General features: G+C 41.3%; 2 protein-coding genes across 2 annotated transcripts in view; one reads left to right on the plus strand and one right to left on the minus strand.

The window, feature by feature from the left end:
* Positions 1-3,837, minus strand: part of grap2b (GRB2 related adaptor protein 2b) — a 9,609-nt gene extending 5,772 nt beyond the window's left edge. Inside the window, exon 1 of the mRNA XM_080881123.1 lies at positions 3,612-3,837. Within this exon, the coding sequence (XP_080737249.1) occupies positions 3,612-3,689 (78 nt within the window). The 5' untranslated portion in view covers positions 3,690-3,837. The remainder of the gene's footprint in view (positions 1-3,611) is intronic.
* Positions 3,838-46,621: 42,784 nt separating this feature from the next.
* Positions 46,622-121,419, plus strand: LOC308395035 (uncharacterized protein; the record flags this gene model as incomplete). Its single annotated transcript, XM_080879688.1, has 2 exons — positions 46,622-47,193; positions 120,950-121,419. Exon 2 carries the CDS (start codon positions 120,964-120,966, stop codon positions 121,417-121,419), a length of 456 nt encoding a protein of 151 aa, XP_080735814.1. The 5' UTR covers positions 46,622-47,193; positions 120,950-120,963.
* Between the last annotated feature and the right edge of the window lie 477 nt (positions 121,420-121,896).

Below are 121,896 nucleotides of genomic sequence, written 5' to 3' on the forward strand. Positions count from 1 at the left end.
GGCAGTGTTCCTCCTGCAGTGGCGGTATATATATATATGAAGAGAGAGAGAGAGTATGCATAGTATGCAAACAGCTAACAAACAGGCATTATAATTCATTATACAATGAGAATAGGACAAATCAACAATTCCCACCCCCTCCATGACGTACTGACTACTCACAGGAGCACGTTCAGTGAGAGACTGAGATTACCGAAAAGCACCACTGAATGACACAGGAAGTCATTTCTGCCCGTGGCCATCTCCCTGTACAACACCTCCATCTAACACACTGTAAACACTGCAGTAGTTACAACCTTTTCACACATGCGCTTTTCTACTCCGTAATATTCTTGTCAATTTTCTTCATATTTATTTATAATCACCTCTGTTAATCCTTGATATTTATAATTGAGTGATCTGATATATTAGTGCTAATTTCTTAAATGTGTAAAATCTGTAACATAATGTGTTGTTTGGAGTTTAGTCTGTTACTGTTACTATTTTTACCATTTCTTCTTGGAGCAACTGTAACCCACATAATTTCCTTAGGGATTAATAAAATATTCTTAATATGATTCTGATTGTTTCAGGATGACCTGCCATTATCCAGTGACACATCTGCTTACCTGTATCTTTTGCTAATTTCTCCTCCTCTTCTTTTCTCTTTTTTCTAAACTGAAAACCTGATGGCTTTGAACTTTTCTTTTCCGTCTTCCATTGGTTTTAATTTTGCAATCCAGTATGAACACCCTTCCCCCAACCCGAGGATCACCACAACATAACCTAATGGACCTACACCTTAGTTCCCAGATTCACTTTGTCTAGGGTTTATTTTTGGGATTTCGCACAACCCAGGATTCAAATCATGAATACATAATGGGCTTGGATTTACAACATTATGAATGAAATGTGCTCTATTTGGAAGCAGCCGGGCCCCCTCCCCTATCGACAGGTTGTGTGTGAGACTTTAAATCATCAAACTGTAAATTATAAACTTTAAATTCTTATTGATCCCTTTACCCCTGGTCCTAAAGTGTATATTTATTTTCTTAGTCTTCTTATATTTATTGTTTCTTTACTTGCACTGCTGTAACTGAAGCCTCGTCATCTCGTCTCTCTATATACTTACTGTATATAGCGGAGATGACAATAAAGTTTACTTTGACTTCAGCAGCACCTCGCAAACAGAGGGCGTCCTTACTCCGCGCAAATGGCAGTGAGAACACCGATCGGTGCCGCCCATGATGCCGCACCCACCACGATGCCACCCCGGGCAACCGCCCATGTTGCCCGTATCAAAAAAACACTACTGTCCTCCTGTTGCGCCTCACAGAAAGGAGCACATAAGGGTCGTGCTGCTGGGCTGATGCCCTTCTGTGACCCTATTCAGATCTTCCTGTGCAGAGATGGGCAGTAACTGTAATCCTATTAACGAGTAAAGTAAGGGATTACTATTGCATGCATTACTTAATCATGATTTTGTTTGTGAGAGTGTCTCATGAAAATGACATACGAGCATGTGACGTCTGTGGCAGCAACAGATCAACAATGGATTATATGGAGTGTGTGAGAGAGAACGACCATGCAGCGTTTAAAGCTTGGAAGTACTGACATTACTTTGAGTTTGATTCTGTAAAAAGTGACAAAAACATTAACATTAGCTGTACACTCTGTGTGGGAAAAAACTTTTCTACAGCAAAAAATTTAACTTCAAATCAGAGCAAGTACCTAGCAAGCCGCCATGGGAATGTGAAATTCCCAGAGAAACCCCCAGATCCCCCCACTGACATGATCGCTGCAGCCTCCACCCGCCCCACTGCTGCTAAACAGGTGAAAATAGATTTAAGAGCAACAGGACTCAGTGCGGCTGAATCTTCGATTTTGTTTATTTTTTGTTGTGTTTTAATTGAGTCTGTTGGAAAAAGTGAGTGTAAACACAAAACATTGTTTTATCTTATATGCTGGAATATTTATATGCATATTTTTATGCACATTGCTTGATGCAATGTGCATAAAATTTAAAGATTAAACTAATAAAAAAGTTTTAAAAGGAGACATTTATTTGATTCAATTTTATATCATGGACTATATAGAAAAAATAGAATTGGTCTGAAAGGTCTATTGCTTTATAAAATGTTCAGGTTGTGTATCATGTTTTTTTAAAGTAACTAAGTAATAACGTAACTAATTACTTTGGAAAATAAATAATCAGTAAAGTAACAGGATTACCCTCTTGGATAAGTAATCAGTAATTAGTAACTAATTACTTTTTTCAAGTAACTTGTCCAACACTGTCCTCGTGTAACAGCCTGTCTCCTTGTATCTCCTTCTACACTCCTGAGACTGTGCTGGAAGACACAGCAACACTTCCCTCCTGTAAGAGTCAGACTACATGTACAACCTGAATGTGCTGCAGGTGTTGTCTGGTGCTATCAGCAGTGACAAGGAAACGAATAAAAAGGCAAAACTCTAGGAAAATTCAGGGGAGCTACGGAGAAATCGCCTGCAAAACCATTTTATTTGGGGGTTGTCTTGTTACTTCTTCAAGTGTATTGGTTGTCACTGTCACGTGCACTAACCGTGCTTTAAGTTTCCCTGAAGATGCATGGTTATGTAGAGACTTTGTGTTTTACTGTGATGTTCAAGTGTTCCAGTAAAGCTTTATAGTAGTGTTTATAGATATAGATATAGATGGGTCCTTTTAAGCCATTTTCTAGGCCAAAGTACCAGATGGCCTACACTGTAGAAACTGAGAATATTTTTTCTCTCAGTTATGATTAGTTCTGTGTGTGTGTGTGTTGTGGTTTGCCTGTGTGAGATAGCTGTGGGTGTTTGTGAGAGTTATTTAGAGGCTGAGTTTTTGCTGATCCATTTCCTTGTATACCTTTTGTGTATATCCACCTGCTATACACCAATACACCGATGGAAGTGTTTTAATGCCGGGTGCAGTGGATTTACATGAGCTAAATGCTGCAGTGCACAAATAAAATTGGCTCGCCCTGCAGCGGGTTACAAAACCCAACACCTTTTTACAGGAGACCTCACTTTTAACAGCTTTTCTGAGAGGTTTACACCAGAACAACATCGAAATGTTTTTCCATTGTTCACATAGTTTGAAACGTATTATAACAATAAAGCACCCAAATTAAGTTTGCAGGTGTATATACATGAACTAATGCTTCAGCAAGGTGCTGAGTTAACAAAAGCGATGTGTGAAAGCTGCGTTGAGTCATTGTAGCTGTTTGTCTGCTAGTTTGATGTTATCTGTGCGTTCACCTCTGCTATATGATTTTACTTTGTGATTCTGTCAAGAAGATATAAAGATTTTGTTGCAATGGCAATGTAAACAGGAAGGAAACTCGGACTTAAGCAGCAGGATGCAGTCGTGGTTGGCTGCACAGAGAACTGAAGAGCGCTTCAGTGAATAGTACAGTGCACCATTGTTACACAAGAGTGATAAAACACTAATCTACATGGAAATACTCTGCTTTATACTCAACATATATATAAAATCGGTCATTTGAATGTTTTTGTATGCTGACAACTTTTTATGACTTTTGTGAAGAGCGATGTTGCTAAAAACAAACCAAGGAAGTGTTTGCATGTCTGTGTGTGTGTGTGATCCTTACTTTCAAGCAGTCTCCTCTTTTGAAGCTCAGGTCATCCTCCGCTTTAGCTTCAAAGTCAAACTTGGCCGTAGCCTCCATCGTAGACAAACCTAAGAAGAGATGAAGAAACAAAAGGTTAGAAGTACTCCAGTGTGTTCAGATGAAATGATTAACGAGCTGGGAAAACAGACGTGTGTAAGTCAAAATCAAAAGAAACATTGCACTGACATCAGTTGGTGCTCTTCTAGTATCTTAATGGACGGAATAATTCCCCACTCAATCAAGGACAGTCGCTATGTCTTTTCCCTTGCGTCCTTCCAGACCACAACCTGTGTTAGCACCTCTACAACAAAATCCTTTAAGTGCCCGTAAAGCATAAGTTCTCACCTTGAATTTTGTCCACACACACACACACACACACACACACACACACACACACACACACACACACACACACACACACACACACACACACACACACACACACACAAACAGTGTTATTTGAAGGGCTGTGCAATGTGTCTTCAGAGAATCAGGAGCAATGCGGCTGCTTGGAAAACAGAAGGGCAGCTGGCCATAACTCAAAATGACGACCTGTCAAGTACCTCATCAAAGAGCCAAAAATGTTGGGTTTACTCACCCGCCTTTGTACTGTTCTCCAGACAGAGCTGAGTTCATGCGGCTTACGAAGAGAAGTGACAAATTTACAAAGAGAGATGACGAACTCCCTGTCAGTTCACAGGAAACACACTGTCACCTCTGGCCAGCATACACTCACACGCACTGAAATACACACAGTGCAGAGATGCAAACAAACAGATAGGAGCTCAGGCTCGGCGTCAATTAACAATATAAAGTGGAAGACATGTCAGTGTATGACAGCTGAATTTTAATGCTCCTTTATTAATGCTCATCTGTGCTGCAGCTGAGTATTAATAGCTCTCTTCAACCTTTACCCACACCATGTGACTTTAGTGGTAATAAAGATGGTCACCAAAAACAAATCTATCAAATCTATAGTTACTGGATGTTTGAAAGACTTCTTTAGTTTTCTTTTTAGTTTTTTTTTTTTTTTAACTTACCATAGTTGATCAGGTCACATGTCCATTTTGTTCAACTCACTGTTTGCTGGAGCTTGCTCACCTGTGAGTTACTGAGAAGCATTTCTCTGGGCTATAATCAGGTAGGTTTCCCCCTCCCTCACTCATTCGCCTAATTTGCTTGTCCCAGAGCTGGTGTGCTCCCTGTGATCAGCCAGAAAAAATATTCCCATCACAAAGTAAATACTGCAATCACTTTTTGGCAAGTGACTTTTATATATCTTTATTTTTCTAGGCTAAATGTCTCATTGACATTTAAAATGTCTGGGGTTTTTGGAGAGGTCGGGCAAAAAAAACGCAGCAAAGAAAATATTATAATTCTATAAAGTTACTGCAAACAGTCAAAATCAACTGGATTTATTATAATATAGATAAAATATGTAGGTCATTATTTTATATGTAACTATAAATCATGTTGCCTAAAGTCTGTTTACCTATATAAACAAAGACTAAAAATAAGGTTAAAAAAGCACAACACTGGCCTTTTCCCAGCTGAAGCAGACAGGCAGCCCTTCAGCTGTGATAAAGTTATTTGTTTATTTATTTAAGTCTCTGTCTGTCACAAGTGCCTGAGGTGTTGTAACAAGTGCGTTCACCGACATACTATGGCTGGCTTGTGGTTGCACCCATGACATTTTAAGCACAGTAGTGTAGAAGTAGAAGAAGAAGTAGAAGTATTTCATTTTTATTTTGTCTTTCTTTGGCTGGTGTTGCTTTGTTACTCTTTCCTCACTCTGGTTTCACAGGTTGCTTCATTACGCAGAGTTAGTTTTGTCTGGTTCTACTTGAAATTTGCACAATAACAGCTTTGTTTTTTTTAATGTGGCCATTGCTGCTTCTCCTTGGATCTACACAGCTTGTCATTGTATGCCAAGTTTATTTTGTGGATTCTCTGTGTTTCTCATGTCAGAGGTTTTCCACCAGACAAGGCAGGCAAGCAAGCAATGGACCTGAGGACTGCCAGGTAAGAGAGGATGGGTTAGTGGCACTTGGTGTCAGATATGGCCTCTGAGACAAGGGAATGAACTTAAGAAGCCAGCTTTATTGCTCAACTTGGAAACTCAAACTAAATAAAAATAAAATAAAATAAAAACTCTAACAAGGAAGAAACTGGGTACTGGAAACTAGATAACATGGAAACTACAGAGTCCAGGGAAAGAGACTGAGGACTAAAATACACACAGGATAACGAGAGGATGGGCAATAGGTGGGAACACAGCTGGAACTAAGACAGACTAACAACACTTTTAATATATTTGTATATGTGTGTTTTATACATGGTCTGTTTATTACCTTATGTGTGTCGCTAAGTTTTGCTTTTTGTGTTTGTAAAGGTTGTATTTAAGGATTTAATTAGGGTGATTTAATTAGATTTAATTCGATTTAATTAGGGTGTAATTATACTCACTTTTCACCCATGACTGTTCACCAATCCACACCAGTAACACCATTATAAAATTTGCTGATGACACCACCATCATAGGACTGATCGACAACAACGATGATTCAGCCTACAGAGAGCAGGTTCAGCATCTGAAGCAATGGTGTGATGACAACAACCTGCATCTGAACACAGCCAAGACCAAGGAGATGTAATCGACTGCAGAAGAACAAAGCGATCTGAGCACTCTACCCTCTACATTGATGGGGAGGAGGTAGAAAGGGTAGAAAGCTTTAAGTTCCTCGGAGTCCACATCTCGGCCGACCTTACCTGGTCCACAAACATCTCCCACCAGGTAGGGAAAGCACAACAAAGGCTGTACTTCCTCAGGAAACTACGTCAGGCCCAATTACCCCAAAGACTGCTAGTAAACTTCTACCGCTCCACCATCGAGAGCCTTCTGACATTACTGCTGCATACTCTGGTTCAACTGCTGCACCGTGGAGGACAAGAGGAAACTGCAGCGGGTGATGAGGGCAGCAGAGCGGGCAATCGGCACCTCACTAACCCCCCTCAGAGACATCTATACTGGCAGACTTCAGCAGAAAGCCAGCATCATCATCAAAGACCTCTCGCACCCTGGACACTCACTGATCACACTGCACCTCTCAATGCACCTGCTACTTAGATGGCATGTATGTGTATGTATATAGATGTAAGCGTGTATGTGGAAATATGTGTGTGTGTAGGCATGTACGGATGCATATATGTATATATACACACATATATATATATTTGTGTATGTGCGTGTATGTTTGCAGGTGTATGTATAACTTGTACATATCTTCTTGTGTAAATGTAAATTTGTCTGTTATTGTGTAAATACTTACGCTATTGTGTACTTCACACACGTGGAGAAATGCCAAACTGCCTTTCATTGTTCTTGTAACAGTGACAATAAAAAGCTATTCTATTCTATTCTATTGTTGTTTGGAGGGACCAAACAGTTTGTGACCGCTGTGCTGTTGTGATTTATGTTGGATAATGTTGGATATTAAGGTGAACTGTGGAACAGCAAATGCAATCAATGGTGAGCAATGCATGCTTAAGCTGACAGGATAAGCAACACTGGAGTTATTGGGTTTTCATTCATAACAGTGGCATCGCGTCAAACTGGCCACTAAACACTTCAGTGGCTACAAGCATAGGCTTAGCCTCTACATTAAACAATGGTTGGACCAACCAATGCTGGAGGCCCCCTGCAGATGTTTTGTTAGGGCCCCAACAAGCTTGTATATTGGTTGAAGTCCAAGTGTTTTTGTTGCTTTCATCATAATAGTTGAGTATCATGAATATTAAGCCAAGCTGACATTAACTAAATCCAGCTGACGGTAATTTTACACATTTTCATTTTTCCTCTTCGCTGAACAGGACTGCCTGCTGTTGACCAGTAATAGCTTGACCTTTATTATGCAGTACTTTGGTGCTCGGTTTTAGTGTGTGTTGTGCGCATGTGCCAAATCCCTCTTCTATGGTCCCTGTTGCCCTGGTAAGCCTCATTCAAGGTCTTTACTCACCCCAGAGGAAGTGCTTTAGTTTGTGGTATTTGTATGACATTTCTGATAAAGCGTATTTTGGCATTAACTTGAAACTATGTATTTTTCCCCTTTTTTCCTCAGCCTGTAAAATCCCTAATGGTCAGACTGTCTAAGTGGTAAATTCCCCGTCACATTAAAATGGATTTTCTGTCACATTAATTGTCACATTTTTTTCACCTAGCATGCAGAATAGTTTGCTTTAAAAATGCTTTTTCACAGACAGAGCTCTTTAATGCGTTTTTGAATTGTATTTGATTGAGAAGAAACTCTGGCACTCAGCTGACTCAGTCTTCCAGCACATGTAACCCAAATAACAAAACCTGACCTAAACACACTGACCATGGGAACACAAGACTTTCAAAATATAACAGGAAACATAATAGAACGTAGACATGACACACAAGCTTGACAACATGGACACACACACACGAAACACATGACAGACTGGACAGGAAACATGACAAATAAACCAGGGAGCATGGATGGTAACACTGACTAAACTAAAACTCAACTAGTCCCTAACTAATAATAACACCAGAACTTCAAATTCTTTCTATATAACATAAGAAATCAAAAATACAACCTAACTGTAAATGCTGAGTCACGGACCCAGCTCCCTGACAGTATGATCTAAAAGTTGGTAACATGTCCTAAAATGCACATTAGAAGATATACAGAGTATATAGTGGTTAGGCTGGATAGATGAGATGACATCCTTGGATTTTAGCCTTTGTTTTCCTGGTAGGGTGCACTCTCCTGTGACTGGGGAATGCCCCATAAAGGTGTGCTGTTTGGCTGCATTGCTGAGGTAGGCAGTGCCTGTTAAACTACCATCCACATGAATGTTAGGGGTTCCCCCGCAGAACTATGTCCTTCAAAAGATGATCAGAAGTATTCACTTCATCTGCCGGTGCTTTTATTATTGTGGTTGATTGTTGGCTAAGAGCTATTCGCTAAATACACAGTGTTCACAGAGAAACATGACAAAGAGATGAAAGCATTGACTTCAATCTGACAAAGGTGCAAATAGAAAGGACGGGGATTTGCAGAAGAAAATCAAATGCTTAACCCATCAGAGAATAAAAACATCACTAGTCGCAGACTTTGCCGTAGCAGATCGAACCATATCAACAATATTAGTATATCAAAGAAAGCCACAGAGGCACTGACATTTTATCAGTCTACCTCAGCTGCAAACTCAACAGGGGAAGTTTAGCTTCTGTCAAGTTTTCCACTGATGCATCTATTAAACATTTCTCCAGCAGGTGAACTGTGGTTTGAACTTTTCCCCACAGCTGGAGCGTCTGCTGTGGTGCAGCCGATGCTCTCACAAACACCATGCATGTGTTTCACTGTATTTACATGTGAAATTATTTTGTTTCCCAGCTGACAATGCTATAACAATGAACTTGGCAGGAGACGTGAGCTCTGAGAAATAACTGAGTGACAAGTGCAATAATTAAAGAGCCTTTGTTAATCTTTAATGTTCATTGTTTATTCTTGTTTGGCATGTTTGTATAGTCTGTTGTTGTTTGTCCTAGTTTCCCTCTGTGCCCCGCTGTGTCAGGTTTGTATGTTTTAATTTGTCATCTCCATTTAGATACTTCCTGTTTTACATTGGTAGTTTTTTCTCACCTGTGCCTTATATTCCTTTGTCTTGTTATACCTGATCTGTTTCCCCTAGCCTTATTATCATTTATATTTACTGCCTTCATGCCCCCTTGTCCTTTGAGTCATCGTTTTGCTGTGTGTTCCGACTGTGTCTACTCCTGGTGGAATTATTCCTTGTGGCTCCACTCTTGACCACTCTTTACATAGCTGACAGAAGGCTTTATTTTTTCTACCTTATTAGGGACATCATGATCATTTGTTGCCTTAATGGACTACATAATCTTGAAGAATGATTTGGGTATAACTGGGATATCTTGGTTATCTGAGTCATGGTGTGAACATATATGCTCCAGAATGTTTTCAGTTTTAATGCTGCCTTCAGAGATGAGCAGTATGCTCTGGTTTGTGTGCTCTGACATTTCTTTTCTTATGCAAAACTTCAGAGGCCTAAATTACATTGTTTTTCCTATTTTTCTATCCATACTGGAATCAGATGGCAGGTGCCATCACATTGTCCATGGCTTCTCAGAAGCTGGTATGTCTTCCTCTGAGCTTCCACCACCTTCCTCCACATCATCTGCTGACAGCTCTGTCTGCCTCCACTTCCACAATTTTCAATTTTGGGAAAATCCTTTCTGCCTCACCCTTCCCTCTGCTTCCTGAAGTGTGGACATATGTTGAAAATGTGAAGCTGTAAGTCCTGCTGTCGAAAAAACCAGTCAGTCACAGGCACCAACTCTAGAAGCTTTGCATGATTCATAGTTCCAAATAACTCTTTTACCTTAGGGTGGGCTTTGGTAAAGTCAATTAGTTTATCCTCTCCTTTTCTTTAAAACCATCCTTCCTTTAAGCCAGAACTGTGTGCCTGAGATGACCATACTGTGGCATAATAGAAATCTTTTCTTGGTCCTCTTCGACATCTGTAGTGGATGTGTTTTCAAAATGTAAAGACTGAGTGTTGCTCTGTGTTTGCCACATGGTGGCAGCAGACTTCAGGAAAAAAACGCATGGAGGTCGAGATGTTTTTCAAATCAGTAAAGACCATTATAGACACAAACTCAGAGAAACAAAAAGTGACACTGCAGATCATGAACCAGATCATTTTTATTGTGCTTATTTGCATTTAATATGATTTTAGGTAATAAGAATATGAGAAAATAGTCAATTTACTGGCAAGAGAGGCCTCCCAATTTACCAATTTTCACTTCAAGCCAAATAATTTATCTAAAATATATTGTGTTATTTCACTGCATATATGGAAGAATGAGAGGAGAGTAGGATTAGGTAGGAGGAGAAAATTTGTCAATGACAATTGACATGTCAGTATCTTTCTTAGATGCAGATTAAGTTAAATTCTGAATAGTTTTCAGGTGTATGATGTCACAGATATGCATACAATTCAGCCTGATTGAGCTTTTTCATTTCCATCCTTGAAGCACAAAATCTGTGCCTTAGCACTGGGGCACTCACTGTTCTGCTGCTATTATATCTCTTGTGATGCTATCTGGCCACCTTTTTATTCGCTTGGATTGGCTGGTGAGAGCAAAGATGCCAAGCTCAAGTGGCATGAAATCGCTGCACTGATGGATGCAGTGATTTGTCTCTGTCCTTTTAAAGGGCACCACCGTGGTGTCTGATAGAAATGACAATAAAATGTCAAATAACTACAAGACGGAGCCAAAGAGTCAGAGAATAAAGAGGACTGATGCTACCAAATCAGCTCATGCTGCTGCTAGGAGCTCTGAAATGCACTCATTGGAAAAGCTGGGGAGAAGAAAAGAACTTTGCAATAAAAGTCATCAGAATACTTCAAATGGTAACCACATATGTACTGTTTTTTGTGCTGGTTGTCCCAGGTATATCTGAGCTGTTTTAGGGTGAGAGGCAGGGTACACCCTGGACAGTTCGCCAGTCTGTCACAGGGCTAACGCATAGACAAAGACAACCATTCACACCCACGGGCAATTTAGAGTTTCCAACCAACCTTTTCCTTCTAACTCCATGTCTTTCTAACGCTGGAGGAAGCCAGAGAGAACATGCAAACTCTACACAGAAAGGCCTCGGCCTGGCGGTGGAAGTGATCTCAGGACCTTCTTGCTGTGAGGCAACAGTGCTAACGACTGTGCTGCCAATTTTAATGATTTTTTAAAGCAGTAAAAAAATAACAAAATAAAAATCCTTGAATAGCTTTTTTAAAATAGCTTTTTTTTCTTCTTCTTCTTCTTCTTTTTTTTTTTTTTAGCTTGAAGTGACTAAAAAAACACCAAAATGGATACATTTAAAAATGTATAATCTTGTACAGGTGATTTCTACTTTTACAACCTCAGGCTTTTTTATTTTACATTAACCTGGATAGATGGCTTAGTTATCCATTCAGGTGATTTTTGAGCCACTAGTGTGGGTCAAATCAATAGAAACTATGGATTTAATAAGAATCTGAAACTAAAACTGTTCAATCCAAAAGTGGTGACAGAGTTCAAGGGAATTTTTAATTTTGTGATCTCAACACATTTGCCCAGGCTCCTGCAGAGACAGGGGTCTTCTGCTCTTAGAAGGGTCAAATCTCCAAACACTGGAAGAGTGAAACAAAGAGATCTTATATGGTGCGCATACAGAGGTCATACAGAAGTCCCAGGGTGCCTGAGAGATGGTAACTTGATGCAAAAATGAGCGCACAGTAATGCATGGTTATTACAATTGTCTCACAGTAAGAAGACTCCTGGTTCAAATCCCAGCTGAGGCCTTTCTGTTTGGATTTTGCACGTTCTCCTCGGCCTACGTTTGTTTCCTCTGTCTAGAGATGTCCATTTTAGGTTAATTGGTGATTGTAAATAGGCCATGGATGTGAGGTAGATAAAGCGGTTGCAGCACTGTGTGAATGTATAGTTAAAGTGTGTGATTTGCAACTAAAAGCACTTGGTATGCTACAAAGAGAAGGGCAGACAGTACAGATAGCCTAACAGAAAGAAAGTGCTAAAGTAGAGTAGATATGGAAATGCAGCTAGGGCCAAAGCAAGCAGATTCTGCCGCCACCAACACACTGTTGGTTTTCCTGTCTCTGTCTCTCACTCTGATATTCACAGTCGGTCTCAGTGGTTGGCCTGCCATGGATGCTCAGATCCCCATGTGGTGTTAGCCGGGGATTTCATCCTGCGTCTAGAATGAAAAGAAAATGTGGTTTTAAAAAACTGAAAAAAGAATCGGCATTCCTACCATGAGGGGGCTGATAAATGGACTCCAAGCAACCTTGCAGATGCTTATGTGCATGATTTTTTAATTTATTTATTTTTATAATGCCGAAAGAATCATTTGGTAGCTGTTTCCAAGGTGACCTGCAGCTGTACATGGATCTGTTGTTTTGCAGCTTATTATGCAGGATCAAGAAAAACAAAGGGGGTACAGGTGTAATAAGGCATTGTGTTTGCGTGGGTGGAGTGTGTGTCCCTGCATGTGTATGTATTTGTTTGTGTGTGCGACACACTGTTGACTGCATTTAATGGCCTGGGCCCTGAAATATCCCATCTAGTTTCATGACAGAGCTCATAAAGCTCTGTTTTCAAAGATGGAAAGGACTTGTACATGGCTCAATGTGGAGCTGCCATTCAGCATTAATGGGCCTGTTAACTCTGCATGATGCCCATGACTGTGTGTGTGTGTCTGTGTGCATTCGTGCTTGGTGACTGTCGCATCTTTTAGGTGTTGAGGTACTTCAGAATCTGGAGGGTGACTGAGTGAGCGCACCTAGAAGAGGAAGAGATAAATGTATTTGACAGAGAGACGGAGATGCATGATAAATATTCTGTGAGCACACATCACATTTCATTCAGTTTACCTCGCTTAAATCTCCTCGGCTTCTGTGAGGAGGAGGGGAGAGAGTGAGGAGAAAGGGAAGATTTTGAGTGCTTTGATGAGCAGTTTTCTTGGAAATCTAAAAAAAAAACCTGAAAACAAAAAGAGTCCCAGCAGGATTTAAAAACAGCACGGCCATCAGTTAGTCTCAGCACAACAAAATTCCTTCTTACATTCAGATTGTTGACAGTTCCTGTTCCCTTAAGTGAAACTTGTACACAACAGAAATAATCGTGGTAGTATCTCTAATGCATGCTTAAAATCAAAAAATGGCACATCGGAGCCTGTTGTTACAATTTAAACGTCATAAATCTTCATGAAAGAATTGACTCCTCTGAAATGATTAAAGTTTAATGTGATGAATGATGATTTGGATGATGAGTGGGCTCTTATAAAAAGAGGCTGATAAAATATTGGACCCTTTATTTGCCTCATGGTGGTAAATCACTTAACTTTGCAGTCCATTGCTCTGTTTTAGTATGTGATGGTTATCTTTTGTCAAGCTTTATATCAGCAAGAAGTTATGGATCAGAAATAAAAAACTAATCCCAACTAAGGCCTGGAAGTTTCTGGAATCTGTCTATGAGGATGGCGTAATAGTGACGTGTATTTTTTAATGCGTCTTCCTTCACACCCATATGGACTTGAGTAACATCCCATTCTTAATCAATAGGGTTTAATATGATGTTGGCCCCGCCTTTGCAGCTTTAACAGCTTCAACTCTTCTGCAAAGGCTTTCCTCAAGGTTTAGGAGTGTTTATGGGAATTTTTGACAATTCTTCCAGAAGCGCATTCATGAGGTCAGGCAATGATGCTGGACGAGAAGCCCTGGCTCGCTTCTGCTCTAATTCATCCCAAATGTGCTCTATCGGGTTAAGGTCAGGACTCTGCAGGCCAGTCAAGTTCTTCCACACCAAATCCATCCACCCATCCGTCTTTATGGATCTTACTTGTACACTGCTGTGTAGTCATACTAGAACAGGAAGGGGCCATCTCCAAACTGGTCCCACAAAGTTGGGAACATGAAACTTTTCCAAAATGTCCTGTTCCTTGAACTGAAACTAAGGAATCAACCACAGCTCCCCCACAACCCCACACCATAATCCCCCCAACACCAAACATTACACTTGGCAGAGTGCAGTCAGACAAGTATTGTTCTAGCAACCACCAAAACCAGAGTTGTAAGATGGAGAAGTGGACTTTTATTTAAAAGAACACATGTTCACTGCTCTGGAGTATAGGGCAGCACGCTTTACACCACTGCATCCAGCCCTTTTCATTGAACTTTGATATAGTGATGTAGAGCTTGAATGCACCTGCTCAGCCATGGAAACCAATACCATTCACCTCTCTACACACTGTTCTTTAGCTAATCTAAAGGCAACATGAAGTTTGGAGGTCTGCAGCGATTGACTCTGCAGAAAGCTGGTGATCTCTGCCCACTATGTGCCTCAGCATTCACTAACTCCCCTCGGTAATTTTATGTCATCTACCACTTTGTGGATGCGTTGCTGTTGTCGTTGCTGTTGTTCCCAATCACTTCCAGTTTGTTGCAATACCACTAACAGCTGACTGTGGAATATCTATTTCAGGACTGGACTTTCTGCACAGGTGGCATCCTATCACGGTACCACGCTTGATTTTATACACCTGTGGCCGTGGAAGACATTTGAACACCTGAGTTCAATGATTTGGATCATTGACTGCACAGTCTTGGCAATATAGTCTCTCTATATTTGATTTGCCCTATACCAGAATTACTTGCACCATCTCCCAGACATTAAATGGACAGTTGCTGCCATCAGCTAGTTAAACATCAAGGGACATCAAACATAATCTGCTAGGAAAAGAAACGCCAGTATACGTTATTCTGTTGAAAAATGCAACTTTTATCATCAAATCAAAAGTACTCAGTGTCAACCGAGCTTGGGTCTTATAAACAAATTTTCTGTGTATAAAAGGTCACAGTTGCACCTGGTCTGTGGACTCTGTTGTTCTCCAGCACTGGGAGTCTCCAAATGTGCGCCTGTTTGACACACTTGATGCTCTGTTGCTGTTCAGTAAACTAGAAGATCATCCACTGATTGGCTAAATAAACATAAAGGGAGAGTAGAAGCTCTGCTAAACATCATCAACAACACATTACACTGTCTGAGAAGTATAACATCCAGATACACCTAAATCCCCCCCTTAGTGTTATTCTCCATATCAGTTTTTTTTACATCACCATGTTGCCTAGCAGTGGGCAAAAAATTGCCATTTTTAGCAGATAAACATATTTTATTTTACTTTTCTCAATATGATTGAGGACAACATACCAAAAGCATGGACAGATCAAGCAGCACCGTAGCATGTACACATATTAGTTGTTTCTATTCCTCTAACCTATTATGAGAGAGGAAAACACTAATTATTCGTTATTAATTCTGAACTGTGTATAATCTTTACTATGCTAATCTTGTTTATGAGAAAGACTATATTGAAACTCAAATGATGTAAGTAAATGATTTTCCATTTCATTGCTGCCCTGTAGGTTAATAGGTGTCACTGTTGTGGCTGCACAGCACACTATTTAAAAGTTTTCTCAAACTGCGTGAAGTGATAAGGGATGGGGAGAGGCTGAATGGTTTTATTTTGCACTGAGAATGAATGAGGAGAGGAAATGTGCCTCAAGGCAGGTGAGTAAACAGAAAGTCCCTGATGGATAAACTCATCAGCAACACTGTGTTGCCTAGCAAAGTGTCATTGTATATAAGAAACTGCAGGCTGTCTTTGGTTGCATGTCTCGATGATGCTTTCCTTTGATATTTTTTGCTGTAAGCATGACAGTGGTGGCATTGCTTATTGAAATCATTGCTGCTTCACTTTTTATTTGTTTATTAGTGTTGCTCAAATGACTGAAATGCCTGCAGTGCAGGTTCTCCAAAAGGACAAGAAACAGGAGGGGCTTGAAGAAATGAAGCTTATCGCCCAGACATTTTTTTAGAAGCCATCTCCACTCAGTTTAATTTTGAACAGGGATCTCTATTGCAGGATCTTCTAAACCATCACAAGTAAAAACTTATGAGGCTGACCATCATTATTACAATGATGCGAGAACAGCACCACCGCGATATCAGATCGGGCTCATCTTGGGGGGTAGACATTGTACCACAGCTATGTATGTGTTAAGGCTCTCTTTTTCTTCCATCAATGTTTCTTGGTGTTTCTGTTACATTTTGCGGGCGACCGTGGCTCTGGGGGTTGGGAACCGCATCTGTAACCGGAAGGTCGCTGGTTCGATTCCCGGGTCGATGCTCTCTGTCCTGGTCGTTGTGTCCTTGGGCAAGACGCTTTACCCCACTCTGGTGTTGGCCAGAGGTGCCGATGGCGCGATATGGCAGCCTCGCTTCTGTCAGTCTTCCCCAGGGCAGCTGTGGCTGCAACTGTAGCTTGCCTCCACCAGTGTGTGAATGTGAGAGTGAATGAATAGTGGCATTGTAAAGCGCTTTGGGTGCCTTAAAAAGCGCTATATAAACTCAATCCATTATTGTTACTTAGAAACTATTTCAAATCTTTTGTCTTGACTCCCTCTTTGACACTTACCTTGAACCCCTACCCTCCAACATTGTCAGCCAACATTGTCCTTCAGATTTAGGACCTCCTCCAAGACAGTGGGAGGCACTCAGTGTTTGCTGACCCTGACCTTCCTGCAAAATATCCCTATATTTTTGCCTCATAAAGAGTCCATCCGCTGCTCTTCAGTGTTCTGGTATTATTCTGGACATAATGATGGATGAGAACCTGTCTGTCTCTGTCAGCATCACCTTCCCCCACATACATCAAAAACTCAAAAACTTTAACACTTTGGGTTTAAACAGCTTTGAAATATATGGTTGCTGTGGGGCAAGACCACCAACAGTCCATGAGACAGATGTGCAGAAACTTGAAGAGCGTCTTTAGTACTTTTTAACAGTAATGCTACCTGACTTCTCCTGAACCAAAGTCAAATATACTCTTTTCTTAATAAGTCAAATCTTGAGTGATTTTGTTCTAAAGTTCAAATCCTTAATATAGGTTTTATTAATGTTTGCAGGTTTTTATTTTTGTTATTTTTAATATGCTTGTCACCATGGCAACAGTTTCCAGTTTCCACATTAGGGCCATTTCCGCAACCAGTGCGGAAATGGCCCTAATTTTAATATGATGCATATTCATCTCATCTCTGTGACACGCAGACAGAGGCTGATTCAGAGTGAGTGGAGGGGGATGATGGAGTGCCGGGGAGCGCAGCAGACACAGACGTAGGCTTGTATAAGTAAAGCACCTAAGCGCACACACCAGGGGAAATAGAGGTGCTACTGACAGCTGTGATTTGTAGAATGAGGACTGTCAGTGCCATACTGAAATACTAAACTGCTCAGCATGTCATATACCATCTGAGGGGATTGGGTTCATCGCCGTGATTTGAGACCAGATGTGATCCCAAAAGTCACAGGAAAGAAAGACAATCAGAATTGGCTTAAGGCTTGATGGTTAATCAGTATTATTTATATTTAGAAATCTGAAGGTTTTCATATTAAAAATGAAATAACTCATATTAATAATTCATATTAATAACGAAATACATTTTGAGAAACGTGAGTGTTCCTGTGGTCTTTCTCACAATCAGTTTTCTCTGTTAAAAATAAACCTGTGTTTAATTTCACCTATTATTATTATAATCAGTATTATTTATATTTAGAAATTTGAAGGTTTTCATATTAAAAATGAAATCAAAATGATCAAAATAGAACTGATGTTACTGATCTCGCTGTGCCTGTGTGGCCTTTTTCCAATGCCAAAAACATATGTGATAAAGCTTTTGGTTGTAGATGCTTACTGCGTCTCCGTGTTGGTCCTATATGTGTGATCCACTCACCTTGGTGACAGCTGGAGCTTGAGCCCCACCACATCCTGGCTGGATAAGCTAATTGATTGATGGGTCATTTAGAAATACTCCACTCCACTACACGAGTCAGATATTACATGCATTCAATTAAAATGAAGTGCAGTGCCCGTGCTGATGTAAATTAAGTAAAACAATGTGGGCTATGTGTTTTTAACAGGGCTAGTTGAGACTTCAACAGAGGAATAAGTGGGTTTAAGGACACAGGCAGTGCATGTATGGTCAGGGAGGTGGCTTGCTCTGGAGATCTTCTAAAATGTCTTTTCTTATCGTGCCAGCTCATGTGTAGAGTAAGAATGAGCCCACGTAACAGCCATGGACATCAGCAGATCCAACTTCTGCCACCTTTTAGGCACTGGAACAAATCTGTTTTTCAATGGAAAGGCAATAAACGCTGCTCTTGATCAGGCAGAGGAGCAACATTGATGAAAAAAAAAGTTATAGCTCTAAACAATAAGAACAATATCTAATTAGGTCTTAAGTTTTCCACTTTGCATCAGTACAGAACAGCAGCCCCACACAAGCACGTCTGACTCAATGTGATGTGTTTGGGTGATTTGAATACTTGTTAGAGCAGCTGATGGTTTGTACAGATGCAGATAAGGAGTGGGAATAACAAGGAGCTGAAAGAGATCAAGAGCAGAGAAAGCGAGAAAATGGAGACAGAAAATTGAAGTGACAAGAAGAAGATGAAGTAAAAAGATGAAGTGAGGGAGGCTAATGAGTTTCTTGCTCTTAGCAGAGAAACACAATTATGTAATCTCATTTTATTTTATTTTTTTCAGAAGTGGGTGTAAACATCACTGTGCCATCTACTAACCGAGCAGTCCATTAATAACCTATCAGGCATTTATTAAGGGTCAGTTTGCACAATCACTCAAAATTGACTCTTAAAGCAAAAACGATGAAGCAGAAACAAAAACTGGTCTTTTGCTGTCAAACACAGTTAAGCACGTATTTCTGTAGGGGCAGGGATGAGGAAATTGGTTTTGAGAGTGCAATCAAAGAGAGCATGAAACAAACAGAAAACAAAATGAGAACAAAACACTGGTGCAGAGCGACTACGGGACCAACGGAGCAGCTTGAGGTTGACGCAGATCAGAACAGATACAACTGTGCAGAAAAAAGCCTTAAAGGCAAGAAGCCAGTGATAAAGGTTCCTAAAACAGTGTTCACAAATCAAATTACTGTGCAGACCAAGCAGCGACAGATAATGAAGCAGCAGAAAGACACAATACACAAAAAACGCAGTGGAGTTTAAAAACAATGCATTCAAATACAGTTGTGAATCAGGTTTCATAAAGCATTAAACACTTTTAAGACCCATTTTTGAAACTGTGTGCCAGTGTAGAGCGAGGCAGAGTTTTTTAGAAGTTCGATAAAAAGTGCATTAAAATAATTCATTTAATTAGAGATGAAAATGGGAATGACATTTCAGCATCTCATAAACCTTTTTAAGGAAGACAAAAAGGGTTATTGGATAACTTATGCATATGTACCACTGTCTGCTTGTATAATCTAGTAAATTAAAGTCATTCAGATATACCCACACAGTGACAGAGAGAACATTTTCTCCTCTTTCCCTCCCATTAAAGTCTCTTTAGACGCTGGCCAAAAGCCTGCACATCTTCAGACCTTTGTTTATAGACATTGAACTCAGCTGAGGGGGGGGGGTTGCCAGGCTTTGTAGCATCATTGGATACTTATCTACCACCAAGAAGTGCAGCTTAATGATGAGCTGTGTTGTCATACATGTTTAATGTCACTCAGGCCAATCTAAGATAATCTTTTACACTTTTATAGAAGTAAATGACCTGGGACGTGTTTGGCCCTAAAGCTTCAGTGCCACCTGATTAATGTATGAAATGGGCTTTTGTGTTAAGAATGACCATGGCTCTTGCCATTCCTGATGTAAATTTCAAAGGAATAAAGAGTCAGGTACAGCTAAATCAAATTGGTTTATTTAACAGTGAAAAAAAACCCAATGTGTACATAGATGTGCAAAAGTAAATTAAGCCTGATTGACTCTCCAACAAGTGAATAAGTGTCTTCTTTCAGTACAATTTAATGCTCATTACAATGGAACTGTAAAAAATAATGAAGCGGTACATTAGCAAAATGTAATGGAAGCTGGCCTATAGGTGATGTCTGTGCTGCACATCAAAGTTGGCCAGCAGCATTGACAAAAGTCGAGCACAACCTGGCATTATTATTTTTTTCAGTGCAATTACAGCTTTGCTTTGCTCAGCTGTAATTGTTTTCACTTACCAGTGTGCTGACATAAGGGTGGAGGTTTATTAATGTGAACCGACCGTCTCTGAAAGATCAGTGGAACTGAACTTCCTGTCATCAGTATTTTTATACTGTTTCACGTCATATAGAAACCAGTGATTATAGTCTGGTGACAAGTTGGGTTTTTGCTCATCTTATTTCTCGGTTTGTTTGTTTATTTGACTGGCAAATGGAAAAGAAGGCACAGATCAGGCTATCATCCCTGCAGGATGTGATCAGGTGACATCTAATAGCTCCCCTGACATGGTTATTACAGCCTGACAGGTGCTGTTACATGTTAACACATAATATTGGTCGGCCACTTATTCAATTCAGTCACAAATCACAACAACAGCTGTCTTGAGGCATCTTATATTGTAAGGAGAAAACCTGAGCAATCAAACAACTTCCTGCAAGCAAGCAGCTGGTGACAGTGGGAAGGAAAAACTCCTTTCTAACAAAACAAAAAAAACGTCTGTCAGAAACAGGCTCAGGGAGGGGAGGAAGACAGGACAACAGACACTGTGGAAAAGAGCCATAGAAATATAATAAATAATAATTAAATGCATAGTGGTGTATAAACACATAGTGAGAGAGAAGAGAATAGTGAAGAAGAAATACTCAGTGCATTATGGGAAACCCCCCAACAGCCTACTTCTGTGCTCTGTGTAAAAGACTGTGGTGAGATTTTGCAGAACTAAATACTATAGACACTTTATTGGATCATTATCATTATTATTATTAGCAGTACTGGTAGCAGTAGTGGTTGTAAGTTTCCTGCAGACTGTACTATACGTGGCTTCCTTTTGAGGAGGAAGAGGTTTTTGAACACCTGTTGGAAGAAATATTGAAAAATGAGCCCCTTTTTTAGACAGCCTCACAGTCACTAAACGTGTGAGTAGGTTTAGCCCGTGGCTTAATTTGCAGCATGCAAGTGTTGCATGTAAACAACTTTTTCTCATCTAACAATAACAATTGCTGCTACTATACAAATAAAGACTACAATCAGAGGATTAAAACTGAGAATAAATTATCAATTATCCACTTTAACTGTAGAAGTCTCTATGCTAATTTTAGTCATATCAAAGAATATCTTAACCAGTTTTCACATCCATTTAGTGTCATTGCCTTATCAGAAACTTGGATCAATATGGAAAAAGGAACAGACTTTGAACTGGAGGGTTATGAATTCACATTTATAACTAGGCGAAACAAAGGAGGAGGAGGAGTGGCCTTGTATGTGGACAAATCCTTGAAATTTAATGTGGTGGAAAAGATGACGATGGTGATTGATAATGTACTAGAATGTATTACAGTTGAAATTTGTAAAGAAAAAAGTAAAAATGTAATCATTAGCTGTATATACAGAGCTCCAGGTAGTAGTATTGAGACATTTAAAGACTGGATAGAAGAAACATTTATTGAAATAGCTCGCAAAAAAGTTTTCATTTGTGGAGACTTCAATATTGATTTGCTAAACCCAAATAAACATAAAACCACTGAGGAATTTATAAACACAATGCACTGTATGAATCTATTCCCTAAAATTACTAGACCTACCAGGATTACATCACATTGTGCAACTCTCATAGACAACATTTTTGCAAATGACATTGAAAATAAGACTGTAAGTGGACTCCTGATTAACGACATAAGTGACCATCTTCCAATTTTTACAATCTATGATAGGAATTACAAGATCAATAAAATGGACAGTAAAAAAGAGTACAGACGAGTAAGAACAGAAGAAAGAATGAATGCATTTAAAAAAGATTTATTGAAGGAAAACTGGGGTGAAGTATATCAGGAACAGGACGTTAATAGTGCTTATAATAAATTCCTTAGAATATTTACATTACTGTACAATACCAACTGTCCAATAAAGCAATATAGTAGTGTTAAGGTTCAAAATATTGGGGATGGAGACAAGAGAAAAACCACAATAACAACACTGGTCCGGTCGGGTTGAGTCAAACGATGATTTAATGATCACACACGTGGGAGATGGACACTGATGCAGACAGCCTCAAATCTCAAAGTGGTGGAGCATTGCTCAAACTCTTATAGCCTCTGGTTCTCCCATCTTATCATAAAAGCCTAAACATTCACATTCTTTCTCTCACACGGCGCCTAAGCTACGACCTTGGCTCCCTGTTTATCTGCTCGTGCTGAGATGGGGCAGAAAACTCCAGCATGTTCTATTCTCTTCTAATCAGACAAATAAGGCGATGACTTTCTGCGAACAGTATTCCTTATAACTCAACAGTATAATGCATCATAAACAATATCATTCATTCACAATAAATCAGCAGTCTAATGCAATGCAAATCAGTTTAAATACTGCAATAATTATCACCTTCTTCTAATTCAGGAGAATAATGCCAACTTAAACTACATAATAATTCACAATCTTTATTTCGGGGTCTAACATGGCATAAAATAATATCATAATTTTACAGTAGGAAACAGAAATATATGGACTGTCCATGGATAACAAAAGGTCTGCAAAATGCATGTATAAAGAAAAATGCTCTATACAGAGAGTTCTTAAGAACGAGAACTAAAGATGCTGAAATCAGATACAAAAGATATAAAAATAGGTTAACTAATATACTTAGATTTAGTAAAAAGGAATACTATAAGAAGCAATTAGATATAAATAGAAATAATAATAAAAGATTATGGGACTGGACAAAAGAACTATCCCAAGTATTTCATTTGTAATGACCATGAAGAATACAATATGGATGTTGTGGCAAATAGTCTCAATGAATTCTTTGTAACTGCTGGACCAAATTTAGCAAGAACAATCACTCATCCTGGGAAAGCACAGGAAAAACCCGATACACTGATTGACAGAAATCCATATTCTATGTTTCTCACAGCCGTTGATGAAAATGAAGTTCTTGAAATTGTCAAAAAATGTAAAAATCACAAATCTTTGGATTGTAATGATATTGATATGATAGTGGTTAAAAGAGTCATTGAGGCTATTATAAAACCATTTACATACATCTGTAATTTATCATTTCAAACTGGTCGATTTCCAGACAGAATGAAAATAGCAAAAGTTATACCTCTATACAAATCTGGAAACAAACACCATTTCACAAACTACAGGCCTGTCTCTTTACTACCTCAATTCTCAAAAGTTCTTGAAAAACTGTTTAAAAACAGACTGGAAAAATTTATAGATAAACATAAACTACTCACTGAGAGTCAGTACGGATTCCGATCAAGCAGATCAACATCATCGGCACTATTAGATTCAATAGAATACATCACAAATTCCATAGACAAAAAGCAATATGTGGCTGGGTTATTCATAGACTTTACAAAGGCATTTGACACTATAGATCATGATATATTAATAAGAAAACTGGAACGTTATGGTGTCAGAGGGGTAGTTTTAGATTGGGTCCGGAGTTATTTAAGTGACAGAAAGCAGTTTGTGAAAATAAATGGTGGTTGCTCCTTATGTATGGACATTGCTTGTGGTGTACCCCAAGGGTCAGTTTTGGGTCCAAAATTCTTCAACTTGTACATTAACGACATCTGTAAAGTGTCCAAAGTATTAAAAATGGTTCTCTTTGCTGACGATACAAACATTTTTTGCTCTGGTGATGATCTGCAGAATTTATTGGAGGATATGACTAATGAAATAAGTAAAGTGAAGTTCTGGCTTGATAAAAACAAATTATCATTAAATTTGAATAAATCTAAACTTATGTTATTTGGAAATAGTAGTTTAAATACTAATGCAAAGATTCAAATAAATGGTGTTGATATTGAAAGAGTCAGTGAAAATAAATTTCTGGGGGTAATAATAGATGAAAAACTTAACTGGAGAGCTCACGTAAGATATATTCATTCCAAAGTATCACGAAGCATTGCAGTACTAAACAAGGCAAAACAGGTATTCGACAGAACATCACTTCATATTCTCTACTGTTCACTGGTTTCACCATACTTAAGCTATTGTGCAGAGGTCTGGGGCAACAACTATAAAACCACATTACATTCACTTTTTACTCTTCAAAAGAAAGCAATTCGAATCATCCACAATGCAGGTTATAGGGAACATACAAACTCACTATTTTTGCAGTCTGAAATATTGAAAATTGACGATATAGTGAAATTCCAAACAGCACAAATTCTATTCAAAGCAAAAAATAAAGAACTGCCAGGTAATATTCAGAGTATGTTTTTTTTTGAAAGAAGGAAGTTATAATTTAAGGGGTTTTTGTAACTTCAAAACAATGAAGGTACGTACTACAAGAAAAGGCTTTTGTGTTTCTGTTCAAGGAGTGAAACTATGGAACAAACTGAATATGGAATTAAAGCAATGTCCAAACATAAAACTGTTCAAAAAGAGTTATAAAAATATGATCTTCTCGATCTATAAAGAAAAGGAAAATATTTAAATTAAGTGAATGTCTCTATTTAAAAACAAACAAACAAAAAATTCATGATGTGATATTATAGTATATAGTATATCAGAAATCTGTTCACTATTTTTATTACAAATTATATCAGTAAGGAAGCTGACTAAATATTCACTGATAATTTATGGGACAGGGGTGGGATTAAATAAGTGTATACTTCTTCCCACTCCCTTTCAACATGTAAATTAATCAGAATGTTTTTTTGTATGTAATTTGTATAGTATATTTTTTTTTCTCTCATTTCTTTTCTAAATGTACTTGTATATTGTTCACATGTTGAAATAAATTACCAATCAATCAATAAAGCACATTTTTAGCCAAAATTGTTTTTAACAATGGGGCTGCAGAGGAAAAGAGCTCCAATTTTCTACAATTTGTGACACACTTTTCCCTCTTTGCCCAAATGAAAGACTTCTGTAAATAGCAGCAAGAGAGCACATCATGCAGGGGGAAAAGTTCTCTGATGATAGTTGAAACCATTTCCCTCCTTTCCACCCACATCACACTGAGAGAACAAATGAATGTCAAAGAGGTGCCCACAGACTTCCCTACTGGCATAATATTATCCAATTTTGAGGGAATGAAATCCTTCAAATTGTCAAAACTTCTTTTGTCTCCGAGTTGCACACTTGAATGGCACAAGTTCAGCTGATCCCTGTAGCTTTGGATGTCTTTGGATGTAGAAGTGATGGCAGGAGATATATAAATTTAAGCAAACTAACTTAAAACTATTATTTAAATATATAAAATAACATTTTATTTATTTAATATAGGCAGTGGTGAAGATAATATCGGGGAATACTATCAGACATTGTGTATAAGTGATGAATTCTGAGGGGGCGGCACAGCTTTGCGACGTTACTGGCACTGATCAGCAGGGGTCAGTGGAGCGCTGGAGCTCAAAAGTCAGAGATGTGTGAAACAGGCTTTCAATCAGCACTCTGGTAGAGGGGAAAACACAAACACAGAGGCCAGCCTGTCCATCATGCTCGACAGGGTAATGATGTCACACCGCTGGGCACGCTGCTGCGCACCTAACAGCCACCAGCCTTGAAGGAGTGCCCCTGATTCAAACACACACACGTACACATCGAGGTCCTTGATCAATTCACACTCTATTGCTCTTCTTTCTGACTCTCAGACAAACACACATATACACACACTTTTCACTATCACAGTTTGGTCACTTGAGAGGCAGCTACTAATGGATGCTTTGAGTGAACCACCACTGAAGAAGTCAAGAGGTGTTGCTGTGCTAAACTACCCAGTCCATTCGAGACTCTTTGGTTGTCAGTGGTGAAGTTTGGTGAAATATTTTTTACAAATCTGTTTGTTAGAAAGAATTGTAGAACGACACACATGATGAAAATCAAAACTAAGTCATTGTTAATATGATTTTTACCACTCTAAAAACCGCTGATCACTGTGTTTGTTCTGTGTGTTGAGCTTTCCATGCTTAATATGTCCGTCTGTACAGTCCAGGTTATGCTGTTGCCCTTGTTTGCCAGGGGCACCAGATGGCACGTCCACATGAGTTGGCCTGCCTAGAGGGCCTCCATCCCCCCATCGCACAGCACCGATGCCCACCCCAAGAAGCACCCTGCTCCACAATGCCACCGCACTTAAAACTCGCTGTAAAAGCACATTGCTGAATGTAAACATAGTCACATGGGTGTTTTAGACCAAGTCCTGTAAATGCACAATGTAATGTTTGGAATACGTTGTGTTAAAAAAAAGAAGAAATGTGAAAAGTCACAGACAAAAATGCCTCCACAATATGCTTCACTTCAAAATGTGCATTTATTATCATCACTACATATATTTCAGCCAAGTGAGATCAACTATTGATTTTTTAAGTCGTTGTATTTTTAAGAGAGGAGCAGAACATTTAAATGGTCTTAGATTTTTAGACTTATGTGTAGATCTGGCCCACTTATTTTATTGAATACACAAAACACATTAGTATTCTAGAAGTTCTGTATTTAAACCCTGGAAATGTTCGCCCCTCCTCATGACTGAGATGAAGCTGACCTATTAAACAGTGATTTAAACAAACTTGTCTGTGAAGACTGGTTGGCGACTGCCTGGCTGTCACCAGTTGCTATGGAAAAATTAGGATTCCCGAACCAGTTGGAGGTTCAGAATGCTGATGGAAGGTTTGCAGTGCTGAGGTAAAACCCAACTTTTAATTGCTTTGGTTGCTAGCTTATTGCAGCAGTTTGTATGGAAGATGCTGACTTGTCTGCAAACACTCAGCAGGTACTCAGTAAGCAGTAAGAGCTAAAGCTGCCTTTTGCAACATGTTGGTTTCAGCAGTAAGGCTTCATTTTTAAATCAACTCAATTCAGGTTTATTTATAGAGCGCCAAATCACTAAACAGTCACCTTAAGGTGATTTACACTGTGAGGGAAACCATACCGTATTTGGAAGAAAACCCCAACAAGAAGGACTTTGTGATCGTGGAAAGGAAAAAACTCCCTTTTAACAGGAAGTGAAAACATTTTCATCTGGTTATTTTTCTTTGATGAAGGTATCAGTACATTTCATCATAGTTCTTGTCCTCATGCATTAGTTTTTTTTAGTTATCATCATAGTTTTCACAAAAACAATTAGTCAACAACATTAGCATTACACAGGAGAGAGGCCTGACAGCTGAAGCGTCTGCCTCCATTTTTGCTGAGCGTGCCTGAGTGTGATGTTCTGTATTAGAATAATATGGTGGTATGACATCTTGAAGATATGATAGAGCCTGATTATTTAAGACTTTACTTCGAAAGTTTCACTACCACTCGGTGGTTAATTAGCAAATGTTTTCAGACAAGTCTTTCATGCAAACTACAAAAAGGTTTTTAGTGCAGTGACCATTTTCACCTAGAGATATCAGGCAACTTCCTGCAACCACTTACCAACTGGTTGGGGAACACACATTTAGTGACCAGATGTTGCTAGGAGGATGCTGATTGATCTTTAGGCCTTTAGGCCTTAACAATCTTAACAGCTCCAGAGTAAGGCAAAATGATTTATGCTGACTGTGAGTATCTGAGTTGCTGAAACAGAGTGGAGGTTTCTGATGGCTTTAACCTTTTTGGACTTTCTTTGTCAGCCTCACACAGACTTGACATGCCCATTAATATTTTGCATGTCTTTCAGACATGAACTACACAACATTTTGGGAGAATCAAACTGGGATATTGTACAACACAGAAGTGTTCTACTGGGAATACTTTTGGCGATACAGGTGCCTGGTTAGAGTGTGAAGAGAAACTTAACTGCCCCGTTCTCACAGGGGTCCACTAGGACAACACTATGGGGAGCAGGCAGCTCCATTAAGGACCATTTAATGTCCAGTGCTCCAGGGATCTAGATATCTGGAAGAATTCAGAGCTCCAATCTGTGTTTATAAAAGCCTTTGTCATCAAAGTTTAACCCCATGGAACTGTCCTCCTTTGCATAGTGGTAACCTCCAAAATGGAGCTTTCTAACATGTGTTTAGCGTTGGTTATTTGTGTAATCACCATACCTACACTTTCTCACTCCTAAAAAGTGGAATCACGTTAATATCTCCCTATGCCATCATTCAGCTGGAAGACTTGTTGGTCCCATAATGATCGCTCAGCTGCGTCAAATCATCAGCTCCATTTACACCCGCCGAAGCAGCTCTGAACACGCCAGCAAATGTCAGCATCACTTGTCTCGACCCCGTCCTGTCTATTTTAACGCTCATCCTTAACCTCCCTTTAGATAGCTAGATTGCAGGAGATGACAAGAAATTAGAGAGCAGATGAGTGCAGACTGTTAAATGTCAAGAGAGACAGAATAGCAGGGGTGGGAGAGGGAGAGCTTAAAAAAGAGGAGGAGTGTGGGGAGGGGAGAGAATATGAAAAAAGAATAGACAGGCAGGACGGAGGTAGAAGAGGGTGGGAGGAAAAGTTTCTGTTTGTGTGTGTGTGCATGTGTGTCTTAGACTGGTTGACATTTGAGCTGAGACCAGATTGGCGCTTGGAGCTTAGTCCCTCTCCTTCGAGCTCTCTCTGTCAGCTCATTTACAGCACTGTGAGTCCAGGGAAGGAGAAGGCAAAGAACGAAGAGAGTAAAAGGTTAGAGTAGATAAATAGAGTTAATTTCTGTGGATAGGGGAAAGCAGACAGTTATTTAAAAAACAACAACAAAAACAACAACAACCACTGGAGAGAAGCTGCAGAAAGAAAAGAAAAAGAAGAAAGAATAAAAAGAAAAAGGGTCAATGAAAAAGGGGGAGTGGGAATTACACAGTATTTTACACTCAAGGGAAAAAAATGCTGGCTTTGGGTATGTAAACAGCGAACAAAGCCACATGGACAAAACCAATATATTTGGTCCAAAATGGCAATAAGAAGTAAATGCCCAACCAGAATCCTCTAATGTGCAATCAAGAAAGTGCCTGCAGCATGCACATGCTTAGTCCAGCTGTTTGCTGCTCATTTGTGCTAAAAATGAACTGAAGGGCTGGAGAGAGCGTTTACTCAGTGCCGTCTGAATTCTGAGAGCAGCAAAACTATCTGAAGACAAACTAGTTTATCTATATAGAACAATTTTTTTCTGTCTTAAAAACAGTTATAGACATTGTTAATATTTTTTTAAGTACAGAAGTTGCTGTCTGACCCGTAATGACTTTATAAATTGTTAAACCCTGACGATATCGTACTCTACTTTATAAATTCATATGATTTGCTACAAAAGTAAAGCTGCTGCCACGATCTTGGTGTGTACTGAATGCTGGCAGAGCTTCGGCATATAGGCCGTCAGTTCAAGTTCAGGATTTACAGCAGAGCAGAAAGACAGGACGATAGATATGCACAGTGAACATGGAGTTGTGTGCCCGCCAAGATGTCTCAGCAAATCAGGCCAAAACCCTGCGCACTTGTTATAATTGGCCATTAAAGTATCATCACAAGCACAAAAGAGCATCAGTCTCCTCACTTGCCAGTGGAAAGACAGACACTCTCCTATACAGGATGAGTTTTTTTAGGGAAGCTCAGAGGCCTGCAGCTCCCCTGGAGCTCCTGGGTGATGAGGCAGCTCTCTCTGCCATTGCAGCCCAGTCAGAGGCCACTAATCTGGGCTACACAGCCGAGTAGCAGACCTTGGAACACGTTCATTTCCTCCAAATTGGACAAAGAAGCATTGTGCATACTAATGTAGCTATTAACATATGTGTGTTTTCCCTTTATGATACCCTGTATATGTGACATGATGAATAAAATATGTGTCAGCATGCAGATGTTTACTGTAAAGTGTGTGTTGCCAGATGTTCAGAGACAAAGGCAAGAGTTATCTGTATCCCTCTCTCTCACACACACACACACACACACACACACACACACACACACACACACACACACACACACACACACACACACACACACACACACACACCTAAGGACAGAAGTGTCGAGCTTTGGCTGGCAGTGGGGAAAAAAATGCAGTACTGCTGAGTACAGAGCAACCTCAACACTTGGCCTGCCAGCATTACTGCAAAGCACCATTTAACCGTGTGTGTGTGTGTGTGTGTGTGTGTGTGTGTGTGTGTGTGTGTGTGTGTGTGTGTGTGTGTGTGTGTGTGTGTGTGTGTGTGTGTGTGTGTTGATGCACACATTCCGTGTGCACTGCTTCAGGTAGGCCAAGTCTGTAGGTGTCGATGAGTCTGCAGTTGGCTGGGCTTTAAGCTTCTGTACACGTGGTGTATGTGTGTGGGCAAAATTTAAAACAAGTGTCCATTCAAACATCATAGTGTTCTGAGGGTGTCTTGTTGATCTATCTGTGTGAACATAGAAGCTGATAACAAGAATTATAAGATGTCACAAGGACAGCAGCATGCTAATCCATCTCACTCATATAAAACAACAACAACAACAAAAACAATGTATGATTTAAGTAACTGTGTTCTTGATGTTGGAGAAATGATTATCTGCCATAAAATATTATCAGAGCAGCAAACAACAATAGCTGTGCTTCATGTTAGCAAATCATTCTCTTATCCAAGCTCCTGCCCACTGTGAATGGGACTGCAGTTTCCCCATCTCGCACAAATCACTGACACAGACCTTTGGGAACACATATTCAAATGCAAATATCTTGTATCTGAAGGCTAAAAACTCATAGAGCTGATTTTAAACATCAATTTTCCAACCACAAAGCAACCGGACAGCACTGCAAAAATCTGTCGAGGTCGAACATGATGGAAGAGTTGTGATCAAACCTGTGGCTTAATTCAAGGGAGGGGGAACAAACTTTTTAAGGTCAAGTATAGAGGAATACAGCTAGAGGTAACATTTATAATGCTAATGACATATTCATGTAACTTTCATTTTGCTGATGTTCTCAGTTTTTGTCCAAATTTGAACAGAAACGTGTCTTCTAGGTGTTTTAAGCCAGAGGAACAACAACCTACCACATCTACGTTGTAGATTTAAATTTGGAAAATCAGCATTTTCCATGAAGCCTTGACATCAATTAAAATCACAATGATTACATTGATTATGTAAGAGACCTTTACAGTAAAGGTCAAAGGTTGGTTAAAGGTAAATCAGAGCTGCAGTCATTCTAATTATTAATCATTATAAATTCTCTGTCTGTCAGTCTCATGCTGTATTTTACGCTGTGTATTTCTTGTAGTTTTGTATTCATAGTTTATGATGGTTTTATGTGATTGAAAGTTGTAAATGTTATTTTTGCATTGTGACTGTAAAAGCACAACAAAGGACAAGGTTCAGGAATTAACAATAGCTATAAGCTTGCTGTGCAGCACACTAGTTAAAAGCTCAATAATGAAACTTCTGAACTGTACTGAAATGCAACCCTTCTTTCTTCGTGTGGAGATCGGCTTTTGAGGCAAAAACTGTACATATACCTCTCACAATCATTAAACTGCACAGAAAAACTAAGTGTCTAGTCATTTTGTGTTGTCTCTTTCACTCTCATGAGAAGCTGTTTTAAGCCATAGGTGTGTTGGGGCTTGTACAGCTAGGAGTCATCCCCTCCCCTGCTGCAAGAAAGAACAACCAGACTGGGAAGGAACTACAGAGAGACAGATGGACAAAGACCAGACGCAGACACAAATGTACCATCAGGGCCTGGAGAGCACCAAGGGGATGAATGAGGCTCACATTTAATTATCTACCCAATGATCTCAGTGTAGTGTCATTAGAACAGAAGGGACAGAGCAGCAGAAACTGACAGTCTTGAGAAGAGGAACGAGTTTCAGGTTTTTGCCTCTTTATGGTGGAGATGTAATGAATTCAGCTGAACAAAGGTGCGCTAAACCCAAAGTTTAATCTATTTTATTAGCTGGAGCCGATGCTTGTGTTTGGATGAATTTGTCCCCATGGAAGGAATATATTAATGTTGATTTTAATAGTAGGGATTGCACATACAGTTCTTTAAAGTTGAATGTTAAGTTAATTACTTTGTTGAATTACTGTCGCCTTCCTATCAGCTCAAAGCAGTCCAGCCATTCTCCTCTGACCTGTGGCATCAACAAGGCATTTTCACTAGAGAACTGCTGCTTACCTGATATTTTCGCTTTTTCAGACCCTTCTCTGTAAACTCTTGAGATGGTTGAAGGAAAACAGTTCCTGAATTACTCAGACCAGTCCGCCTGGTATCTTTTTCCTCCCATTGATCACTTTGAACTTCAGCAGGTTGTCTTGACCAGGTTTGCAATGAGTTGTGGTCAGGTGTTTGGCTGATTAGACATATATGTTTGCAAGCACTTAAAAACGTTAATAGTAGAAAGTGCTGATGAATGTTTGATACTGTTTTAGTTTTATCGACCACTTAAAGCACAAGTGAAAACAGTGTTTTCAAAAGTTTGCAATAAGCACTGCATCCATTGCCACAACAACGCACCTCCAACACACCAGGTAATTCAGACTGCTGTAGAACTCAGTGTTGGCAGTATCAACCGGGGCAAGAAATTCAAGGTGAAAAAGCATATACAGGGAGTGCAGAATTATTAAGCAAGTTGTATTTTTGAGGAATAATTTTATTATTGAACAACAACCATGTTCTCAATGAACCCAAAAAACTCATTAATATCAAAGCTGAATGTTTTTGGAAGTAGTTTTTAGTTTGTTTTTAGTTTTAGCTATTTTAGGGGGATATCTGTGTGTGCAGGTGACTATTACTGTGCATAATTATTAGGCAACTTAACAAAAAACAAATATATACCCATTTCAATTATTTATTTTTACCAGTGAAACCAATATAACATCTCCACATTCACAAATATACATTTCTGACATTCAAAAACAAATCAGCGACCAATATAGCCACCTTTCTTTGCAAGGACACTCAAAAGCCTGCCATCCATGGATTCTGTCAGTGTTTTGATCTGTTCACCATCAACATTGCGTGCAGCAGCAACCACAGCCTCCCAGACACTGTTCAGAGAGGTGCACTGTTTTCCCTCCTTGTAAATCTCACATTTGATGATGGACCACAGGTTCTCAATGGGGTTCAGATCAGGTGAACAAGGAGGCCATGCCATTAGTTTTTCTTCTTTTATACCCTTTCTTGCCAGCCACACTGTGGAGTACTTGGACGTGTGTGATGGAGCATTGTCCTGCATGGAAATCATGTTTTTCTTGAAGGATGCAGACTTCTTCCTGTACCACTGCTTGAAGAAGGTGTCTTCCAGAAACTGGCAGTAGGACTGGGAGTTGAGCTTGACTCCATCCTCAACCCGAAAAGGCCCCACAAGCTCATCTTTGATGATACCAGCCCAAACCAGTACTCCACCTCCACCTTGCTGGCGTCTGAGTCGGACTGGAGCTCTCTGCCCTTTACCAATCCAGCCACGGGCCCATCCATCTGGCCCATCAAGACTCACTCTCATTTCATCAGTCCATAAAACCTTAGAAAAACCAGTCTTGAGATATTTCTTGGCCCAGTCTTGACGTTTCAGCTTGTGTGTCTTGTTCAGTGGTGGTCGTCTTTCAGCCTTTCTTACCTTGGCCATGTCTCTGAGTATTGCACACCTTGTGCTTTTGGGCACTCCAGTGATGTTGCAGCTCTGAAATATGGCCAAACTGGTGGCAAGTGGCATCTTGGCAGCTGCACGCTTGACTTTTCTCAGTTCATGGGCAGTTAATTTGCGCCTTGGTTTTTACACACGCTTCTTGCAACCCTGTTGACTATTTTGAATAAAACGCTTGATTGTTCGATGATCACGCTTCAGAAGCTTTGCAATTTTGAGACTGCTGCATCCCTCTGCAAGATATCTCACTATTTTTGACTTTTCTGAGCCTGTCAAGTCCTTCTTTTGACCCATTTTGCCAAAGGAAAGGAAGTTGCCTAATAATTATGCACTCCCTGTATTTTAAAAAAAAAATTAAAATTACTAGAAACATCTACTACAGATTTCTAGGCAGGAATCTGTAGTAGATACAAAAAAACTGCTACTGTGTTATCAGGAGACCCAACTATTCTTCATTCTTCACAGAAAAAAGTTATGTCAGCTTGTTCCCACTGACCTTTGAGCTCAAATCACAGAGCACACAGTACAAGTGGACACAACCAAGAGCAAGCAACAAAAACAAAAAGAAGCTGCACTCGAACCCATCTGAAGATGTGTTACAACATAATCTCGTGTTTCTGGAATAGTGCATAGCTACGCTGTGTTTTGAGGGAAGATTTTGAGTGACAACTGACCTTAAAAACAAGTAATGTTTTTAACTGTCCTTGTGACTGTCATTGATTTTTCAGTCAGAATTGCATTGATGAAAGTCTATTTTTTGACTGATCTTCATTTGTACTGTGTCTAAAAAATCATTCTCTGTGGTCTTGAATGCAAAAGTAGCTCTGGAACAATATGTTCATTTTACAAAGGTCAAAGTACAAGCAAGTAACTTTTTGATACAGGATTTGACGGCATACACGAGCCCACCTGAATAGATGTCCTAAATCCCCCTTATGTGCAGTCTTTGAACCGTGACTGTATGCCACCTTTTTCTTTCTTTTTCTTTCTTTTTTGCTTTCTTTCTTCTGTTGCTGTATGAATAGATCTCGTTCTTGAGGATACATGAGCAGCAAGGTCACTGCAACTGAGGCGGAACCACGAGTGGGTTGGGACAGGAACAGGCTCATTCAATTCAAAAAGATCCTCCTGCTGAGGCTGCTCAATGGTCCATCAGGCTGTCTACATCCTGCATCTGTCAACATAGTTTCTCACCCTTCAAGAGCCCCAACCTCACATTTATATATAAATATATATGTACAATTAACTGTCTTTTTCACGCATATTAGTACATTATTTCTTTATTTGACATTATTAAGCACAAATTCATGTCTTATTCAAAATGACCATATTCTGTAGTTATAGTAGCAGCAGTAGTCATACATGTTTCATTCTTTCACATGTTGGTTTTATAACTCACTTGTTTATTTACAAATCTGCTTCCTCCAAGGTTGCAGAGAACTTTTCAGATTTTAACTTGATACGAATTTTCTCCCATCTTCCACCATGATGTCAGAAACATTTACTGTGGGTGTTATTGCTCTCGCTGAACATCTCTGGAGTAGATCTTCTCTCGCTGGCCTTGGGCACTGGTAACAGCTATGCGATTTGTTACATAGGAACAGACTTGACAATGTCTTACTAATGGTGGTCCTGCTAACTTGTAAGGCCACACTGACCACAGTGTAATAAGACCAAAGTTAATGTACAACAGCTTCCTTGATGAAAATCCTTTAGTTAATGGCTTAAATGTGGTAGAAGACAGTCATGTAGAAAAGAGCGTTAAAAAGAGACAGAAACTAAATAGACAGATAGACTCTGTAACCACTGAGCTTTAGTAGCTACAGTAGTGACTAGAAGAACTATTGAACAGATACTTTGCCTCAATATACGTGAGTCAAGCTGATGCAGTCTTAAAACACTCGTCTGTTTGAGATTTCACGATGAAAGGGTGTGGTCACTGGGTGAACGGGTGACCCAATAGACAGCAAAGACACAGCTAGTCTCCGATAAGGACATGTCCTTTTGTCAGCTGGTGATCAGCTGATCACGGGGCCGGGTTTAAAAGAGACGCCACCCACCTGTTCGCTGCTCAGACATCGTTCTCTTCGTGTTAGGAGCTCCGAAACTTTGCCGACGTCAGTCTCCGCCTGATTCAGCAACTGTGAGTGTTTTTCCCTTCAATCCTTTTTCTCATCCCGGCTCCACTCGCTCTCCGTCTGTAACGCCAGTTCCGAAGCCACGCTTCGTGCACTGATCGTTACTGGAATAACTGCGTGTCTGTTCCAACCCACCGCTAGCCTTCGCCGCGTTTGGGCCACACGGACACGCCAAATTACTGTGTGTAATTCACCCGATCGTGACAGGATGTCTGAGCCTCATATAGACCCAGCGGAATTCGAACAGCTGAAAGCCGAAGTACTATATCTTCGCGGTGTGGTGGATCGGATGAGCACAAAAATGGAGTCTCTCACCGTAACTGTCCTCCAACTTTCCACTTCCGTCACCTCGCTGCAACGTCAGCCAGCGCCAGTGAGCGCGGAGCCCCAGAGCGGACTACCAGATAAGTGGAACGGAGTTGATGGCCGGCCTGATGGTTTGCTCGCCACTTTAGACATGCTGTTTGAATGTCAGCCCACTAAATACGCCACCGCCCATGCAAAAGTTGCAATGTTAACCTCTCTCTTGTCTGGCCAGGCTCAGGAATGGGCCGCGGCTCTCTACAACAATAAATCTGCAGCTTGCAATGACTATGCCCTGTTTGTGGAGGAATTAAAAAAGACGTTTGTTCCCCCGAGCAGTGAAGTGGAAGTGGAGTCACAGCTGCTTCATTTACACCAGGGTAGTCGACCCGTCTGTCACTTTGCCTCCCAATTCCGTACCCTGGCCGCTAAGCTAAAGTGGGGAGACGCTTCTCTACGCTCCATTTTTCTGGAGGGACTGGCTGATTACATCTGAGATGAGATGACCGGCCGTGAGGCCCCAAAAACTCTGGATGAGGCCGTGGACCTCGCCCTGAAGATCGACCAACGAGGGATGTCGCGGCCTCGCCACACCCCTCGGGCCTTCAAACCCTTCCAGTCTCAGAGGGCCACATCTTCGCAGCCTCCTCCCCCCTCTGAAGGAGCCGCTGCTAGCCCAAGCAGTACATCCAGCGAGGAGCCCATGCAGCTGGGTAGACTCTCCAAAGAGGAGAGAGAGACGCTGGCGTGAGGGTCTCTGCGCTTACTGTGGATCAGCTCGACACCGTCGTCCCCAGTGGCCGCTACGTCCGGGAAACGACGACGCCAGGTAGACTGCGGGTGAGTCCCACCTGGCCCTTCCCACTCCTCTGACCCCTCTCGTTTTCTGTTACCAGTAATATTTCACCTGAAACACCAACAGTTCTCATCTGAAGCCCTCCTGGACACCGGAGCCGCTGAGAACTTCATCGACCAAAAGCTAGCCTCTCGACTTCGCATTCCGTTAACTTCCGTTGATCGATTTCTCCCGGTGACCTCAATAGACGGGCGACCCCTCCAACCCTACCCGATCCAGTTCCAGACCCAGCCGGTTCGCATGTCTATTGGAGATCATCAGGAGGAGGTCCGGTTTCTAGTAGTCTCGGCCACGTCCTCTCCTCTCATCCTTGGATACCCCTGGTTCCGTCAACATGACCCCCACATCTCCTGGTCTTCCTGCCAGATCCTGGATTGGGGTCCCCAGTGTCCACGCCTTTGTCTTCTCTCTCGGACCCAAAAGAACTCAAAGTCAGGAGAGGCCTCACCCCCGGAGCCCATTGATCTGGATAAGATCCCTCCAGCTTACCACGACCTATCTGAGGTCTTCAGTAAGAGGCGAGCCTCTACTCTACCTCCTCCTCGCTCCTACGACATGGCCATCGAGCTCCTCCCGGGAGCGGTCCCTCCTCGTGGTCGCCTGTTCTCTCTGTCACCCGCAGAGAATAAGGCCACGGAGGAGTACGTTGCTAAGGCTCTCCAACAGGGCTTTATTCACCCTTCTACCTCTCCTGCTGCTGCTGGATTCTTCTTTGTCAAGAAGAAAGATGGCGGGATGCATAGATTATCGGGGCTTGAATAAAGTCACTGTCAAGAACCGCCATCCTCTTCCTCTGCTATCCACCACACTCGATTCCCTCTCCCAGGCCTGCATCTTCACCAAACTAGATCTACGCAGCGCCTACAATTTGGTGCGCATTAGGGAAGGGGATGAATGGAAGACGGCCTTCATCACCCCTAACGGGCACTGGGAGTACCTGGTGATGCCCTTCGGCCTCTGTAACAGCCCTGCTGTCTTCCAACATCTGATCAACGATGTCTTGCGGGATATGCTAGGCCGATGGGTGTTTGCTTATCTAGACGACATCTTGATCTACTCCCGCACTGAAGTGGACCATATTCGCCATGTGAGGGCCGTGCTGAGCAGGCTGCTTGAGTACCAGCTGTTCTGCAAACTGGAGAAGTGTGCTTTCCATCAGCGGTCCACCACCTTCCTAGGCTTCACCATCTCCTCCGATGGCCTGACCATGGACCCGCAAAAGGTCCAAGCTGTGACCCAGTGGCCTCAGCCCTCCAGCCTTAAGCAGCTACAGAGCTTCCTGGCCTTTGCCAATTTCTATCTGCGCTTTATCCGTAACTTCAGCACCGTTGTCGCCCCACTGACATCCCTCACTAAACCAGCTAACCTGCCTAAGCACTTCTGCCTCTCCCCAGGTGCAAAACAGGTATTCCAAGACCTTATCCACCGATTCACTACGGCCCCCGTCCTGCTCCACCCTGATCCTGCCAGAGATTTTGTGGTGGAGGTGGATGCCTCCGATGTTGGCGCTGGCGCCGTGCTTTCTCAACACGGCCCGGATGGAAAACTTCACCCATGCTGCTATTTCTCAAGTAAATTTTCTCCCACGCAGCAACGGCACGGTGTCGGAGACCGAGAACTCCTGGCCATCAAGTGGGCCTTAGAAGAGTGGCGGCATTGGCTCCTGGGAGCGAAAGAACCTTTTCTGATCTGGACTGATCATCAGAACCTGATCCATATTCGTTCTGCCAAGCAGCTCAACCCAAGGCAGGCCCGTTGGGCCTTATTCTTTGAGCCTTACAATTTCCACCTCGCCTACCGCCCTGGTTCCAAGAACGCTAAGGCGGACGCTCTCTCCAGACAGTTCGCCCAGGATGGCCTCACGTCAGACCCTGGACCTATCCTACCTTCTCATTGCTTCGCTGCCCCCCTTCGGTGGCCCTTGGAGGACTCTATCCGGGATGCCCTGACCGCCGAACCACCTCCGCCTGACACCCCTGCTGGGAGGCTCTATGTACCATCCCGGTGCCGTCGGGAGGCCTTGCTCTGGGCTCACTCATCCCCGCTCTCTGGTCACCCGGGGCCTGACAGGACCCTCCAACTCCTCTGTCGTGCCTTCTGGTGGCCCTCCATGACTCGGGACGTCCGTGAATTCGTTTCTGCCTGTGACACCTGTGCTCGGGCCAAGTCCTCCACTCAGCCTCCCGCTGGCGACCTTCGCCCTCTCCCTGTGCCAGGACGTCCCTGGTCCCATGTCGGCTTTGACTTTGTTACCGGCCTCCCATCCGTGGACAGTCTTGACACCATCCTCTCCCGGTCTCCCTTCCGCCAAACGGACAGCCGAGCTCCTCTTGGACCATGTCGTCCGGCTTCACGGGTTCCCCAAGGACATAGTCTCCGACAGGGGGCCCCAGTTCACCGCCAGGTTCTTTAAAGCCTTTTGCCACCTGATTGGAGCATCTCCCAGCCTCTCGTCCGGCTATCACCCTCAGACCAATGGGCAGGTTGAACGGACCAATCAACAGTTGGGGCGCTTCTTGAGGTGCTTCATCTCCGCCCAACCGTCGCCTTGGCCTCGTTACCTGTTGTGGGCTGAGCTGTCTCATAACCTTCACGTCTCTTCTGCCACCGGTCTCTCGCCCTTTGAAGGGCCCGTGATCAGCTGATCACAGGGCCGGGTTTAAAAGAGATGCCACCCACCTGTTCGCCGCTCAGACATCGTTCTCTTCGTGTCAGGAGCTCCGAAACTTTGCCGATGTCAGTCTCCGCCTGATTCAGCAACTGTGAGTGTTTTTCCCTTCGATCCTTTTTCTCATCCCGGCTCCACTCGCTCTCCGTCTGTAACGCCAGTTCCGAAGCCACGCTTCGTGCACTGATCATTACTGGAATAACTGCGTGTCTGTTCCAACCCACCGCTAGCCTTCACCGCGTTTGGGTCTAACCAGCACGCCACACGGGCACGCCGAATTACTGTGTGTAATTCGCCCGATTGTGACACCTTTTATGGATTTTCATTATGTGAGAAAAGCACTTATCATACAGGAACTGTATATGTGTGCAAAACAAAGTGGAGTTAGACCATGAACTCAGTTGATAGTGTTATTCTAGAATATGTATTGTCATAGGGTCTTTACCTCACAATATAAAGCATTGTGATTTGTTGCAATCTAAATAAAATTGAATTGAACTGAATATTTATTATGATGCCATTTTCTGCTTTGATGAAACAGGAGGGTTCACATCAAGCTCGCTCTGACAGCTGCTGTTGATGTTGGAGCTGTCGATGCAAACTGGTGAAATGTTATTTCATTTTTAACTAAATTCAGCGCCCGATGGCTACTTTGACACTGTGTCAATAAGTCCAACACTGAATCAAAATTTACATTTCCACACTCCCATTTCAGTTCAAATCATTTTTTCATTTTATATGGCACCAGTTCAGAACAACAGTTCAGTCCTTTATATTGTGAGATAGGGCCTAAAATATTCAGTGTAGAACTCCAACGATCAGACGATTTAACAGGAAGACCTCCGGCAGAACCGAGCTTAGGGAGGGGCAGCCATCTGATGCTACCAGTTGGAGGGTGAGGGAAAACAGAAGGGATGAAGGAGGGCGTGTAAGATCACAAACAACACACAGGACCGCATACGCAAACACACACCATAACTAAGGAAGGTTGTCGGCATAGTGCTCTTCTTCTTATAAAAATAACACCGACCAATCAGAGTTTGGCAAGATGAGAGCACGTCAAACATACAGATAACCATTCAGCCTGAAAACAATAACCGTGTTTTGTGACATCCGGGTTTTTTTCTGGCTGTTGTCAGTAAAATTTAATTAGTCTTGCCAACAGCTGCTTTTAGATTATTCTTCTGTTCCTCCTGTTGTAAGCCTGCTGTAGACAATCATGTGCAGAATGCCTAGAAGAAAAATCAATTTGAGCGAATCTTCGTGCTGCTTACCATATTTCAGTGTCACCTCATTCTGGTCACCTCACATTTATGCATGCAGACCTGACTGTAAAAAGAGACAAGTGGACATTAAGCTGAGAGCATGAACGTGACTGAGATGCACAACGACTGCTTTGCCTCCAGAGGTAGAATTACGGTCCATTGTCTTGGAGGCCACTTGACCTTCCTTGTTGTGTTTGCAGTAGCGAGGGACAAGGTGAAATCCAATATGAGCTTGATAAACCACGCTGCCACCTGTGCTGAGCTTCACTGTGGGTTTCTGAGAGCAGCTGCGTGTGAGATAAAGAAAGATGTGTGCTGGTAAAGAGAGCTCAATGCCTGCTGTGGGGAAAAAGAAAATCTCCTAGATTTTGGTATCCATACACACATCAATTTCCTTAACTGCCTAATCTGATATGCATGTCTTGGGCATTGGAAAGACCCTGGAGAATCTACAGGCTCACTGCAGACATTTAAAGCCCACACAGAGCCATAACCAAGAGGTTCAGACCTCAAACTTTTTGCTGTAAGCAGAATTTTCTGCAGCCAAGATTAAAATATATTATCAGGTTCTGTATCTTTTTAAATATATCTCATCTTTCCATAACCAACTGGAAAACAGTCAACCAGCCATTGGGAAACAGCCAATGGAAAGATGTAAAGTGCCAGAGACATTTTCATCTAGAATTATTTGCTTAGTTGCAGCTTCTATAGACTGTATATGAAAGTGCATTAATTGTGCATTATTCCCAGTTGCCAGCAGGGGGCAACTCCTTCGGTTGTAAGAAAAGCATCAAATTGTATCACAGGTTATAAAGAGACGATCCTTCTGCTCACATGATCTATGCTTTCCTGATGGGTAACACACGACCGGCAAATAAGGCACAAGTAGCCTGTAATTACCTGTAATTTTGTTTACCAAGTCAGGTTTTTGCAGGAAACAATAAAATAATTACATTAAATTAAATTACATAATTTCAAATACTGGGTTATTTCATGATAAATATCTGGAAAAACAAACAAAATTTCACCATCTTACATCTTTTGTACCCTATACTTTCCTGCAAATTGTACATAAGTAGAGGGTACTTGCACCTTAGTCACTCCGTAACATGACCCATGCCCCAGAAAGTACAGGGTACTTACAGTGTACTTGTTTCATTGTTTCCTGCAAAAACCTGACTTGTTGCCTGCAAATTGCATGTAAGTACAGGGTACTTGTGCCTTATTCGCGGTTATAAAGTGTTACTGTAAAAATATTTTGTTTTGGTAAGTGGTTGAAAATAGGAACCTTGTTATCATTTAATTGTTTAACTATTACTTAATTACTTTTTTTTTAGGACAAAAGGCTGGGAGCCTTCAAAAAAAATATAATACCCAACACTTGGTTGTCCCAGCATCTCTGCATCGATGTGTAGCATGCATTTCTCCTGTTCTTTGATGCCTTTAGTTAGCCCAGAACTTTGACAGATCAAGAAAAGGGTAACAAAATGTGATGCACTTATATACAAAGCAAGATTGCAGGTGGTACTTCAGGCTTTTCTCCCCATTGCTAGTCTTTGGGCTAAACTAAGCTAACAGCTTCATATTTGCTGTGCACAATCACCAAAATGTATTTCTTGTGGACTTCAGGTGCACATTTATCTCAATACTGCAAAACAAAAAGAGTAATGTTAAAATCTGATTAAATCAGCAAGACCTACACATTTGTTAGCAAGTCTTCTGTACAGTGCTGTCGTTCTATGAGCCTCTGCAACAAAAGACAGATCTCTGGCACGATCCCCAGACGTGCCATCGGCTTTACTGGCAGCGGAGTGTAATGTGTTTTGACTCCCTGCATTTACTCATAACTCAGTGTCATTCGTTACTGAACAGCTTAAAATGCAAGTAGGCAGGGACAAGATGAGGCATCTCTTGAAATACTGAGAAGTTGGCAGTTTTAGTCTGAAAACAGAGAAACTTAATTTCGAAAGACAAAAACCTCAGCACCTTGTGAATTAAATGTCCGGGTTATTTATCAGGAAATCGGGCACATCCTCAGCCAAGCCTTTGTCCTATAGGGGACATTAATCAGGTTTTCTGTTCCAGAGTGCAAAGTTGTACATTGTCAAGTGTTAGACAGGATCATAATGTCTACAACAGCCCGTATTAGTATATGATAAATTTCTGCCAAATAAAGGAGTGTTGCTGCAGTCACTTTGCGAGGTAGCTTTACCATTCAGCGGTGGTTGGCAACTGAATTTTCAACTAGAAAGAAATCATTTTCTTAGCTTATTAGCTTAATTACAATTTTTACCGCCACTGCCACAAGAGAAGAACAGAGCAAAAACACCTCAGATCACACAGACAAGCACAAAGGACATTAAAAAATTTCATTAAGGAAATAACTGCCTGCAGTGTGACAATATTGTTGCGTGCACCATTCCCACCGCCTCGAAACAACCTGTAGTGATGCAAGCTCGTATTTAACGCACATGATCACGAGGCAGAGTCAACAAGGAAAAGTCTCACAAACAGTCAGAAACCATAACGAAACATCAGAAGAAGATAACAGCAGGAGCATCGTTTCTGCTGTTACCCTGTTATGCAGCGTCACTGAAACATTTCTGGGCCTCAAGTCTGAACCACTGATGTCAATAGTGGAGGAGCTACTGTAAGACAATCACTGATGATTCATGATGCAGCCTACAGATTGTTTGTGCCATCAGTATTTGCTTGTTATGATTACCCAAACTTTTGATTTGAAAGAAGTCCAGTTCTTATTCTGTCCAAATGTAGCCTCGATCACCACACCAGTACCACCAGCAGCAGTATCAGTGGAAAATTCAGTTCATTTCAATTCACTTTACTTCACTTCAGTTCATTCATTTTATTCAATTCATTGTATCGGGTGCAAAATCACAACAACAGTCACCTCAAGATACTATACTGCAAAGCAAATGTCCTGAAATGATAAAAAGAAAAAAGCGAGGCAACAGTGGGATGGAAAAACTCCCATTTACCAGGAAGAAAGCTCCAGCAGAGCCAGGCTCAGGGGGGAGCATCTATCTGCTGACCGGTTGGGGGTGAGAGGAGGAAGACAGGACAAAAGACACACTATGGAAGAGAGTCAGAGATTAGTAATAACTAATGATGGGAGGGTTCTGGGTCACCTGATCCGGCCCTAACTATAAACTTAACCAAAAAGTATATTTTCAAGCCTAATCTTAAAAGCAGAGCAGGTTTCTGAATCCAAACAACGAGCTTGTTGTACAGACGAGGCCCCTGAAAGCTGAAGGCTCTGCCTCCCATCTACTTTTAAATACTTTAGGATTTACAAGTAAGACCATTGTCTGAGAATGAAGAGCTCTGTTGGGGTGATATGGTACTACAAGGTCATTAGGATAAGATGGGGCCTGATTATTCAAAACCTTGTATGTGAGGATCAGGATTTTAAATTTGATATGGGTTTAGCAACAAAGACAAGACAGTGCGGGAGAAATATGCTCTCTCTTTCTAATCCCAGTCGGTACTCTCACTGCAGCTTTTAAAAACAACCTGCAAGAAATGAATTACAAACAAAGTGCAAGAGTTCTTGCCATTGCTTTTGCTTATAGCATTAAAATAAAGGAGATGTGCATTTATTATGTAAAAGGCATCTTTGACATCGAAAGCATCTCAGGACAATCATAAATCTTCACATCATACACTGCTCACAAATCAATTTTCAATGCAACATTTTTGATAGCATAAAGTAATCCCTGAGCTTTTTACTCTCATTTGTCTACGTCTGTCTGCTGATGGTCAGTATCTATCTGACTTGGACAGTAATGGAGCAGTTTGAAAGGATTTCTACAGAAATCATCTCAGATGTGAAAAATCAAGTGATCTGCTCATTAGAAATGGCACAAAGAGTGACAGATGGTTTGATCTTTTCTCTCCTAACTGTGACCTTTACCACCAGCTTCCAATCTCCTCAAAGAAATTAGCCCTTTGTAGTGTGTTTTATTGCTTGTTGGTTACTGATTAACATCAGTAAACAATCCGACAGGCAAGATGGTCTTCTTACACATATTTTAGGGAATCAAAGGGGAGTGAATCAGTAAAGCCAGAGTGCTGGTGCCAAAAAAGTAATTGCTGGGATTAGACCTGTTATAAATTAGCTGTTGACCTATAATCTGTCAAAAATGGGTCAAATAAACCTCTCATGTAGGATATCAGGTTATTTTGAGCCAGAAAGGGCATCCCCGTGACAAGGTAGAAGCTGTTAATGGTTTTTGGCAAAGTGACAGTTATATTTAGTTTATTTAGCCATTCAAAAAGTATCACTTACGTTAAAAATGTGTTTTTCAAGAGAGACTGAGGCAAGATGACAGCAGAGATTGAAAAAAATACATTACAGTTCAATAAAGACATTTTAAGTACCAAAAAAATGCAGTAACAGGGAGTCACAAAGATAAGTGCAGAATATGCCATTTCTTTATTCTATACATAACCCATTCATAAATTAGTAAATTCTTTAGTATAAGTAAAAATAATAGCCATTAAAAAATATATAAAAACATCGGGAATCACTTTTTGGCACAACATCGTTTTAACCCGTCGCTGTCTTTGGTGCTGATCTTCCAATCTGCGACTCTGCGCTCACTTCCACCCTTCTTTGTCACTCACCTTCTCACTGTTGCGCGCAAAAACACGCAGCTTGATTCCCACGTCTCCCTCTCTCTCGCTGTGTCTCGCTGTCTCTGCCACGCACGCGCACACACGCCCCCTTTAAAATATTCATTTGCGACACCTCAAAGACCCCCAGTTTTTTTTTTTTCCTTCTTTGTGGTTTCCACCTGTATCTTTCAGCGAAAACACTGGCGCGGACAAACACAAGCAAAACCACATTACAACTATATATATATATATATATATATATATATATATATATATATATATATATATATATATATATATATATATATATATATATATATTCCAACTTTATTGTATTAAAGCAAGAGACTCTGAGATGGAACATCTGTTCGTTAACATGTGGAGAAAAAACAAGGCTCTGCTTTCCTCCCGATCACACATGAATCACAGGAAAGCGGTGCCCGGCTTTAGAAGCTGTCAGTCTCATTGAAGGGTTTTCATTTCTTTTGCTTGAGAAAAAATCAACCACGAGCCCGCCGATGTTGTATGTGCGTACGCTCAGACATGGCCTGAGCAAACTGTGAAACCCCCACGGCTTTAAAAATCTGCACGGGGGACCCACCGAACAGTCGCACCAGGCAGGTTCGAGTCTCTGCTGCGCTCTCTTGTGCGACAAGGTTAAACTGGCTCCCAGTTTTTTGTTTTGGTTTGTTTTTTTGTAGTTTTTTTTTTTCTGCGCCTCAGTTGAGGAATTCCCCGAGTTTGGAGAGACGAGTCCCGCAGGGAGACGGCAGACTAAACCCAAGAGTCGTCGGGGGGGGGTGTTCGCTGCTTTGCCTGGAATTCATCAGAGGACATCATTGTGAAGAGGCTCGTGGCGGGGTCGTGCGGGAATTGGAAGTGGAAATGGTGTGAGCACACACGGGGGGGGGGGTTATCAGGAGCTGCTCCGTCATGTTTTGTAGTCCGTCTTTACTCCTGTTAAAGGTTTCGGATATTTCCCGGTGCGGCGGCACTGATCACAGCCTTTAACCTCTCCAGTTTTCAGGGCGCAGCGCGTTAGTCTGCACTGATGGAAGCGTTACTGCTCTCCTGCTCAACTTGGACACGATCTGGGGGCCCTTCATCAGTGTTGATCTCTCCGTTTCGGTGATCACAGGAGCGGGGGAAAATAAGACTGGGCAAGAGAGAAGAGATGAAAGACGAGTGGGTTTCCTGAGGCGCACCGTCGAATCCGGTTTTGATGCGCGCAGGTGTCCATTTCATCAGTAAATTTCCTCTCCCTCTTGCAGTGATTAAACTATCGTATACATTTTTTCTTGTTTTTCGGTGGCAACCAGAAAACACAAACCGGATAAGAAGACATTCAGCTGGAGTGCTTTGAACACAGGAATGCTCCTGGACGGATATTTGATTTGGGTTTGAGGGCAATCGCTCGGAGTTACAGGGAGCAAAGAGGAGGGGGGAAAGAATTTGGAAAGTAGAGCTTTGATTTACGGATTACTGGGCTTTTTCTTCTCCTGAACAACTGTAGACACGCTCTTTGATGTCTGAAAAGGTAAGAGAAAGCCACATGTGTTCTCCCTATTAACTGTTGCTTTTATTCTGTGTTATCAGAAGAATTATCACGACAAAAAAATGACCGGAATGCAATCAGATGTGGCAGATAAAAGAAAACTGATCTCAACGTGAAGACGAAAGGATTGCGTCTTTGCACAGATACCTTAATCTATCACTGATTTCATTCAATGTGAGGCTTTCAGCTTCAGATTTGTTTGTTGAGAAATGAAAAAAGGGGGAGAAAGAACTTTAAAGTAAACATGATAATCATCGAAAAATCCTGACAGTTTGTGTCCAAACACACAGAAACAGCACAGATTATTACGATTACGTTCACTGTGATAGCAGTTAATGATTTAACGAGGTTATTAACTATGCGGTGCGCACGGTGTTTAAAATATATGGTCCATGTCATGTGACTGCTTATCGGAATAAATTAAAGACGCTCCACCATGACGATGGTCGGTCTAAAGCGCAGTGGATAATAGATAATGAATTTCTATTTTCTGCACATGGCTCCGGGTCAACAGGTCCGGGTGAGCCCCACCGCCCCCGTCTCTCTCTCTGTCTCTCTGAGCACGTGAACTTCTGTAAAGAAAGTCAAATTAAAAGAAAGAAAACCAAAGAGAGTGCTTCATCTGCATCAGCGTTACAGTGTCAAAAGTGTTTGCAAGCACAATGATCCTTTTCCTTAATTGACTTATATGGAGAAGGATTGTCAAACAGGCAACAGGGGGCACTCTTTCAACTGCTTTCAAGCATCCTGTTGCCTTTTTAACTAGATGAGGTTTGCTGCTGCATGTCAGACATGATATCATGAAGAAGATTCACTGCAGTCTTTTTTTTTTCAAAAAATAGAAGAAAAAGAAAAAAGAAACAAAAAGTAAATATGCTTGAGGAGGCTGAGAATTAAAACCAAAGGATGGTATTTCATTTCATCACCAATACTGAGAAGAAGGGAAATGGATGCAACTGACGTGACTTCCTGTCTCCCATGGGGGAACTTTTCATTTATACTTTTTATTTTTTCATTTTTTTTTCAATTATTTGTTTATTTATTTGCCTAAACTCGCGATCTTCCTTCCCTTTGACGTGGTTGGCCGTGGTTTTGCGGCCTGTAAGGCAGAGGATTAGGCTTGTGACAACAAAGCTTTTTAGTGCAATCCTCCAGAGAAATGTGCGACTGGTGGGAGAAGCATTAATGCTTTCATCTTACCACTTCTGTGATGGCCTCCGAGCACAAGCGTTCAGATTTCCAACTGTCTCAGCTGAGCTGCTTGGCAGTAACTGCACTGTATCCTGTGTATTGACCAGTTGTGAATTTGTTGAATCATGTTTGAGCTAAAGGACCGCTGACGCAGATTAAAACACCTACTGGTTTGGACAAGAACTCAAAAATATGATATTTCATTTATTCATATACAGGCTCTTTCTTGGTGCAGTATATCAGTCTGTTCATTGGGCATTTTGAGGATAGGCTGTATCAGTCATCAGCTCTAATTAAATGATAGTCACGATTCAGTGGGCATTACCTATTTATCTTAACCTTCTTGGCCAGTGGACAGAATAAAACCAGTGTCCTTGCATTTGCTTTGTTGGCACAGACACTGTTAGGCTCCTTTATTTCTAAAAGATGTTGAATGTTTTGTGTGGAGTTTGGAATGTGGACCCAAATGCAGATAATGAAGCATACAGAAGTGCCGTCCTAATGGTGAAGTAACACAAAACTCTGAGAAATAAACAAAAAAAACACAAGAAGCCTGGGAATGAACAAAGGACAAAAGGAAAATAGAAGTTACACACAGGTGAAGAGAATCAGAGTAAAGGAAGGAAGTAAAACTAATGCAAGACCTGAAAAAATGATAAAGTTCAGGTGCCATCCGTCCATCCATACCACTCGTCCAATTCACAGAAATCCCAGTGGCCATAGAACAAAAGGTAACCCCAGACAGGCACCAGGGTTACCAAAGACACAGACCACTATTCACATTTACTGCCAATTTACAATCACCAATTAAATGCACATGCTTGTCTTTGGGCTGTGGAGGGAAGTTGGAGTACCCAAAGACAAAACATTCAGGACCAGAGACAACATGCAAACTTTACACAGAAAAGCTGCAGCAAGCTGACAGGGTCAAACCAAAAATGACAAAAGCTACACGCAAGACAAGGTTTATTTGATGCAACCGTGAGGGTAGAAGCGGATGTTACAAGGTAGAGCTAACGCAGGCTGGAAAACACTGGGGTCATTATGACTTGAGGCGACTTTTGTTGTGATTTGGCGCTATATAAATAAAATTGAATTGAATTGTAATATTAAAAACTAAACAGAAAACAAGCTAAATATCACCAGAAACAAACAACAAGAAAGAATAAAAAACAAGAACAAAACAAACAGAAATCCCAAACTCAGCAGAACAAGGAGGACCTGCACCAGGATGATTGTATGCCGATGATCAGATACTTTTTCCACGCATAGCTTACCCTTACTTATTGTACTACTACACTGGTTTTGCGTTTAGGTAAATCCCACACAAATAGTGTTACTTCTTTGGCTTTTTAACATCATAAAACATACAAGTTGGTCCGAGTACTGTTTCATGTTTGTCCAATGCTCCTCTGCCAATATAATTCACCTCTCCTTGAGTACACAAAGCAGCGGCTGGTTTTCAACCTGAGCAAAACACAGATCATATATCCCCCTTTCTTCTTCTGCGAATGAGAAAAACCAGGCCAGTGATTGCAGAGAGCGGTGTGGCCCAATCAGTGTCTACATGTTTTTGTGGAAATTGTTCAGCCGTCTACAGCATACTCAATTTAAAATCACATTTACTGTTTGTTCTGAGGGGATGATGACTAACAGCAGCGGGTACCAATGCCAACGTGCGGCAAGTGAAGTTTCAGCCCTCTAATGTGAGGTCAAAATGTAATAGAGAGGAAATGGAATGAGGCCAAAAGTTGACACTGAACCCAAACCCATGTTACAGTTTAAAGGCTGAATACCTTAAAGGACTCTGCACTGGGGACACTGGGGTTAACAAGAATGTGTTCATCCAAATCCATTTTTCTTTTTCTATTTCATAGTGTGTGTGCTTTTGTGCATACAAACCTGCCAAAGTGCGTTGTAGAAGGTCCAATTTTAAATTTCACTTGCAGTGAACTGAAATTTTCAGGCTTTTCTTTTCAATTTTTGCACGTGTGAACAATGGAAACTAGATCGCATCTGAATTTCAATATCTTTGACTCCTGTGTGTCATGTCTGTGCTTGTTTTCCAAGTATTTGTTACAGTGCAGTAAAAATGAATTACCATACCATTTCAGACACATGTTCTGGAAATCACAAGCGTCTGTATTTAAGAATAAAGAGGCTTGGTTTATAAACATGAACAAACCCTCATTTCAGTGCTCCACATGGGACATATGTGGTTTTAATGTCTGAATGGCATGGCTGCTGAGGGATACGCAAAGCACTCAGAACAGTTTAACACATTTTTGGGGACAATACTACTCACTGATATTTCCAATAACTTAGACTAAGTATTGTGCCACTCACTAAAAATGGCTTTTTTGTTGCCATGAGACAAGTGAGTCACTGGTTGTCATATATTGTTGATGTTTTGCATATTGCTTAGCTACATATTACAAAAAGGTGCTTTTTTAAGCTTTTAGTTTGTTTTTTTCTCAAACACTGTTTAACTATAAGGGAAACAGATTAAACATTTTAGAGGGGTAAAACAAATATGATGGCCATTCAGACACAGCAACTGGGCTGCAGCAGGAACAACACGACCTCTCACATACTGTTAGTCATGGAGGACTAACAGTATGTTTAATGCACAGAGAGACTCGCGGGTTACAATATCACTTTTTAAATATAGAGTGGAAACACATGAGGGAACCATATCAAACAGATTCAGACGTTCACATCCTCAATACGATCAGTGAATCCAGTGAATCAGTTTGGTCACACACTCACTGGCAATGATGGTGATGTTGAGAATGTCAGAACCATTAGCTAGGCCTAGTTAATAGCTCCAGTTGTGTATTTGACCCACAGTGCAGAGCTTGGTATTTCCTCTGAGTAAAGGAGACGGGGGCTGCTTTGGACTCGTGTTGAAGGGCTGTGTTATAGCAGTGGTTAGTTCTGTGTCTCGGTTTACTTTGTTTTGGGGCTTTTTGGCATTTGTAGAACAACCGTGTTCATGAACGTCGTCTTCTTGAGCTGGTCCATTTTTATGTAAAAAGAAGCACAAGAAGATTCAATTTAATTTAATTCAATTTGTATATTTTTTTCCATATTACAACAGCAGTTGCCTTCAGGTGATTTATACTGTAAAGACCCTTCAGTAATTGAAGGAAATCCCCAGGAATCAAACCACCTATTTTGAGCCTTTGGTGAGAGTGGGAAAGAAAAACTTCCTTTTAAAAGGAAGAAACCTGCAGCAGCCATGACCGGTTGGGGGTGAGTGGAGGAAGATAGGATGGAAGACACATTGTGGAAGAAGAAGAACTGATTTACTGTTAATGTCATTAGTCACAAAGCAACTGGCTGTAAAAGGCAGGGGGAAGAAAAGAACACGGGCAAAATACTCTCTTTATTAATGTTTTATAATACAAATGTGTAGGCTCAGGATAACTCTATAGCCTCGTGATGAGGGTACATACCACGAGGGCACAAATGCCATCAAGAGCGTGCCCAGTTCAATTTTGGTCTGGCCAGCACTTTATTGCATGTCACTCCCCTGATCTTTCGGTCATATCACCTGTCTGTCCCTGTAGCTACTGTCTTAAAAAAGGGCAATGCAAAAGTAACCGTTTGAGAAAATATTTAAAACCCAACATACCTACAATAACCTAGACTGAATGCAAATGCACTTTTAATTAAAAAAAACATTCATTTAACTGTTCTTCCTTAATGATTGGTTTTAAATCATACAGACAACTTAAATGTTTAAATATAATACAAAATGCTGTATTCAAAGTGAAAAGGCAGCACAATATTTCATCTTCTATATCATCCATGCAGGATGTATATACATAGAATTCAGATATCAACGTCCAGCAGTTGTTCTTACCAAAGTAATACACTACATTGGATAAGCATGCCATTATCCTGCTGTGGTGTACGGGATGGAAATGCATTAAATAAATTCTTGAGAGAAGAGAGAAGCCCCCCTCTCTTCATACCACTGTCAGTCCTCTGTGAAATGCTGTCATACCTTTCCTGAACTGTGTCCGAACATATCAGATTCCTTTTTTTTTTTTACAGGAGAATGCTCCTAGCACACTGGGGGACTGAAGGAGATGGATATCTCCTTGGCTCTCCCGGCTCAAGAAGTCCACATTACCATTTAATGATGTTTAAATCTGGTCACTTGGAAGGTCAAGTGAGGTGCTGATCCTCATTGTGGTGGTCACAACAGCTGTTTTGAATTCAAGCTGCAGTGTGTGTGCAGGGTGTTATCTTAGACTGTGAAAGTCTTTCTTCAATTATACATTAGCTTGCAGAACTCTTCTGGCCTAAAGACTTCCAGGAGTTGCACCATTAAGGTACAACACATACTGCAGTAAAACACACAGTAACAGTTAACTGTCAGGTGCAGACACCCTCTGGCTTTTTTTTAAAGGTAGGGAAGAGATGAAAGAGTGACATCACCTTTATAGCACCTGTATAGGGTTTGGTAAATGCACCAAACCCTATACATTTTAGCACCTTCTCTGCACCTTTTCTGTGAAACATCAGTCTCTCCTTGCCAGCAAGCTTTGACCCCCCCAATCATCCCCACCCCTTTGCCAAATACTGTTTACTTCTTTGCTGCGTTAAATAATTTAGCAGTTTTTGTGACAGACACATTTTCGATCTGAGCACCAACTGTTTGGCTTGTTTGGATCCTGTTTGCCTCGAGGTGTATCGAACACTGATTGTCAGACCTTATTAAAGGCTGTCACATGCTACCTGTTGCTTTAACTGTCAAGCTCCTGAGCTGGAAACACACAAACACACCTGGCTTCCCCAAAAAATGTGTCTACATTATAGTTCATATCTCTAAAAAAAACGTGTTTAAATTACTTTGCAGCACTTGTTTTTGATAGTTCATGTTTTTGGTCTGTGGAAAATAAAACCCACTTTCTTTTTCTGCCTTCTTGGCTCGCAGCAAAATTTAGAATTCATTTCAAAATGTTATTACATGCAAGTACTTGCATAGCCCCTGCTTGTGCATCAGTATTTCTTAAGACTGTCTCTTTAGCAGCCATCTTCTTCCATAATATACATATAAACAAGGCATGCTAACTATTATGATTACTAATAATTATTTTTATATATATATATATATATATATATATTAGGGGTGCAACGATATTCGTATCGATATTGAACCGTTCGATACAGTGCTTTCGGTTCGGTACGCATATGTATCGAACAATACAAAATTTGTAATTTATTTTATCAACTTTACTTCTGACGATGCTGTCTGTGTTGAGCGCTCAGTGAATCTGCGTTCGACTACTCCGCCTAGGGTCGACAGTGCAGCCTAGGCGGAGTAGTCGAACGCAGATTCACTGAGCGCTCAACACAGACAGCATCGTCAGAAGGAAGAGCGCAGGGCAAGCTAGCGAGACAGAAGTTAAGCTCACCTTTTAACATGGACCTCCCCCACTCTCATTCAGATCTGGCGTTTGGAATTATTTTGGTTTTCATGTGACGTATGACCCTGAAGGTAAGCGAGTCATGGACTAAAGTAAAACAGTATGTTGGATGTGCCATGCAATGCTCAATTACATGGGTGGGAACTAGTGTGTTAGCGCAGTTAGCTCGTTAACGTGTTGGCCGTCTAGCCCCATGCACGGGGCGATCGGCGGTAGCTCGTTAACGGAGATTTGCCGTGTTGTGGCGTTAAGGTCATTTCAACGAGATTAACCTGAAAGCACTAGTGGGAACACAACGAATATGACTGCACATTTACACCGACATCATCCTAGTGCAAAGACAAAAACAACAAGCATGCTACTAACTTTAGCCGAGTCATTTAGACAGCTGTTAGCACATGATTCTCCTTATGCTGCTGAGAATATAGCCCAGAAGAAGCGGATAGTATAGCTTTTATTTTGGAAAGAGACATTTCTCTGTAATAAACTCTCTTTTCCAAAGATGAGTGATTCCTCAATCAGATACAGGGCTCGCAATATCGCTAGCCCGACGTCCTGGGGCTAGCGATTTTTTCAGTCGGGGTACCAAAATCTATCTCTGCCCTGCCCGTCGGGCTTTTGTAGGAAGGAAAAATATATGTCAATGCTTTTGCATTCTTTCAGAAATGTAGCTGGGTAATTATGTCATTGGCATCGGTGAGCCACTGTCAATATGTGACATATTGAAATCGCGTTTGAATTTGCGCTTGTTTTTTTGCTTTCACTTTGCAATCGTGCGAACTGTGTATAGAGAGCGACAGCACTGATCTGTGAGTGATGATAATTTGTGCACCAATTCCTCTGACATCGTCTTATTAATCGTTAGCTTACTATGCAAACATGACAAGTGAAATCTCCCGCAGCAAGCTTAAACATGTGAGAGGTTGATCACGCAGAGAATCGCTGAGCTTATGTGAGTGCGTGTGTAAAAGCAGCACGATATATATTTTAGTTCTGCTGAGCCAAATAAGACAGGTCAGGGTGAAGAAGTGACAGCCAAAGAAAAGCTTACCACAAAACGGAGAAGTTATGACAAATCAGACTATAAGGCAAAAAGAAAGTGCAGCTTTATGGTTTCATGGACAAAAGAATTTCTGTGGCTGCAATATGACGAGCTAAATAACCAGGGCTGCACATAAGTGGTCCGCAGGTGCGTATTCGCTGTCAAAATAAAAAACACACACAAGGGTTAGGGTTAAATTTAAAAACTGTACTTTTGAGTTAAAATATATATTTATAATTTTAATAAATGACAAATTAAAAAGGCATGAACATTTTTTTGTATCGAAAAAACATCGAACCGTGACACCAAAGTATCGAACCGAACCGAACCGTGAATTTTGTGTATCGTTGCACCCCTAATATATATATATTTAAAAAAAGACAATAATGCCATAATGAGAAAATGTATTTCTAAACTCTGGAGGATTAAAAGCAAGTACAAGTAAGACTGTGCTCAGCATTTCTCACACCACTGATGTTTCCTGCTTTCTTCTTTGACTGCACTCCTCCTTTGTTCTTGTCATAAACTGCTAAAAGATTACTTTTGTATTGGCAGGAGCTCCACCTGCATACACTGGTATTAATAAATTGTGCAGACAGTATAGATATATTGTGTGGAAGTCACTGTAAAGGGTCCTAACAAGATGTTTTACCATTTGCAGAAAATGAACAACTTATTATTTGAAAAAGTCTAAAATGAATGTGCAGATTGTAAACTGTAAATATTTTTGGCAATTTTAATCACTGTACACAGTGTCCTTTGATTTTATACCACTGATCATGCAAAAAAAAAAAAAAAAAAAAAAAAGCCATTTGAAGCTATCACTTTGATCCGTTGCGATGACTCATTTAATATGTTGGATTTTAAAGTAACACAATTAAATATTAATTGCTGTCACCCAAAGGTTCACACTGAAGCCAAACAGAAGCCTAGAGAATCATTTAATATTCAACACGGTCTTTTTCAGCTTTGAGCTTGAACCCTCCAAACATGGGGAATAGAGGTGATGTTGCATTTGACACCTGAGCATATAGCTAATGCTCTCAGGATCATCAGTATTTTAGCTAAAGGGCAAAGTGAGTTGTAAACATTGTACTTGATGCTAAAGTTGCACATGTGTTATTGAAACTGACTAAAGAATAACTGAATCAAAACATTATACATGAAGATAAAGAGCATCCAGGTACCTTGTGAGTTACTCCACACCAAGCATATGAATCACTTATTAAGTACTGTTTTAAACATTTTCTAATGGCAATGTGAAAAAGGGCATGGGAAAAAGTGAGGTAGTGTTAGTACATTTGGATGGGGCAGAAAACCTAACGCTAAGTAGCTCTAGTTCCTAAACCTAACCAATCCAAGAACGACAATGAAACTATGAGTGAAGTGAGTGTAGCCAATAAAGTAATCCCAAATAGCTGTTGGTGGGTAAATGGACTGATTCTTATATAGCGCTTTTCTACTCTAGCAGACAAAAGCTTGAAGCATGCCACAGTCATCCAGTCAAACAAGCATTTCTTTTATGCTTCAAGTATCTTGCCCAAGGCCCCTTCGCATGCAGACTGGGGTAGCCAGAGATCAAACCATCAACTTTCAGATTAGTAGGTGACCTGCGCTACCTCCTTAGCTATCCCTAGGGTGGGGGTAGGGGTTTGATTGGTGGATTAATAATATTATAACACTTTTACGTAGTTACCAAAAGCTCAATTTATTGTATCACCTCAGGGTGCTACAATAATACAGAGAAAACCCAACAGTCAGACGACCCCGTGCAAGCAAGCACTTGGCGACAGTGGGAAGGAAAAACTACCTGTTAACGGGAGGAAATCTCTGGCAGAACAAGGCTCAGGGAGGGGCAGCAATCTGCCGCAATCAACTGTGGAACTGTGGAATCAAACAGCAACATTTGCTAACTACTGCTAATTTTGGGGGAATGCTGTTAAACACAAAATGTATTTAATTAAGTGCTTTGCAAATCTTACGGCTCAGCCAGGTTGTTCATGGCTACAGTGGCTGCAGTTAGGGGGCTAGTGTGCTAAAACATCATGTTTGGAAGACAGATTGTGAGACTATTTCCTCCTTGTCCACGATGCAGTACTCCAAGCTCAGTGATAGGAAGTTACTGTCCACACAAACAACCCTCAATCACTGCAAGGCTTGTTGGATCAATACGTCCTCATAAGTCAGAGCCCCTGACCCTGACTGCAGCTCATTATTGCCCTCTGGAGATGAGGCTGACACACACACACATTCTTACACAATGACACACACTCACTCATGCACAGGTGTTGTCTCTGCTACCAAGCCAACCATCCCCAAAAGGCTTTAAATATCCTTACGTAGAAGGCTGGGACTGCCTGCATACTCACACACACACATGCACACACCCACAGGCTGCAGCCCAGTGGTGCACGGAGAATTGAGTGCCAGGGGGGCTAACAAGTGGAGGAGATGCACTCAGGGAATAGAGCTGATGAACCGAGCAAATGACAAGCAGACAAGGGACTTTCATACTGTTAATAGCATTTCTTAGTATACTCTATTTTATTGTTTTTCATCACCGTTAGGGAACATATGATGACTAAAAGATCAATCCGCCAGTCTTGGCACATAAGTCAAGTCTTAAAGACTTAAAATAGTGATTCCCGACACATTCAGTTACTTTACTGTTCTGCAAATAAAACTGCTCCTACATCACCCTGAGGATTTTTATCAGAGAACGTGTGGTTAAAAAATGATATTTTAATGTTCTGTCAGTTTACAAAGTGATTTGGATATTTAGAGCAGCTAATGGTTTCAGCACTTGTTATAAATGTAGAAGACGTGATTAAAAGATCAGCTTTCTTTGCATCACTTTCAGTTCTGCTGTACATTTGTTAACACTGTTGCAGTTTGAGTAAGTGTGTGTGCTCTCGTTCATGAAGTGTTAATGGTGTTGTACCTCTTATCCAAACTTAATAGTGTTTGTCTTAAAGGTTTGCGCCTCCCCTTCCATAACATGTATTTTTCAGCCTCTTTCTCCCTCATGCATGGAGGCCGTTCTCCTGGTAGACACAAATTGTTATGAGGAGCTGATACCAAGGAAGCACTCCCTCGATTGCCAAACTGCTCAGGAGGTGATTGATCGTTTTCAGTCAAAATACGAAGCAAACAAAGCAGGGGTTATTAGGTAGGTACCCTCAGCATTATTTTCTCACTAGTTTCATAGTTTCAATCAGCTTAAACCAGGTTAAGACAGAGGCTGTTAAGAGCTCGTGTTTGTGTGTTTCTTTTCTGTGCTGATTTTCTCTACTTTATTATAATAAATGACTTTGGGGGATTTTATGTAACTTACTCACTCTGGTCTTTAAAGTTTCAAAGCTTCTTTGCCTTAGTCCACAGCTGAGTCAGCATCCCATACTTCCTCAGTGATAAATCTAACCAAACACCAGACAATTGTACTTGGGTGATGGATAAAATTAGAGCGCAAAACAAGATGGCATACATAGTTTGTGTTTGATTTGAGTGTTTATTTTCTTTGTGTTGCTATACAGATACAAATATTGCCGATGTCTTACAGTGAACTTAATGATGTAAGTAAGGTAAGAATATTATACTCTAAATATCAGAGGGCTGCTACATCATTATTCATTATGTAATCTGCTTCTGCTCCTCTGTGCATTTGTAGAATTTTCTTCTACCAAATAAGACGTTTAAATAGTAGGAATTACAATCGCAACCACAAAGTGTCTGACATGCATCATAAACTTCATTTGTTTGTTGTATCCATGTTCTAAACTACTATGGAGTTAACTCATTTACGAGTCCACGCAATAGAAAACAAAGGTAGAGATTCAGTTTATTGCAGTTTAATTAGGATAAAATATTTGGTAATTTGGCTATGTGGCTATTGTTGTTGGGAGTGAACTGGACGGAAAGGAAGAACTATATCAGAGGGACAGGTTTAGCTTTTTGGAGGCAAAGTTAGAGGCAAGTTTGAGGTAGTTTGTGCAGATAGTGGATATTACGGTGGCCCTAAGATATCAAGCAGATTGCAACTTCAGAAAACACTGCCTAATAGAAAAAATGCTCTAAAAAAGCAAAACAAAACCAACCAACAACAGCAACAACAATAAGAGAAAATGGAAGTGGGGAAATGATAAGCTCACAGACCAGCTTTGAAAAAGAAGCAGAGCATTTATTAGTATTGTAAAAGAGGAAAGGGGTTAGGTAATATGTCTTATAATCACATGATTCATATTAGCTGCATGCTATTAACTGTTTACTGTTAGCATGTTACTTGTCACATTACTGTTTTCCCCATTTGGCAATTTTGTTTTCTTTTTGTTTCTGATTTGTGTTTTTGCAGCCATTTTCTGTTTGCTGGTGTTTTCTTAAGTTGCAGTGCATTTGATCTCTCGGGGCCACCGTAGAATATACTGGCAGAAGGATGTGGAAGATTGAGCTGCTAGGCAAGAGGAAGAAAAAAAAACAGAGAGGAGGTTCATAGATGTAGTGAGAGAGGGCAGAGGGTGATGCAAGGGGGTGAGATGGAGGCAGAAGGTCCACTGTGGCAACGTCTAAAGGGAACAGCAGGAAGGAAAGCCAAGCAAGTAACATTCATTTTGGATATGCTGGAATATACATTTTATGTTAAGGTGATTGTTCTCTTTAAAAAAACAAACAAACTCCATAGCATTTTGTTTTGGTGTCAAATGGCAGCACGTTACGTTCAAGCTAAAAAGAACGTCTGGTACAATTTGTGCTTTGTATTCTCAATGCAGGAAGGTGATGTGCAAAGGCCTGTACAGGCTAGCTGTGAAATGAACATAAATTCTCTGTTTTTTTTTCACAGCACCTGCATTTACTTTTGTTGCTCCCACCCCACACACATCTGGCCAGTGAGTGGACTGAACAGATGGTCTCACATTGTTTGTCGTGACGCATTTTGATTCACTTGGATTTTTCTCTGTGTGAAAACAAACCAAACCACGGGGAAAGGTTTACAAACTCATCAACTGATTCAGACCAACAACTTAAAACAGCAGCCCCCAACCTTTTTTGCACAGCCGGTGTTACACCCCGGCCTAGGCAACCGGGGTGCAACGTAGAAAAACAAAGATAAGGAAAATAAAACCACGAAGGCTCTCCACCAAAATCCCAAAACGAAAATATCCCATGACGAAAGTATTAACAAACCCATTCACAACTATTTACAACAGACTATTTATTTACAACAAAACACCAAACTATTTACAACACGGGGGAGATCGCGACCCTCCAGCGAAGACAGACGAGCAGCTCACTAGCTGCACACATAGACACGGAGCCCACCAGCTGCACACACGGACACGCAGCCCACCAGCTGCACACACGGACACGCAGCCCACCAGCTGCAGAAGGCTGGAGCGGTCCCTCGGATCCTCCAGCGAAGGCGGATGAAGGCTGGAGCGGTCCCTCGGATCCTCCAGCAAAGACAGACGGAGGCTGAAGCGGTCCTCGGACCCTCCAGCGAAGACAGAAGGCCGAAGCTGTCCCTCCTTCGGACCCTCCACCGATCCCGGACGAGCCCCCATATGTTACACCCCGGCCTAGGCCACCGGAGTGCAACACGAAAAAAAGTAAAAATAAAGAAAAAAAAAAAAACACAAAAAACCCCCACTAAAGCTCACCACCAAAATCCCAAAATGAAAGTATCGACAAATCTATTTTACAACAAAACACCAAACTATTTACAACACGGGGGAGATCGCGACCATGACACACTGAAACACAGGGTTTAAATACATAGAGGGAGCAATCAGGAAAATGGACAACAGGAGGGAAACACAGCTGGGGCAAATTAGAACTGACGAGACAGGGAAACGTAAACTGAAAACACTAAGATAACACAGACTTTCAAAGTAAACAGGAAACACATAACAGTCACGCCAAAAACAACACACTGACAACACCGAAACGTAACAGTTCCCCCCACCCAAAAATCAAACATTTAACACCAAGTGAAAAGTTTGATCCAGACAGACGAAGCCGATGAAGGCTGGAGCGGTCCCACTGACCCTCCAGCAGACGACGAAGGCTGGAGCAGTCCCACGGACCCTCCAGCGAAGGCAGATGAAGGCTGGAGCGGTCCCACGGACCCTCCAGCGACGACAAAGGCTGGGGCGGTCCCACGGACCCTCCCCTCAGCGAAGGCAGACGAAGCTGATGAAGGCTGGAGCGGTCCCACTGACCCTCCAGCAGACGACGAAGGCTGGAGCGGTCCCTCGGACCCTCCAGCGAAGGCGGATGAAGGCTGGAGCGGTCCCACAGACCCTCCAGCGACGACAAAGGCTGGGGCGGTCCCACGGACCCTCCCCTCAGCGAAGGCAGACGAAGCTGATGACGGCTGGAGCGGCCCCACCGACCCTCCAGCAGACGACGAAGGCTGGAGCGGTCCCACGGACCATCCAGCGAAGGCGGATGAAGGCTGGAGTGGTCCCTCGGACCCTTCAGCGAAGGCGAATGAAGGCTGGAGCGGCCCCACTGACCCTCCAGCGGACGACGGAGGCTGGGGCAGTCCCCGGACCCCCCAGCGAAGGCAATCCCGGACGAGCCCCCATATGTTACACCCTGGCCTAGGCAACCGGGGTGCAACGTAGAAAAACAAAGATAAGGAAAATAAAACCACGAAGGCTCTCCACCAAAATCCCAAAACGAAAATATCCCATGACGAAAGTATTAACAAACCCATTCACAACTATTTACAACAGACTATTTATTTACAACAAAACACCAAACTATTTACAACACGGGGGAGATCGCGACCCTCCAGCGAAGACAGACGAGCAGCTCACTAGCTGCACACATAGACACGGAGCCCACCAGCTGCACACACGGACACGCAGCCCACCAGCTGCACACACGGACACGCAGCCCACCAGCTGCAGAAGGCTGGAGCGGTCCCACGGACCATCCAGCGAAGGCGGATGAAGGCTGGAGTGGTTTTTTTTTTTTTTTTTTTTAACACCAAAATCCCAAAATGAAAGTATCGACAAATCTATTTTACAACAAAACACCAAACTATTTACAACACGGGGGAGATCGCGACCATGACACACTGAAACACAGGGTTTAAATACATAGAGGGAGCAATCAGGAAAATGGACAACAGGAGGGAAACACAGCTGGGGCAAATTAGAACTGACGAGACAGGGAAACGTAAACTGAAAACACTAAGATAACACAGACTTTCAAAGTAAACAGGAAACACATAACAGTCACGCCAAAAACAACACACTGACAACACCGAAACGTAACAGTTCCCCCCACCCAAAAATCAAACATTTAACACCAAGTGAAAAGTTTGATCCAGACAGACGAAGCCGATGAAGGCTGGAGCGGTCCCACTGACCCTCCAGCAGACGACGAAGGCTGGAGCAGTCCCACGGACCCTCCAGCGAAGGCAGATGAAGGCTGGAGCGGTCCCACGGACCCTCCAGCGACGACAAAGGCTGGGGCGGTCCCACCGTCCCATCTGGGTCGCCAGACCGCTCCAGCCTTCGTCGTCTGCTGGAGGGTCAGTGGGACCGCTCCAGCCTTCATCAGCTTCGTCTGCCTTCGCTGAGGGGAGGGTCCGTGGGACCGCCCCAGCCTTTGTCGTCGCTGGAGGGTCCGTGGGACCGCTCCAGCCTTCATCTGCCTTCGCTGGAGGGTCCGTGGGACTGCTCCAGCCTTCGTCGTCTGCTGGAGGGTCAGTGGGACCGCTCCAGCCTTCATCGGCTTCGTCTGCCTTCGCTGAGGGGAGGGTCCGTGGGACCGCCCCAGCCTTTGTCGTCGCTGGAGGGTCTGTGGGACCGCTCCAGCCTTCATCCGCCTTCGCTGGAGGGTCCGAGGGACCGCTCCAGCCTTCGTCGTCTGCTGGAGGGTCAGTGGGACCGCTCCAGCCTTCATCAGCTTCGTCTGCCTTCGCTGAAGGGTCCGAGGGACCACTCCAGCCTTCATCCGCCTTCGCTGGATGGTCCGTGGGACCGCTCCAGCCTTCGTCGTCTGCTGGAGGGTCGGTGGGGCCGCTCCAGCCGTCATCAGCTTCGTCTGCCTTCGCTGAGGGGAGGGTCCGTGGGACCGCCCCAGCCTTTTGCAGCTGGTGGGCTGCGTGTCCGTGTGTGCAGCTGGTGGGCTGCGTGTCCGTGTGTGCAGCTGGTGGGCTCCGTGTCTATGTGTGCAGCTAGTGAGCTGCTCGTCTGTCTTCGCTGGAGGGTCGCGATCTCCCCCGTGTTGTAAATAGTTTGGTGTTTTGTTGTAAATAAATAGTCTGTTGTAAATAGTTGTGAATGGGTTTGTTAATACTTTCGTCATGGGATATTTTCGTTTTGGGATTTTGGTGGAGAGCCTTCGTGGTTTTATTTTCCTTATCTTTGTTTTTCGTGTTGCACTCCGGTTGCCTAGGCCGGGGTGTAACACCGGTTTAATGTCAGACAGTATTTTCACAGACCGGCCTTTAAGGTATGAAATGATACGACCAAGACAAAAACTGTGGTTTTTTGTAAATATAATAATAAACGTAAATTCACTGCATTGTGTAACTTTATTAGCAGCATCCTCCTGAAATGCACCAACAACATTGAGAGTAACATCCTCCTCTCTGTCTCTTAATGCTCTCTGGTCACTATGGTAACACGTAAATATTTCTTTTAAAAAAATGACACACAACTACAACACGGGAAAAGACAGGGACCCGGGGGTTGGGGACCGGTGCCCCCAAGAAGCCTGTGTCTGTGGTAGTAGTTTCTTTTTTGGTCACTTCCAATGACTGAAGCTTTAAAAAAAGGTGAATTTGCTATATTCAAATGTTCTTTGAGGTCTGAGTAGAGGGACAACTTGCGAGATGGTAATTGGGCCTTCAGACTTTGGATGGTAATAGAGCAGGAACTGAGTACCTCTGCAGGTTGAATCTCACATGGACACAGACTGATATGCAGCTGTGTGTGTGTGAGTGTGTGTGTATTTATACTATTTTTGTGGGAGGAAAGAGATAAGAAGACTGATGCAAATGTGATTAAAGAAAGAAAAAGTCCGACATTTATGGTTCCACGGCAGAGTAGTAATTACGCACAGACACGCACACAGAATCGACTAGTTATCTGACCGGCACCTTAATCAGCCAAACTGAACAGAAGCGTGTGCCTGTGTGTGCCTCACAAGGGTTTCTGCAGACCAACTCATCACTACCAGAGATTATAGAATACATGAGTAATTTTCTACCGACATCCATGTTTTCCGTGTCACATCTACCTTCTCCCTCTCCTACATTATACATTTTACCATCTGCCATTTTGACAGCCTGCTTGGAAAGAAGATACTTTTATACAGTGTTGCTTCTGTGGGGCTTTTTTCTGTTCCTTTGTCTTCTCCACTGAATGCTGTTTTTTTGTGGAAGTGGAGCAGAGGGGAAAAGCATCTGTTCCTGCTTCATCACTATGCACTAAGGGTTAGGTATTTGTGCCATCTGTAAACAAAACCTGCTCTGAGACAACCTACATTACACCCACAGGCGCTAGTCAGATATAAGTATGGAAGATTATAGTTCAAATTCTGCATGTTCCACAGTGTAGTCGGGTCTTCATAAGTGAGTAAACTGTGGCTTTAAGCTAGCTACGTGGGATTTGTGTTTGACTTCAAAGGAATACAATAAATAACATAATGCAAATATAATGTTGAAGGCAGCGTTATTCTTCAAGATATACGTTCTGCAGGGAACACGTCCCTCCTTCCAGAGGTGGATATACCTGCATATACACACCAACGCTCCTCCAATTTGTCCAAATGGCAGTAAAAAGATAGCAAATCTTTTCTATCGCTCTCTTTTTTTCTTTGTTTTGGAATGGAAACATAATAGCTCTTCAAACTGCCAATCATTTAATAATTTTTGTATGCGCCATTACTCCAGAGAACAACCATTATGAACTTTGCTGCTCATTATTTCAATGTAGCACGTGGGAAAAAAAAATATAATAAAACTTGCGACAGATTATATTTGAACTTGGGCACTTCCATCTGATGCAACACAATGAGAACGAAATGCAACACCGACGAGGTGCAACACAAATGCAACAAAACTGCAGTGTGGAGTACAGACATGGGGTGGCATTAGGGTGGAATGTGGACCTGTTCTAATTATACCAACCACTGAGTGCATGTCGAAATATCATGCATATGCTAATCAGCTACAGCAGAGTTGTATACCATTGATCGTCCTGGCAAACCTTGGGCGTTGGCATTCACATGGTTTTTATTCATACCATCTAAACTAAGCACAACCCGTATGGCAGCGACATCTGCTAGCAGAACGGCTATTAGACAAAAAGCAGCTCAGGAAAAGTTTAGGTAACAAGGCAAAGGGTCCAGGATGTCCTCGAAAAATCCTCTATGGAAATCTAATCAAGCGGTCTCTGGCTGGGAAAAGCCTTAACCACCCTTCAGCCGTGGCCATGCCCAGGCATGATCAGAAAATTATTGGCAGCTTCCTGTATAGACTAATAAATGAGTCTTATCCTCAGGTATAGTTCACGTGTAATGCACATACTTTCCTATTACATAAACACATGCAGTTATGCCTTTTAACAAGAGTTTTTGTGTGAAGCAGAAGCTGTGCTTGGTGTTAAATGCCTTTGAGAACAGCTCAGGCTGATACAACTTATTTTTGTCTCTGATGTAAGTTTGTTTATGAGGTTTTCCTGAAGGCGTTCCTGAGGACTTTTTCCTAAAGTATATCATTGCCCTGTTTTTCCATTCATTCTACACCACCATTCATTTCTACATGAATAAGTTTGAAAGCATAACGTGGATCTCCAAAAATAGTCCATTATAGCATTGCAAAGTGCATATTACACACAAATTCAAAATCTAAATACTACAACTGTGAATGTCAAATACTTGCTGGCATGATGAGGCTTAAACTTGTTTTCCTGTAATGTGATTTGCAAATGCATCCTTCACCTGTGAATATGACATATATATAAGATTATTTATTTTATTTATTCATTTATTATATGTGGTATGCCCATCATCCCTGCCATGTGTTGATTTGTGTGTTATTTCATATTTCACTGTATTTCACTGAGCTGAGTTGTGTGTGGATGGCTGTAGAAGAACAAACAAACAGGAAACTGTTCACTGGAAAATATTCCTCCCCCTGTTTATTCTCACTAAATTGCATAATGCTCCTTTTACCCAGTGAAATCAGTCATCATTTACTTTTAGCTTTTCCGAGAGCTCCTCTACACATCTAACCATCTGCCTGTTCAGCCACAATCATTCTTCTTTACCCATCTCCTCTGATCTATCTTCACACGGCTCCATTTTTTCCCACATCCACCTTCTCCCGTCCTCATGTTTTCTCCTTGTCCACTCATTCTTCCTCTTCTCAAGCTTTTCCGTCGCACCTGTAATTAATACTCGCTCACCCCCGCTCTCGTTTCCCACCTGCCTGTTATATGGCCGTCATTGTTTGCTGCTCCCAGCACACTGAATCATTCTGAAGGACCACGGTGCGCGTATGTGTGTGAGAGTGACGTTGATTAGCATATCTGCTGATAATAAGACTCTCTGCTGGTATCTCCCATTGTTTATGTTTACAGAGACACATGATTGCATGCATCTCGTTTAAGTGTGACGACGTGTGTGTGTGTGTGTGTGTGTGTGTGTGTGTGTGTGTGTGTGTGTGTGTGTGTGTGTGTGTGTGTGTGTGTGTGTGTGTGTGTGAAATGTGTTCATCTCCCTGTTACTCGACACCTGATTGTCAGGAGTGGTTACTTGGTGCTGGCAGCAACCAGCTGATAATTAAAGCAGACCTGAGGAGAGAAAGACAGAAGAGAGGAATGAGCAACAAGCTGAAGCAACGAGCCGTGAGGCCAAAGAGACGGCGGGCCTTCTGAGACTTTATATGTTTAAATGCAAGCAGTTTAGATTTCATGTTGTGTGTATTTTTTGTATTTTTTTGGAACATGTGCACCAAATGCGTTTTTCTTTCTGTTATTTCTCTCTCTTTCTCATTCTGGCTGCCTGTGCAACTAAACCGAATCCACCCACCTCCACTGGCACACATTGTCGTGTTATTTTTGCTTCTGAACCATCTGTAAAGCTGCTGTATCACTTCACCTGCACACCATCCACAACCTTGGTATCTTGTTTTCTAATTTGGGAAAATTCCATCTAACAGGAGGGAAACGTCTCTTCTTGTTGCAGTTCAGGATCTTTGTTTTCTTCTACATACAGATATGGCCTCTGTCCTCTGTAACATAGTATTTACAAAGAAAGCTTCCGAGAACCACAAGCTCGAGGATTTCTTTGTTGTTTTTTTCCATGTAAAACAGTAAAATAATGAATATAAAATACTTAATATCAAAACTGATTTCTTTGTGGTTATTTTTAAATTGTATTAACTTTCAGTCATCTTCAAATTTTGTCTGATGACAAGCTATATTACTAAAGTCATATTTCTTTTTTTAAGAGACAAACTAACAAGCCAATTTTCTAATCTTTGAAGATGGAACAAAACAAAAATGACTATTTTTGTTTGAAAATGTTTGACAGTAGAAACTGACTCTTATTTTGGTTGATCAGAAATCTGACTTGTGACTGACTCAGAGCCAAACATCTACTGCGTAGGCTGATGCTTAGTTGTCATTCTAGCCTAGTGGAGTCTTTTGTTTTCTTTTTCTTTGTACTTTCGTGAGTAGAACACCTTAAACCTAAGATTGTTTTTTTTAGTCACAGTTTACACTACATCCCACAGACTTGTGGTATCCTGGTGTCCATCAAAATTTTACACATTTCAGAAGGGAATCGCTGTCTTGCCAGCTAAGATTTCAATGTGGGGATTAAGCTTAGGAACAGAAATGCAACATGCTGACTAACACCACTGTGCTCTGGGTCATCTTTCTTTCCAGGATATGTGAGGACACGTGTCTCTGCTGATCACTTTGTGGTGCTGAACATCCCTGTCTGACCCATACTTATTCATTTTATTGAGAATAAGTGAAATTTAAATGTTGCCAAATGCATTTCTTGTGCTACTACTGCATTAATGCTTGCCAGGGGTATTATTAGTGTTATCTGTCTTCACTTAAATAATCCATCCATCCATTCGCTTCCGCTTATCAGGGTCGCGGGGGGCGCTGGAGCCTATCCCAGCTGTCATAGGGCGAAAGGCAGGATACACCCTGGACAGGTCGCCAGTCTGTCGCAGGGCTAACACATAGGGACAGACAACCATTCACACTCACATTCACACCTAGTGACAATTTGGATTAATCAATTAACCTATCCCCACAAGCTGCATGTCTTTGGACGGTGGGAGGAAGCCGGAGTACCCGGAGAGAACCCACGCAAACACGGGGAGAACATGCAAACTCCACACAGAAAGACCCCGGCCTGATGGTGGAATTGAACTCAGGACCTTCTTGCTGTGCGGCAACAGTGCTAACCACCGTGCCACCGTGCTGCCTCACTTAAATAATACACATGGTAAATGGTCTGTATTTGTATAGCGCTTTACTTGGTCCTAAGTACCCCAAAGCACTTTACACTATACACAATCATCCACCCATTCACACACTGGTGATAGCAAGCTACAGTGTAGCCACAGCCGCCCTGGGGCGCACTGACAGAGGGGAGGCTGCCGGACACTGGCGCCACCGGGCCCTCTGACCACCACCAGTAGACAACGGGTGAAGTGTCTTGCCCAAGGACACAACGACTGAGACTGTCGGAGCTGGGGCTCGAACCAGCAACCTTCCGATTACAAGACGAACGAACCAACTCTTGAGCCACGATCGCCCCACATCAACTGTACCGCTATTGTCTTTAATAAATATCTCAGTCAGACCAAAGAAAAGCAGTTTTATAGAGTTCACTGTTTTGATGCCTCCCAGTGTCCCTGAGTCAACACCACCAACTTCATTGCAGATTACACAGTTAGTCTATCTCTTTCTCTCTTCTCTGTATTGGCCATTTAGCCTGTTTCTCTGTGCATCTGCAATAATGGATGCCAGTCAACGTCTACCTTACATGCTGTCATTGGTTAAATGGATCAGTGTAGTGCAAGACCATGGCTCTGTTTCACAGCTACAAACAGAATCACATAGAACAGATAAAGGAGTTCTTTCAAGCCAAAAACATGTGATATCAGCTGTGAAAACTGTCATATGTGGCCATATTTCTTATTCAATTCATATAATTAACTATTTAAAGAATTACAACTACAGCTGCTTTTTTGGAACTTAGGCTCTTTGCTTAATATTTGTACTGTGCCCCTTTATAGAAGAAAATATATATTGGTATGTATTCACCTTGCATGTTTTTACATATGAAATTTGAAAATGCAACCCTGTTTTTTTGTTGTGTCTCCAGTCGCTCTGCGCTCTGGGTAACAAATGAGCTACAGATGCTTTTTGAATAATTTTGACTAATGTCTCTATTTATGTTCAGAAAAGAGCCTCACACAGTGTTTCTATTGAAAGTGAAAACACAAAATTAGCTATAGTACAGTACTATTTATATCTTGTGTTCAAGGAATTTGTAATTAAACTGGTCTTGAGCTTTCTGAAGGTAGAGCAGGTCATCTACTGATCGGAAGGTTGGTGGTCCGATTCCTGGCTTCCCCTAGTCTGCATGCCAAATATCCTTGGGCAAGATACTAACCCTAATGCTCTCTGATGCATCCATCGGAGTATGAATGTGTGTGAATTTTACTTAGAAAGCATTTAGAACAATGTGCTTGTGCAAATGGGTGAATGCACAAGTTGTGTAAAGCGCTTTGAGTGCTCAGAAGAGACGAAAAGCACTGTATAAGAACCAGTCCATTTACTGTTTTAATTTCAGTCAAGTCCTTGTAGTTGACCATTTTCAGATTAATCATTTTTTGTTTGTGTGTGTGTTAAACTACTTAACACTGAGTTATTATCAAGAAAAATGCCATTTTAAAGAGAGCAATGTTGTTGCCCTTTTGACAGACAACATTGCTCTATAAAACTGCATTTTTGCATCAACAATCTCATTCTGAAAGTTCTGCTAGCTGAAAATGTGGCATTTCTCTGCATGAGGTGCAGTGTGTCTTTAGAAATTTAGAGGAAACTGAAGGACAAAAGAACACCAAGTCTTAAAAAACATCTATAGCAGATAGCTGAAAGTCATGTTGTTAAGAAATAGGAAAAAATCCACCAAAGAACAGACACAGAACTTAAGAGATACTTTTTTTTCTTTACATGTGATATTTCATGTTTGCAAATGTGCTTGTAGGAAAATATAAAGAAATGAGGAGGTGACTCATTTTTTTCCACAGTACTGTATCAAACAAGTTATTGGAGTCAGTGTTGTTGCAGTTTACTAGTATTGGAAGTTCAATTTTAAGAGTCCAATTTAGAGAAATAACACCATCTAAATAGTTTAGATTCTAGATCCAAACTAGATTTTATTTTCCCAAGAAGTGTTTTGTTAGATCAGCTTAAGTTGTTGCCATACAACCAAACATCATCCTGTACTTTCCATTCATAGAATAATTATTATTGATATAAGTAAACAACCTAATGCAAAGGTTTACATCTGATCACTTTTTATGACATGACATAATACTATAGGTCAGTGTTTCCCAACCACTGTGCCGCACAGTGGTGTGCCATGAGAAGTGATCAGGTGTGCCGTGGAAGATTATCTTGTTCCATCTGATTAAGTGACCGGCGTGAGTAACGGGCAGAACAATTACATTCTCTTCCACTAGAGGGCAGTACAACTACCTGCTCTAATAAACGGGTTGCCAACTGCCAGTAAAACAGAAGAAGACGAAGAAGAAATTACATAATAGTCATGTTGCGAGTGCGATGACGCAGCGCATAATAGCAATCGATAAAAATTTGAAATGAAAAAGTAGTCAGTCTGACCTGAGTCTTGGAGAAAATTCCGACCCAAATGAAGGCCCAAGCATGAGTAGTGGTCAGACACCAAAAACGGTGTACTGGCTGATTCTAATATACCTGGTGTGCGGGGGGGGGGGGGGAATGATCAGTATGCTTTTTGTGACATTTTTGTTTGGTGGTGTGATTTTTCTAATGTGAAATATGTGCCGTGGCTCCAAAAGGTTAGTAAATGCTGCTATTGGTGACAATAAAAGGCTGTTTTATTTTAGGATAGATCCAGGATTTTTTTTTTTTTTTTTACGGATGACATCTTTGGCAATAGGAGGCATATTTCTAGGATAATGAATAAATTATGTGACATATTGATCCTATTCTTTCCTGTCTTTTGGTTTCTTGTTATTGTTAGCTCTTTATTGATTATGGATGCATCATACATAGAAGTAGCCTATTCCCACATTACCCAAATGGTTGTCTCAAAAATAGACCAGAAGTGGAACACCATAAGAGATCGCGGAACACTGTGTTTGTTGTTACTGGTACTCATTGGCGGCATTTGCCCTTGCCAAAGCCTCCAACGCAAAGACATCCACTAATTTCATTTACAGCCACTCTCCATAGTGTTTTGGGACAAAAGCACAATTTTTGTAGTTTTCCCTCTATACACTATCATAGTGGATTCAAAATCAAACAATCAGTGTGTGACTGAACTACAGACTTTAATTATTGGGGGTTTTACAAAAACCATTTAAAAATAAGAGCCATGCACCTTCAGAGGTTCAGAATTGATGGGACAGCAGACTGACAAGCAGTTTTATGGCCAGATGAGGCCTCCTCGCTAGTTATTTTATGACACATGAAACAAGAATAACATCAGACATTGTGGCTCAAGAGTTTGGTGTGCGCCTTGTAATCGGAAAGTTGCCGGTTCGAGCCCCAGCTCCGACAGTCTCGGTCGTTGTGTCCTTGGGCAAGACACTTCACCCGTTGCCTACTGGTGGTGGTCAGAGGGCCCGGTGGCGCCAGTGTCCGGCAGCCTCCCCTCTGTCAGTGCGCCCCAGGGCGGCTGTGGCTACACTGTAGCTTGCCATCACCAGTGTGTGAATGGGTGGATGATTGTGTATAGTGTAAAGCGCTTTGGGGTCCTTAGGACCAAGTAAAGCACAATACAAATACAGGCCATTTACCATTGATTAAAAAGCATTGGATTTGTATTGTGTCACTGTAGTTTTAATGTAATTTTGAGAAGGCAGGTTTCATTGTCAATGTCAACAATAAAGAGATGGTTTCTTGAATGTAAATACATGAAGAAATGGCAAGATTTACAGCAAGGTGTGAACCACTGATTACACTGACCAAGAAGGTCAGACTGGACTTTGCAGGAAAATATTTAAACGAGCCAGCACATTTGTGTAAAAGAAAAAAATATCTTTGGACAGATGTGTAGTTTTTCCTCTTTTTGGTGGCATCCACTACTTTAAAACTGAAATCTCTAGCCCCAATGATTTGTTGAACAATCACAGATAATAGAAATAGTTTTTTACCCGTTAAACCAATTTGAATCTGGGATATTTCTTCTTTTTTTCAGGTAACAGATGTTAGGAGGGCCATTTTAAAGTATTGTCTGACATCTTTCTGTAAAGCATTCAATTATTTAAGTAAAGCCTCTATAAAAGCCATTTTTAGCAGCTCTAGAAGATGGCTGCTTAAAAATGTCACTTTTCCTTCTCTGCATAATTACAAAAGTCCTTCATAACAGCTTTATGCCTGTGACAAATTTGCTTTACTTGCTATAACTGATCTCATGTGATTAACCTATTCCAACTAAAAGCTAGTCAAACAAAGTGCACACAAGCAAAGTAATATTTTACTGTGATAAAGCTGGGCATAAAATATGATCACAACAGTGAACTGTGGGTCAGACTACAAAGTCACTGAGTCCTTCACTTTCTGCTTGTAGATTTGGCACAAAGATTTATGTGCACACTCTCTTTTTTCACTTGAGTTAAAAATGTTAAATGTATGGATTTCATTTTGAAGTCCTATAAATCTTCAGAAAAGAAAGAAGGAAATCTAGGAGTGGCCTCTCAACAGTTTGTGCTTCCAAAGGAGGAGATGTGATTCATGTGTTGCCTGAGCTCCTCGCTGGCCTCTGTGTTGCCAAGTTGGAGTAAAATAGCAGCTCTGCATAGTAAAGCAAATATAAAACTTCCTGGGAGGAAAGTCTCTTCAAAAAATTGCCAACAGTCACTGTAGTCCCAAGGTGCACTCGCCTGGCAGCCAGTCAGAGACCAAAGACATAAGAGAGTTGGCTCAGTGCTGAGATTGAGTAAGCAAGACTATGATTAGGATGAATGTTGAGCAAAACGAAGAGGAGGAAGGCTGGGATAAGTGATGATGTCACCCTCCAGATGGAGAGGTCGACCTTTTTTTAACCTTTTTGACTTGGATTTCTCACACGTGCGCACAGCAAGGGAATGTTAGGAATCTGCTGTATGGTTGGAATCTCACAGTCTTGTGTGTGCACACACACACACACACACACACACACACACACACACACACACACACACACACACACACACACACACACACACACCACTTGAACAAGTGCAGATTGGAATTCAGCTCCTTGCTTCATGCCTCTGTTCTCTAACTTAACCTCACTAGGGACTGGAGGCAATCAAGAAGCCCAGTTACTTCTACAACAACCTCTTCTTTTTCACACCTCACAGCTGTGCCAGTTTTGTCCAACACTTTTCTTGTTGCCATTCACCCTCAGCAGCACTTATAATAGCTGGAAAGCAGCCTAATAAGGAATTGTTGGAAGGAGAAATTACAAGGAAATTGGCCATAGGAAGTAAAGCAGCCAGGCCAGGGGGACACACACAGACATGCGATGACTCCAGTGGTGTGAGAGTTTGGCTTGCCATGGCTCTCTGGATCCAGCCATCCTAATGGTTTTGGCCTGAAGGAGGATGAGGGCTGATGCTTTCTCCTTTTTTCCTTTCTCCTTCTTTAGCCTATTGAAGCCTGGACAGTGTGGAGGAGAACAATTAGGGATGCTACCCTGCTGCTCTGACACTGCTGTAATTGCTGTTGTTTGCATCTGTACTTTTATCGCAGTCATTTTGTTTTTCTCACATTGTTGCTGGGTTTGTTGTGGTTGCTATTCTTGTTCACTGGATCAGTGTTGCCTCAGTCTGTAGAGGGAGCCAGAGGCATTATTGGTAGAGCGCAGTAAACCTGTCACTGTTGAAAATAGCACTTCTTCATTATACCATGAAGAAGTGCTATTGCACTGCACTTTTGAACACATTCAGACAAGCAAACATTTGATCCTCTTTCAAACACAGTGGCTGTACACTGAATATATTTTTTACAAATAAAATATATACTCGGGCAGCAGTAGATGTGTTTGGTGCACACAAGCTTTTTTTTTTTCTTAAGGAGAAACCTCATGCCAGCTGTGATGTGTGAAGCTCTGTGTTTGAAATGTTATGGTCTGGGGTTGTTTCACCACCTTTGTGACTGGGCACCTTGCAGTCATTGATTCAACTCTGAAGTCTGCATCACATCAAAGGGTGCTTGTCTGCCTGAAAGTACAGGTTGAAGTCCAGAAATGGACCTTTCAAAAACACAATGATCCTAAGCACACTCAAAAATACACCAAGGAGCGGCTAGAAAAAAGAAAAAAGAAGAAGGACTGTGGATATCCTAGTCGAGAGAGAAAGCCTACTTACTGTAAAAGCTTTGGGGATCACTTGAAGCAAATATATGAAAGGAAATTATGCAATTTCCAATTAATTATTTCTACTAGGAGAAAAAGTATATGCTTCTTAATCCAAGCCAACGTGTCATGTAAAGGGGTGCTGGATGACCCAATATAATACCACCTTCAGCACTCATGTGAAAGACCTGATAAAGATTTTATGCTGTAAAATGTTCATGTTTTCATCAGCACTATAATTTACTATCGAAGTCGACTTCAAACACAACCTTGTGTCTGCAAGCGCTCACTGTTTAGCATAATGTCCAGCAGCACTGCTGCTCACTGATGATCTGATGATAAAGAAACCAAGCAATACTCTTGCTTGGTTTCATATTTTATAACAGCTGCTCTGCAATGGCTACTATCAAAGTACTATGATAAGATCACTCACAACAACCAATGACATGGTTACGATCATGAACCTACTCCTTTGTCATCTTGGTTGTGTCCTGTTAAAAAAGGTCCAGGGCGCTCTGGAGCGGGTTATCATCAAGTATGACTCTGTTCATTGCTGCATTCCTCGACTCTGACTAGTCTTCCAGTTCCAGCTGCTGAACCCTCGCTCACAACAGCATGATGCTGCCACCATGCTACTTCACTGTAGGACTGGCATTGCCCAGGTGATGAACAGGGGCTGCTTTCCTCCAGACATTTTGGCATTCATAACAAACAGTTCAATCTTTGTTTCACTGGACCAAAAACTTCGTGTTTTTATAGCCAGAGAATCCTTCAGGCACCTTTTGGCAAACTCTAGGCAGGCTGTCGTGAGCCTTTGCTAAGGAGTTGCGTCAATCTACCATATAGGTCTGGTTGTTGGCACTTCCTTTTTTCCTTCTGGAAGATTGTCCTTTCTCCACATAGTAATGCTGGAGCTCTGTCAGAGTGACCATTGGGTTCTTGGTCACCTCTCAGGCTGAAACCCTCACTAAGTTTTGTCAGGTGACCAGCTCCAGAAAAAGTCCTGGTTGTTCCAAACTTTTTCCACTTACAGACAATGGAGGTCACTGATGCTACAGAAATTTTTGTGAACCTTTCCCCACATTGATACAATCCTGTCTCTGAGGTCCACAGACAATTCCTTGGGCTTCATGGCTTGGTTTGTGCTCTGATGTACACTGTCAACTATGGAACCTGATATACATAATAGTGTCCCTGAATTTATCACAGGTGGACTCCAAACAAATTGTAGAAACATTTGACAGATGAAACTGTCAGTGTGGAAACAGGATGTACCTGAACTTTTAGTGCAGAGGCTGTGATTACTGTCCATGTTGTATTTTTCTTTTTGCTTTGAATAAATTTAAATTAAATAAAGTTTTTCAAGAAAACTTCTTTCACTTTATCAGTATGGGATATTGTGGGTAGAATTAGAAGGTGAAAATGAATTGAAAATTTTGGAATAGAGCTGTAACGTGACAAAAATGTGAAAATAAATACTAAATAAAACCTTTCATGTAACAAAAAGAAGCTGTTTTTGCTGAGAATGAGCAGTCATCGAGGAATTCTCCAGCCTTTGTTGTGGTAATTAAAGCTTGAGCAACTCTTGAATGTGGATGACAAAAAAGCATCTTCAAGTCAAGGGGACAAATATAATCACACAGGAATGCATAATTCAAGTTCACTTCAAAATGGGAACTGGTCTTCAGTCCACAAATTTTAGAAACTGGAATCAAACAAAAGATGCGACTAGAGTTATTATAAGAAATGGCATACATCTACAGCATCGGTGTGATTTCGTAACCCTAACCATAACCATCTAACCTTTATATATTTCTGTTTAAGATAAACAGTGAACAATAAAATGCACAGAAATTAGACCAGAAAAAAAAAGATTCATAAAGTTAATCTCCAACTATTTAAAACTCATCTTTGTAAACTGATAAGCAGATTCAATAAATTCAATAAACCCAGCCTTCACTGTTGAAGTATGTTTTATTCTCAAATAGAGTCTGACTTTCATCTTTCACATTTAGGCTTTACAGTAGCAAAAGTCCATTTTTCTCTCAATCTTGCACTGTGACCACTTACACCCACGCTGGTAAATTACACTCACTAGTCCATTAGACACCTTGACAATAATGGCTTAGACCCCTTTTTGCCTTGAAAACTGTCTTCTCAAATCAGCTGGGTTGTTTAAAACCAAAGTGTACCAAGAAAACATCCCCCACAACTTTATATTGCCACCAGCAGCCAGAAACAGTGATACAAAGCAGGACTGAGCCATCTTTTCATGGTGTTTATGCCAAATTCTGCCATTCGAATGTGTCACTCGGTCTAGTCTTCTGCTCCTGTGGCCCAACTGCTTCAACATTTAATGTGTTGTTGAGCCGAACAAGTATTTTTCAGAGTTACTGTTGCCCTCAGCTCGAAGCTATCTGGTCATTCCTCTTTGACCTCTATGGCATCAACAAGATATATTTTCACCTAGAGAACTGCCACTAGATATTTTCTCTTCTCAGTCTATTCTCTGTCAACTAGAAAAGGTTGTGTGAAAATATCCCAGCAGATCAGCACTTTCTGAAATACTCAGGCCCAACAACATCCCACAATCAAAGTCACTTACATCACCTTTCATCCCCATTGTGATTCTCGCTTTGAACTTCAGCAGGTTGTGTTGACCATGTCTACATAGCTAAATGCACTTTCTGCCCCTTGATTGGCTGATTAGATATTTATGATAATCTCCTGAACAGGTGTAGCTAATAAAGTGTTTGGTGAGTGCATCAAATGTGTAGATATTGGCTGTGTTAACAAAGCTTCTGTTGAGTGTGTATTATCACATCCCCATCCAAAAAGTGGCCAAAATAATGAAATTATTATTTTATTATAGTTTATAAATTATGCTAAATACAAAATATGAAAAAAGAGAAAAGAAACAAGCCAGAGGAAGAGAGAGCTGTCCTGCTCATGAGTGTTGCATCTCTGACATGATTTTAGCTCCAGCCAGCTAGAAGGAAAGATAGATTCAGCCACGAAACCATCACAATCCCAAAGAGTTATTTCCAGAATATTTTTATTGCACTAACGCAAGTTAAAGTGGTTTATTATAAGTTTATATCAGTAATGGGCAGCTCAAATATATCAGTGTAGCAGTAAAGGATTATTATGTGTTTTTTATGAAGCAAAATATGGTTGTTAGCACACCCACAGGGTAATCAATGGCTCCTGCATAGTTCCACTCCCACACAGACTGTTGCATCAAGCTCCAGCAGAGGCGTTTGAATGTCAGATATGATCCAATTTCATCTAGTTCGGGGACTCGCCTGCTGATGGCTCATCGGATCAGTCAAAGGGTTAAATGTTCGTCATCATTTTTGCAATGATATATCTGAGATTTGATTGAAATAAATTAAGTGTGAAAGGTAACCCTACTAAATTCTCAGTGTGATTGTTTTTTGAACTGTTCTTGTGGTGTTGCAGTTATACTGTATTTAGAGCAGTGATGCATTGGTTTGACATCAGCTTATTAGTAAAAGTATAAAATGCAAAGTAAGTAAGTATAAAGTATACTTTACAGCTATGGGTTGCTACTTTCAGAATTTATTCAAGTAATAAATGATTGTGAAGGTTTAAGCAAACTGTGTGAGAGTTTTATGACTCTTTTAAAAACTATACGTATTTGCTGCTCACGATATGCATGCATATATATAGTTCAAAAATTCCCACAGACCATATCAATATTGACTAACTGAGTCTCTGATGCTCATCTTATAATTTTGAAATCATTTTAGTTCATCTTCACATTTTTTAACATCCATAGAGAAAGGATTTGAAATGTGGAAGACAAGTTTATAGGTACCAACTTCAGGTTTTGAGCCTGTAACACAACATTTAGTGTAATTATTCTGACACTGAAATTATAAAAATGCTTTGGACAAATATCAAATCTTTGAGTAACCCTCTCCTTGAAGGAGTTACTGTAGTTTATAAAACTTTATTGCTATGTAAAGACGTGGTAAAGACATCCTTAGCACAGACTCCCTTGTTTTGTGTTTCGATGTATTTCTCTGTTCGGTGTTTGGCTAGTCAGTTCCGCCACACATGCATTTTAGTGCATGTGAGTCACTCCCTTCTAAACTACTGGCCTTCCCTTTGTTTGTTAAGAGACTGGAGAGTGACCTCCCACACGGCATTGTAAAAGCCAGGTGGCAGAGTGCAGTCCGTGCACTCAGCTGGAGGCGACCTTTCAGATTTTCCTCCGCCATAGAAGCTGCAGCCTTCAGCTACACGGTACAGCCAGAGTCAACACTGATCTAGCTTTTCTGAGCTGGAGCGAATTATTCACTGCTAGAGGGCCTAAAGTTGACTCTGCTCTCAGTTGCAGTTCTGCTGGATGCTGAATTTGAATGGTACTGAATGCTCTATAGCATCTTTAATGTTGTTTATTATTGGACGCAGATTTTATGAGAACATAGATATATATTTTCTGGAAAAACCAACATAAGGATTTCTTCAAAAGCCCTATTCTTCTTGTTACAATTGCAATTTGATTAACCCGGTGAAATCACTAATACTCATCAAGCACAATAACACAAAAACAACTAAACCCCATTTCAGTCAATGAAGAATGAATGGTCCTGAAACATTCTTTGTTCCACAATAGAAACAAGATTGAGGCTTATGAAAATGTTTTGGAGTGTCGTGTAATCACTCGCGTCAGGTATTTGTTTTTCCTTTCTTTCGTCAATCAAATTCACTGCTTTTATTCTTTTCTTTTTTATATTGCTGGTAAGACTGTGTAATCTCCATATGTTTGTATCCTTTCCAGCATCTACCTCCTCTCTCTGTCATTCTGTGGCAGATCTGAAAATGTTTTAATGGCCGTATATTCACTAAACATTGCCAGATTACAATATGATATGTCTATAAAAATCATCTTCAGGAAAGGATTTAGCTCGTAACTTTCTAGCAAAAAACAAGCACCCAGTGACTGAATATAAAAACCTCACAGTCAAAACAAGAAAAGGCAGTTGGTCCAAAAGTATATGGATATTTTGTATTTTTGTGTCTATACACCACTACAGTAGATTGTAAATGAAAACATTAAGGTGTGATTGAAGTGCAGACTTCCATCTTAAATTAAAACGGGTTTAAGTGAAACAATTCCATTAAGTTGTTAGGAATTACAGGCTGTTTATACACAGTCCAGACATAATGATTCAGTTGACTAACAAACTGCTTCATGGTCAGTTAAGGCCTGTTCTTTCATGTTCTTTCAAAATCTGGAGCGTGTGCTTGTGTTGTGAAAGTGTTTTTACTGAAAACCTCCATACGAACTGCAAAAACCAAGGTAAGTGAAAAAAGCATTTAAAAAACTATCAGAGAGACTAAATAAACATCAGTGTCATCATATCAAAAGCCTGGCCCTAGATGGGTCGTAACAGACACCTTCTCAAAAAGTATGATTTGACCTGATAGATTGGTCTTTGGATCTTTGAACAGAAGGGCTGCATTCTCAGGCCCCTGCTGTGCTGCACACCAACCCACCAAACCAACGTCACAACCGTGGTTGGGCTGAGATGGGACAGTGTACAGGGTAGAGGTAGAAAACTTGTTCCACTGGTGTTCAGAAAATAACGTGAAGCTGAACGTCCCTAAAACAAAAGAAGTCATAATGGACTTCAGGAGGCACAGTCGGGTCCACTCCTGTCTGATAATAAAAGGAGAATGAGTGGAATCTGTCTCCACCTTCAAGTTTCTGGGCTCCCACATCTCCCCTGATCTCACCTGGACCCACAACACAAACGCTCTGGTAAAGAAGGCCCAGCAGTGGCTGCACCATGTCTTGAGGGAGAATAAGCTGGACCAGAAGCTCCTAGAGGCCTTCTCAGTGGAGACCATGTTCTCCTACTGCCTGGGGGTTCGGTACACAGGGGCCGCAACTGGGAACAGGAAGACTGCGCAGAGGGTAAATAACACGTCCCAAAAAACATTGGCTGTCCTCTGCCATCCCAAAAGGCCATTGCAGATCTTTCTGCCTCAGAAAAACTAGAGCCATCACAGGTGACCTCTTGCACTTCACCCAGCACCGGTTTGACCCACTGCCCTCTGGTCGGCACCTCAGGTTATCAGCTCTCACACCTCCAGACTAACTAACAGCTTCTTCCCCTGGGCCATTCAGACTTGTAACAAACACTATCCCCCCACAACCCACCCCTGCCCATTCACCTTCCCAATCTGAGCCTTGGTCTGAGTAACCCTCATCACTTAGACCACTCTCACTCTGAGGACTCTATACTCAGACCATGTCCTTTGCACATCTTTCAAGCACTTTGTTCTCCAGTGTGTGCCTTTCTATTGTTTTGTACCTATTCCTCTTGACTGTATATATTTCTCCTGTTTCTTATGTATTCCTGCTGTCTTGCTATTTATATTTTATTGCTGCACAGTTGGTGTGGAGCACCGATAATTTTGTTGTATATGTGCAATTACAATAGAGTGCTGTTCTACTCTAGTTTATATTAATGTCAAAGTCTACAGTGAAGAGACACCATCATGATAGGAAATAGAGAAAAGACATTTTAGATGTTTGGTAGAAAACATATAAGAGAGCCTGGATATGTAATTGGACAAAGCATGTAATTAAAAGCTTTTTTGTTTTAGCTTAGTTTTGTTCTGGCCATTGTATTCATATAAAAGAATAAAGCCAAAGTCCAGTGAAAACAAAGAAAAGTGTAGTACCAAAGAGCCTCATACTTCATGTCCAATATAAAAAGTAAATATGAAATAATGTTAGATTTTACATACTATGTACATAGTATACCCAAACAGGGGTAGATAGAAGTTTAACATTTATGGACACCTACTTCTTTTTCACAAAAAAGAGACACCTTAATGAATACTCATTCAGCTTTGAAAGCAGCTATGGCTGCTGGTACAACCAAAACATTTTCAGATACCTTTTTTCTTTGTCACATGGTTTATTTGGCTACCACGAACAATAAGAGTGATCCTCAAAAGTCGGAATACCAAAGGAATCCAGAAAATCTGAATAATTTCAGGTTTTATTACAGTGAGGAAAGACTTAAATCATATTCGAAGGAAACTGGTGCATATGTGCTGCTGCAGGCAGGGGAAAAGAGATATTGGAGCCATTACTCTTCAAGTGGATGGTTGTTAAGGGAGAAGGGCCTCTGAAGTGCCACAGAAAATCAAGTTCCCATCAAGTTCCCCATGAGACAAAGAGGGATAACTGATGTGTACTGTGAGGGTATATACATGTGTGTCTTGGTTAGTGGAAACAGAAGACTACCGTAAGTGACAATAATTGCTCACTACTCAAAACTAATACTGATCTTTAGGCCACTTATAGTCGTTTTAAATTATAATAATTATACTTCATGCGACAGAGTAAAAAAACAAAAATATGACAATGTAAAGGGATTAACCGATAAATAATTATCAAAAACATCTCAGTATTGCTCCCCCACGTGCTGCCAAAACAGGTCTGACCAAACAGGACTTGGAGTTCTGGGATTTTTCCTTGTTTTCCGACTTCATGGACGTTGGTAGCTGATCTCTTTGGTCCAGTGGATTTCAGGGTGGTGCCTCTCTTATGCTTGTTCTGACGAATGTTGCACATGCGCAACTGGGACTCATTGGATTCTTTGTTCTTTTCTCTTTTTTTTCTTCTTTTTTTTTTTGCAGTATGGTGGTAAACTCATCAATATACCTCCATAGGAATGGCACTGGTGTGCTAGGCATGGCACGCTTCATCTACAACCACGATTAGATGGGTGGTACATGTCAAAGTAACGTGCACGTGACTTTCGGGATCCAAGTCTCACAGCTGAGCTGTTCATGTTGTGTAGTGGTGACATTTGCACATCTTTTTATTGTGACAGACCTACACTTATGCAAACTGATCACTAAATTACCCTTCCTCCCTCAGATTTAGTTAGTTCGTCTGCTTGCCCTTGAGGCATTCGACTTGAAAGCTGCTTGCCTTTCTGTGTCCAGAAATGTTAAGACGCGGCATTAGTGGATCGGTGATAAACTAACTGGGGCTCAATGCCTTCAATTACAGATTGGGAGTTGATGAGACTGCAGGCGTTACAAGAATAGCCCAGGCGGTAAACGAGTGAGTGGGGAACCCTGTTTGGGTCATCAGATGGTGAGGATGAGGGTCTGTGCAGTCACCGACATGCTTGCCAATGTTTTGTGACAGTATGAACTCATTTGTGGTGACTTCACATTACAATGCATCGGCTACACCCATGTGGTGACCTTCAAGTGGACCTCAAAGAAGTAAAACAGAAGAGGCTACTTTCCCATAGCCTCTCTAGCTGTTTGTATCTGTGTCTGCAGGCTTAAACTTCTCCCACTATGCTGACGTGGGACTGGTATTTGAGACAGACCAGAGGGAGTGAGTAACAATTGGTAAGAGAGTAAATGAAGAAGAAAACTCAGGTGGGCTGTTGCTTTACCCATATGGAAAAGAAATAGTAAAAACTTATATGTGATTTACTCATGAAAGTGGCCACTTTCTCATTACTTTCATATATTGTTTTAGTAAGTATCCAAAACATACAAGTTTCATTATATAATTTTTCAAGGGATCTTATATCTGTTTTCACTGTTATATGCTTTTCATACAAGTTTCACACAAGACAGATACAAACTTTATAAGATTTATATACATCTTTTCCATATGGGTAGTTATAATTGAACAAGTGTACACATAACTTTTTTTGGTGGGTTAGTTTATGCTAACAGGAAATTAATTAGTTGGGGAATAATTTTGAATAAATGCTATGAATTGCATCCCTAAACAGTAATTTTTGTCATCAGTAACATGGTTGCATCTAATTGGTGTGGATATATAATGCAGTTAAATATATCGTTCTGAGCTGTGGGAAAAACATTCATTTCAATTCAATTCAGCCTTATTTATACAGTAAAAAAACAAACAAAATAGTCACCTAGACACTACTTTAGGATCTTTATCTTACAGTGTTCTGGAGAGAAATCTAACAATTATACAATGCCCTATAAGCAAGTACTTTGCGACAGTGGGAATGAAAAACTCCCTTTTAAGAGGAAGAAACTTCCGGTACAATCAGACTCAGGAATGGCATTCTGCCATGACCGGTTGGGGATGAGGGTAAGAAAAAAAAGTGAGGTAAAGACCGTACAATAATAATAATAAGAGAAGAAAAGGAGAGCACAGGGAGACAGGACAAAACACAGACTGAGGGAATGAGGAGACAGTAGTTTAAACACATGAGGAGTGTAAAGAGACGAGTGAAGAAGAAATGCTCAGTGCCTCACATTAAGTCCTGTAGAAGTCTGAGACAGTAGCAGCAAATACAAGGGATTGTTTAGGGTCACTTGATCCATAAGGTTTATCGAAAGGAAACGTTTTGGAGTCTATTTTAAAAACAGAGGGGGTGTCTGTCACAGAAGTCTCTGCCTTCCATTCTAGTTTTAGAAACTCGAGGAGCAACAAGTAGTTCTGTAGTCTGAGAGCGATAATATGATACTATACTATTTAAAATATGACATGGCCTGATTATTCAAGATTTGGTATGTAAGAAGGATATTAAATCAATTGTGGATTTTACAGGGAGTAAATGAAAGAAATGATCTTTCTTTCATACCTGTACTCTTGCTGTAGCTCTTTAGTTTAGCTTTAGGGTTTTACAGAAACTTTTAGATCAACCCGATGATAACAAATTACAATAGCGCAGCATGAGCTAGTTTTTTAGCATCATTCTAAGACAGGGTGTATTCAATTTCAGAAATACTTAACTGATGAAAGACTGCAGTCTTACTTATTCATTTATAAATGTGAAATTGGACAATAAATGTCCAATAACTAGACCGAGGTCTTTGAGAGATATCTCACAGTGCTGCTGGGAGCAATGTGATGCTATCAAGAGTAAGTATTGGGCTGGACATCATGTTTCTAAGATTTTTAGAGCAAAATATAATAATCTCAGTTTCATCTGAAGTTAAAAGAAGAAAACTGCATAAAGGCCTTTATGTGATTAAGACATGCCTGTGGTTATTTTGATTTGTGCCATCTGCCTTTGTAGATAGATACAGCTAGCCATTATCTCCATCCATCCATCCATCCATCCATCCATTCGCTTCCGCTTATCCTTTTCAGGGTCGCGGGGGGCGCTGGAGCCTATCCCAGCTGTCATAGGGCGAAAGGCGGGGTACACCCTGGACAGGTCGCCAGTCTGTCGCAGGGCTAACACACAGGGACAGACAACCATTCACACTCACATTCACTCGCACATTCACACCTAGTGACAATTTGGATTATCCAATTAACCTATCCCCACAAGCTGCATGTCTTTGGACGGTGGGAGGAAGCCGGAGTACCCGGAGAGAACCCACGCAAACACGGGGAGAACATGCAAACTCCACACAGAAAGACCCCGGCCTGATGGTGGAATTGAACTCAGGACCTTCTTGCTGTGCGGCAACAGTGCTAACCACCGTGCCTGCTAACCACCGTAGCCATTATCTCCATATCAATGAAAATGTATACAGTATTTTCCAATAATGTTGCCTCATTGAATTACTGAATAACTGCAAAAATCAATCTTTATCAGATGGATACGATTCGAAACTATCTGGCCATTGCTAACTATAGCATATTTCTGTTAATACCAAAGGTGTTTTCTGGTCTCTCAATGAAAACATCATGATCAGTAGTATTGAAAGCAGCACTGAGATCGAACACAAGCTTAGAGATCCGTCCACTGTTAGCAGCCATAACAAGGTCTTTTGTAACCTTCACTAATGCTGTTTCATTGCTATGATGAACTCTAATAGACCATACCTCTGCAAATGATCAGTTAAGTGTTCAAAAGTGATTCTTTAAAGAATCTTTGAAATAAAAACATAGATACCAGATTCAACTTCAAAAAATAGTAAAGCACACTCATACTGTTTCTTCTGTTCAGTTGTATAAGGCCAAAGATCTCAGATATTGCAGGTTCGATGATAACATAACACATTTCTACAACAGCTGTGATAAGGCCTCTGTAACAGTAAACACCCAGATCTAAACAGAATATCTCACACTTTAAAAACAGCTTATCTGGGGATATAAATGAATCGATTAACCACTTGACTACTTTCAAATACTTCTTCCAAATAATCCTTCCATGTGTAAATAGGGAAAATATTTAAATGTAATAAATGTTTTTACTTATTATATGTTTAAAAAATGGGAAGGATTGTTAAGTATATGCCTTGAATCATTTATACATCACTGTGAAAGTGAAGGTCAAGACTTCAGTGACGAGTTTTACTAAAGATAAATTATTTATTTGTTATTCTGGGCTGTCATATACAAAGGTGAAAGCTGGAATTATTGTTCATTCCCATCACAAACTTTTAATTAATATTTTTAGTCATTGTAACTAGGAACCTGGTTTAGTTATAATTAACTATAGTTATCTATTTAAGCTATTAAGCAGCCCCCACCAGGCATTGGCCTTGAGGATGAGTGTAACAAGGGAGGGGGAAAAAACAAAGAGATATTTTGTAGAGAGAACATGCTTCTTTCTTTTGTTTTTTAAATCCTCTAATCATTTTGTAACACCTGTTGCAACCACGCACAGAACGGGGTCTTCACCCTCGGTTTTGAAATGCTACAACAAAGTGCTAGAAATCAGAATGTTGAAGGGGAGTTCATCACGGCCTGGTGTGCTAAAAAAAATGGACAGCGTTCAGAAGGGAGAGACATGCAAATGTGAAATCCAGGGGAAAGGTGTCGTTGAAAGCAAATTAAAATAGGCAAAAGCTGTTAGGAGATAAATACACTGAATAAAAAAAAGGGGGGGGGGGGGGGGGGGGGAGTAAAAACGGGAAAGACCGTGATGGAAATGAAAGGCAGGAAAACCAAATTGAAAGCAGATTGAGGAGCCATTGTACTCCAGCTTCAGAGAACAACAAAGGTGAAGGAAAAAAAGGAAATGGAAAGCAGACGGAGAAACGGGGAAATGCTGGAATAAGGGGAGCGGAGTGCTTGAAAGGGAGCAGGTGAATGTGTCGCATTCTTTAATGACGAGGTGGCCAGAAACACACATCACAGATTCCTCCCTGTTTTTTGTGTTCGGTTGCCTGTGCCTGTGTCGCTCTGTGGCAATGCCATTAGTGCTGGTCATATGCCAATATATGATATCTCACCAACACACTTAATGGACACTGTGCTTGGATTTCAAGCACAGCGATTGCAATTTTTTGCATTGTGCAACAGATTGCAAGTAGTTGTCGTGACAATACCTTGAAGCCCTGGGCAATGGCTTTCAATTGCAAGATGCTCAGATTGCCTGTTGGGAGGCAACCTGTCAGACAGTTTGGCAAAGGTTTTAAAATAATTGTCATCTAATTTATATATGCAGACTTGTTGCCTTTGCTTGTGTGCACTCAGTCTGAGCCAGTGTTATTCAAAGGCTAACTAGCCATGATTTCATGTAATAATGTTACAGCTTTTCCCACCTGCAGGATGTGTTTTCACTCAGCAAATCTGTCATTTTGCCAAATTTTAAGTTTTTAAACTCAATAACAATCAAATGATCTGTATGTGCTTTTCCACCGAGCTCGTCAGAGATGTTGAACTTTCTCCAAATCAGTAGGAAGATTCATGAAGTTGCATTATTATAGAGTCAAAGCTGGCGAAAGTTTTGTAAGTCGTAGCTGATGCATTGTCAGCAATTATTTTTGTGTTCTTCATGCTGGTGTATTGGTGTATTACATTCCAGACTCTTACTTTTCTAGTAAAATATGTGTCTAGAAGAGGTGTGAGCTAGTGTAACGTAACAAACGTAGGGACACTGAGCATGCTTTGTATTTATTTACACGCTGTGTTGCGTTTGACGTCTTTTCCAGGCGCATTGTTTCACAGCTTGAGCAGCAGCATCCAGGCTAAATGAGAATCTGTGGTGATAGATGGTGGAACATCACATATTTCACTTAGAGCAGATGGAGGGAAATGCAACACCCTGCTTGGTGGCAAAGGGGTGATGCAATTGCCTCGCATTTTCTGCTCCATCAAACTGAAGGAGAGCATTTGAATATGCCTGTTGGTGTTAGACAGATCACTCAAGAGCTTAGCACATTTATTTAGTTTTCCTGTGCTGCAGTGGGAGAAGGGGATTACTCTCAGGACTACCAGATGAACATATTTCATTGCACACCTAAATGTAGTTTAAGGTCTGCCAACAACAAACAGAAATCAACACTTTTCACTTGACAGGAGAGACAGAAAGTCCAAATAAACTGAACCCTTTTATTGTGAGGTAGTAGTTTTTTTTTTCACTTATTAAGATAAGATAAGATAAGATAAGATAAGATAAGATAAGATAAGATAAGATAAGATAAGATAAGATAAGATAAGATAAGATAAGACTTTATTGATCCCACAGCGGTGAAGTTTTTGCATTGCTATTTATATTTTTCTTACTACTCAGTTTATCTCAACATTTATCAGGGGAAAGTTCAAATTTAAGAGCACAGAAATTTGAAATTGTGTGAGAACGCAATCATAAACTATAATATAATAATGTTTCCTTTTTAAACACAACTGAATGTCAGCAAGTTATTGTGCACACATTGCTGTATATTAAGTAAGACTGAAACAAAGTGTACATTTTTATCTACCTTTATTATTTACCTTGATTTATTTATTTACTTCAGCTCGCCACACTTCCTTGTTTTGTTTGTACCTCTCCGTGTCATCGTCTCCCTCCGGCTTACTTTCACTCCGCCTCTGTCTTTCTCTGCCGCTCTCTCCTTCCTCTCCACCTCAGTGCTCTGCGAACTGTCAGCTCCCAAGGAGTGGGTGTGCTACACACTTACATAAAACCAGCATGTTACACAATTTGAATGCTCTTGGTATCAGTGCATGTGTTCATGCATGTTGCCTATATGTGGGCTGTTGGGGCTAAAAGTCTTGACTGAGCCTAATATAAAAGAATAAATGGCCTGGCCTGTATTTATATAGCGCTTTACTAGTCCCTAAGGACCCCAAAGCGCTTTACATATCCAGTCACCCACCCATTCACACACACATTCACACACTGGTGATGGCAAGCTACATTGTAGCCACAGCCACCCTGGGGCGCACTGACAGAGGCCGATAAAGCCGATAATAGCACCGCGCGTGTCTGTGTGGGTTTCTATTGACATACATTTCTGTGTATGTTGGCTCTGTGTGTGTGTGTGGTTTTACTATACATTTCATCTATGCATATCTATTATACATTTGAGGCAATGAAACACAAATCCTCTGTTCCCATTGAATGTGCATTGATCTGCACTGATCTCTTTACTTTGTGCCTAAGCTCTGTGCAGCCTATTTAATTGTGTACAGAGCACAAATTCTAATCCTCATATCATTTTCTTTTCTTTTTTTCACATATTAAACATTGTTATTACAGAGCTGTACACATTCCCTCTAAGCTGACTAACACAAATGCATGGGCGAGCAAGAGCTTGCACAGCAGCCACTCAAACCCTGCCCATTCAGGTCTGGAAGTGAGAGAGAGGATGGGAATGTTAAAGATGCTGCTGATTCACTCTGCCATTTTCTTTTCTGTAATGAAAGCTCCAAGTTTCCTGCTTGGCCAACTGACTTTATCCTCACACCGCCTAGCTTCATTCTGTCTGACCTGTGTGGTTTCTTTCTTGCCCCGTTCCTTTCCTCCCTCACCTGTCTGACTTCTGTCTGGCAGCTGGCCTCCTTTCTGTACTACTTCCCAGTTCTCTTGCTTCCAAAGGAGTAACTGCCTAACTGCCCTGGCAGACTTTTATTTTTACTCCTGCCATTTCTCCTCTCTAATGAGCCTTTCATCAATATGTGAGAATAAAGGTGATGAACAATATAAAGACGCAATCACATTTGGGCAACAATAATGGCAATTCTGAATTTTCTGAGGGTAAAATTCACCCGCTGGCACTGTGCTGATTTGGAACAAAAGAATTGGTGCAGGTTTGAACTGTGGGGGTCTTTTTTGTCTCTACCAGCAGGAAATACTGGAGCTGGTGTTGTTTGGGATCTCTTGTTTGTGTGACTGTGACTTTGTGATGGCTCAAGAATGACTGGAAGAAAAAAAGAGAAAAAAAACCATAATACTTGAGAAAGTATCTCTCTCACCATCACTGTCTTCCTCCTAGATAACTTTTTCTATTTGAGCGTATGGGTTCATATACCTAGTTTTCTCATGGTGAGATATGATGACCCTAAGCATGCTAAGGGATTAATCTCTGATGAAAAGGTGCAGAGAATCTCACCTACAGGCCTGTCATATCAATACTTCATTATCTGTCTCTCAGCACGAGTTAGCAGTGTGTGTGTGTGTGTGTGTGTGTGTGTGTGTGTGTGTGTGTGTGTGTGTGTGTGTGTGTGTGTGTGTGTGTGTGTGTGTGTGTGTGTGGGTGTCTTCATAATCTGTCACCTTACCACACCTCTTTATCTCCTTGCAGTTGTTTTATCCTCTCCCTTGTCCTCTTTTTCTTCTTCACATCTCTTTTGTCGCAGCCCTTTGATCCCCATCCACCCCCCACCCCCCATCAGTGTATTTGCCATCTTTTCTTTTCCCACTGATGCCTCATACATCCTTCCTTGCACTGACATATATCTTCCATATGGATCCCTGTATGCACAGAAAAACCTACAGTACACGCACACAGAGCGCTACTGTGTATTTATGCTGCTGTGTAACACATACTCACTCAAACACAATCACATAGGCAGGGCCCCCCTCCTGTGTAATTCTAGCAATGAGCTATTTTGCCCCTGGCCCGCCGTTACTCACGAGCTATCTGTCAAATCATCCCCGCGCAGCCTCCTTTCTCTTCCAATCCATCATCCAACACCCCGGCCTCTCTTCGCCCTTCCTTTTCTTTCCGCTTCTTTCTCTCTCTCTTTCGCACAGATCTCACATCCAATTGTCTTTTTACTTCATCCGTCTCAGTCTAAAGCTTCTCCCGCTCTCTTTGTCGTTACCTCGCCGCCACGTCTCGCGATCGCGCAATCCCCGATCGTCCACGCCTCCTGTCTGCCCTCTGATCTCTCTTCATCAAGCGTGTTATTGTGTGCGTTGTATGTCATTGTGTCAGCGATCAAGATGTTGTTGATTAGTCCTGAGACAGCATCCTCCTTTTTTGCTCACTTTGACAGATTTGAAATCAAAAACTGTTGATGTCACTATTGTGGGACTGATTCCAAACCATTAGGAGCGCTGGTGGGGATGGTGACTCACTGGTGTAATGAGCTGCCATTTGTTATAGCAGATGATAGCACGCTTGATGAGTGCGACAACTGAAAAACAGATAATTTATTCAAATTAGGAAACCAGTAATTAGTTTGTTTCTGTCACTGGCGAGAGTTTTCAGATTCGTTTTTCTTTTAAGTTATTGGCTCTGGGGATGCGAATAGTTGCCTGTTAGTGGGTTGGTGTGCCACTCTGGTCAAGTCTCAAATGTTCAAATAATTACTAAATTGTTTGTCATTAAATATTATAAAAACATTCACACGCAGAGCAAAGATGCTCTGACATTTGTCAGTCCCCAAAGGATTTGTCCACTGTTTTCCTTTAATGACTTTTCCCCTAGAAAAAAACGGAGTCATTAGGTCCGTGTTTTTGATTTTCACTGCTGTGTGTGGTAATTAGATCCACTGCCAAGGTTTCAAGGTCTGAAAATGAGAAAAATATTGATACACCTACAAAGTTTTACTTTATTGGCACACAGTTTTGGTCAATGCTGTGCTCTGCCTGAGCTTCACAGATGTGCAAAATACTTCTGAGGTAATTGACTGGAATCATTATGGAGAAAACAAACTCGTCTTTGTACAGTATAACATCTGTATGTAACAGTAAATGGCAAAGCACGACTGTTTCTCATACCAGACTGAATGTGATCCAATTGCTCCCAAAACTTCCTCAGTATAGAACCGTGCGGTCCGTGCAGGATAGGAAATGCCTGCCGGACAACTATATTAAATGCGTGAAAGATGAAAAGATGCAGCTAAATGAAGATTAACTTGATGTATTTGTATGCTGACTAAATCCGTCTGTCAGTCCTGTTAACATAGGTATCAGTGGCATAGTCCATGTTGTTGGTTAGAGACACAGAAAGGAACAGTTTATGTTGTTCCAGGTCAGTGGTCATGGTGTGATGCCGTGTGATAGGTGTGAATGCATGGGAAAGAAAGACTTTTGATTTCACATCAGGCACAAACCTCAGTGCCTCATGTGGGATTCATTTCCCTTTGTAAGTGTGACTGGTCCTTTGGACCGACATTAACACCAAGTCACTGGAAAAACACCAAGATGGTGAATTTTTCACATGTGCAGAAAGAACAAAAAGGACAAAATCAAGTAATTTGTGGTAACAACAAGCAGTATTTTTTTTTTCAAGCTCTTTTGATCAATCAATCTCTTTACCAGTTTTGGAAGTGTTTACATGTTTTTTAATACACTCACACAGAGTTCTGGTAATGGTGGAGTCACCTTTTCAAAATAAAGTGTTAGAAGCAGCAGACTGACTTAGAACAAGCTCTACAAATTGGACTGATAACACACTGCTCACTCCCAGTTCTCCCAGTATAAGACAATGACATATTGCTGACAAGAACTAGTTTGTATAAATTTAACTCCACATAAAAGCTTTGGTGTATCCATCGATTCTTTAACCCGGGAAGTTAAAGGATGATTTATGGATGCTGTGCTTCCTGTGTCCCTCATACTGCAGACAGATAGTGTGACTACAGACAGATTGTGTTGGTACCAGCCTACAAATTGCTACAGCTGCTTCGCAGTCTATTTTTACCACCCATAGATCCTAGCGATCTGGTACTGTCACACCCTCATATCTAGACTAATGGGGGGACTCGCTGAAAACTGGACTGATAATACTTTATACACCCAGTGTAAAGCCTCATTTTAGCTATTTACAGGTGTAATCGCACACATTCTAACACATACAGACACATATATAGATTCAACACACTTCTGGATATCACAGACAAAAACAATGGTAATACATTCAGGAGTTCAAGCATGTATGTTTGGATTCATACAGACAGGATGCTTAATGTCACAGTTAGTGGTAAGTGTGTCATCATCTTTTCGCCAATAATACCAAGAAAACACTTGCAACACATAATCTATCCAAAATGTCACATGTCATCACTGGGTATTGAATGATCCAGGATGTTTCCCTCTTGTTTCTGAAAAATATGTCAGGTAGTGATGTATGTTACTCAGTGCAATATTTTCACATTCAAACTTCAACCCTCATACACTGAAAAATGTAAAACAGCAATGTGCCTTTTTCAGAGACAGCGGTGCTGTTGCTCTGGATACTCTGCAAATCTTTCCAGTAGAACTAGTTTATACTGAAAATAACATGTAATGGCTGATTTTGTGGAGTAAATGTTTATGGCAATAGCTGCCTTTGTTTGGATTTCTCATGGCAGCTGTGTAATTTCTGCTGTAATTTCTGTATCACAAATTACACACCATTCACCTCCACTGTATTTCGACACCATATCCCAAAAGCCACATAAATCAAAGAACAAAATAAAAAAATATGAAACCAAGATAAACCAAGATGATTAGAGAAAAGTTGCACAGACATGGCACACATGAGTTCTGGTCGCAGAGGCCTAGTTGGCAACCATCTGGTTTCTAGGGGAAAATTAGCATTCCCATACTGGTTGCAAGTGGTTGCTGTCAGTCACTGTGAAATTGATTGCTAAACCCCATTGCTAAAGTGGCCCTCAGGTAATCACTGGTTGTTAGACAAATGTGTATTCCCTAACCATTTGGCAAGCAGTTGTGAGCCAGCATGGTTTTGCTAGTATACGGAGCTCCGCTTAGCATCTCCTTGAAACTGCCCAAAGTATACATGGAAGATGCGGACATGTCTGCCAACTCTTTGCTACACAGTTGTGAAACTGTGAAAAGTGCGATGTAAACCGGCAATGGGGGCAGTTCACTAGGGATAAAGGTCTATAGCAACCACTCAAGCATCCAGTCGGGGAACACAAATTTGTACCAGCAGCCTTTGTGACTGAGGTATTAGAGATATTAGGTATTTGTTGTACATTTCAGCCTCCTTAGCCAAGACATCTCTGTGTGGGCTTTGTATGCCTTTCTGAGCCTGTATTGGTTTCTTACAGTTCTGAAAATATTGCAGGAGTGTTGACCAAAACTGAAAAGAATGAGCAGTTTTATCATTGTTATAGCCCATCTTATTCAGACTTCATGGTTTGCTTTTATTGAGCTGTCATACAACTGTTTTTATTTTTGGATAAGGACAAAGCAAGGTCCAGTGATACACAGCATGTAGCCATATTAAATGATTAATGCAAATAGCTGGACATCAGCATTATTTCTGATTGCAACAGGGGGAACAAATAAGCTAAAAACTTGGGTCCTGGTTCATCTATGATTAAATACAAATAATATTTCCATATTTTAAGTTGGCTGGCAAGCTTCTCAACAACCTAAGAATTGTTTTTTATGGAAAAAAAGAAAAGTATGGATGCATACTTGATCCATTGTTGGAAGGCAATGAAGGCACATGACATGTTCATGTCTAGAGAAGGAAGCTTACAGATTATAATGACTTTTCTGCTGCTCTTAGCTAAACCCCCTAAATTCCCATTTTGATTTGCTCTCTTGATCCTTAAATAGTGAATACAGGATTTTAAAAAAGAAAGTAGAAGAAGATCAACAAAAAACTATTGATTTTGATGACTTTTGATGACCTTACCTGATGAGTATTACACTCATAATGTTTTCTGAGAAACCGAAGTGCTTCTCTGGGAGTTTTCTTGTTATTGAAATGCATCATATATGAGGCAGGTAGTTTTCTGCAAGGATGCACCAGACTGATGGTGGCTCGGTATGGGCACTGACACTGGTTTTATAGCAGACTGAGCATCGGCCTTTTCCAGATGTTGAAAAGTATTCAGAGATTAGGGCTTCATGGATATCACCAGTACAATAACAAAACACTGGACTTTAAAGACGTTTTTTTTAATTTACCTAGATATACTTCATTTTTTTATCTTTCAGTCCGCAAATAATAAATTCCTTTACGCCACTTACTGCCTAGAATAAACGTTACCAAAACACAGGGATTGTTATGGTTTAATTTGCTTTCAGAAACGTTTTAGAACGAGGATAACTCAAGTAATAGGTCACGTACAGATCCGATATATAACTAAAAATCACTCCCTAATTTAATTTAATTCAATTCAATTTTACTATATGTGTTTTATATTGTAAGTTAAAGATCCTGCAATAATACAAGAAATCCCTAAGAATTAGATGACCCACTTGACAACAGTGGGAAGGAAAAACTCCCTGCAAATAAATAAGAATATTAGACACAAGCTCTGCATGTGTTGTTTATCTGATGACACTTGCTGAGCAGCCTTTACCCAAGAGAATAATACCAACTTTTCTTCTGTCGTTCTTTCTTTCTTAAATTGTTCTCCATCTTTGAGAGTAAAATTTCACAAGATTAAAATGTTTTTCTTCCCTCAAAAATACAGCAGCTGTCCCCTTAGCTAGCAGAAAAATGATGGGCCAAATGGCGTGTTTGAAATGACCTTCACTTAAAAAGGCTTCTCTGACTATGTTGACTGCACTTTTGTGGTGGGGAAATACTGCCAATGAAACATCTGAACCATGAATGCATCATAAGGTCAAGACTGAAAAATATGGATGCAGGTGGGATCATGTGGTTACTAAACTGTCTCTGTGGCATCAGCTAAAAGGGCCTCGAGTGCAGCTCATAAAAGCTAAATGGTTTGACAGCATTGCATTAAACTGCCAATCAAATATAATACTCGTTAATTGAAGGTGCAGGAATGGCCTACTTAGTAACATACAGATAATTTATTTGAATTTCACTCACCAAAACTGCATCGCAGACATCATTGACAGTCAATGTGCGTAACCATTGGGCAGCCCATATTACTGGTCCGGTTGTTGCTTACAAAAATGCTTCAAAAAGCATCAACATTACAAATACAAATACAGGGTCCCGGTCACTGGTTAGTATTATATATAGCTATAGCAACAGTGTTGGCACCCACTTCTCAAACTTTAAACCTTATTACAATTTAAATGAGAAAGTTATATAAAGAAGGAAAAAACATGTGTCCTTTTCTTCTGGAATTTTAAGATGGAAGAATTTTTTGGAATGATTCACTTTTGGAGTCATCCTCGAGTGGCGATTTGAGGAGCTCCGGTTTTTGGCACTTCCACAATCGCTCCAAGGCTACCACTTGGCCTAACGCTTTAAAAGCAGAACTAAGGAATAAAACATTGCGTCTGCCCAAAATGTCTTAGACTTTCTCTTCATGCCTCTGACTCTCTCTGATTGAATTCAGTCTTTCACAGTCTCTTGCCCTGTTCCACATCAATTGCTCTTTTTTTCCTTCAGTTTTAATACACTCACTAAGTCCAGGTGACCATTTTTTCTTTTCGACCTGTCAGTGCTCTGTTATTACAACTATTACAATTAGAAAAAGGTTAGTTGAGGACGAAGCCGTTTTTTGCCCTTTGTTGCAGTAGAGCTGCTCTGGTCACCCATTCACACAAACACAGAGATCTACAGCATACACAAGTCCAAGCTCCTGTCCCGGCCAAAATGGGACACGTACAGGCTAAAATAGTACTGCTGAAAAGTTGAACAAGAAGCTAAATAATTCAGGAGGCTCTCAAGCGGTCACCCTGTTCTCAGCATTTCTCTTTTATTGTACCAGTCCGACTGTTTGCCCCCCTACACACACACGCACACACACTAGACTCCCCTGAGTAGATGTCCTGCAGTGTTTTGCATGTCTCCCTGATTTGACAAGACACCTTGTCCTTGTCCTAGTACTGTCCCACCACTCTATCTCCTTCTGATCACTTCTGTCTTCTTATTACTATCTCAGTCTTATCTGTTCCCCTCCTGGCTGCTCTTTATCTAAATATTTATGTTTTACTCTCAAACTTTATTCTGAGATTTATAGCAATGCTGTTTTTCCTTCTACAGGCTGTTAGAGTGCACCACTGTGTTGTAAAATGTCTGGGTAACTGAGTAAGGGGTTCCTGCTGGAGCTGAATGAGTTTCTTAATTAAGCCACAACGACAGCAAGACTGTTGGTGGAGTCTACAGAAGAAGAAGAAGAAGAAGAAGAAGAAGAAGAAGAAGAAAAGATTTGATGCAATAATGTGTAATTAAATGTTTCATTCATTTTTATTAAGGAGGGATGTGTTTTATGGCTCCAGGGGAAAAAGCACAGTTTTTTGTTATTAGCACAGTTTGTCATAATGTTGTTAATAAGAGTAGTGACGGTTCACATGGTTTGGAGGAACAAAGACTTGTATTTAAATAAAAAAAAGGGTTATGGCCACACTACAGTATGTTATTTTTGGATACAGAGGGTGATCCTTTGCTTGGAATTAGACCTTTAACAGATAACACTTGGCTCATGACAGCATTTGATGTCATGCTTATGCTTTGACGTCTAAAACATAAAGGTCACTCTTTCAAAGATGCCAATGTTCACACGTTGGACTGAGAACACGGATGGTTTGAAAGAGGAGTGAGGGAGACCATCTATGTGCACTGTGAATGGCCATCACTGTTTGAGAACGGTGACTCACAACTAGAGCAGGGCCATATGACCAAAAATTTTTATCACGATATACATTTGAATATTTGCGATAACGATATAACTGACCATATAATTGACACTAGACAAAATACTTTACAACTCCACAACTTTATTAGTGCAAAAAAAAAAACCATCAATGTATTTTCACTTAAACAAGCAGCTGTTTTTTATGTGCATTAAAGTTATATAAAAATTTAACAGTGCAAATGCAAATGCCTTGCTGACAGTTTAACCAAAAGGCATTTCCAGTGGAAACTGGCCGGCATATCCTCAGCATAACCATGTATAATATCCACAAAACTTAAAAAGAGGTTATGCACACACAATACGGTAATATTATGTTGAAGCACAGGACGTATCACTCCGCCAGGCTCCTGCCTACGATAGCTGTAATGCTCCGACAATCCATCAAGCGGTGCGGCTTCGTAGCTTGTCAAAGTCGTACTGAAACATTTGACAGATTTTCGAGTGCCGTGTAGTACATGAAATCGTTTCGAGGTCAGTAAACACAACCAGAATTCATACATAAGATACACGGGATTATAAGGGGCTCTGTCGATTTTCAGAAAAATCAAAGGATTGATTTTCCAAAAAACCCGGTAATAACGACGGCCCGCTAGCATGCTCTACCTAAAAAAGTGCTTTGTTGTGTATCTGACGGACGAAAAATGCTGCAACTTCAGTGGTGTGGAACTGGTTTGTTCCACACCACTGAAGTTGCAGCATTTTTACAAACCAATTCTGGTTCATCCGTTTCATTCAACAATCCACTTTCGCCCTCCTCATTTTCCACCGTGCCACCATGCTTTTCCGCCATGTGCTTATGAAAACAAAGGCACTGCACATGCGCGTTTTACCCATATTCTATCGCGATATTTCATTTTCCTATCGTTGCCTAACATTATACCATTATAATGTATGTAAAGTATTACAGTGAACAGTATGATATAGCCCAGCCCTACTCACAACATCAGCTATCAGTCACCTAGAATTCAGTTTTGAGAACTCTTCCCTGGCTCTTCAACCACAGTGCTTCAGGTGACCTCTGCAGGTCAAATGAAAAGGTGAGGCAAGGTTTTTTTGTAGTGTTGTCCCCCTTAACCCCCAGCGATGGTAATAACTCACACCTTTTTTTCCCCACAGTGTGGCTCATGTGATAAATGGCAGGTCATTGTAAAACCTCCAGTAGGGCTCAAATATCGTGGCTCTCCACTATTTGAACCGAAGAAACCTCTTGGATGAGAGGTGAAATGTCTTCACAGACTTAAAGAAGTCCAGTCGTCTTCTTTTTCAAGTTACTTTTCAAGACTACCATGACCTGAATGACTGAGAACCTACACAGATGTTTGTTTAGTCTGATATAAGGTTGCACTACAGTAGATACTATGCTGAATGTGTTTCTTTGGATATTTGATGTCTGAACGTTTAGTTAAAAGGACAGACTTAAACAAATCTATATTAAATATGGGTTGCTAGGGTCACCAGTTACTCATTTGTTTCATTATGGCGCTTACAGACTGTGAAACCACAGCGAGCTTAGTTAATTACACACCACAATGTACAGCATGGATCTAATAAACTTGGCTGTGCATCATATTTGATGCATTCACACTTTATGATAATAATGTATAATGAGAGACTGGCTGAGAGACACTACTGTTTTCCTCTCGTTACTTCAGTCATACGTGGTTACAACAGCTGAAGGATAGATCATAAAAAATAAAGCTTCTGCTCCTTCAACTCAAATATATCTTGCTGTGGGCAAAACGGTTGATTAGTAGCCGCAGGTCATAGGGGCAGTCACACTGTGAGAGGGTCATACTAAATTTTTGACACTATCAGAATATTGTTCCAGGCTATCTTTGGTCACAAAACTGTTGTGACAACAAACCCTGAACCTTTGTTACTTTGCGGAGCAGGGCTGTCATTTTGGAAATATGACCAAAGACATTTGGTCTGTGACAGCAGGCCTGGAACTGCAGAGTGTATACCTGGCTTTAGGTCAGCATCAGTATGGGCACCAGATGGGTGTGAAGGATCCCAGCCACACATGCTTTTCTGTGTTTGCGGCATTATAGTTGAGAACTTGTGAGATTGTGTGTGTGTGTGCCTGTGCATGTGTGTGTGTGTGCGTGTGTGTCAACACAAGACAGGGGGTAAAGGGCGACTAGCAGAGTTACAGCAAGACAGACTTTGTTTCTCAGCAGTGTACTGTGGCAAATTGGATTGCTGTGTGTGTGTCCGTGTGAGTGTGTGCGTGTGTGAGATTGTGTAATTCCATCTGCACCCTCAAGCCTGCTGTCAAGATGTAAAGGTGTATCTCTCCTGAACACAGCTTTGTGCATGTGAAAGAGAGAAAGACGCAGAGAGTAAAGAGGAAACTACGACTTGCAGAAAGAAAGTCTGCAAAAAGAGAAAGACCGAGGAAAACAAAAGAAGCGAGTGAGGATGTCTCGCTGCATGATTCACAAAGAATGAGTAACACTTTTGAAAGACACAACATTGATTTCTTCTCTTGTTTCTGTCTCACCAAGAAACCCCGCCAAACCACTTCGCGTCAGCTGTGAGGAACAGCAGAACTCAAGCGCCATTACCACAGTAAACACACTTGAATATTCTCACGTAGCTTTGCAATGTGTGCAACAGTCTGCAAATGTAAAGCTGCTGAAGCAGAAATGTTTCCACTGCGGTAAATCAAATGACAAAGAATACAAATCTGTTTACAAATGTTTATTACTGACATTTAACATTGGCAGTAAACAGCTTCCAACTAACATTTTGCGGGCATAAAAACAGCGGTTTTGTAGTTTGTCTAATACAAAGCAATTGCACTTATGTCTGAATGCTTGCTCCAAACTGGTGCAATCTTTTTCAGCTATTTCACTGGAGAAAAAAAATTATCAATTTATTGATAAACTAATGATTTATTGGATTCTGAGAACTGTTACATAATGTCAGTCAGCTAATTATGCTATACGTCTGTTGGCTGAAAAATGTTTTCCCTTGCATAATTACCTATGGCAAAGAAATACATGTGCTATAACGTCTTAGCAGCCTGAGTCATGCTCGATTCAGTATTCCTATTGTAATACTGTTTTCGTGAGACTGCTAAACTTTGAGCCCCCACATAAAGAATCTGTCTTTGCTCTGTCCCTCGAGGCTGATCTCAACTGCAGATTTTGTTTACGCTTCCTTATCGGCTCTGCGGAGAAATGTAAATTTGAAATTATGAATATTCTTTCTCACTACCTTCCTGGTCCTCTCACGCTCCCCTCCTCTGTCTACGGTGGCAGTAAATAACATCTGCTCTACAAATTAATTCCCCCCTCAACCCTCATTGGCCTTCTTCATTGTCTCTACCAGGTTTATAGGAGAACTCTCATATCAATTAAAGCCTAATTCTGTTAGCTGTCATGCATGGTGCATCGGGGTGTTTCTTCAGCTTATGAAAATGCCAGCTCCCTTTAAGAAAGTGCCATCTATAGGGTCGCCACTATAAAAATGATGATCTTGCCAAAAATAAATTACTTATTTTCGATGATCCCTAACAAACCATCACAAGATTGGTTCAGATCTCTGGATTCATATATTTCCAAATTCCTTTGGAAAGATAAACCCCCGCGTATCAGCTTAAAAACGCTACAAAGAACCAAGGATAGAGGAGGATTAGATCTGCCTAATTTTCACCAATACTTCTTAGCCAACAGGCTTCAGTTCATCTCAGAATGGTTAAAACATACCTTCTTAGTTGAGCCCTGGCTAGATGTTGAACAGGCACTATGCAAGGATCTAGAGATTTCAGACCTACCATTTATTAGCTCAAACATCAAAAGACATGAATGCTTTAAAAGTATCAACATCAGCTTTTCTCTGACAGCATGGTGGGAGTTTCTAAAAATAACGGAGTCTTCATTAATCCCATGCAAACGTACACCTATCTGGAATAACCCTGACATATTACAAAACAATAATATGATTAATTTCCCAGAATGGAGTTGTAAAGGAATTAAATACTTAGAACATATATTAGAGGGAACAGAATTTATTCCATTTGACAGACTAGTTGAACAATATGGGATCAACAAGAAAAGGTTTTTAGAATATCAACAAATTAAATCCATAGTAAAAAAGAAATTTAACCTCAGTCAAGTTGAATTACAAACACCACTAAGTGCGGCACATTTTCTTACTCTTAAATCCCCCAAATTATTATCTAAAATATACAGAACACTTTCTAAATTAGATGAATCAATATCCCTTCCTATTGCAAAGTGGGAAGCAGATTTATCAGTCAGCTTAGACCAAAACTTCTGGTCTCAGATTTGCTTAAAAACCTTTAAATTAATTAAAAAACCCAGTCTGCAATTAATACAATACAAAATACTACATAGAGTGCACTATACAGGTCATCGGATGTTCAAGATGGGCTTTACATCTTCCAACAACTGCTCAGACTGTCAAGGCAATACACCAGACAATTACATCCACGCTCTTTGGTTCTGTCCACCAGTGCAAAAGTTTTGGCGCGAGATATGTGAAGACTTATCAAAGTGTCTGAAATGTAACATTCCAACTTCCCCCTTAGTGTGTTTACTGGGCAGCTTAGATAATGTCACTTCAGAAAAGAATATAGCCCATATGATCTTCACTGCCCTATGCATAGCCAAGAAAACAGTCCTCATGAACTGGAAAAATAAAAATAATCTTAATTCTAACCAATATAGAAATTATCTATTAGATTACATTAGTCTTGACACAGCCTCTGCCACCACATCAGATCAATTGCTCTGGGCTCCTTTTATCAGCTCCATCACCTAGTGGGGGTGGGGGGTCATAGTTTGGTCCCGCCTTCACTGTTGTGATTGGTGTGGGGGTAGGGACAGGCTTAGGGCGTCGGGGGGTTCACCGGAGGCATCTTCCTTGGGGGGCTCAACCCGGGGTAGCGGTCATGTCCGGTTGGGGGCTCTGTTGGCTCTCAGGTGACTGTTTCCTCGCGGCTGCGTGCAGCGGGGCTAGGGGAGGGTCTGTGCTGACGGACGTGGGTTACTGACCTGGTAGCCTGGCTGGCCCTGGGTGGGTCCGGGATGGGCGTGGGGTTCTGGGGATGCTCCGTCTCTGGGCTGGGGCCCGGGCCGGGCCTTGGGGGCTTGGGTCCTGGTTGGTGTGTTGCCGGGGTTGTGGGCGGGTGGGTGCATGGGGGCCCAGCCCTGGAGCAGGGTGCCGCCGGTGCGTCGAGCCGCCTGGGGGGCTCTTCAACTGGTGGGGGAGATGGTCACATCTTGCAGGAGCTTTCCTCCCTTCAGGAACTCTCTGCAGGAGGGGGAGATACAGGAGAGGTGGAGGAAGATCTCAGCCTGGGCGTTTACTGTCTTATGTAGTCTGGAAGATGAGTGGATGGTGGGGTGGGTGCAGTTTTCTCTGTGGTGGGGTTGGGTGGACTGTCCCGGGCTCTGTGGGGCCGGGGGGCGCTGCTGCACTGGGCCCCGGTCTGGATGGGCCTGGGCCCCCTTTCCCTGGCGGGTCGCGGAGTATGGGAGTGCCTACTGTTACCTGCCCCTCCCTTCCTTCCCTCCCCATCTCCAGCTGCCTCCCTCTTCCCGCTCCACCACAACCACCCACACATGCAGGGCCTTGGAGTAGGGGTATATCACCAGGGTGCAGAGGAGGCTACCCCCCCCCCCCCCCCCCCCCCCCCCCCCGTCCCCTTCTGGCTGCCTCTGCCTCAATTTTATCCCACAACTTAGACATTCACATTATTCACACTCTCATTACACATACATATAGGATCTTGGGGGTGGGCACAATCACGGAGTCCAAATTACCATCAGGGTGTACACCTCACCCCTGGCGTCGTTGCCCACCTCTCAATTTTAAATACACTTAGACATTGAGGGCTAGCAGGAGGGACTATGCGCTTACCTGCTGCTCCTTGGCAGGTAGCTCCATGTCCTCGTGGGTTTTAATTGCACCTTAGAACACACATGCATCAACACTACAATGAGCGGGTGGAGGGAGGTTTGGAGTCTTCTCCCACCCCCGTTCTCTGCGGCCTGCTGGAGCGGGAGGGCTAGGAGGAGTTGGCCGTCCGACTACGGTCTGGGGTGTGGGGCCTCCCTGCTGCTACGGAGTCGGGGTGGTCTGCCTCTCCCCACCGCAGGGAAAAGGGTAACACCACCTGGGTCTGGGTGCAGTTCCCCCCTCCAGGGGCAAGGGTACCTAGACCCGGTTTGTAGAGTACGCTTCTCTTTATGTCTGTCTCCACGTTGGTTGAGTGTGGAGTGAGTGCATATGAGAGCATGGGGAGGGGGGAATGGATGTTTGTGTCTGTGTGTGCCTGTATGTCTGTGTCTATATGTCAGGTTGGGTATCAGACGCCACCTCTCTGGGGACACCTCAGGCCCTCCAAGGTTTGGAGGCCTATCTCCGCCCACCACCACTTCCCCTGCCAGTGGCGGACTCCCTCAGGTGTCGGTGCGTTGGTGGTTCTTTGTGTCTGGGGGTGGGCGTCCAGGTACACACCGGCTCACTCCTTGGCGGCCGCTTATCGGGGCCTGGAGCCTAGGGCTCGCTTGGGCCCCTTCGGAGGTTGGGTGCCCCCGGCCTCTCGGCCTGGGGCTCGGTCACTCAGGCACAGCTGGGGGCCGGCGGAGCTCATGGGCGCGTCACTGCAACTCCCCCTGGCTTCTGCTCCGCGGCTGCTGAGTGAGCCCTCATCTGGGACTCTCCTCAGCTCTTACTGGAACAGTGGCGCGGCTGCCCCTCTGTTGGTCTTCCATGGTCTCTTGTGTTCTGGGGGCCTCTGGATGTCTGGAGTTTTGATCTCCTCCATACCCGCTTCACACCCCGGAGGACGGGGCTGTGGCCCCCCCACACACTCCCTAGCAGATCATTACATGGAGAAACCTTTGGAATACAAGCGCGCTGATCCACACAGGTATGCACACGGGTGTTCACTGCTCGTAGACCCAAATTACACCTTTCTTGGCTGCTACTTCGAAGCACATCTGTCCTGCGTGCTGCACAACAACATTGAATATTTAGTATTTACTGCTGTTTACACTTAGCTAGATTAATGCGATGGTGTTGTGTTTAGTATGTTGCTTTGTTTTTTTTTTCTGCTTGTTTTCTATTCTTCTCTCAACAGGTGATCCAGGAGATTTTTTTTTTTCTCCCCCCCTTTCTCACTGTCCCTCTCCCCTTCTGTTTTTCCTTTCCTTCCTCTTTCTTTCTCCCTTTCCTATCCCTCACTCATGTCTGTCCCGTCTGTAACATCTGAAAATAAAATATAATAAATAATAAAAACAAAGATCGACCAAATGGACCAATACGGCAATGCCACGATGATCCATTTGGCAAAGTAAATCCATTGGGTATCCTTGTTGGTCTTCAGACAACAATTCTGATGGCTAAAGAACCAAATGGGACAGGCAAAAAAAAAAAAAAAAAAAAAAAAAAGAAAGTGCCATCTCTGATAATGTCTGCAAATTGTGCCCCCCTAAACTAAAAGATAGCATGTGGGAAATAGCTAATATTAAAAAGATTAAGCAGGTGGAAACAATTGGGAGCTAATATAAAAGCCAAGTAAATTGAACCAGTAAATCTTTGTACTATGTAAGATAAGATAAGATAAGATAACCTTTATTAGTCCCACACGTGGGAAATTTGTTTTGTCAGTGTTAATGTCAGTGTTAATATGCTGCTGTAAAGTGCCGGCTGCATGCATGGGGTTTTTAACTATTGGTGAGTAAAACTCAAGGCAAATGCTTCACAGTAACATGATGGTTATTTAACAGTAATAGGTTTGCATTCAGGATCTATGACACTATATATGCTCAATAATATTCCTCGTTACTGGGGTGCCTGTAGCTCAGGTGGGTAAGTAGGTTATCTGCTAATCAGAACGCTGCTGGTTCAGTCCATGGCTTCTCAACTTTGCATGCCAAGAAACCCCTAATGCAATGTCCTATAGAAAGCTCTTGGATATAGGCAAGATGTGCTTTTATGAGTGGAGCATGTTGTATTAAGTGCTCAAGTAGAGTTAAAAACTGCTATACAGGGAGTGCAGAATTATTAGGCAAATGAGTATTTTGTCCACATCATCCTCTTCATGCATGTTGTCTTACTCCAAGCTGTATAGGCTCGAAAGCCTACTACCAATTAAGCATATTAGGTGATGTGCATCCCTGTAATCAGAAGGGGTGTGGTCTAATGACATCAACACCCTATATCATGTGTGCATAATTATTAGGCAACATCCTTTCCTTTGGCAAAATGGGTCAAAAGAAGGACTTGAGAGGCTCAGAAAAGTCAAAAATAGTGAGATATCTTGCAGAGGGATGCAGCAGTCTCAAAATTGCAAAGCTTCTGAAGCGTGATCATCGAACAATCAAGCGTTTCATTCAAAATAGTCAACAGGGTCGCAAGAAGCGTGTGGAAAAACCAAGGAGCAAAATAACTGCCCATGAACTGAGAAAAGTCAAGCGTGCAGCTGCCAAGCTGCCACTTGCCACCAGTTTGGCCATATTTCAGAGCTGCAACATCACTGGAGTGCCCAAAAGCACAAGGTGTGCAATACTCAGAGACATGGCCAAGGTAAGAAAGGCTGAAAGACGACCACCACTGAACAAGACACACAAGCTGAAACGTCAAGACTGGGCCAAGAAATATCTCAAGACTGGTTTTTCTAAGGTTTTATGGACTGATGAAATGAGAGTGAGTCTTGATGGGCCAGATGGATGGGCCCGTGGTTGGATTGGTAAAGGGCAGAGAGCTCCAGTCCGACTCAGATGCCAGCAAGGTGGAGGTGGAGTACTGGTTTGGGCTGGTATCATCAAAGATGAGCTTGTGGGGCCTTTTCGGGTTGAGGATGGAGTCAAGCTCAACTCCCAGTCCTACTGCCAGTTTCTGGAAGACACCTTCTTCAAGCAGTGGTACAGGAAGAAGTCTGCATCCTTCAAGAAAAACATGATTTTCATGCAGGACAATGCTCCATCACACGCGTCCAAGTACTCCGCAGCGTGGCTGGCAAGAAAGGGTATAAAAGAAGAAAAACTAATGACATGGCCTCCTTGTTCACCTGATCTGAACCCCATTGAGAACCTGTGGTCCATCATCAAATGTGAGATTTACAAGGAGGGAAAACAGTGCACCTCTCTGAACAGTGTCTGGGAGGCTGTGGTTGCTGCTGCTCGCAATGTTGATGGTGAACAGATCAAAACACTGACAGAATCCATGGATGGCAGGCTTTTGAGTGTCCTTGCAAAGAAAGGTGGCTATATTGGTCGCTGATTTGTTTTTGTTTTGTTTTTGAATGTCAGAAATGTATATTTGTGAATGTGGAATTGTTATATTGGTTTCACTGGTAAAAATAAATAATTGAAATGGGTATATATTTGTTTTTTGTTAAGTTGCCTAATAATGATGCACAGTAATAGTCACCTGCACACACAGATATCCCCTTAAAATAGCTAAAACTAAAAACAAACTAAAAACTACTTCCAAAAACATTCAGCTTTGATATTAATGAGTTTTTTGGGTTCATTGAGAACATGGTTGTTGTTCAATAATAAAATTATTCCTCAAAAATACAACTTGCCTAATAATTCTGCACTCCCTGTATGAGAAGCCACAGTTGCATGCTCACTTCTGGCCATAGCCCAAAACCTGAAAAGGCCTAAAAGTCCCACAAACAATATATTTGATGTCTTTTTTACTGTTTATCCATCCATTTTATCTTTTATCCAGTTCAGGGTCAGAGGGCGGCTGGAGTCTATCCCACCTGTCACAGGGCTAGAGGCAGGGTACGCCGTCAACAGGCTGTCATTCTGTCTCAGAGCCAACACCCAGAGACAGGCAATCATTCACCCTTGCATTCACACCCAAGGCCATATTTAGAATCACCAATTAGCCTAACGCCATGCATGTTTTTGCACTGTGGAGGGAAGCTTGAGCGCCCGATGACAACTTTTTGCACTAATTTTTATTTTAATGTAATATAAAACACCATAATGTCATAATAGTGTAAACACTGTCGGGCCCCTGTTGTCTAGAACAGGACTACTGGTCGCTTTCTGGTCTCAGCTTACAATATAAAGTAAAGACTGTGAAGCCACTTTTGCACAGGATGGGATCTGGGAAGCCAGTGAGTACATTCTAGAGGTTTAAATGTAATAGTCTAATGTGAGCAGGTGAGCATGTGATGATGATGCTGTTACCCCTGTGATATGATTCTAAAGCCTAGAGCAGGGATGAACTAATGTGGGATACACGGGTCATCTTTCTTATTGTTGTTTAAAACATTGATTTCATGCAGCTATGTCATGTCCTTTTTTTAATGATAAATTAAAGCAGCTTAGCATTTATGTGGTTCCGCTGCCATTATTTACATCCACTTTTTAAAGAGCAGAACTTATTGATTGAAGTAGTATCCTGTAACCCCTGTAATGTTAAGCAGCTCGCCTGGAATTATTTTGTTGTTTTAGCTGTAAAAGTGTCATAAAATCAGCTGTCTGTATGTGCTTTTGTCCCCCTTTTCCAGACTACTACTTCTTTCAACATCTGGTCCATGTTTTGCTCTATAAGACTGTAATCAGGGATTAATGGCAGAAAAACACAAAAAAACAAAATTTAAATTTTACAGATTTTACTGAATGAGGCACTGAGAATATACATGAATAAAAGATTTAGAATAGCCAATTTGAACTTTGAACTGTAAAACACTGAACAACAATAAGTACGTGACCCTTTGGCTCTGTAGTTTGTTTTGGGGCATCTCTTTTTCAGACTTTTTGGGCCCCTGGTAGAGCTCCAAGAAGCACGTCCTCTCAAACTGTAGCCAAAGGCCCACACTGTACTGCTGACACTTGTTCTCACTTTTATACAAGTTTTTCCTGAGTGGATAATAAACCCACACTGCCTGTATGTTCTACTAGGTTAAAATCCTGCTTTTTCTGGTGCTGGAAGACAGCTGGGCAGTGTTTGTTTGTGAATTTAAAAACAAAAAAACGTTATCTTAGCATAAAAACCTAAAAACACAGCAAAAATAAAATAACAGCGAAATGTCTTAATGTTAGTTTTCTGTATAACTCCATTGCATTCACTCATGCACTGTTTCTCAACCTTCATGGGGCTGCTGCCATGTGCTTGGGATTACCAATGAATGTAATATCACTGAAAAGCGCAGAGTTGCTACTTTCAGCAAGTGTTGGATTTTTTAGGATTGCACAAACTGTTCAAGAGTTATGACAGTTTAAAGAAATGTTGGAAAAACCTGTTGCTGGCTACGGACTGTAACTTTCCAGCAGGTCTAAATTCAGCGGTGCTTAACTCTACAGGTTGCATATATGTGTTCCCTGGGTCTATATCTCACTTCCAGGTTCTTGTAAAGAAAACAATATGTGGCCATCCATTCGAAGTCCAGAACAGTTGATGTGCTAAGCAAAAGTTACCATGGGGATCTAGCCATGTAAAAAGAGAGCCACTTTTGTGCCATAGAAAACTCTAACTTTAGGTTCAACTTACCTCGCTAGCCAATTAGCTCTTCATAGGCCGCCCTCTGGTGCAATCAGGATGCAGATGTTTTGATGATATGACAAAATAAAGCTAATGGCATGCCCCTCATAACACTCAGACACACAAGTTAGAGTTAAAATGCACAGAAATTTCTCACACACTTAATTCATCACCATAAAATCCTGCCAGCTGCTCATCACCAGTTACAGAGCTGGCATGCCTACACACATGCAGATAGAAAAAAAGACTATATGCATGAAGCACCCACATCGTCAGCAAGAAAAAATCATTAATGCCTAACTGGTAGTATCGGCTCTCTAAATAGCACAAGCCCAGAGGCCATGACACACATCTTTCATCTGAGGAGGAAATGTTGAGCTGGAGATTGCACACAAGCGCTTATGTAGATATGATTTGTTCTCTGCACTGTTTCTAAAGCCAAACAGCTACGCAATCCTTAGCAGTGTCTGTTCTGTCTGAATCTGGTAAAAGACTGAGACAGGAGTTAATTGCAGTTTATGGATAAAAGCCAGCTGGCTCGTGGAGATACCTACAACAGAGACATACTGTAGTTCACAGAAAAGCTATGACCATATAGATTTATATTTAGTCCACAGCATCTAACTCTGCCACACATGGAACAAGCATGAGCAGCTGTGGATGAAAGACGTATAAGAAATCATGGGCTCATCAAGCAAACACTTGTTAACAAGCAATTCAGCCTTCTGTGTTTTAAAAAGGTACTTGTGTAACATTTTAGATTCCCCAGAATGAATTAATCTGTCTTACACGGGCAGTTTTCAAATGTGTTGTTTTTCTTTCCTTTAAAAAAAAAATCACAATGACTTTAGGAGACATTTTGGGAAAATGGCACGGCCAAGACTCATGGCTTCCTTTTAGTTGAAATAAAATCAGGATTCAATCATCTGAAATCAATACTTTTGTTGCTTGCGTGTTTTAGTCATGAAGGGCTAGCTGAAATTGCAGTACTGTGATGTTTGAGCAGTGGCTATGATTACACTCCTAGCTAGCCTGTGAGAGGCAGCCTTTTAGCCACAGAAATGGAGCACACTACAGCTCAAAAGTGGAACCAAACACTGACTGTATAGCATAAAATATTAAGTGCTCAGCTATACTTCGTTACGCTAATGGATGATTCCTTTCTATGATTTCAAATAAACACCTTTCTAAATTGAAAGAACTCTGACTTTAAATGAGATGCTACAGTTTGGTGTTGTGTTGTTCAGCAATCAGATATGGTATAATTAGATAGACACAGAGTTTACCTGGCACGCTCTCGAGTAGTGGCATTAATAGCTGGATGGATGGATAGTTGTTCCACTGTCTTTTCTTTGTTCTGTGCGTTCTAATTAAGATCAAAATAATCACCCTTCGCTGAAAGTTTTGCATTCACACGGGCCCTTGGTGTCTAAAGAAAGCATTAATAAGTCATCCTCAGCAATCACTCTCTTTGGACTCATTGATGCGTTAAAATCGACAGTAATTAGGGTGAAATTTGCATGCAAAAAAAGCATTTATGCACAGTGGCGTGCAGCTTTTTAGATTTCAAATGGGACATGAGTGTACATTTTGTAAACAAGCCATGATTTCCTTAGGGTGCTGCGAATGTGTTTGACTATTGCCAGCGACACTATTTGTATAGTACTACAACCTTCCTGTGGTTTAGATAATTAAAGGTTTCGCACACACAAGCCTCAGCAAGAATGATAAATCAGCTGTCAGAAAAATAAGAAATCACTGCTTATTCACATTGCTCTGAGAGCAAATCAAGCTAGGCAAACAAATCGACTTCAAATAATCGAGTGGCTTTTATTTTTTAATACTCATTGCCAGTTGATTGCTGGTAAACAGAAAATATATTAAAATGTTAAACTGAAAACACCAGGTTGCGTGCATCCTGTTTCGAATTATGCTCATCAAAAGGTGATTGCTGTGCTCCTTCAGTCAAACACCCGACTTCCGATGCTCCGCCTTTGCTCACCTCTGTCTTAAGTGGTTTGAAAATCAATTCCTGATCCGTTCAAGTAGGCTTGCTTGGGGATAAACTGCGGCTTGTCAGTGGTTGTTTTGCTATGGGAAAGTCGATGAGCAAACGGCTCATCTTTGTTAGCTGCAGGAAATGTCAATGGGGATATTGGGAAGCAGCACTGGGCTCTAGTGGTCCTACTAAAGCCTTTCATCTGAGGTAGCCAACATCATTACGAGCCTGCCACGTTTGCTTCTTCGGTGCCTGCAGTTGCATGCCTGTGCTTGTGTGAGTCTGTGTGGGTGTGCAGTACGGTCCTAGTGAATGTGTTCATCCGTCTACCCATGTACACTTTGGTCTTGATTATCTTGTGTATAATATTATCTGTGTGTATGTGCTTGTGTCTAAGTGAGCCTATGGGCCATTAAGCTTTCAGCATGGTCTGGGGCTCATTAATGAGGATCTGTGTCACATCAAAGCAGCTAGCTGTTAGCTTCCCATACTGCTGCCGGTAACTAAAAGTGTGTGTGTGTGTGTGTGTGTGTGTGTGTAGGTGTATCAGTATGAAATCATATGGGTAGTCTGTGGTCATTACTTTGAGGTTATTATATAGTATGTATGCATTTATGTATGTTTTCATGACTTTTAGGTTTTTCCCATCAGCTCTTTGCTGTTTCATAACGTCCACTGAGTGTGTGAGGTTCATTTTCTCATTTGTCTAATCTTTCCTTTTTGATCATCTTCTAATGGACCAATACTGGAATTCAGTACCATGCCGTGCCTGTTAGAGAAAAGCTAGCAAGGTTTTGGGTTGTTCCTTTTTTTGCATTTTTCTGTTGAATTTACTAGTGTTTCCAAGCCTGGCTTTGACAGGTGAAGAGATGACTAATAAAGAGCAAGCCCGCCATTCTCTAAGTTATTCACCGGGCTGTACACCATTAATGTGTTATTGCTGTCTTCAGTTGTAATGTACTGAGAGAGAACATTAAGTGGACACCACCTAAACTGTGGTGTATGCCATCATGTGGTGTCACACACCAAGAGTGAGGGGACAGAATTGTGGGATTTCCAGGTCCTGATCTATGTATAGCATCATACGGAGAATGAGCCAGAGTCACACACGAAGGTAATCGCGCAGGCAATCGGCCAAATTTAAATGGGGCAAGGGTTTTGATTTTCATGGCATGGTTCCCTGACCTGGACAGCACAGTGGAACTGTGTATACAGAGTAGTTGCTGTTGCCTCACAGCAAGAAGGTATTGGGTTCAAATCCACCATCTGGCTGGAGCCTCTCTGTATACAGTTTGTCTGTTCTATGTATGGGTTCTCTCTGGGTACTTTGGGTTCATCCCACACTCCAAAGACATGAGGCTAGTGGGGTCAGGTTAACTGGTGAATATAAGCGAGCCATGACGTGAATGTCTTTCTGTGTTGACTAGCAACATGTCCAAGACGTACCCCACCTCTTACCTTATGGAAGCCTGGTGGGCTCTAGACCTCCTGCAACCCTAAAGAGACTGGATGGATGGTTCCTGACTTGTTATACATACTGCATATCATATGTTTATGAACAAAAGCACCACAAAGATCCACCTATTTAATAGAACAGTAAAAGACTAGTACTTGTCTCTTTAAAAAGGGATAGAGATTACATCAGATTTGAACAACATGCTGTTGCATAAGCTAACAACTTCAGATAATACTTAAAACAAAATTAGGCCCCGATAGTGTATTTCCTTTTTGAATTTCTTTTTCTGCTGAAGAAAAGCTTTTTGACGTAAAAAAGCGGTTGAGTTTACCAGGGGTTACCGGTAAACTCATACATGTATGGCAGAATTGTCTTGCCTGAAAGAAGCGGAAACGCACCACATTACCTTAGTGTAACACATTATATTGTAAAGACATTTGTTATTCTACTTGTTCCATTACTTTTGCATTACACTGCAACATGGCCAGAGATACACTGACACGTAATTACAATCTAACAATAAAAACCTTAGCGTACACACTGACACAAATCCCTAAACTAATGAAGACAGCAGCAAGTTCTTTCTTTTATTGTTTTACTGTGAACACTAAGCTGACAGCAAAGTTGAAACCCAGCCCACAGAGCACTTTGCAGAAAAATGTTGTGACCACAGCAAATCTGCTGCAAAACAGGTAGAGATGGAGGCTACAAGCCTGACTGCTCATCACTGCTTCTGTTACCTGATGGAATTCAAACTGCTCCTGCTTAGCTTTACATTTCCTTAAGGAATTTTGTTCAGTTGTGCAAAATTACACCGGTTTGTTTGGGATGATGTAATATTACAAAATTAATCAGCAGCCACTTAATCAGCCAAACTCACACACTCATTCATGGAACTGTAGATTGCTTTGGCCCTCATATAATGCAAAGTGTTGATATGTTTGTGAATTATGAAGACACTAAACAAATTAAATAAGTCCTTGCATTGGCAACAAGCTGTGAGTTTGTGAGTACATTTGTGTGTGTGCTTGTGTACGGAGGAAGCACTAAACATCATACCCTTTGTGCATTAGCCTGATTGGTGCTCAAAGTTCAATATATCAAAAGTATGTGAGGGAAATGCAGTTTCTTTATCGATCATTCTTTGTGTGTGTGCAGTACTGTACACACCGTCATTTCCTTATATTTTGCCAGCAAAATGGAAAATGGGTGCCGTGATTTATTAAAGCATGTGCAAACATGGGAATGGGAATACAGCACAGAAGGCAAAAATAGTTTGCGCTATTCACATGAGCTTCAAAGTCAACATTTGGTATAACCAATTTTATTCTTCATCACAGCCTGCACTTGAGGCCAGTCTGGGGAGCCCAGTCCATGACTGATAGTGTTACAGTGTGTAATTGTCCATCCAGGTATGCTTTTACTGCAACGCCACTGTCATGCTGAGAAATGAAACTGTTAATCAGATGCAAAATCCGACTCTATTTTTCTACATTAACCATTCCATTTATTTTGAGAAGATCCTGAACATTGTTGACTGAAATGTAGCCCTAAACTATGACAGAGTCTCTACTGCAATTTACAGGTGTGTAGACACATGATAAGCCTCTCACCTGACCTCATCTCTACGTATTGACCACATATGGATCCAAAACATTTCAAATTTAGGTTCATCACTCCTTAAGACCTGTTGTCACTGATTTTCAACCCTATTCTTGTATAATTTGACGTGCCTCAGTCGTTTCTACCTGTTTCCCTTTCTTTAAAATGGCTTCTTGACAGCCACCCTTCCACTGAGACTACTTCTGCTGAGGCTTTGGTGATCAAGAGATGGATCAACTGAAGGGCCAGATGCATCTGCAAAATTATACTGCAACGTCCTGTGTCCGGTTTTTGCAGTAAAATATTTTGCATTTTCTAAAGGACATGCTGTTCAGGTATTGCTCATCACCTATAGATGTCAGATTTCATATATTCAACTAAAGAAGCAGGAACAATGCTACTCCTACTTGGACGCATGGATGGTATGAATTTCATAATCCTAGTCACCTCATCTTGAGGTATCACATTCACAAACTTGGAGGTCTATCCCACCGACCCCACAATACCCTCATCAGCAACTGAAGGTTAAAAAAGCAGCCAATGTCCAAAGAAAAACTAGGAAAACTATTGTTTAAGACCACCTTAAAATCTTACAATAATTTCTTCTTACAAGAACAAGGCGTAAGGTGTGGCTCAAGATGTTTGCTGAATTTTATGTGCATGTACATTTGCAGCTGCCACCTCCAACTATTAGGGAAGGTCATGACCTAAAGTGTTCAGCAGAGGTGGGAAGTAACAAAGTTCAAATACTTTGTACTAATTAAGCAGAATGTTTTAGATATCTTTAGGCTCCTTTACTTGAGTATTTATTTTTCTGACAACTTTTTACTTTTACTCCCTACATTTTAAAACAAATATCTGTACTTTGTGGCCTTTACATTTTCAAAACAGGCTCGTTACGTTTTGTTTCAGCGGGATCATTTATAGCGCTTTTTTTCGGTGGTTAAGGTGGGCCGGGAGGAGTGCAGGTGTCTGTAGGTTGTTTGCGTACTCCAGCATCTAGCTAGCGCTACAGAAGAGGAGGCAGCATGAAGAGTGTGGCAGGTCGTTTCAAATTCAGCGTTTCTATCAGCTCAACAAACATCAGCAAACACACAAACTATTTGTGTGCAGTTTGTCGCACAGTGTGTTGCTAGCTAAAGGTCCAGCTGCTCTAAGAAGGAGAGCTAACTTCACTCAGAGATGGAGAAACATTTAGAAAGACAGGAGAGGAAGAGGAGAGGTTAGGTTTAAAGGTAAGGACTGCTCAGTGACCTTTGATAATCTGCAGATTGAAATTTTACTTGGAATGTCATAATTTTAATCACATATTGGATTTCTGTATGGTGTGTTTTGATAAAATTATGTGTTTTAGTTTTGTGAAATGTCCTGCAAATCAAACTAAGCTATAATAACTTTGTGCTATTGAAATGTCTCATGAAAAGTCTGGGCAGTTTTGTGCAGGTTAGCGTGCAGTACTGTGGTGAATTCGCAGTAAATCACTGTACTGGACTACTGCACAGTGGCTGTGGTGCTTATGGTCAGATTTAAGTTACATCGGGTGTAGCAGAGATGAATTTGCATTTAAGCCGATGATGCTTAGATTCATTAACTGAATTGCAACTTTATATCAGCTGTATACTGAGTAACATAAAGTATAAACAGTGTAGTGTCAGTGTAGTGGATGGACATCAGCTAAGATAGCTTGTCAAAATGCTGACATCTTGTTGAATTTAGTTGTGTAAATCCACAAAGAGCAGCAGGTTAGCTGACCACATGTACACTAAGAAAGCCTACTGGAGGTCACATTAGAAATTACTGTGAGTTGTGATTGTTTTCCCTATGCTGAGCGACTACAGATCTTAGAGTTATCCCACCTGACCCTTAGCTTGACATCAGTCTATGATATATGACCTTCCTGCTAACATTTGATCTGCGTAACCCGGTGTTAATCACACATAGATGCCACTTACACACTAAGACCATACAGGAAATGGCTGTGGATGATTACTGATTTTCAGCTGAGAAACAAACTAACACATATAAAGCATGTAATTAGCTCAGTGCTGCATAATCTAACAGTTTTCCAGGGGGAGAAATTGACTGACATGCAAGAGTCATGGTTTGGGACAAAAGAAAACATGCAATTGCTGTGTCATTAATGTGATAAAGCTTCAAGGTAGACCTACTTGTTTTCCTTTTCTTTGCTTAGTTATTACATTTTTTAATGGCCTTCCACTCGCTGAACGGTGCATAATAAGGTCTAATTTGTTGCCTGCTCATTCAAAACAAAAAGGTAAACAATGTTGAACAGTCACAGCCTGTTGTCTGAGGGTAATGTGAGCTATTATTCAGCATCGTGATTCGGTAACACAAATCATTAGTTTGGTGTCAGCTATGCTCAGGGACCTTGATCTTCTTCAGAATGAGTTTTCAGTGACCTGAAAACTCATTCTGATGTTACCGTTATAGGGTCTTCTCTTCTTCCTATTAAATAAATAGTTTATGCGCAGAGTTTGACTTTTGGAAATCTCTTGATATTTGCTTTGAATAAACCAACAGTATTCAAGGAAGGTGAAAAATCATATTTTAAGATAATTAGAGGTACAACCTTCCTCCTCTTAACCCTCTCAGGCTCAAATTAAACTTTTTTTTGCTAATGCACAACCAAGTCCTGCAGTGGTACTTCTGAGTAAAAAAACCTCATAAAACATGTATGTGGGGAAATCAGGTTGTTAGTTTTTAACTGTTGCAAATCGGCAGCGCCTGCCTTGAGAGGGTTAACTTCCTTCTTAAGTGGATTCAATGACATTTTGACTTTGTTGGTATATATTCAGGCTGAAATCATTATTTTAAAGCCTCTAGTTATATTATCTCTGACAGATTAATGAGAGCCGTGCCCTGTCATACTTTGTCTTCAGTAAACTTCACCTCAGGGTTATTAATTGTGCGGATTTTATCTGCAGTATCTGACTGACCATTAAGAGTGTGGTGAGCTCTGGGTTCACGACTGCTTAAAAGTATTACTTTTTGTTCCCAGAGATAGCAATCTAGTTAACTCAAGCACCTTTGAAACTGCAGCATGTGACATCACTTGATGAAACATGAACCCTCCTTCACACCAAGTTTCTTCATACTGGAGCATTTCCAGAATGCATGAACTGCTCTTTTTCAGAATGTAAATCATTCTAATGAAACGCTATCGAGCCTGAAAGATGCTTGAAATGATTTTTGAAATTGCAGTGTATTAATGGATATGACCAGTAATGTTGCTGAAACGGGGACACTTCACAGGACGGTCATTAAAGTGAAGGTGGGCAGTTAAAAGTATCTTGATTGTGACTCACTCAATCTTGGTCGTGTGTGATATGTAATTACAGGTGCAGTCTAGATAATATCACTTTCATGTGCAAAAAAAAGTAATTTACTTTAGGGGAGCAGGTTTAAAAATGCAAGAAAATGATAAGCCGGCAAATGAGAAAATCGTGGAGTGCATTAGTACTGCGGAGGATACAAATGCTGAGAGCAGGCTGACGTGTCAACAAATAAAAGCAGAAACTTGGGGACACAATCACAGAATAAACAACCTAACTGCTGTAGAGGACATGTCACACCAGCTGCAAACACAGCAGTGAAGTCAAATCAGCGTGTTGCTGCAGACAGTAAACAGCAGCCAGCCAATCCCAATGGTCATAATGATCCTTAATGTGTCACTGACTCATATACGTTGCATTTTAAAAGTACTGTTATTAGGATGGGACTGCACAGATGTGCTTTCTTAGCGCACAAGGTTTTTATGGCTACAACCCCCCGTTTTTTCCTGCATTTTGTCAGTGTTCCTGACAAAGGTCAAGAGTCTAAACAGCTAAGAGTAATAGATATTACATCTGGGGCCCTGCTGTCAAAACCAAACAAAAAGATTAAAAAAACATTGCCATCTACGTTCCCCATCATCAGCAATAATGGGTAAGCGTCATCGTGTTTAATGGGTCTTCTAGTAAAACAACCTTCCTGATATTGATGCTCATGAATTTCACTGTTTGAACAATTACTGTCACATTATTGCAGAGCAGTGGAGAAGGTTCAGAAGGTGATAGGAACTGTATAGGGTCATGCAAGCAAACCTTTAGTGGAAATTACAGCAGATGAAGATGAGTATCTGGGCTCGTGGAATCCACACAGCATTTCATTCACTTTACACAGCATAGTAAACTGTAGTGAACCACAGCTCAGTGTTGTCAAGAGCTTGCAGAACTTCAGATCCGCTCAGAAGCCATTCATCCTGCCCCTTTCCTAGTTGTTTCCATACCGACATCAAATACACAACATTCAACTTTTAAGACCATTAGGCTTCTTTATTGCAGTTCTGCTGTCCGACTCTTTCTTTAACATAGTATGCAAAATCACAACGATAATGTGCAGAGGTTTCATAAGATTGTATCTTAATTATCAGCGATACTCTTACATGAACCTCCAACTGTTTGCGTTTTATTCTTATCTACAGATTTATTTTTCTTTGCACTCTGTGTTAAGTTTTTCTCTCCTTCTTGTTGCTTTCATCTTTTCTCTTCCTTGCACTGAACCTTTGACACTGTTGCAACATCCTAATTGCCACCGAGGTTCAAAACAGTTTTATTTCTTACCACTGACACGATGATTACTCTGCCAGAGACTGAGATTTAAGACGCTGCCAACTGCTTTGCCGGTCTTTGCTCTGATACAGCAACAGTCCTTTGCTTTACTTCTTCTCTCTGTTGTGAAGATGTAAAGCTTTGCCAGGGTTGACACTGCCCTTCCTTGGCAACTGACAGCCCGATTGCATATTGCACTCACTGTAATAAGGAAACGCAGGTTAGCAGTCTTCTGTGTGAGCTTTCTTCCCTTCTCTTTTTGCTTTTCTCTTCTCTTTGTAGTCATAAAAACAGCCTGAAAATCAGCCTTTAACTGAGATCAACACAGTGCAAAACCTCAGAAACTCTGGTATATGGAGATAAACTGATGGCGTGAGTAGATTTTGCTGAAACCTGTGCGCTCCGCTCGCTCATTGGAAATCTATGGGCAGGTGCCACTTAGTCCTATCAGAACTCCTGTTCTCTGTGTTTTCACTCCAGCTGCACAATATTGATTCCTCTCAACACTAAGCCTCTGACTAAACCACTGAAATCTTGCTCCTTTGTTCCTCCCTCCTCCCCTCTGCTGACTCACTCAAAATGCACCTTCTCTGTCCGTCTCTTGCTTCTACCTGTGATCACAGTGTGATCTGAAAAGAAAAAGAAATCATGGCATCTGCATGTCATGTTGAAGTGTCTTTAAGTTTTAAGAAAACTTGCTGATGTAACAATATCGTCACACCGGTGTTGCGTTTAAATACTCGTCAGAAAAATCTTCACAAAGTATTAGTGCAGCCAGCTTCCTATTTCCACCGTTCCACCGTTCCATCTCGGGAATGACTGACTGCTTGTTAATATTGTAGGTGGATGAGATTCATGAGACACAAAATGCTGTTTCGTATAAAGAAAAGGGAAAGTCATCAATGTGCAATAGTGATGACAAAATAAAATAAAATTGACAAAACTCAATGAAAAGAATGGATAAAAACATCCAGCAGAGATGTTTGAAGCAGTGTCAACATAGCCTGGCTCCTTTTTGTTAGCTGGCTCAAAAAAACCTGAAACCTAAAGCCTCAGTCAGCGATAATGCATACTACAGCACTTATCAGCTTTCCTTTTTAAGCAGCCTTTTCTTCTTTTCCTCTTCAGAGTCAAAAGCGAGCTTTTGAAGCTCTGTTTAACTGTTCTTCTGCTCACAATGGGCTGATCAAGTGCACCCGGCTCGGGTTAAGAGGAACACATTAACACGCTAACAGTTCCTTGTAGAATTTTTCAGCTGGTAGACATCCTTATGGATGTTGCTGTAAATAATGCTACAAGGCTTAGAAAACACGCATGAGTCTCTCTCTCTCACACACACACAAACACACACACACACACACACACACATCTTTAATCCGGCGGAAGAGAAAATCTATATGTGCACCACAGTTTCAAGGTCTGTACCCAAGATTAGTGTCACTTATCTGAAATATGGTCACAATCTCCACCATCTACTCCTGAGTAATGGAGTTCAATAATGGGCTACAAAGGCATTTTCGCAGCACATTATCATGCCACTGTGAAATTGACCCGCACACGGATATGTAAATGGGATCAACGATATTCGGAATTTGGCTGCATTACAGCACAATAACAGTAATGTACAGAACTCGCTCCCGGTGGGGTTATATCTACCACAACACAGTTGACTCTGTGGAAGAACATGTATTTTAAGGCAGTTTAAGGTGACTTTTTGTTTTAAATGTTTCTTATTTTTTTGAAAACAGCTGTCTTACTCCGTAGCGCATTTCAGACGAGGTGCTAAGATTTTACTTATTTATTTTATTTTACTTTGATGCCAAACTACAAATGAAAAGAGGGCTTTTTAAAAATTACACCACATATTTATTCTTAAAAATCAAAGTCAAAATCAAAGTCAAACATATGGTGAGGGGGCCAGAACCAACCCATCAAAGGGTTCGGTGTGGCCTGCTTGTAGGCTTTGGGAAATGTTGAATAATCACAGAAGGAGGAGACGAATCTTAGACTCTTAACTACAGTATTATAACTTCAGTCTTCTTGCTGACAAAGACAGACCTCGATAAGATAAACCGCAGCCTGCCAAATACTACAGAAAACACCCGTTTTTCTTTTTCATCATATCAACTTGAAAATATGATTTGTTTAAATGTATTTATTTAATTTAATTATTTTGCAATAGTTGGTCCAACTCATGTAAGATCAAACTGGCCCACTATCTAAAATAAGTGAAGTATAGTCAAGTCTGTTATTGAAGTAATGACAATAACAGAAAACACAAGAGCATTTCAGAAGAAAAACAATTACACATTTTTTGTTTCAGGTCACCAAAGGTCACTAAACCCCAGATAGACCCGTCTCTATCTAAGAAAACTAACTGAGACTTTTTAGATTTGTCCTTGCAGGCTACCGTCCTTGACAATTTATGCTTTATTCCTACCAACACGCTTTAGTTCCTCCAATCTCTTACTATAATTTTACAACCTTCAACCATGGCAAACTATTCATTTTCTCTGTTGGCTACTTGTTTCTAACCCCCTGAGTGATTTATGAAATTAAATTTCTCCTTTCCTGTTCTCTTTCTCTCATTTAAGACCGTAAGGTGGCCATGACGAGCGAGGAGGAGGAGGGCCCCGGCGTTGCAAAATCGACAACAGCAACACCATCTGCACCGACCAGCTCCAGAGTGACGACCGCCATAGCCCGGGCCGACAGCGATGACGCTGTCGCCACCTCGTCTCCCCGCAGGCCCTCCCCACACCGCCGCCCATATCCCAAGAAAAAGGAGGAGAAGGAGGAGACCATAGAAGAGGCAGGAATTATTCAAGAGGAGAGGATCGAGAAGGAAGAAGAGGAGGAAGTGGTTGAGCGTAACGGGGATAAAGAAGATGAGGATGACGAGGATGACGACGATGATGATGGCAGCAGTGACACCAGTGTGTTAGTGGTGCCCTACCCTGAGCTGGTACCTGTGGTCTTCTTCTGCCTCAAGCAGACAACCTTTCCCCGCAGCTGGTGCATCCGCATGGTCTCCAGCCCATATCCTTTTACTTACCTGCTGTGAATCATGATACTGTGGATTATTCCCACTGTGTGTTGCCTTTTCATAACTTAATCCATCATCAGTTATCCTTCCATCTCTCAGAGTTTAAACGCAGGCTTTTGGCTATTTCAACCCATCTGATTAGTTCAAAACATCCCCTGTTCCAAGCTGAATTTCTGCCTCCCGTGTGAGGCGAGAGCTGAGAGCAAAGTTTGATGCTTTTTGATGCATTTGTAGAAGGATTCAGATGGAAAATAGTTCAGTAACATTTTCTGTTTTCTCTATTTCACCATGGTTCATTGCCAGAAGAAAATGCCCTGAAAATACAGGAAATATCAACTCAAAAAAGTCACGAGGAATAAAGACAATAAATATGTCTTTACCTTTATTCAGCAGCAACAGGCCACCTGCTCCATGCTTGCATTGGTCTAATTTATGACTAGGGATGGGTATCGTTTAGGTTTTATCCGATACCAGTACCAAACCGGTACTTTTGAA

Source organism: Rhamphochromis sp. 'chilingali', assembly GCF_963969265.1.
Source record: "Rhamphochromis sp. 'chilingali' genome assembly, chromosome: 4".
Lineage (NCBI taxonomy): Eukaryota > Metazoa > Chordata > Actinopteri > Cichliformes > Cichlidae > Rhamphochromis > Rhamphochromis sp. 'chilingali'.